General features: G+C 41.5%; 2 protein-coding genes across 3 annotated transcripts; one reads left to right on the forward strand and one right to left on the reverse strand.

Annotated features, from left to right (window-relative positions):
• Positions 1-57,565: 57,565 nt before the first annotated feature.
• On the forward strand, positions 57,566-76,391 carry C5H14orf180 (chromosome 5 C14orf180 homolog). Of its 2 annotated transcripts, XM_031553704.2 has the most exons (6): positions 57,566-57,706; positions 64,874-64,974; positions 65,772-65,902; positions 69,576-69,702; positions 71,536-71,562; positions 74,580-76,391. In XM_031553704.2, the coding sequence occupies exons 3-6, from the start codon at positions 65,885-65,887 to the stop codon at positions 74,777-74,779; spliced, it is 372 nt and encodes a 123-aa protein (XP_031409564.1). In that variant the 5' UTR covers positions 57,566-57,706; positions 64,874-64,974; positions 65,772-65,884; the 3' UTR covers positions 74,780-76,391. The 2 variants fall into 2 exon arrangements, with proteins under 2 accessions (XP_031409564.1, XP_010710273.1); XM_010711971.4 differs by lacking the exons at positions 57,566-57,706; positions 64,874-64,974; positions 65,772-65,902 and adding an exon at positions 66,976-67,208.
• Positions 76,392-78,707: 2,316 nt separating this feature from the next.
• On the reverse strand, positions 78,708-94,883 carry TMEM179 (transmembrane protein 179). The gene is made up of 4 exons (XM_003206758.5): positions 94,446-94,883; positions 90,784-90,921; positions 89,489-89,567; positions 78,708-87,881 (listed from the first exon to the last, which is right to left on the reverse strand). Exons 1-4 carry the CDS (start codon positions 94,745-94,747, stop codon positions 87,702-87,704), a joined length of 699 nt encoding a protein of 232 aa, XP_003206806.1. The 5' UTR covers positions 94,748-94,883; the 3' UTR covers positions 78,708-87,701.
• Positions 94,884-144,179: the final 49,296 nt, after the last annotated feature.

The following is a 144,179-nucleotide window of genomic DNA, read 5'->3' on the forward strand; positions in this document are numbered from 1 at the left end:
TGAAAAGGTTGTTCTTTAAATTCATTCCATTAGAGGACTTACTGGTCTGTTTTGCTCAGTGACTACAGCAATGACCACTGTTAGATATAGATAGATAGATAGATGCTGTCTAATTCTACACTAAAGTTATATTGCAGCCAATATGAGATCCAGCCGTTTTCTAATTCTACCCGTATGTTATAAGGGTTTGCCACATATTTTAACGTAAGTGCTACATATGTCATCAACTTTGTGGTAAATATGTCTATTTTTCCTCCTGGAATTACAGAAGAGAGAGGTTAGTGTCTGGTACCTTCCATTATTTATTGTCTCAATTCAGTACAATTCAATATATTGTGCTAATTTCCTTTTCCTTTTTTAAAAGAAATAATAATCTGTCACTGAGGTTGTAACAGCTCCAATGTTAATGGAATTGTATGAGACAATGTCATCGAAATTGGATCGGTCCAACTGGAATCATTATTGTTCGTCGATTGAGGTCTTAATGGCTCCATCAATCGATGCGTATAGGACAGAGCCCAAGGTGTTTTGAGGAAGCTCTAAGGTGCATCTGAATGTGTTGAGCCTTTGTGTACCTTTGAAACACAATAACATTAATTAAAAGGAACTGTTCTGAAATCTACTAGAAACCCTGCAGATCATGCAGCAGAAGGCTCATTTAAAGTTATCATGGCCGATCACATGAGCATATAGTTTGTGAATCACTGAAATGGTAGATCACAAGGGACACCACTATATATTTAAGGATCATTTATCTGCAGATCTAGAGCTATATGATTGCAATTCCTTAGGAAGCTTTTAGTAAAGCAATAATTGATGTACATTCCTACTGGTCTCTTTCCTCCGTTTAATATTTTGCCCAAATATTGCTAAAAATTCCTGCAGGAGCCATAATTCATTACTCATTCACAATCTTGGACATGTCTGTATTTTTGTCTGGAAGGAATATCACAAAACACTAAACACAGTGAACTTCTGGCCTTGTTTTCTGACTGCTGTAAAAGAAACAGCTCTTTCAGCAGAGCAGAATGATTGTGTCTAATAAAAATCAGCTGGAGATATTTCTGTTTGATACACCACATTGCCCAAATCCTAGCACTAGTATGAGTTAGGCAACACAGGAGCCTACAGAACATTTCTGAGCCTGATGGGTGATACTGAGGAACTTTCTTTAATAGAGTGGAACACTCTGACACTAATCTTGCATAATTGCTATCAAACTCATGAGAAGCTTAGCACAGGACATGGGAATTGAATTATACAGACTCTCTGGCAATTTTCAGGAAGTAAAGAAGGTGCATGAATCCCAAGATCCCTATCTATGCCATGAGTATGTTGACTTACAAAGGGGACCTCTCACTATGAAGCACCAATCCACTCTGTTCTAACTCTCCAGTGGATTGATGAGGATCGAATGAGGTTCTCAGTATCTTTCCCCAGCAAGATATATCAAATAAGGATTTCAATCCTAACTTCATTTCTACTTCCACAGCAGTCTTCATCTTTGCAGTTTACTGATACTGTCTCATCAAAGGATGCTTTTCTTAAGGAAAATATTAATTTATCTTTTGGTGGCTATTTCCTCTGCAGATCGTGTCATAATTCTCCCTTTTGTCATGCAGGTTTTTCAGTAGAAATTTAGAAAGCTAAATCTAGTGGGCTTTTTATTCATTAAGACCAACAGTCAATTTCAAGTGAACTTAACTCTTAAAAATTTAACTTAGTTTGAATTTTCTGTTCAGGTTTTTAACTGCTAAGATGTTTTCTCTTGGTACAGGATCCCCTTCCACTTCTTTTTCTAAGAAATCCAAGAAATTTCAGTTTGTTTTTGTAACTGCCTTGTCTCACAGGAGCTGCATTCTCCACACCTTGTGCTTCTATTTTGGCCAGAAAAATAAATCAGAGAGTAAAAGCGGGAGGTATGTGCATTACAGAGAAAATTCTGAAAGGAATGAAAAACAAAGTTCTCCATAATTTGACATTGCTTCTTAATATTCTCCACAAATAGCCTCACCTTGGTAGATTTGCCACAGTGACACTACTTGATATTAATTCATTATATTAATTCATTAATTCATATATTTACTCTTCATTTTCTTAGTCTCAGAGCTAAAAAGAGCAAAGCTCAGGTATTCAGATATTGCCTAGACATACTTAGCAACAAAAGAATGGATATACAGAAAAATTGCCTGTAAAAATAGGAAAATCGTGAATAAAAAGTGGAGAATGCTCATGAATGCAAATAAATGATATATTTTTTTTCAGTTTCGGATGTGACACAAGACTGTACCCTGTGCTGAGGTGTCTCATTCAGGTGCCATGTGCCCAGATCAACCAAATCCTCAGGAGCCTGCCTACCCAAGCACGCAGAAAGGTCATGTACAGCAACAATCAAATCCCTCTGGTTAGTGTTATGTATTCCAGTACCCAGTAATCACTCCGCATTAAATCCCATGTCCTGTCTTTTTGCTATCAGATAAAGAAGGGAATGAATTGGGCTTTACATATGACTGTAAATACCTGTGATCAAAAGGAATACCACTTTGCTCTCTAAAGCAGTCTTATCATGTGTATATCTTGTCAGTCAGCATTATGGTACATCAAGGATAATGCTTATGCTCTTGCACAGACATCTTAAGAGAGCGTATGTAAATCTCCTCATATGGCTGGCCCAGAAAAATGTGGAAGGCAGCCTCTAAGCAATCTTTTTTTTCTGTTACCCAGCTGCCACTGCTGTTTCCAATACTTCATTTCTATTTCATTGCTTGATGGTATTCTCATGAATTTTTGGCTGACCAAAAAGGACAAGACAAATAACTGGAAAATTAAAAACATATGCAGCCCTGCATCTTGGTATGTGGTCTGACACCATGATAGTATCTTCAATCCTGCACAGCTATTAAAGCCAACATTATTGCTGGCAAAACTTCAGGAACAAAGTAAAGACATTAAAGGGGCTTTATTCTCATTTAACTCACAAGTGTAAGAGAAAATTCACTTCTTCTGTCATTTTATAGATTAAAGAGCAACAATGCCTGTTGTGCATGTGTGAGAAAGAATGAGAGAATGTGTGAGACAAAAAATGCAAAGGGCTATTCTGAAATTGAGCTTTTTATATCTGGAAAGGGGAAAAAAAAGTCTGAAATCAAAATATTTCAGGGTGGAAAAGCAGCTATCAGGCCTCATGGAGGCTGTAGTCCAAGTGCCACATGTGCCAACTGGTCTATCACAGAGTCATAGAAAAATGGTTGGAAAATACCACTAAGGTCATCTAGTCCAACTGTCAACTCATCACCACCATGCTCACTAAACATATCCCTCAGTGCTACTTGAAGAACATTCTTTCTCTCAGTGAGTTTCTGCCACTCATGAGCACTCGCAATCTTCCAAAGCAATGACTGGGGGCCTCATTGATGTTTACTTGTGTTTTCAGTCTTAGGCAGCAAATAGGAATGGGAATAATACAACTTTCAGCAGAAATTTATCTGTTCCATTGGGATGTTTTTTAGTGCATAAAGTTTCCTCCCAAATTGAGTTGATCATTAAGCACACAAAAAAAAGGGAAAGAAGGCTCCTAGCTGTTTCTAAGCCAAATGTCCTCATTTCTCCTTCCCCATTACTTCTCAAATGAGACATAATTAAACATTTTTGTTTCTCATCATATTAAAGACAAAGCTATTTCAGCTATTTCTAGGCATTTTTTTTTAGGACTATCAACATTCAGTGGTAGCAATTGAGAGACAGAGAACAGATGGTATGTGATTCCAGATTCTGCCACATTCCTATAAATGTATTAATTTACTATTGAAACAAAGTAGTTTCTTTAATATCATTCATAAAAGAAGAAGATGACATGAAAGATTTGATCAGTGATGATAATGTGCTTTCTTTGGTAAATGCCACTTTCCACAAGTTTCACATTCTTTCATTTAGCAGGTCTGCAATATAGCTAACTACAAATTCTTTTCTATGGTAATCAAGCTGCTGCCTTAGTGACAGTGTACATAAAGTCAAAATATTAATCAGTAAGCCTTTCTTTATTTCAATATGTTCTCCTTCAGAAGTAATCCAACTGGAGCCTTTTCAACCGCATTGTAATTTATGAGTCTGCTGGAGCACAATACATTTTTAATAAAAATTAGGTACAAGCAGATACAGCGGATTAATAGTTGTATTATAATTTTATAGTTTTCAATATACACTGCCACAGAAAAGACAATCAAATATGGGGTCCATCTCAAGGATATAAAACACAGTATTTATTCTTAATGGAAAGAGAATTTCATGAATTACTGAGCCATGAAGAGCTGATGAACACATTCACTGGGCAAAACAAAGGGCACCTAGAAAGAATAAGCATTCAAAAGGAAAGAGCATTACTGTTTGTTTAGGATGTGGACACCTCTGAGTACACTTTGGAATCTCAGCTCTACCAATTTGCACAGATTTATATACCATTTCAAAATTAAGCTCCTTTTCTCAGCAGCCTATACTGGCTAGGACTTTTTTTTAATGTATTTCTGACACACACTAATTAACAATTTATTACACAGGGGAAAGTAGGAGTAAAAGCAGTGTTCATAAATTGATTAAACCATTAGAAGAATTATATCTTTCTCAGATCTACTTTAAACTATATTGATAGGACTGAGTAGTGGAAGTGAAGAAGCTATAAATTTTTGTGGTGTTTGCAAAGCTTAAAAATAGGCATTCCATGAGTTCATATGTTATTCAAAATCCCTTTCTGAAAATAAGGAGGAAATAACAAGTTTACTGCTGTTCCTACACTCCTGGCAATTGCATGAGGTAAGCATTTTCCTTTGCTTCTAAAAATCCTCGAAGTTTTTGCTTCAGTATTCTTACAGGAACCTTTAAATCCTTCTAGACTCATGAATGGGTGTCTCCTCAATCTGAGCACCAGTTACAAGATGAGCTTGCTGAAGAATTACTCTTGTTCAGCATTTAATCTGAAAAAATGATCCGGCAATAGAAGCAACGCACATCAAAGACAATTCCCAGTAAGAAAAACATATCTTGTTGAAAAGGGCAGCGCTTTTCCTCAGAGATGATAATTACACTATAGTAAACCCATAAATTTGGTGTACACTGCTCCTCTCCAGCGTTCAGGACTGTGACATGCAATTGCTTTGGAGGGAACCCCAATGATATGATTTTATTCTCTTTTTTCTTCTTCTTCTTTTTTTTTTTTTCCTTCTTTTTTTTAGAAAAAATGAAATGAAGGGGTAACAGAGGGCAGGAAATCTTCAAATACAGCATGCCAACAATGAAATCTTTGAAGGAGTACATACTGGCAATGTAAAATCTCCACTGGGACCATGCCTTCATCAATTCGAAAGGGAGACTCCGTCTGAAAGCTTTGAAGAAACCCCCTCCTTCTGAAGAGATGGGAACTCTTTGAAGTTATTAAGCATGCATTAATCATTTTAGATAGGTAAACTCTGGAATAAAGCACATCCCAACCTGCAGTATTCTTGCTCAGTGCTTTGCCAGTTAATCATACAGAAAGTTCTGCAGTGGGAGAGACTAATAGCAGCCCAGTAAGACTTTTTGTAATCTAGAAGTCAAAGTTTAGTATTAAATGGGAGCTATCTCAATGGTAGGCTAAAGTTATCATTTAGGGTAGAAGATGTATAGGAGATATGAAAACAGTCTTCTGCTCAAGGCTCTTTTATCCATACTTTCCCTAAACCTTTCCTGTAGAGCCTGGCAATAAAGCACTGAGAAAGCCTCTGCTCTGGCAGCAGCTGGTGTGCTTCAGCACAGCAGTGGACTAGCAGTGCCCATGTGCTCTCCCCTCACTCTTCCTCAGCTCTGTAGGCAGGGAGAAGCAGCCAAAAAGCAGTGAACACTCATAAGTGATCACCAGTCCATAACCTCTGTTTATTACTTTTCTTTTCTACCCAGTGCCAATCTGAGGAAATTAGGTTTAAGGAAAGCCTAAGCAAAATAAATCCTTCCAAACTAGTTTGGAATGGAAGCAGGCAAAACCACAGGGCAATGATATATCTGAGATTCAATTTCAGATTAGGATATGTGCATACAGGTGTCTATGTGTAAGCATCTAAACATTTATTAGCAAGATTTGAGTAGCAGGAGGAGATAATTCCCTAAACATGAATGCCTGACAACACTTCAGACATCCTAAAATGCATCCATAAGGCATCTGCAGGGTTAGATAAGAAAAAGGACATGCCTTTTACTTTAGCAGCAACTGAAGGCCAAACAGATACTTTAGGTCATCCTAGAGGATAACTGAAGCCAGCATCTGCTGACTATAACAGGTGTTTAGATGCCTGGCTAGCAAGCTGACACCTACAAGAACATAACCACATCAAATTGCCTTATTCTGAAACTAGATCCTACTCCTAGAATCCAAAAATGTAAATGGCTCACAAAGTCTTGATAGCTATCCCGCAGTACATTTTGAGCATCTCTGTGGTATTTCCTAAAGCACCCAATTCAAGGTTTGTTTTGCTACTAAAAAAAATGGAATGGAGAATACAAGCGAAAATGAAACTGAAATAGCTAACATTTCCTGATGAGCCTATCGCCACAATTTAATATGAAATATAACATAACGAGGCTATTTTTATACTGATTTATGGAATAGTAATGATGTTTCTCATTAATATCTGTGGCATGCAGGTCTGTGGTTTGCATCAAGATACTGAGGATTTTTCAGTGTGACAGTAATACTGACATTTTGGCAGCATCCCAAGTTAAGAACAATGGAAAAAGGAATGGGAACAAAATCTGTTTTCCTTTGAGAAAACTTAAATGTAGATCTAAATTCAAAGTTTGCACTTGGGGCCTCTTTCCCAATAACCATTAATCTAAGTTTCAAATCAGAACAGTGGGGCATTCTGGATTGCTCAAGTCCTGGCTCGGTTTATAGCATTCAGTTTCAAAGTGAAAAGACTCTTATCTTCTCTCCTTTCATTTCCATGTCTTTCGGCAGGCATAAAATAAGACTAGGAGGTATTTCTTTCCATATTCCTCCACATGGCTTAAGCGTTTATGGAAGAGAAGATGCTCTGAAGTAGAAACCTGACTGTGAAAGTTGTCTCTAGTCTTTACCTTAAGGAGGCTAAAGGGATGAATTCCTAGTATTTGCATCGTGCAGTCAAAGCGAGCCATTGCCCATGAAAAGCAGAAATTAATGTCGAAGAAACAAACTCAGTGGTCCCAGTAATAGCATCACTGTTCTGTGACTTGCTAAGGGAGGAATATCCTCTGCTCTAAGAGCAAATGTACTTGCCACACTATGTATCTTTTGAATATCTTTTGCTTTATTGGTAGTTCACCCAGACATTCACTTCCCAGAGGATTCAACTTACAGAAACAAAAACCAAGGAATTAGGGAAGAATATATTACAGTGGCTGGATGGGAAAGCCCAAATTAGATTTTGGACTGTGTATATTTCAGAGCTGTGAAGTTTTGTGGGAGAGCCCAAAGTTGCAGATTGTGTCACCCAGGTTTCCTCAGGGTCCCTGCTTGTCTCCCTCTGCCCAGATGCCCATGGTTGTGCCCATGGAGTTCCCTTTCTGTGGTGTGTTCTAAGTAGGGCTGCTGTTTTGAAACAAATCCTGTTTATCCCCAGTTATTATGGGCTGGTATTGTTCACAAAGTAGTTTTGAATTGTCCAAGTTGTGTTCCTATGGAAAAAAAGCTGTCTTCTGCATGTGCTACTAATGTACTTCATAGTGGAGACACCTTGGCTTTAACTAGTCCATGGTTCTTTGAGCAGCCATGAATCACTGTTCTCGTGAAGATGTTCATCCATTGGGACTAAACAAACTTCAACACAATACAAAACCCCTGAACAATGTATAGAACAGTTATAGGGGCCTTAGAACCAACTCCTGTTATCTACTCATCTGTTCTTCTTGTGTCAAAGGTGTCAAGTAAGATGTAGCCAAATATCTTTTTTTTTTTTTTTTTTGAGACATGCATTCAAGCACTTGTTGCATACCTAGATATGTTCATATATTCCATGAGCTGTCCTTAATGGTTTTCTGAGTTAAGTTGAAGAAAATGATGACCTGTTCTAATTACTTTTGTAATGAGCACTCCCAATACAGCCTCAGGGGAGAGTGAGATGTAGCCCCAGCCACTCCTGCAGGCAGCTGTGATATGGTGCTCATCTGTCTCCATGACTGCCTGTTAAATCAGGGTACAACAGCCCTGATACATCCTCAACTTGTGATCTACTGAATTTAGATACCTGCATCCATCATAAATTCATGGAGGATGCCACAACATCCAGCATGTACCATCTGAGTACACCTATCTGGGCTTCATTCTCCAGTTATGAAAGCAAATTCCTACCTTGTCATTCCTCCCTCTACTACTGATGTTGATTTTTTTGGTGCAGGACCAGTACTCAGCACACACAGTTCAGTCTTTAATCAGTACTCTCACTAACAAGGAAGTTCTGCACACAACACTAAGTAGGACATTAAACCGTGACAATTTCCAGTGCAGTTCCCTGACATCCACATAGCAGTCAAAATAGAAGATATATCTGTGGTAGTGAGGTAAGCAAAAAGCCATGTTCTGAGTTAGTAACAGTTGTGCTGTGATCAGCTCTCCTATAGGTAAATATCACCCTGATAACTTCAGTAACTCTTGGAAACACCTTCAGTGAAGCATGTAAGAAAGGTTGTGTTTTTCTTTTTTTTTTTAAAGATTTGCCTTGTAAATAATTCTGCAGCGTGATCAATGATCAGAGTGTGCTCGGAATATTTGCCATTTAATTTTTGATCTTATATTAAATTAAAGAATAGCTGCGGTCACACATCAATTTGTATTTTGGCACTCGTGAAAAGTGTGATTTGCAATGGATCATAAGCGCATTTTCTTTCCTCATAGATTTTTAGCACCCAGGCAGAAAATGTGCTCAGATAGCCTTTTGGATGTAGTGAAAAGCTTACAGTATATTGTATCTTGTACCTGACAGCATTAATTTTTTCATATTTGCCTTGTATGTCACTTGTTTTACTAATACATCATTGTTATTACAGGCAAACCTTTACCATTGTGGTATCTAGACAAAGACATGGTTAAAACAACGAGCTCCTCTTGGAACATGAAAATATCCTTGGAGAGAAAGCAGTGCTATACCTGGCAGGAATAGTTTTACTTTTAAAAATGGAATAGAGCTCAGCTTTGTGCAATGCTGCATCCACACCCAAGTAAATTTGTAAAAAGCCTCCCTTATGTCACGTCTCTTTTCCTTCAGAGAGAGAGGATGAACACAGCCCAACATTTAAAATCATTCATTGTGTAACACAAACACTCCTGCTGCTCAGCTGCAGATTTCAAACCAGTTTAACAAATTACAAAAATCCCTTTTCAGAAGACAAATTATTTGGAATTATCAGCTCTGATGCACTGTTTAATTATGCATGCTTTTGTGCTAAGGATCTTTAAATATTAACGAGATTTGTTTTTGCACTTATGACCTAAAGTAGATCTATAGTAAACTCAGATGTCTTTGGCAATAGGTCATCATACAACCACCAAACAGCAATAGCTCTTTTTAGACTAGGAGATTTTCTGTATGTAGTACGTAGTCCCTGCTTTTGCATCATTGCCAAAACTACGGAAAAAGAATCAGGAAAAATCAACCCTGACAAAGTGATTCTTGTAATCACTTCCTCTCCCCCTCTCAGTGATAGAAAGGAGCTTCTGAAGGCTGCTGAGAGGTCAGACGCGGTGGTGGGCATAGCAGGCTGCATGCTGAAGAGCGATAGGGTGGGTAGCTGTCACAGCTAGCTGGAAACAAAGCAGCACCAGGCTGCCCATGGATCTCCATTCCCATGGTCTATATCAGGGCCCTAGCATAAGGTCTGTGCATGTTCAGTCAGACCTGGTAGTCATGTGTAATGGAGGAGGAGAAGTCCTGTAAAAGGGTCAAAAATGACAGGAGAGAAGATGCTGACAGTATAGCATTGCTCAAAAGCATCTTGGGTCTGGAGTCTGGCTAGGTAAGATCCTAGCTAAGATTGGCTGCAGCTTGACCGTCTGATTCCCTCTAATCAAAAGCAGATTTCCAGTGCTTGTGTGAAAGTCTAAACAGAGGTTTGACCCATCCAGACTAGGTATCAATATGTTACTGACCTCCTGATATCCTGATTTAGTGTGATCATCTAACATCATCTGGCCTGATGGTTTTTCCCAATTCCCCACAAATCAGAGTAAAAGGTTTGAAGCACATGGAGTGTCAAATAGAAAAGCATACTAATAGCCAAACTTTCAGCACTGCCTTGGGAGCTGAAGGTCTCCAAAGATCCTCTTGGAGAACAAAGTCCTTTCTGTGTAACTCCTGGGACCTCACAAGGTAAGGCAGGCAGGCCATCCTTTCTTTGAAAAAACATAACAGCAACACCTGCTTCAGGTATTAAAAACAGCCTTCTTTCCTAGCAGCAGATAGCACAGTGGTTCACAGACCACTCACCGCAGTTGCTCTTGTATGTACCAATGTTGTAGCTTGATAGATTAAGCCAATACACAAGCTCATTACCTCTGCTTCTTCCATGAAGCTTACCTATATTGAAAAACTGTCAAACAGCAAGCATTAAATACATGGGCTGCCTTTTTATTATAGTCAGTAGTAGAGCAGCGCTTGCAGGGCAAGGCAAGCAGGAGCATGGCTGTGCCAGTGCACTGTGCAGGAATGGCACCAGTGACAGTGTGCACTCAGGATCTGGCATAGGAAGATGGATTTTATCTTATTGCAGTGACAGGCTTATCCATTTCTTACAGTCCTGCCCAGCTGAGCAGGGAATTACACATTTTTCTTTATAGTACAGCATTGGAATGTAACCTTGCTCATGAAAGCTTCTACTAAATGAGACATGGTTTACTGGGCACAGTGGTGATTGTTTGACTCTTGGACTGGGTGATCTTAGACGTCTTTTCCAACCTTAATGATTCTATGGTTCTATAAGTGACCAAGTGAGAGCAGACATAAGCAACAAATATTCTGTCCAGACACCAAAGGTCTCCAGAGTGCCATAAAGGAGTGAAACAGGGACAGGAATTTCCATAAGGTCCTGCAGGCAGTCTGCACAAAACAAGAGAATCTCAGGCATTCAAGTGTATTATCTGTCCCTGGAGTACAACTTCTTCTTCCTTGTTCTACTGACTCAGTTCCCGCGCATGTTCTCTGAGGAAGGAGCCTCCAAACACTCCTTCAAAGAGATATTACAAAAAATTTCTTCTCAGAGAGTGGTGATGCACTGGCACAGGCTACCCAGGGAGGTGATTGAGTCACTGTCCCTGCAGGTGTTCAAGAACTGTGCACATGTGTCACTGAGGAACATGATCAGTGGTGATGAGGTGATGGTTGGACTGGACGATCCTAGTGGTCTTTTCCAACCTTAATGATTAAGATTCCACCTTTAAATGGATTAGCTGAGAAATTAAAAATAATGTGATGATCTGCGGATCTGTGAATGGTGTGCTTGCTGACGAATAGCTTCTGCTTATTCTCTAATTGAGCAGAGGAAAGGCTGGCCACCAACCGTGAGGAGAAAAATGCCCCAGTTCTGCAACCGATTCCCTATCTATTCCTGGGGAAAGATCAGGCAATACCAGCTTGCTCCCATCCTTCCCTGGCCAGAGGTTTGCTTGCAAGCAGGGCTGTGTGGCATATGGCCAGAACACAGGGCATGTACAGCACTCACAGGTGGAGCAGGGCAGGCCAGAGACAAATTTAGACCTCCTGGCTGAGAGGATGGAAAAGGGACAGAAAAATGTAGAAAGCCACAGAGAAGGAAAAACATGAATCTGCAATTCAAATCCTTTCATTCCTGAGGGGCTAATGGAACAACTGCTTGCAATTGCATTAGTGCATTTTAATACCTTAACTGTACTCCAGCTGCTGGTAACTGCCCCGTCAGCCAGAGTGTGGTCTGCTGACCATTTGCTTCTGCTGCTCTACAACACAGTCAGACAGGACCCCCTGAGAGCCTTAGGTAAACAAAGATGAAATCACACAGCAACACACTGGGAGCAGAGTCAAGGCCAGTTCTGATTATCTAAGCTCCAGGGTGGTAGCTGGCTGATGCAGCAGGAGGGATTTTCTTAGAGATGCAATGAAATTCACAGCACTGCTGCCAATGCTGCCTTCTCTTCAAAAATTTTCTTGCCTAATTTACACCAGGTGTCATTGTACGTAGAAAATATTGGGATGTTAAGGAAGTCATAATACTGGCAGATTATATTTTACATAGTAATATGTATGCTGAAGACAATACGAGTATCTCCCATAGGCGAGTACCACTCAACATGAATAATAGCTGCAAGGTCAGGCCCCTAATGAACAGTTGTCTAGCTGTGAATATATACACTTTTTCACACTGTTGTAGGCAATGATCTCTGATGCCTAATTAGGTTGATCCGTGAATATGAGTATTCATTACCTGAAGTCTCAGAGTTCAGTATTATGTATCCATGCACCGCTCCTTAAAGAAGAAGTCTTGAAATTCCAATATCAAATAAAGTGACTGCAGAGAAAAATGATGAATGCAAAAAAAAGACGCACTATTTGTCTCAGGACATTCTACGGAAGTGTATTGATTTCCACAAAATTTCACCTTGAACCTGGGTTTCAAGATGCAAGTTTAAGATAAATTTCAACTGACAGAGCTCCTGCAAAAGAAGGTCCAGTTCCTGCAGCCCTGCTGCTTTCCAGGCACTCAGGGATTCCCAGTGCTGGCCCTGGCTCCCAGAAGTGATTGCCAAAGCTCTGTCATAGAGGAGTGAGCAATGAGAGTCCCTATAGGTGCAAGGATCCAGCACTGCCAGAGAGAGCAGAGTGGTTCAAAAGCCTGAGAGCCTTTGTCACTTCAGTCCAGGAGTACTAATGTGAAATAGAAACAAGACATAATGAGATGATGGATAACAGAGAAAAAGCAAATAAGACATAGGAAGAGGGGAGTTGCAGGCTTAATGTAAACTGTGCCCCCTTTACTCCTTCAGCTCGTGAGCTTGATTAGGATGAGCCTTACCCTTTATTCCCTTCAAAAAAGACTGTTTCAAAAGCAATGCCTCCTATTTAATTATGTTGGCCCATGAGGTCAGAGGAGGATGTTGGTGGTGTGGCAGCAGAGGATGACCTTCGCACCAGCATTCCAACACATTTTGTCACCGAGCGACAGATGGCAGCAGAGGGGCACTCTGACAAAAATGACATCTGATATGGAAGTGCATTTGAAGCAAAGGCATGTGACTGAATTCCTCCATGCGGAAAAAAACAAGCCTATTGACTCTGATCGACTTTTATAATAAGCTCAAATGTTTATGCTGAATGTTTATGGAGATGAAACAATGGTGTAAGCACAGTGAGATAGTGGGTGGTGAGTTTCAGCAGTGGTATGAGTGACAGTGGTTCATCTCTGCTGGTGCAGACTGTTATGATCATGACATGAAGGCTTTTATTCATCACTGGGAAATGCGCAGCTAATGGCGGTGACTGCGTTGAAAAATAGTGTTTTGTAGCTGAGGATTTGCTCTATCAAATACTGTAATTGTGCTCTTTGTATCCATGTAGCTTCCAAAGAAATTAATAGGAGGCATTAATTTTGGAGCAACCTACACACTTCCCTGTGCTGACACTGGCTCTGTTCACACTTTCAGCCTGAGAGTTAATCCTAGGAATAGAAAAGAGAGTTAACAGAAATGCCCAAAATGTGAGCAGGCTCATGGAGCAAGAAAAATGCAAAATAAAACCAAGAGCAAAACCCAAAATAAAAGGTGTCCCACCTTGGGAAGGCAGATTAGAGGGCAGCCAGGCAGACTGAGAGACCAGTGGAAACAGAAAAAGACTGCCATCAAGAGGAAGCAGCTTCTTTTTATCTGAGTTTCTAATTCCTGACCAATGCTGGGATGTAACTCCTGGAAATTGGCTGTGAATCTGACCCAAATCTTTAGATACTAATTTGGAATGAAATCTCAGATTAAGATCAGTCTGAGCTCACCCTGCTTGCTGCAGGTCAATTTGTCAGTGAGAAGAGGCTCTCTGGAACCGCGGACATTTCTTGTCATGCCATTCCCTGCTTCCCTCCAGCTCCTGCACCAAAGCCTTACTCGTAAGTGTTGGTGTGGAATTTTGGCTTTCAGCAGCACCAAATCCAGCCCCATCCAGGGAATTCAATGAGGCAGGGCATGCACCACTGCCATAACCATGTGCCAGAACTGTTAATGATTAAATGCAAAAGGCATTTCCCCATTATATCCTTTCTCTCATGCCAAGTTTTCCCTCGTTAATTATGAGGAAAAATTCACAACTTCTCTGCTGTATAATTAAATCTTGCAATTAACATGTGCGCTTAAGCCATCTTTTTAAAAATGAAACTTCTGCAGCAAGTTCTGCCAGTGGGAAAGCACCTTTATGGAAAGCAGGATGGACACACTGTGTTGATGATGCAGAACACCCCAAACAAATGACAGGTCTGACCAGCAGCACTCTGCCTGTGTGACATGTAGGAGAGGGCACATGCTTAGGGATGCTGACACAACACAGAACCAGTAACAGAGAGCAGGAGGATGGCAAAAACAGAGGCAAATACGTTAAGTCTCAATTAGAGTAGTGACATGAGAGAGAGACAAGGTTAATATATTTCAGAGAGAGCCATGGGTTGGTCTCAGCAGTTTGATGTGACAGAGGTGATGACAGGGGACAAGGGAAGAGCTTTTTGTTTCATTGGGCACTGCTTGCAAATGGCAGTGCAGTGTCAGCTCATCACAGCCCGCACTATGGCACTGCTCTCGAGTTTCCATCCAGGCAAAGATGCTTGGGAAGAGCTGGATTTTACTACAGTATTGATGTTCAAGCATTGTATTTTCAGATATCTTCACAGATATCTGGATAGGGGCTGTAAGTTTGTGCTAGATAGCTGTACAGCAGAAGGGAAGGTTCTGTGGTCCCAGCCAGTGACTTGACCTGCACAACAATACAGTTACAATAGCCTTTGAAGAGGGAATTACTGAAGAGGGAATAGATTGGTGATATCCAATATTGTAAGCTGGAAGGGAATAAAAACCAACAGCTGACTGTCCACCACACTGTGTATACTAGAAAAAAGGAAGATGTCTCTTTAACAGCAATCCACGTGGATGTTTTAATTGCTTTGACTGCATCTTCTTCAGCTCTTGCAGCTTTCCTCATCCCAAAACAATCCTTATGCAGATAGAAAAGGCGCAGACAGCATCATGAAACAGTCACAGGAGCCCTTCAGAGAATCGAAGAGTTATTTTCCTCTACTTCCTCACACACAACGCTGCACTTATTAGGATGACGTCCAGCATTCAGGCATAAAATCTTAAATTACAGAGTGACTGAGGCTGTTCAACTGATCCATAAAAGTACGCACTTAGCAAAATCTAAGGACAGGTAGAAGAGATGGATAACACCCAATGCATCGCGTTTTCAAAACACCCACTGAAGCATAAAGAAATCAACAGACACAGAGGTGAAGGCAGTGTGCTGTTTGTACAGTGCAAAGCAGCAGTGACCTCAAGTAATAAAAATATCTGCAGACTTAAGCCCAGAGGACTCTATTGCATATCAATAGCTATAAAACCAGCAGAAATAGAAATGTATTATTTATAGACTTATTTATAAAACCTAAACACCTCTCTGATGGACATACTTCTGTCTGTATTGCTTTCCCCCATTCCTCCCTTCATGGTTTGTGTGACAAGGTTGCATAAGGCTGCATCATGAAGACAGATATGTGTAGAAACCTCAGAACTGGCATCAGGAAGAGATGAAGTTCCCTCCTGCATAAATTTCCCAGTGGCATGACCTGCGTTTCAATTAAGCATCCCCACTTTGCCCCTTTGGAAGTGGAACTGCAGACAAAATTCCAGCATAGAGTCTTTGCCATTAATTTTAACAGCAGTATAACTGGATTATGACAGAAATCTTATATTTTCTTTTCTTTCTCTCTTTTCTTATTTTCCTCTTCACACAGTGCAAAGCCTTTTTGCTTCACTGGACATACTGAAATGCCAACAGAGGGAAGTGAGGTGGTTTCACTATTTTCTGTCACTCAGCTCATTCCTTAAAACACTCATGCAGTTCACATTGCTTTTATCTTGCTATCACTTACAAGAACATTACAAATAATAAATCCATCCTAGGATGCCCCATTTTACCGTCTAAAGCAATTCTGTTTTCACAGGGGCAATTTTCCTTCTTTCTATATCCTCTAGAGCAAAACTGCAGGTGCTAAAGTAACATCACAAATGAAAAAAATTACCAGAGCCTTAAAAGATTAGGCTGGGGAAGATAATGGATTATACTGATGGAGTCAATCACCTACATTTATTTGGAGAGCCTAAGTGTCTCTGGATCTAGCCCTAAGCTGCTGAGCAACACACTGAGTAGTTCAGACACAGGGTCACAAAAATGATCCAAGGGATGGAACACCTCCACTCCAAGGTCAGGCGGAGGGAGCTGGGGCTGTGTATCCTGGAGAAGAGAAGGCTCCAAGGTGACCTGAGAGCAGCCTTTCAGTATCTAAAGGAGTGCTGTAAGAAAGAAAGGGACAGATTCTTTAGCAGAGTCAGCTGTGATGGGATAAGGGGAAACAAACCAGAGGTGATATTTACAGTGGATATAAATAAAAAGGTTTTTACAATGGGAATGGTGAGGCACTGGAACAGGTTGCCCAGAGAGGCAGTGAATGCCCAATCCCTGGAGACAGTCAAGGTCAGGCTAGATGGGTCTCTGAGCCCCTAATGGAGTTGTAGGCATCCCTGCTTGGCCCAGATGGCCTTTAAAGTTCCCTTTCAACTCAAACGATTCTATAATTCTATGACCCCAAACAGACTGACATTAGATTCATGTAAAGCAATCCTCATTTTCTCTCCTGTCTGTTCCTTTCTTTAAGGATCATAGCACTTGCTTCTCCACGGTGTATTCCCTACAGGGCAACAGTGGTTTTCCATGGTCAAACTATACAAGTGGTAGGTAATGCCTTGGAGAAGAAGATTCCACCTCTTTTTATTGCTACTTGCCATTCCAATGAGAAACCAAAGCATGCAAATTAGTGCAAAATTACTCCAAAATCTCTTTTCACCTCCTCACAACCACTGCCTTATGGAGCATCTTTCGTGCCTTCACTACATTTCACCCAGAAACTTAAAGGGAAGTTTCATCACTTATTTCCAGGTTCTCATCTGATGCACTTATTTCAGATGTCTTTGCTAAAAGTACCAAATCCTGTCTTTATACCCTCCTCCTTCAGTCTGGCTGCTCATAGAGATAGGGTTTAGTGGACAATATTGGTGATAGGTGAACAGCTGGATTACCTTAGAGATCTTTTCCAGTTTTAATGATTCTTTGATTCTTTCAGATGAAGTAATCATGATGCTGGCCCTCAATGAGTTGATGAGTTAATGTGAGCAGTGAGTTAAATAACATAAGCTCAAGTTGATCTTGTTGTGACTTACACTGCTGCAAATCTAAAAGAATTGCTTGAGGTACAGCAGCATTAAACAGAGCTGAACAGTGAGAGAGTTAGATCAGTACTTCCCAAATATGTGGATTTTCAGCTCCTTTTTCTTGACAGGAGAAGTCTGGTCATTGCACCTCCGTAATTTCTTTCCAAATTCTGGCACTTTAGTCCCAAAATGTGATAAGGACTTGTGAGCAGAGACTGAACATTGCATAACCTGGTTTAATACATCTGCCTGAAATGCAATTTCAATACGTACGCATTGCTGGCCAAAGAGCTTTACTACATGTTCCAAACATATTTTTCTTGATGGAGATGTATCTTTTTTACACATCAATCTCACTCAGCTCTCCCAGTTTTTTCCTAATGGGAAAAAGATCACGCTTCCAATGTCTTTTTGCCTAATCTTATGCCTAATAAAATTCCCATTAATAGCATAGAAGGGGCATATTTATTTCGAACACACACTTTTTGGGGTTGTGCTTTTCCAGGAAAAAATAATCTCACTGCAGCTTTCTGGGTTTTAAGAGTTGTTTTTTCTCTTTTGTGAGAAAGTGTCATCACAAAGCCACGTGCACTTACTGCTATCCTTTGCTTGCTGGTCTATCCAAATTTGTTAGCTTTTTTATCTTGGGAATGACAGAAATGACAAAAAAATGTGTCTCATTGGATGAGAACAGGCGATGCTTCTGCGCTGACAACACTGCCACCCTGCGTCCCACCAGCCCCAAAAATGCAGCTATCAAACCCCCATCACAGACACCAGTCTCCTCCAGCTCTCACGCGTCGCTCCTTTCCTGATATTTCCCAGCAATTACTCACTTCCTAAAGCTGTTCTTTAACTTTCAGCCAGGCAGTGGATTTATGGCTGCCTTGCAAGGAGCCGTCGTCGTGCAGCACAAACGGCCATCGGAATGAGGCACCTCTCCTCAAACAGTTTGGTTGCACAGTTTGGGTTGCGATGGTTTGATGGAGCTGCCCATCAATATTCCTCTGTAAATTTTTAATGTTCACACCATGTGAAACGTTGTAAATAAAATAAGCTAACCACAATAGGCTATTCTTTGTAGTTCATTTTAAAAAATGTCAGTTCAGCAGTATGGCTAACTACTTGCTGTAGATATGGCTTTAAAACTGTCTAGGCTAATACATCAAGACCACAATTTGAATAACCTCTAGTGGCAGGCAATTTTTCAGAACTTCCAAATACTACAATGAGTAACACTAGATTATTATTTTTTTTTTTAAGTTATGTGCTAATATGGATAGGACAGAAAGCAAGTAAAATAAGTGTGGAAGTCTCACTTTGACATATTTATTAATCCAGGCTGTTAATTATTAGAGATGAACTCAGTGTGGAGAAGTCTGGATTTCAGCCCCAGCTACATGTAGAAGTCCTGGGAGTTTGGAGGTGAGATATTATTATTAAATGACCCCATTAAAAAAATGTGCAAGCACTATTATTGCTACCTTGGGCCCAGGCTTTAAAAATTGTCTTTTTTGCTGTTGTTGTTCCATCCCATCAGGTGTTTCCATAGACATTATACAAGAGAAGAACTAATGCACAAAAAAAAAAGAGAAAAAATGACCTAAGCATACACAGCTGCAAAATACATTGGGGGGTGAGGAGGGTGAAGCACAAAAAGCAAACACAAATAATGTCTGCAGCATAACAAAAACAGCTTTCCTAACTTTTTTTCTTGCCTGTGCCTTGCCTAGAAGAATCTTGGAAGGAGATGTGTCACTACAGAGACAGATTGATGACTTTTCCACTGGTGGTATGTCACTGACTGATTTGATGGGATATCAGTACAGTATTTGATCTTGCCCTGCTTGCAGAGTGATCAGTGTTTGGGAGAAATATGCAAAAACCGGGCACAGAAGGACATATATGATTATATGCCATCGCTTTTGAACACCCTCTCCTATTTCAGACGGAGACTTATATCCTCATCTGGCCTTACACAGAATTTGGGGCAGGGGGCAGAGAGGAATAGAGAAGTACAAGGGATTTCTTTGGCTTGAAAAATTGATTAAGAGGGAAAACCAATAAGTTGTACTACTGAGCAGCTGATCAGCAAAGGCCAAATCCTGGCTTGATTTCAAACTAAAAGGGAGGAGAAAAAAGTTTATAACAATAAGAGTAGAGAAGTACTGGCATAGGTTCCCCAGAAAGGTGGTGGATTACCTGGGGTCAAGCTACACAGGGCTCTGAGCACCTGATGAAGATGTAGGTATCTCTGCTCACTGCACGGGGGTTGGACTGAATGGCCTTTAATGGTCCCTTCAACACAAACGATTCTATGATTCTAGTTCCGCTGTAAAGTTACTGAGTAATTTCTGGTACATCTTCACTCTCCTATCTGGAACTGCATATTTCTGCATCTCATTTCACGTAGCGGGGTCAGCTGTGAGACGGTCAGTTGCTCAAGGCTTTATCTAGTTGTGTGTTGAAAATATCCAAGGATGGGAAGAGCATAACCTCAGTGGACAACCAGTTCCAGTGTTTGACTGTTCCCAAAAGTTTATCTGTATACCCAGCCTGAATTTATCCTTTTTCAGCATATGCACTTTGTCCCTCTTCATGCACCACTGTGAAGAACCCAAATCTGCCTTCTTGCTAATCTTATACCTATTTTCCATCTAAGCAACTCACATTTCCCTCGCATTTCCATTTGCCCAAGGCCTGGCTTTGTTAAAATTTGAAGATCAACAAAAAAAAACTTCTTCCGTTATGACTCGTATACCCAACCAATAGAAGGTAGCAAAAGAAGAGACAGAAAAGGTCACCTTACCACCATGATAAGGATGGTTTTTTTTAGACAATTGTAATCAAGGAATCAAATCAAAAGTCATCCTGGTTGTGATATTATCTCAAAACAGAACTCAGTATGAGTTACAATGCAGAAATAGAAGGGAAACAAAATCAGAACAAGTGCAAGCTACAGCAGAACCCAAACCAGAAATGCACCCAGAAACACCTATTGGGCTTATTTTGGTTTGTTAGCCATCCTCTTTCCTGACTAAAGAAGAGTGGAAAGACAGCCTTCCACCACTCACTCACACACATACAAATATGTATTGTTTTCAGAGTAACATTTTCTTGTGTGAAACAATCCATAATAGAGTTTCCAAAAGATCCTTATGAGACTGGCTTTGTTTATTTGGCATTCAGGGCCATGTAGCGATTTGTTAATGTATAGATCTGTCACAACTAATAAATCTTTACAGTGTTATGGATGACATTATTATTTTTGATCAAGATTACAGCACTGGCTGCTTGATGTTTCTGATATTGGTGCTTACAGACTATCAGCTATTCCTTGAATATTAGTCTAAAAAAAAAAATGCAATTCAGAGCATGGTTCCATTTAAATATTAATGGCACAGTGATTTTGATGGTAACAGTATCCCTGCAGAAGCTGCAAACCATGTCTTCTGTATATGCATTCACAGTATTAGGCAGCAGAAAGTGCACTTGCTGGGGCTGACTGTAATGCAGAAATGTTCATGTGCAGCTGCTTGTGGGAGGAGGGCAAAGGAAGGAGAGAAAGTGGCTGACATGGAAGCCTGCATGCAAACATACAGATTGAATTCTGACAGAAAGAGTAAAATAAATCCTCATCCATTTCCTATGCTTTGGTGTCAGGTGAAGCTTAAAGAAACTAACAGCAGAGACAGCAAAAAAAAACCCCACAACCGAGAGCAAAAAAACAAATACTGTATAACATAAATAGCATATGTGCCAAATGAATTCTAAAATAAAACAGATGTAGCAAATTACATTTAATAATGTTTGTCAATTCCCCACGCAGCTAATGGTTTGTTAGAAATTAGTCCCTAATGTTTTAGGGACTGCTGGCATTTATGGTCATTTTCTTTGCCTTAATTTACGTGTTTGCGTGTTGTTTGCAGTTTTTCTTGTTCCTTGCAGTTTTATGCTCTTTCTTGGCTCCCAGGACTTCAGATATTGTTTTAACTTACTAGTTATTCTAATAATATCACGACCATGAGAAGAATTGGGTAAAAGTCTTTTTTTCCTCTTTATTATGAAATAAAAGCTCATTCTGCTCTCATATCAAAACTCCCATGAGACCTACTTATTGCCAAACATGTAACTTCTAGTCCTGGATTTTTTCGGTATGAGTGAAGAAAGATGCATTGTGTAAGGCACAAAAGATAATTCAACTCACACCAAGTTTTCCTCACTAAAAGATTCAAGTGCCATAACAAATCCATTTCAGTCCCCTTTTCCAACCATTCAAACATTGTTCAAAAGCACATAAAGCACATAATATTATTTTGCATCATTGTGATAGAATAAGCAAAAAAAAAAAAAAAAAAAAAGAGAATTATATCCATTTTCCAGGAGAAGGAATTAAGCCACATAAACGAATCCATAAGCTTTTCTAAGTCCAGGTTAGAAAATTCAGCTAAAAAATCTCATTTCATATTGTTAACAGCATATCTCTGTCACGTTTTGCAGACATGAGAAGCTGGATCTGGGTTTGAACTCAGAGTGAGAGGAATTCAGACCATTTCTGGAAAGAATAATGAACAAACCTCACCTCCAAAAATCATACCATGATAATACTGTACCTGTTACAACATAGCATTAAAATCTGCCACTTAAAACAGACCATCCTACCTGAAGACACCAAATCATACTCTACTTTTTTGGACTGGAGTCCAAAAGTTTATTGTTTTTTTTTTTTTCCAACTCTACCAGATGTAATTTTAAAATATATTCTCTCTCCCTACAAATACTAGCTTGAGTAAGAAATGTTGGATCAGCTTGAGCTCATAGTAGCCTCGTGCTTTAACTCCAGAGCAGAGATGAGATAGAGGGCAAGTCAGCTCAAAACACCAGGATGGTCCCAAAGTTACCATAACATGTCTACAATAAAACACAGGACATAATGCACTTCTGTGACAGAAATTCCAGGTTTGATAAAAAGAAAGAAGTACTGCCTGCAGTTGCAGAGATGGAAGATCCACCAAAACGAGAAAGATCAGATTTTGGCTTTGGTGTTGGACTTTTGTTGTTGCTGGTGGTAGGTTTTCGGGTTTTTTGTTTTGTTTAAGATTTCACTAAGAAATATGACAAAACTAATTTCCTCTCCAAAAAAAGAAAAATACAGCTTGGCGCAAAACATCCTCCTTCAACCTTTCTGATGGAGACGACTACAATTTGTCAGGAAAGAGCAAAATTCAAAGTATTATGAGTGTGAAAGGTGAATACACTGGATGTATACAGTGAAGTTGCACAGGGGACATATTTGCAGGACATAAGTCAGACTAGCTGCCATGTTAGGCATAGTTTTGATTCACCTGCAAATAAAAAATTTTAAAGGAGGTGTAAAACTCATCCACAAACTGGGCAGCTTCAAGAAAACGCATTTAAATTTGGTAACAGAGTGAAAGGTGGGAAGACCTGTCATCTGCAAATGTGTTTATATAAAAAAAAAATTGTCAGCTCAAAACAGCAGAACCTAGATGGGAATAAAAGATACAGAAAAGATAAAGATATCAGTCTCTCCCTCTTGGACAGCTGGTGGCTGAGGGCAAGTCCTATCTGATTCTGCTCTGTGGCCTTTCCCTTCAAGAGCTGACATGGGTGTAACTAAACACCCAAAAGCTTGACCATTCAAAAGCTGAATATTGTCCATTAGCCCTACCCAAAGGGTTCAAAGCCAGATGTTCTTCAGCTGTCCTTCTCAATCATCTTTTGGCACAGAGACACTCCAGAAAAGCTCCTTTACAGATTTGGGGAGCAATGTGTTTAATAAACAGTGGAAATGGAAAAGGAAGCTGCTGCTGGTTCCAAACCCCTTCATCAAAACTGCTGGCCCAAGTTCAAATCTGTGTTCCTCAATGTTTTGCTAACTATCACTCTAATTTGAAGCACTGAACATTTATTCCGGTAGGCCCCCTGCTAAAAGATGGCAGGAAAATTCAATCCCTGGCAAAGTCACTGAAGCACCACAATTATCAAGGCTGTGACTTACACAAACAAAACTCAGTTGCCTTCTGAAGGATACCACTGGGGTTCAGTTTTCAGTTCCAAGAGTCTGTCACACCATCTTGATACTCAAAGACCTTAATTCATCTTGCTGTCACGTTTAGGCACCACCTACAAGGCACTTTTGAAATGAGGTTCATCTTGCCTGCTAGCATAACACAGTCATCATCTGCCCTGTCATCTGAAAAATATAAGCGTTTCGTGCTCCACTAATAAATCTGCTACAATATTTGCTGTTGCTTGTGTAATACAGAACCCTGTTTTATGGAATATTTATGAATTGCTTGACTGATGATAATAATCATTGCTAATAGCAAGCATCTTCTCCCCCCTGACCCAGCAGGTGGGACAAGCTGAGTGCTCCAGTGTAGACCCCATCCCTCCCGCTCTCTTCTCATTGACTTTCTCACCACACAACCCTGTCAGGGCATCAAATCCTCTCAACACAATAGGGTAGAGGGATGTTAAGATTCTGAGGAGACAGGTTTCTTTCTGAGGTGCACAAATACATTTTGAGGACATGTCAGTGGCCCTCAGACATTTCACTTAGGACAGAGTCCCTTAGTAGTCTAAAAAAAATGAATTTTCTTCACTGAGAGCCAAGATCCAGAATGGGTGGCATAGATCATGAACAGGAATTTTTCTCTCTGGATTGCATACAGAAATTCTGGGTCTCAGAGAAATGAAATAATTTGGTCCAAAATGGCATTAAATAATTTGCAGTGAGTTAAGGACTGAGCTCAGGAGTCAACCCAAGGCTGTAAGCAGCTGCCTGCAAATGGACATTTCCTTGATGTTAATGTCTTCTTCCCAGCTCTTCCTCTCCTTTTTGCAAAACTTGTCAGAGCCAGTGTCTTTAAGATCCTGGCCAAATGTTCAGCCAAATCTGGCTGAAATTGGGTAAAAGTGTCAAATGACCACCCAGCAGACAAGCACATGCAGTACTATAAACCTCATTTCCTGAAGAAAACAAAATTAAAAAAAGAGATCGTAGCCATCAGGACCCCCTTCCTTTTGACCAAATCAATGCATCCCTTGGTAGGACTGAGTATTGATTTACTTTATACCTACACTGTTGTTTGGAGCCTTAGATTTATGCTCCTTGCCCAAAGCTCATCCCTGAAAGAGAATGAATTGGTGAATCCACTAACGGCCCCTGCTCAAACAGCTAATCATTCCCTTTCTTAAAGACTTTTAAGTCAGCTATTGACCTGTATTATTCTGCCCTGAAAGAGCTGTTATAAACTGCATAACAATTTGGGGGGGAGAAAAGACTAATCAAAATTGGTCTCAAGCCTCCAAATCTTCCCATTAAGAGCTGCTTCCATTTCTTATTTTTCATTGTTTTGGGTTAAGAATATTTATGAGGTATTAGACATTTTATTGGTTTCTTTTCCATTTTAATTTTGGCTGTTACATATTTAATTGATAAAAGAACATGAATCTTTTTCTTTTTTTTTTTTTCCAAAAAACTTATTTATTGACACTCATTATAGGGAGATTTGGAGGGAAATGATGAGAAACTAAATGATCCATGCTTTTGTTGCATCCAACGGGCCCAGCACCAGAATCTTATTTTTACTACCAGCAGATGAAACCCAGCCAAAGCTCACACAGACACAAGGAAAATTCAGGACCCAAAGTGACAAAAGACTACCAAATCCATCATTATTTTTCCACTTCACCTAGCTAACTTGAAAATCACTGACTGCTCGCTTCAAAGCAAACACAGCTGCAAAATGACGCAAATACCATTAGTGACAAGATGACATTTCTCTGTATTTATTTATTTATTTGTATTTAAAGAGGAAGTTTGTCACAGTACAAAATTGGTCTGCAGGTGCAATGAGTGCATTTCCAGCTCACAGAGTCAGGGCCAAGGAGATGTTGGCACTGTGGTGTTCAGTAGTCCTACTGAACCAAAGCTATGGGTCCGTGCTAAGGAGTTCAGAGCACCAGCTTGTAGAGGTGGCAGGGAGCATGAAGGAAGGAACCAGCACCAAAAAGTAGGCTTTACAGAAGAGTTTTCATTGATTTTTTAGTTCTATTTGGTGTTACTTCGAAGCAATGGAAAAAAAAGCAAGCAAATGAATCTTGTTCAAGTCAGCTTGAAATTCACTTTATAATGCTGAGAAGCAGAAATGTGTATTTCTGAATACTCCATACTGAAGTGTTATTACTAATTCATCATAATGGAAGATTTCCCTGATAAGCATGAGCTGTGGTTTCCAAGGAAAATTACTGTACGATATAGGATTGTTTGCTCGCATCCTTTAAACTACTGGCTGCAAGGTACCGATGCTAGGAACAGGTAGTGGTATGGAGATAGGACACATAACATATTCATGTCTCAGCTGCACATGTGCTCAGAAGTTGTTTTTATAGAGATATTATAGGATCTTTCTCCTAAATACACATACATGTGTTTACAGCACCTGTTTTGCAGCTGCATTTACTACAGCATTCAATTATTGTAGATCTATCCTTCTCATGGCTAATTCTGTGAATCATGGACACACAGCTCTATATGCTACATTGGTTCTCAGTTTTATTTTAAACAGTATCAAGCCTGGAATAACCAAAAATGCTGCTGTGAAATGGCATCGTGTAATTTGCAACCTGCATTTAACACAACACTACCAGAAATTTTCTCAAGCTTTAAAAACAACAAAACCTCCAGACTTCCAATTTCTCTATTTTGTTAGATAACCTAATTCAACCCAGAGAAACTGTGCTTGCTGAGTAGCTTTAATAATACAGAAGCAATTTAAGTTCAATGAAAAGTGTCCCCTATGAGGACAAGCTGAGAGAACTGGGGCTCTTCAGCCTAGAGAAGAGAAGGCTCCAGTGGGACTTAATAGTGACCTTCCAGTATCTGAAGGGGGCCAACAGGAAAGCTGAGGACAGACATGCAGTGATGGGACAAGAGCAAATGGCTTTCAACTGGAAGAGAACAGATTTAAACAAGATATTAGAAAGAAATTCTTTACTGTGAGGGTGGTGAGACACTGGAACAGGTTGCCCAGTGAGGTTGTGGATGCCCCTTTCCTGGAAGCATTCAAGGCCAGGCTGGATGGGGCTGTAAGCAACCTGGTCTAGAGGGAGGTGTCCCTGCCTATAGCAGGGAGTTGGAACTAGATGATCTTAAAGGCCCCTTCCAATCCAAACCATTCTATGAAGAACTTTCCAATGATGAAACAACAGCATACTTGAACATACATTTCTAGAAAATGCAGAAGATGTGAAGATTATGGAATCATGCAGAAGTGTCAAAAGACTCTCTAAGTTTTTCTTCAGGAATTATTTAATGCCTGGTACATTTCTGTGATTGCGCTGCTTTACACTTCTACTTCTTATGGTGCAATAAATTTCTGATCATTCCCATCCAATGCTGCATGAACCATTGCTGCCTGGAAGAGCAGCATTATACTAGCAGCCAGCCTCAAACCAGTCAGACCCAGCTTTTAATGGGCTACACTTTTTAGGAAGCCTGCTCATCGTACACAGATTCCAACTGAGAGATTTCAGACCACATTTATGATGATACAACTGCAGCACACCCTCAAGCTCTGTAGAAAAGTTAGGAGTGTGCTGGGGTGTCAGCTATTGGCACCAGCTCACCCCCAGCTTCTTATAATGTCCATACAGCACTGAGCTGACCCTGACTTCAAAAGGATCATCTCCAATTTTCCAAGGCTGGTGCCAGTCACATTGCCACTGTTTGAGCAGCTGTATCACGTGCCATCCTCACATGTGAAATGGCCAAAATCAAGCAGTCTGATGTCACATCTCAGCACTGCAAAACTGTTCATCATTATCAGCAAATACAAATGCAGGGGCTTGAAAGAAGTCAGCCTGAAGTTTTTTTTCTTTTAAATAATCATATTTACTGAGAGACTCCTCCTCCATAGCACCTTACTCAATGTAGTTACCTCAGATGGATAAGCGAATCTTAATGCTCTTGTAAGCATTATTTACATTTCACTAGACATTAAACTAAACATTTTGGGGTCCAACTCTGTACATTATTTATGTATCTCTCATCTTCCACAGCAAATTTCTAGGACATTAAGCCAGCAAGATAGACATGTAAAAAGAGATGAAAAATGCATACCATTCTTCAAAAGTTGCTATTTTCTGTTCAACTTGAAAATAGCAAGAGTGCCAAATGCTAAATAAAAGAGGGATTGATCTTGAAATTAATTTCAGTCTTGACAAAGGATATAAATGCAAAAAGTATGAATCTTGAAAGTGCTATTTTGTAATCCTGCACTGATTACTGCAGTTCACAGAAAATCTTATTTGGTAGCATCTCTTAGGATTTCAGTGAAGGAAGTGATCAGGTTCCACAAAGATGCACACAGTTTAAAACTAGCCCAGGCAGAGATATTTGCATGTGATGTTTGTCAGTGTGCACTAGAAGACAGAAGAATGACCAGAAGTGCAGAAAGATATATGCTGTCTGGAGATTTCATGCTGAAGCTGTCATAGGCACAGTTTCAAACAAAAATATTTTCATACTCTCTCAATTCAGATAATACAAAGCAGTGCTTTCCTTTGACATTTGGGGTCAGTTTAGGCACAGCTATAAAAGAAACAGCTTCTGAAATGCACTACTTGTATCCAAAGTCCTCCTTGGCATTAGGAATACAGCCTCAGAGATGACGTGTTCCCTGACTTTTATCCAATAACTCTATTGAATTTGTTGTCTGACCTTTTCTTTCCTTTGAATGGCATCATACATGGAGTAGTATATCATCATCATCTTCACTCAAATGATGCATTTCACTAATAGATCATTAGAAGGAAAGCTCTCTCTGAAGACATACGAGTGCAATACATCATGACGGAAAAGGGCGTAATGTTGATGTACTACTCAAACAACAGCAGAGTCCAAAGAGGGGAAGGCCCAAGAGGAACCCTGCTTAATTGATAAGAGATGATTACACCACAGTATAAAGCCTCTAGCATGTCCTTACTTTGCATTATTGAGATATGCCATTGTGGCTATTGCTTCTGCTGATACAAAAGACATGACAAAGTACTTTCTTATTTCTGTTCTTTTCCACAGTCTGGTTGAACAATGGCAACCTGTGGCTTTCTATCAGGTCAGAACTGGCTTTCAGGGTCAGCTAAGTCATACAGCCAGCAGGAGGGCAGCGCTGGTATAACAAGCATTATGTGGTACACACACGCGCACACACACACACACACACACACACAAGAATCTACTGGGTCACCAAAGATGTCTATAATGAGCCGTTCTACAGGACATCTGCACATACTTCTGGAAAAGTATGTTGCGACTACACAGGTCATGGCCCCTGAGACACTCTCAGAAATACCTCTCTCTCTGAGGAATATGATAAACATCTCCTGGCTCCTAAATGTTCTGGAGCAAGGATTGGAATATCAGCAAAATACAGATCCCTTCCCAGTGCTGAGTCATTTATACTGCAGCTTTCCCCTGAAAAAAATTGTTTTTTACTCAATCTCTATCCCTACTTCTTCAAAAGCTGCCTCGTACTTGACTAACAGTTATATTTGGGCATAACATCCATGAAAACTATTCTAAAACATTGCTGCTTTGCACATTCCCTAACAACCACTTATATCTGGGAAGCTACAGGAAAATATCCAAAAAACATATCTGCATGTTTGCCCTGCAAAGCTGCTCCTTTGATGAACCCATCTGCCTCATTCAGCATGACACACTGGTTCAAAAGCAAAAGGACTTTGGTGTCTGGCCTTCACAGTGGATGTAACCCTCTCCCACTGTCATTAGCTCTTTGCCTACTTAATTATCTCCTCCACAGTGGAGAGAGGCACCTGCAGTGCCGCATGGGGACAGCGCTCTGGTAGCGCTGCTCCTCCTATCCCTGTGCTGTTATCAGTAATTTTGCTCTGTATTGTCAACAAGCGTATCAGAAAAGTAAAACACAATTAACCACGGTGCCAAATAGTGGCTTAATGCTTAATTGCACAACCCACAATGAGGTCACAATTACTGGGCAATCAGATAAGCTTTCACAGATGTATTATATAATCCACGAGCTTAATTCCTCTGGAGGTAGCCAGAAAATTGCTATTCATTAACAAAGCAGTCCCATTATCAGAAAACATATTTAAGTCATCATTTTCTACATTCTGTGGAAATAATGACGTTTCTTCTTCAAAGGGTAAAAACACTTTTAAGAAATGCTTCAACTGGAAACTACTGTGCCAGATAAACCTAATGACAGATGTTTAATGTCATCCTCTCCCAAGTAATAAAAAAAATGAGATGTTTTTCTTAATTTCTTCAGTTTACTTCTCATGAGATACACTACTGTTCCATTGGTGGACACAAATCATCAAATTCTGAAGCTTTTTCTGTAATATGTCCCACAGGAACCAAGGAAGTGACATAAGTAAGGGGCCAAGATCAAGCACAAAGGGTCAAATACAGTTTTCTTTCTCTCTAAATTTTTTTTTTTAAATGATTTATTGCCTTGCTGTATAGGACATTAAAGGATAATGCTGTTTTCAACACTCAAATGACGTACTGGAACTGACACTTTTCTGTGTATATTTATGCATCTTGATGTAGCTGCCTCCCTTTCCATGACAAAATTCCCATGGAAACAAATGGGATTTTTACTCACAAGTGATTGCAGGATTGGCCCCTCTTTTACAACTATTAGAATGCATTGACTCTCTCTGAAAACCCAGAATTACTTTGCAAAAGTAGAGAAGACGTCCAAATATTTCACCAATTTTAAGAAGCATTAAATCATAGAAATGACTTCAGGATATAATTTCAGAATTATCCTGAATACTTTTCTTATAACTCTCTCTGACTGAAATAATATAAAAATCTATTAAAGAATAAAAATTGTCACATTTGATGTGTATTTTTATTAACAGCACTATACAAATTCAATTATGTAGCCAAAGGACAACAAAAATCTTCCTTTAAATCATGTAGTAAACAAAGCACTCAAAAAAAAATCCTTTGCTCATGTTAGAATGTTAAATATCTCTGCCCCATTGGCTAAGGTATTTAAACTAAATTCCCTCTTTATATTTTAAATCAGATTTCCACATTCCTCTCCCCTTGCTCTCGTTCCTCCAAATGCTTTCCTGGGGGAGATTTATTTAGCCAGCAATCTGTGCCTTCCAGACATATTATTTCCTCTGTCCACTTTGCAAATTCCCATATCTGACACTGACTATGAGGGGAGAACATGGCTGTACAGATGGATTAATAATAAAAATCAAGATGCAATAGCTCCTACAAAACGCCTCCTCATTGATAAACTGAAAAGTAACTATGGGCTACAAGATAACCTGCTAATGATGAGCAACATCATCACGTAAGGGTGTACCAAAATGTACTTCTGGACTGGGTTTCAGTGGTTCTGCTTCTGCCACAGAGTAATGTGAAGCTATTTTATCTTGCACAGGAGGAGATCACCTGGCATAAAAGGGCCTTTTTTTATGCTTATCGTGCAGAACTAGATCCCCACTATCTTCATTGGGATGCACCAGGGAGCAGCGAGCTGCCCCCCATCTCATCATACAGGAGCTTTGAGGGTGCTCCTCTGAACTCCCTCCATGCTCCCATAAGCAAATAAATGGGAACAGAAAGGCAGACGTAAACGTAGACTTCATAGGAGGGAAATTACTATTTGGCCAACCAGGAGGCAGACTGTTTTATTTTTAGTCTTCTCCAGACTGAAGGAGCAGCAGGAAGAGCTGAATCCATCCAAGGGTGGCAGCAGCCCATCTCTCCTCCCAGAGAAACTGATACTTATCTGGGAACCCTCGTCCTGCTTGATGCCCTCAGTGATTCCAGACACCAGTGAGAAACTGTCAGCTGTTCACTTCATGCATCTCTATCTAACAAATAAATAAAACCAGTTTCTACAGGTTTCACTGGGTTTTGAGGGAGGGGGTATTATTTCTCAAGCAGCCCTGACAGAAAGTGACAGGAGCATCGGTCTTCAGCTCCTGAATAGTTTTGTCCTATGCACTCCCTTTAGCAGTGACATCCACTTCACGTGCCCTGGCACCACTGACCACAGCACTTAAAGTCAGAGCACTGTTTCTCTTAAATTGTAGAATCATCATCAAATGGTTTGGGTTGGAAAGGACCTTAAAGATCATAAGCCTCCAACCCCTGCCGTGGGCTGGTTGCCCCCACCAGCTCATGCTGCCCAGGGTCCCATCCAGCCTGGTCTTGATCACCTTCAGGGATGGGCACCCACAGCTCTCTGGGCAGCAGTAGGGCCTCACCACCCTCTGAGTAAAAAATTTCTTCCTAACATCTAACCTAAATCTCTCCTCTTTTAGATTCAAGCCATTCCTTCCCCCTTGTCCTATCACTATCAGAACATGTAGAATGTGTCTCACCAGGCTTACACGCTCTGGTACTGAAAGGCCACAATGAGATCTCCCTGGAATCTTCTCTTCTCCAAGCTAAATAAATCTTAATACCTCAGTCTGTGCTTCAAAGCAATATTTTGAGCAGGGTCACCTCTTCAGCCAGGCTCAACAGGCCACTTTCCATCTTTCCATCAGCCTCTGTGTCCATACGCACAGGCTTCAGGAAGATCCAGACATAGCATCTTCCCCCTGCTCCATCCCCACCTCCCAGCCTGCCTGTCCATAACTTCAGATTTATCATAGCCAATTTTCTCCTCCTGTACCAATTCACAGCAGCATATCCCTGGGGTGACCAGAGGCAGAGATGTTTGCCCAGATCTGTGCTTCATCTGTGAGCCCTGAGCAAGCCGCATGAAAATAATTAAAGCACATAACAAGGAAAGGGAAGGAAGGATAAATTATATGCAAATTTAGTCAAGGAGCTCCACAGAACTAATTAAATCGGATAGGGAAGCTGACAGCACAACAGCTACTGATACTCCTCCCCCTTCTTCTCACTTAAAAAAAAAAAAAAGTATTGATTCCTTGCCTTAGTATAGCCTGATGCAGAGCAGCTAGCTATGGATTTGTTGTTTGGACTCGTGTGTGGACAAACCTCATGCAAAAGAAGTTCATGTAATGCTGGGGCAGCATGAACAGAAAAAAAACCTCAGCAGAAGAGTCTCACCGGGATCACACAAAAAACATTGGCAAACCACTTTGTAAAATAAAAAGGAGGGCAGGAGAAGCAGTCAGTGCATATAATATCCAGAAACACAGGAAAAAAAAACCCACTTGTAAAGCTCCTGAATTCCATCAGCTATACCCAGTTTTGAGCACAGCAACAGAAGGGAGATCCACTCCACTGGCCCTGCATTTGTCCTCCAGACACAACTCTGGAGAAAGCAGCAGAAAGAAAACCAGTAGACTGGAGTAAGCATTCATTTTGCATTTTCTCTTGCATGCCCCAGGATTGTTGCATTCCTGCCTTCAAAAGTTAGTTTCAACAGCCCATAATAGACGACTTATATGTTGCATGTACTGTATGGAAGAATGAGGGCCATAACTTACTAGATAAAAATCACGAGTGGCAGAGGTACCCTGTGGGTCACTTGTAGTTCACACCTCCATCACCTTTCTGAGTTCCATCACAGCCATTTCAGAACTATTTATCCCAGAGGAACAAAGAGGCTTTTGGTGCTCAGTCTTTCTCTTCATCATTTACACCTCATGTGACATGACATCCATCACTTTGCTTCTCTGTGCCTTAATTTCCCTGATTTTCTTTTTTTTTTTCTCTTTTGTAGAAATGTTTGGTGCCAGAAGGAAATCAAAGAAAAAAGATAATACCATTCTTGGAGTTGTCTCTTTTTTCCCTTTCCTATCATCTTCTAATCAAACCAGCATGAGATATCAAGCAATTACAATGCCATTTGCTCCCTGCTGGATGCAACAATTAGCCTAAGATATCTAATGAAAGGAATTAAATTCTAAATCTTTTACACCAAATAGCTTTAATTTTAATTACAAATCCCAAATATATCATCTTCAATAATGATCAGACCATCACATCTGCTAGGGGCCGATGAGGATTTGCTTTTTGCGTGGTTTGGACTGAAAATGAAACCAGACTCTCCCCACAAAAGAGCCCTAGTGAAATGAATGGAAATTAGGGTATAACAAGAATCAGAGCCCACAAAATCCCTGCAGGATTTCCCAGAGGCTGAGGCTGTTACCACATTACTCTTTATCTACAGCTGTGAAAACATCCTTTTGTATCAGATCTGCAAAAGTTGCTTGGGGTTTGGGGACATAATTCATTGCTGAGTATCTGTTACATCTCCCCATTTGGAATCAATCCACATAGTCCATTACATCTCCAACTAGAGCTTATTTTAGCAATTTGCATTATTCCAGGTATCTGTCCCTGAGCACAAGCTGCCCACTGGCACACAAGCACGAGTCCATTAAGGAAAGGTGAGGGCTTGGGGCAGCTCATCTTCTGGCCTTCCCCTCCTCTGCCTAGAAAGGGAATCACAGAATCACAGAATGGCCAGAGTTGGAAGGGACCTCAAGGATCATGAATCTCCAACTCCCCTGCCACATGCAGGGCCACCAACCTCCGCATTTAATACTAGACCAACTAATGGTGATGAGTTGAGAAACAGGGCAGTCCCAAAGCAGAACGCTGCCCACCATGCCTGTCTTTGATTTTCTTGCCATGGGAGACTCATGAGATCCTTCCAACTTTCTTCTTCAGATTTCACTATATCCCAGGGATTTACACTACAGTGAAAGAAATAAAACACAACCTCTCCTGTCTGACAGCTGCTGACATCCTAACACCTGTAGGAGACTCAGGATCAGTGCCACCCATGGCCATTGATGGGTCGCACAGGTGCAATTGATCAGCCAGCCAGCCATCCACGATGCCATAGAACCACCACGTAATGCTACTACTTCCAAAAAACTCTATAATATAGAGGCAATCAGTCCATGTTCATGGCATTGTCATTGACTTTCATTTCTATGTTATGATATCCCTTATGCTCACAAGCCTCTTAACTGCTTGCTGAAGTCACAGTTTATACCTGTCACTTAGAGCAGCTACCTCAGAAAGTCCTGTGTTTGCACAGACCTGCATATGTTCAAGTCCTTTTTTTTATTATTTAAAAGAGACAGAAAAACAGAACTAAGGAACCTGTGTGATGAATCACAGTCCCTGTACGTGTCTACATGGCCACTCATGTAATGCCATCAGACCCCTCTGCCTCTCCAGCATTTTCTGCCTGCCGTCATGTGGCTGCCTGGCCACATGCAATGCTCAGGCAGTGCTGAGATCTCAGAGAAATGCAATGCTAATCCATCACACCTAATCTTCATACAACACATCCAAGCTCCATCCACGCCCATCTGTCTCCTCCAGCACGACCAATAAAGCCAGCATTTATAACTGCAGAATCATGCTGAGTACTGCTTCTCACTCTATAATTTATACAGGGTGATTTATTTGTAGTGGACGTACCTAGAAGATATATTTGTTGCTTCCCTCCCCTTTAGATGGAGGCGTGGCATCAGGCAATGAGGGCCATGGACATGGTGCAGAGCTCCTGAGTCTGAAGCCCCAAGCAGGCTCAGCATAGGATTGGGAGCAACGTGCTTGTCACGTCCCATCAGAGTCTGTGCCTGATGCTGCAGACTTTGCATCTTCTTCCTATTTTCTGGGCAAATGCCTGGCTGATCTGGAATTTTGTAACACAGTAATTTCTTGTCTGGGATAACCAGCTTTCGTAAGAAAATATAGAGAGGTAAAAGTGATGGGTCAGATGGAGCCTTGGAAGATCTTAGAATTCCATTTGTAATGATTCTATGAAAGATCATTAAGATATCTAGTCCAACCATCAACCCATCACCACCACACCCACTAGCAAAGACCAAGACTGTTGCTGAAAAGAGGTCCACCACTGCCTGAAACACCCTTCACAATGTTCTTGCTCTACCTGCTGTGTTTTTAGCCCTTCTGCAAAAGGGATTCTTTGCTGTGGAAAGCATCACAACAGCCACTGCAGCTAAAGCATCAGTGGAGTCTCCACACTCAGAGCAAGGAGCTGACCCTCCATTATCTGCATTCCCTGGCCAGGGCTTTCACAAGGCACACTTCTCTCTTCCATCCCAAACTTAGATACAAACATTTGACATATTTAGGGTCTCCAAGACAGAAAGCATTCATTCTGAAATGTCCAGCACATTTTGTTAAAGTGAAGTTTTCTCTTTAGAAATGATCCAGTTCACAGGAATGGCACACATATGACATGGTGCCTTTTTTTGCTGAAATTTGTTCCCCAAATTGCTGTGCTTCACCCATTTCTACTAGCTCTACACAAGCATGGAACAGTGAGTGTTTTAAGATGTAATAGCTTTACCCATCATCACTAGAAACACCTGCCATGGGAGCAAGAACGTTAAGATTTCTAACGATATAACCATCTCCAGTAAGCCCTGGAGATTTGCCTGCTCTCAAGCCTTAAGGCTATGACAGTGATCTATGGAAAATCTCTCTCTGATGATTTAAAGGTTTTTAACATTTATTCTGCCATCCAACATGTATAGGCAGTGACTAGGTCAGACTGGTTTTACAGATGAGTGAAGTGGGGGGAAAAAAAAAAAAAAACAAGTACAAATATTCTACAACTCTAAAGGGATTTTTTTTCCATAATGCTGTATACTAGCAAGTATTTGTAAAAATATGCCTGTGTTGGTTTTTCTGTGTTGTTGTTTTTTTAAACCAGCTTGGAAATGAGTAGTTGTTACAACGTGCTTTTCACAATGACATCTTCACAGAAGAAGAAAATGTAAACAACATAATATTTTCATACAGGCTATTGTATTGTCCCCTATAAAACTTTGCAGTAGAGCAGATCAGAAGGAAGAGTTTTCAAAAATACTGATTTTTAAACACCCATTTTTCATTTTTTTTTTTATTTAAGTAAAATAAAGCATTCTTTTTCTGTAATTTAAACAGTTTGACAGGTTTCCTCTGTGAGTAAGATCTACTATGTGTGTTCATGGCAATTCACCACTCCTATTTCCCAGTCATTCTCTGTTTTGTCTGATTAGACTGTAAATTCTTTGGAAAATAGTGGTCTCACAGTGCATGAACTAACATAGGCAGGGGAACCCTGGGTGTTTTTGTTCTGTGATAGAGTCCCACCAGATTCTAAAGATTATAACAATAACAGAGAAAGAAAAATAATTCTATTTTATGAATGCAGTGTTGACCATTTAAAGTTTGATTACATTTGATTTTAAAAATACTCCCAGAATGGTACAACTCCCTGTGGAAGGCAACACGCAAGCACTGGTGATATATTTGTAGAGAATCCCTGAAGAAGTTGTGAGCATCCCATCCCTGGAAGCATGCAAGGCCAGGTTGGATAACACCCTGGACAGACTGACGCGGTGGGTGGCAACCCTGTCCATGGCAAAGGGTTGGAAGTAGACAGGCTTTAAGGTCTCTCAAACCATTCCATGATTTCATGATTCTATAATAGCTCCAGATCATTGCCCTAGACCTTCTGGCCTTATGAGGTGACCAGTGGAAAAGTGTCCCTGTCTTCCATGAGCTAGATAAGAAAATACCCAAGAAAGCTTACCACCTGGCAGACAAGGCTGGAAGATAGGCCCAACGAGACACAGCCTGTGTCAAATGGGAAGCTTGTCCAAACGAAAGCATCACCAACATGCTCACAATGAGTGAGTGCCAGAAAGTGAAGCTTATTCCAGTTTTCTGACAAATATAATTCTCAGTTCCCCTGTACATGTGAGTCACTGCCTCAAGTTGCCCAGAGGGGTAATGGATGCCCTGTCCCTGAACACACCCAAGGTCAGGCAGAATGAAGTTCTGGGCACCTGATGGAGCTGTAGGTATCCCTCTTAACTGCAAGAGAGTTGGACCAGATAGCCTTTAACAGCCTCTTTTAACTCAAACAATTCTATAATTCTGTATTATGATGACATACTAGGAAAACAGAGAGAATATTGCTATCATTTGATTCAGTTGCTTGAAATCTTTACTAAAATATCCACACAATCAGAATAATATCCTTGAATTCATCATGGTTCAGCCTGTGCCATTATTTTGACCCAAGCTTTGAAGTTTGAGTTCTCCCTCTCTTCATACCCTTGCACATATACCTGATGCAAAAAGCTAAGCACCTTTTCTTTCTCTCTCCAAACAACTTGCACTGGGCATACTGTACCTGCATGTAACTATTGGTCAGGCATAGTCCTTATATATCTCTTTCTATGTGAGCTTGATAAACGTCGTCTGCTTAATATGGCTAAGATGAATGAGCCAATAATTTCTAGACAAGACACCAGACAGGCAGGCTGTTTTGATTTACAAGGCTATGTTAATAAATACCAGTGGCACGTTTTGTTCTTCGGGTTGCTGTGTCTCTGTTCCTTCTGGGTTGTTGCTGATGAAAAGCTGTGAATTCACCCACTGGTGCTGAGTTTGAAGAAGGGAGGTACCATAGGGCTGTCAGGAAAGCAGAGTGGGAGAGCAGCTACCTGAGCTATGCTGCAGGTGTTATTTTTGTCATATGATCTAAGCACTGCATATCCTTGCTCACATGTTAGAAGGGGATAGGGGCATCCTCAAGTTGGTTAGTATATCAAAAATAAAAAATAAAATAAAAATCAGTGTCTCAGCAGCACAATACATCTCCACTTCTTCTACATGCTCCTTTCTCTCCCTCCTAAGTGGGGAATTTATGCTAGTGGGGGTAATGCTGGATTTTGGATGAGTTTCAGTCAAAGCTCAGGCTCCCCACAAGTTTCCCCCAGTGCTAAGCACCAGCACAATGACTCCCCAATGGCCTGTGACACTTCAAAGAGCACTGTGTCCAGCAAATAAAGCGTTTACATCAATTAGGGAGGACCCCAAGCAGAAGAGAACTAGGGAGACCCTGAACCTGAATTAGCTAACTATATTAGTAACCAAAGGTAGAATGATATTAGTGTCCACCTTCTGCAAATGGAAATTCTGCTCCTGAATCACTTGAGAAGGTGTATACGAAAATCAAGTTGTGACAGTTGCCCTAGTTTTCTTCTTTCAGCCAAGTTTTAGAGCTTCCATGCTTTTAGGAAAGGTTTTCAGTCAATGCTACTTAAAGTGCATAAAACATAAGTAAATAAATAGCAGGGCAACATACTGTTCAGATATCTGCAATAATAAATCTGACCAGATACTAAGTGTGGAAAATTCTGGAGGCAGATTCTAGCCAGCAGAGTTCTGGAAGAAATATAGTATAGGCATAAGTATCTCAATGGCTCATCAGGATTTTTATCTGCAATTTTATTGCCTCAAGTGAGTACACCTTGTGAATTCAACTTGAAAAAAGTTAACAGTACATCCAAGCTGCTTCTCCTAGTAAAGAACTACACACCTCTGCCACTGTGCTAACAAATATTGGCTGTAGGCTAAGTCTCCCTAGCTCAAGATTGCAAGGAGCTAACTAAACCTTTGTCACTACTCCCTACCTCATTCTGACTTATTTATACCAACTACTGTGGGATTACCCACAGCTGTGGTATCACCCACTTGCGCCATCAACTTCTAGGTCTACTTCAGGTGGTTTCCAGTGCACTGAACGATACTGATTTAGGTAATGTGACATCACCAGTGCTCCTTCCTATCTGCTCTGCACATCCTTTTCCCAGGATGAAACTATCAAAGGCAATACTCTTTGCCAGGGCTTTCTCAGTATTACTCCAGCAACTTGGTGCTTTTGGGCTGAGATGTTTCACAACCACCAGAAAGCCCTAAGGAACTTAACACCAACCCATCCTAATGAAGAAATCACTTTCCTCCTTTTCTCTAGCTATCAGAAGATTAATGACTGTGATCCAGCTTGCTAAACAAAGGTCAGTCTGGACACAGCTCTAGGCACCTGATGGATCTGTAGGTGTCCATGTTCACTGCAGGGGAGTTGGACTAAATGTCTTTTAAGGGCCCCTTCCAACTCAAACAATTCTATGATGCTAGGATAAAGCCATAACACTTCTGAATCAGACCCCATCCCAGATCTCTGTAGTCATGGTAATTTCTCTGTTTCCTTGAAAACAGATACATTTTAAGAACTGGAACAAGTGCAGGAGCAACCTACCTGTTAACTGTAGAGGTAGAGGAGATGTCCTGTCCTGACAGCAGCACTGACGGAGAAAAGCAGAGCTGCCCTCCTCCCATACCTCAGTGCAGGAACCAGGGCACAGAGAAAGCAGAGCAAATTTACTGTAGTGTCCTGATACGGAGAAGGTAATGCAGCAGTTCACGTATTTCACTTCACTGGGAAGTTCTCTAATCTAATTTTCTTAAGAAGCAAAGCAATCAGCAGTCTCTTGCTAGAATTAGCTCCAAACAGCCAGACTTAGCTCTAGAACTTGTTAGACTTGCTCCTAATAGTGGAAGCCTGGGGAATTCAAGCCCTGTGGCTGGCATTTCAAGAGTTTTTTCTTAAAGCTCCAGCTCAAGGCTGATGACAACATAACTTCTAACAGCTTTTTTGAATCATAGAATGGCTTGCATTTGAAGGGACCTCAAAGATCATCTAGTTCCAACCCCCTGCCACAGGCAGCATTGCCAGCCACTACATCAGACAACTAGATCAGGCTGCCCAAGGCACCATCCAACCTGGCCTTGAAATAACGAAATGTATAAATACTTACCTTTCTCAACTGAATCAAATGTACAATGCACACCAGTTTTGTTGTTTGGGGTTTTTTTTTACATCTTGAAAAATAATATTTTATAATCGTCACACTGAAAGTTCATTCAAAAGCTCTGCCTCCACACTGTCACATACTTGCTCACAGGTAGGACCTTTGCTGAACCCCACTGAAAAGGGAAATAAGGGCAATCTAGTTCTAGTGCTAGTCTGCATGGCAGAGAGGCAGCTAGCTCCAGCAAAGGCACCTGTCCTTCAGGTAACAGATAGGCTCCAATTTACAAGCAAGCACAGTTCAGTTCCAGAGTTAAAGTTCTCTGAGATTTTAGGGAGTTAGAAGTGTGATGAGAATGGGCATGGTTGATGCTGGTATATTTTCATTTTCAGGAGCAGGGCTGGCAGTGATGCAGTGGCAGTGACAGAACAGTAAATGAGACTAGGGTGGTGGAAAGCAAAGTGCTCCTACATGTGCCATGCATGACACCTCTTGTTTTATTTTCTCTAATTATACCCCACCTAGACCAAATATTTTCCACACTGAAGCATTCTCATCTGTGTAACCATCCTCCACATGTCTGGGATTTGTGCTGCCCTTTTCCATTCCTTCCCTCTCCTCGACAAGGTGAGAAGAACCAAGCTGCATGCAGCATCTAGCATGTAGCCAAATAACATTTGGTTCTGTTTGCTTCCTAATAATTTCTAGCTGGTAATTTGCTTCTTTGCCACTGATGATTTGATCCCAGCATCTGCAGAGTTCTGAGGGGTGCAGTCAACACACCTTGGTATTGCTATTGGGAATGGAAGCCCTGGCACTAATAAGAGCAGGCATGAAACTCTTCTCAGTCATAATAGGGGAGCAAAAATGTTTGGGTTTTTTTTTACAAGAATGTAGTTAGCAGAGTAGTTATCATGCAGGAAAACACACAGAACAGGGCTGGACTGTAATATAGGATTGAGCTGCAGCAGGAAATTGGTGGGGAGCTGCAGATCTATCAGAAGAAAGGAAAGAATCCTTCAAAGCTAAAAACAAAGCGCAATCTGTCGGGAGCACAGGGATGGGCTAATTGAAGCGTCTCTCTTCGTTCTTCTCCAGGAGCACCTGCTATCACTTAAAGGCAGCTCTCACTGTCACTTCTTCCTTTGGTTCACGTGCACTTGTTCATCCTTTGAGCTTTAATCTTTTGCTATTGATTTCCACCCTGTTAGCTGAAGTATTGTCCTGCTTTTTGAGAAAGGCAATCGCCCAGACCACACTATTGCAAATAATATGTACTTTGGAAAACAATGATTGAATTCCCATATTATCTGCTGAAGCAAAAAACTCTACCCTGACAAAGAGAAAACGCTCTGCAGAGATAAGATCATAGAAATTCATCAAAGTGGCTTTAGGGTTTGTGTGTGTGTGTGTGTGTGTGTGGCTTTTTTTTTTTTTTAATTTGCACCACCCCAGAGAGATGTTGACATTAAAATGTATTATCCTTGGATACGGGGCTAACCACCCCAGTGAGTCCTGTTAGTCAGAATTCAAACTATAATTCACACTATGGAAATCGCAGATCCACCCTGAGATAAATTTTAGCTAGAGAGCAAAGGAGCCAGTTTTAGATGCATATTTAGTTTGTATTCACGTATATACAAATCTTCTGATAAACTGCCATAAATCTGCTTCCATATGCTTCAATGATCCAAAGGAGAACTGTGTGAACATAAGGGGTTTTATTACTCCCTCAAAATGTCACATGAAAAAGAAAACTTATCCATGCCTTGTAAGAGTGATCTGTAGATCTTTTAAGGTCATTGATTCACTTTATTATTATTATTTCACTAAAATACGGTACATTTGATGGCAGAAGATACTGTTAAATATGAAAGCCTCAGATTTATCATCTAAATCCATAGCTGTAAGTACTTGAGTAAGCTTACATTCAGCTTTTCAGACAAGTGTACCTGTACTGTATAATTCTATAGAATTATAGAATGGTTTGGGTTGGAAGGGACTTCTAAGATCCATCTAGTCCCCTTCTACAGGCAGGGACAGGTCCCACTAGACCAAGCTGTTCAGAGCCCCATCAGCCTGGCCTTGAAATTAAGGTTCTCCAGACTTTCACAGTGGGATGCATGGTGGTCCCTGATATGCACCAGATAGATTCTCTGGTGGTAACCTCACCTGACTTTGAAGTGCTCATGGCCAGGTTGGATGGGGCCCTGGGAAACCTGATCTATTAGGAATTGTCCCAGCACATGGCAGGGGGTTGGAATCAGATGATCTTTAAGGTCCCTTCCAACACAAACCATTCCATGATTCTAAGATAATCTAGTCTATCCTCGGATGCTACAGTTGAAATTAATAGAAATCTATATTGAATGAACAAATCAAGCTCCATCAAGGAAGAATAGTCATCCAAAGAACTTTCAGGAGGGACATACACTAAAAGATACTAGTAGCAGTGAAGACAAAATAACTAAGTGAGCTCAATCCCTTCCACAAATCCACTAGAAAAAAAAAAAAAAAGGAAAAAAAAAAAAAGCAGTTGGTGTATTCAAACAGTGTGCTGTGAAGCATCATCACCAGGAAACCAAGGTCAGGGTTGGCATCTTGAGATGGAAAAGGAGTTGGCAACCATTGGTCTATCTCACTCTTCTGAATTTCATTCGAAGAACTGAGATGAGAAGGGATGTCCAACTCAGATGACATCTCTCTCTCTCATTCTTCATCTCTGAAACATTTTTCCTCAACTCCAGATCATCAGACTTTTCTGCTATTCAATCTTGCTTATCTGTCGCAAACAGATCCCATCTTGATAGCATTTTCCTCATGCAATTTCCTGGCTTTTCTCTTGTAATTGGGTACTAGTAATGGTCTTTAATACATCCTACAAGGGTCTTACATCCATTACAACAGCAATTCCATTTTAGTAGCAATTCACATATAATGAAAAGAGATATTAAATTGGAAGGTGATGTTACAATAAAAAAATATACAATTATAAAAACAGTATAATGGTATAATGTTAAAAACAGTATTACAACAGAAATATTTTAATAGAAGCACTAAATAAACACAACAAAAGAAGAGATGAAAGATACAATCAGAGCTTTTTACTGCCACAGTGATTTTGTTTTGTTTTTAATCTATTGATAGGATATTTCATTGTGACATCTCCAAACTTATACATAACTGTATGCCACAGAACATCATTCTTGTCGGGAGTGTAATTATTTCACGTCCTTTCCAACAGTAGGAAAGGGTTCTTGTGGTAGATGGAAATGGCAGAGAGAATAATAGACTGGTTGGGAATCCTGTCTGGTTTCATGGAAGGATCATTTCCTGCTTTTTGTCTGACAGAGAAGCCAGAGCTGGAGCAGGGTGAGATGATCCGCAGTTGAACTCTTGATACCTTTACTAACTGCTCTACCTGTTATCTCACACAATCCCAAGGTCTTCATCACCTCACTGATAAGTCAGTGTAAATGAAGATTTCAAATCACAATAGTCATCTATTCATATGTAATGTTTTACAGCTCTGCCAAAAGTAGCAACTTCTTCTTATTTGTTATTTAATTAAGTATGAAAACATAAGCAATCACCAAGAAATTTAACTGTGGGGATGAAACTCCTTGTGGTAAGGTTTATTTTTAATGATCTTCTTTCAACCTCAGCCTGTAAGTATTTTTCCCCAGAATATTTTACAGAAAATACTAGTCCTTTATAGCCTGGAAAACCTAAGAAGCCACCTAAATCTGTAATTGAAATGCAAATGGAAAGCCCCTGGCACATGAAATCAATTTTGCTATTAATAAGACGCAGAAATAGAATGTGACACAGAAAAGTCCTCATGCCCTCCATAAAGGTAGGGTTTCCTAAGTGGTCTGGTGCAAAACAGAAATTCCTGTTTGCTTCAGTCACACTCTTAAATCACTGCATTTTCAGTATTAATGTGATACAATTAATGGGCTGCTGCTTGGTTACAGAAGCCATTTTCTTCATGGTACAAACCTGCCTTACAACAATAAAAAAAGCCATTCCAGTCTCATGCCCACAGTGTTTGGCCTCACTATATTTACCAAGGCTTCAAATAAATTCAGTGAATGGGAAATATCAACTATGTGTCTGTGTTCTGGTGCTACCCAGGCATGAGGATCCCTGAGCCACGACAAACCTTGCCATGCAGGGATGCATTACAAACAGCTGACTCTTGTGATTGTGTTCTGATATTTGATCCAAAGATCACTGAAGTTAATGGAAAAACTCACCTTGACATAATAATCTATCTCATAATGAAGGTGGGGGAGGGCAGAGAGGATTGTGTTGGTTTTTTTTTTAAGGAACTGAATGATTCACCTAATCAATAAATAGAAATGTTTGCAGGGTCAGACAAGGTCTGTTGCTGGAAAGTTTTAGAGGGAAGTTAACTTTCCATTGGAAACTCCCTTGGATAGAAAGTTTTAAAACAGACACGTTTTTTATATGTTTTATTTGTCTTTCAAGAATCAGTCTCTCCAATCTTGTTTGAACTTAAACTGATCTACTATAATTTCATCAAGAGCACAGACACAAATCTAGACAGTGATATGGATTTTCTGATGCTTCCAGTCACAGTATAGATGACTCACTTCCTAAAAAAAAAGAAGAAAACTATCATTTAATAAATCAGGAAAATTTTTTTTTATTGTAAATGTGCCTTCTTTTGGTGTGCACTGTTGCAAGTCCTTGAGTGAGTCCTGGCAGAGGTCACACACGTGGCAGAGGCAGGGCCCGTGGAGCCATCTTAGCCTTTGAAAGCTGCCAAGTACTCAGCCTGGATAAATCTATTTAATTTCTGTCCCTGTCCCTGATTCTGTTCAGGTCACATTAATGATAATGATGTTGGAGACACTCAAGGTCAGGCTGGATGGGGCTCTGAGCACCTGTTGGAGTTGTAGATGTCCCTCTTCATTGCAGGGGATTTGGACTGGATAGCCATTAAGTGTCCCTTCTAACTCAAATGATTGTGTGATTCTGTAATTCTGTGCTTGTCTGTCCTGTGTCCAGATGGCTCCTCTGCCTGAGATGCTGAGCATCTTTTTTCACTTCTTCATCAAAATGCACTTTGAGTGGCAGGAAGGAGGCTCTGCTGCTGCATGCTTCACTTATGAGTGTGTCTGGAAAAAAATAAAATCACTGTACAGTCTCATTTAGAATACTGAGAGCTGGCTGCTATGTGTGACCATAATGCACAAAATGCCAGCTTCACTTTTCCATTTTCATCCCTTAATAGACAATAATTACATTAGTAGGAGATTTCAATCCAGGAGCAACCTGCTCCTCTGACACGGGCAGAAACACTCTGGTGACTTCAGCAGCTTTTGGATTCCACTGGGGAGGACTCATTCATCAGGATGCTGAGTGCCTTCCTCTGTGGCTGACTCAGGTCACACTTCCCTGGCGACTCTGGGGAGAACTTTTTGACATTTGTTTTCTGAGATTTTCTCAGAAGGAGTGGTAATGCATTGGCACAGGCTGCCCAGGGAGGTTATAGAGTCACTGTCCTTGGAGGTGTTCAAGAAAGGACTGATGTGGCACTGAGAGACATGGTTAGTGTCTATGGTGGCAATAGGATGCAGTTGGAATAGATGATCTTAAATGTCTGTTCCAACCTTAATGTTTCTATGATTCCTTCTGTGGTTTCCAGGGCACTGGACTCAGGAAGTACTGCAGTGCTGGTAGCTAAACAGAGTGCCCCATGAAAACCCTCTAGCACAGATTTTCAGGTGTTAGTATATCACATTGGTGCATACTCAGTCAGTCAGCATAAACTGAAATGCTGGCTGTTATCCTGCATCTAGCAAGCCAGGGAAAACTGACATGACTGCATTTATCCATGTTCAGTCAGCCTTTCCTGGCTGCACGTGCATGGTTTAATTCTGTCTTTTGCTGCTGGGGCATTACCTGAACAGCAGAGGAAAAATCTTTATTTATTGGTCCTGCTGAACCTTTGCCCAGGACTGATTACCTGATGATAAGGCTTATCTGGCATATCACGTTTATTTGTATAAATTGCATTAAAAAAAACATGTGGTAGAAGAGGAGGAAGAAGAGACTGAAAATGCCACTGTTTCAATGCTGTTGTATTTCTAACAGGAGCTGTATTTTACCTGGTAAATAGCTGTCTATTATGAACTGCGCTGCATACATTTGCCCCCTCTCAGTATCAATTCAACAAACTAAATATCTTGCTGTGGGTTAAATGTAATGTCAGATCATGCTGTCTCTCAACAGAAACATATAAACGGGAGCTTATTTCACTGGTAAAATGATGTATGCTCCCGGGCCATTAGGGAAATACCACCAACAAAATCCCATGGTATAAAAAATACAGTAGCTGGGTTTGCAAGCCCATTTTCAATCACTGTAGCCTTGAACAGCAGGTTAAAGTCAGGGAGGGCAGTAAATCCAGCCAAGGCTCTTTAACCAGTAGAGCCAGAAACATGGATCTTGTGCCAAGAAATAATTTACAGGTGAGGAAAATCATTCCCAAAGCTTATTCACAGATAAACCTAGGAAAAAAAAACTACTATGTGTGGACATCTGAATGTCTGTGCTAGGTATAAATGAATGCCTTTCGGGGAAAAAAAAGAATTATTTAGCTAAACTTCATCAAAAGATGTGAGCTCAGTTCTCAATTCATAAACATGCAGACAAGAAGTCAATCTTTTCTCTGGTAATACTCAGAAAATCCTGTAAACTTGCAGGTGAAATGCAGAGCTAAGATTGACAAAAAACAGGGCTGCAATAACCACTGAACACCAGCAAGGGGAGATGAGGCCACTCCAAAGCACTCTCCTACGCTTTCCAACCACTTTATGATAAGGTTAGCTTTTGCTTGCTTGGTTTCCAGTGCAAAAACAGAACCTGTGGGTTGCATAAAGACTCACTGTTGCACAGGCATTTGACAACAGTTTAATTGCAGCTAATAAGCAGTAAGAGTGAGGTTTGCTTTCTGTATTTCTGGGGTCCTTGCCCTCTCTCTGAGTGCAAAGAAAGCCTGTCAGATCTCATGTTTGGAAAGTGAGATTCAGCGTCCCCCCATACATCCTCACCCCAGGAACATGCCTCCTGCATGCTCAAAACATTGCTCCTGTGAGTGTTGGGGCAGTGGGTCTTTACCTGCAGTTCTGGCCTATCAAATATATGGGGTCCTGGAGAATATGTGTTCATCCATGCACAGTAATGAAAGAGTGTGACACTGTGGTACTATCCCTCTGCTTGGAGCAGTCCCACTGGGCACTCACAGGACAAAGCAGACAGCCCCTACTCCTGGCCCCACAACTCTGCAGCCCAGGTAGGAGCCCAGGAGATGTTTTGAAGGTTTATGATCCATCAATTATTCAGTACACACATCAGTCTTATTTTGAATCACAGAATCATAAAGTGGCTTGTGTTGGAAGGGGCATCAAAGACCATTTAGTTCCAACCCTCTGCCATGGGCAGGGTTGTTAACCACTAAATCAGGATGGGGCCCCATCCAACCTGACCTTGAACACCTTTCACATGCCTCAGGCAAACACAGTAAGGTAAAGAAGCTGACAGTGAACTCTTTGTCACCTGTCATGAGCTCCTCTAGATCAAAAACATCAATCAAACAAAAAAGTTGTGACCGCATTGCATCAGCCTCCATCCCATTACTGCAGGCTGCTGAGTCAACAGTGTATAAGATATCACTGGCTAGTAATACATCTTTTCTTTAGGGATGAAAGACACTGAGACAAACACATAAGCCAAAACCTCTTATGAATTCAGCCTAGCCACAATCTGCATGGCTCTGTGCTGCTCAACAGTGATATGAAAGAAGAATTAACAAACAAGCTGTAGATAGAGTTATGAAGATCCATTCAATTTGTTCTGCAATAGTTGGTGAAGGCCATTTGCATTTTCATCTTCACCAATCAGTTATGAAATCCTGCAGGTACAGAGAAGCCTGAAAGACCTGGTGAGACAGGAAGCTGCTAGCCTGAACACAGAGCATCAGCATTGTAGAAATATCTAATTCCATGGCAACTTCCACAGTCTTCATTATTTGATCAACACTGATTGTGTATATTATTGCAAGACAAAGAAAGCAATCAATCAAGGCTATATATTTGTTTTCTTGTTCATGCTGGTATCACTTCATCTCTCTATCTCTGCGCTTTCATGGTCCTCATAACAATAGCAATCTCACAATCTTTAATGTACATGTCACACAACAGTCCAGTGAGGTGTGACAATATTATTATTCCTCTTAGAAGACAAACCATAGGGCAACAAAGTCTCATATTCACCAAAACTGCCTAAAGCCTTGCCCCTGAGAGAAATGCCCAGAGATAGCAAATAAATCATCATCATTCAGGTGACACCAATGGGATTTACTTTCTCAAACAGAACTTAGGTTCCTAAATACACTTGAGGTAGAAGACAGACATAACTTCTCTGGGTCTCTGCTGAAGTTGACAGTCAGCCTCTTTGCTGCCCCACCCTTAGGCGATTGTTTGGTCTCAATAGTGGAGCAATTATGCAGGCTAAGATGGGGGGGAGGAGTGTTGCACTGTGGCAGGGAGCAGGTTCAGCAAGTCAGCCCTGAAACAGGAGTATAGCTTCTCATTCCTATAAATGAAAGGCATCAGGGTACCCATCTAACGGGACACCAGAGCTACCTTAACCCCCAGTCGCTGTCATGGTTTGCATAAAGTGGCAGGGCAGAGTAGCCCAGGGTCTGTCTCAATTATTTGTATGGCATTCATGGTAACAGTAACTGAGAAGCCTCATGATCTTTCATGTATTTGTCCGTACAGCAGCCAGGAAAAGAAGTTCTATCATGTGCTTTATTATAGGAAGGAATACTGAGGAGATTGACAGTATGTCCACAGCGATAGATTCAATACAGAGATGAGTTTATATTTTCTAAACTGCACACTCATTGCTATAATTTCAGGGGTTTGAGTTTTACTTACTGAAAGTTTACCCAGTGCTCCAGGTGGAAAACACATTAAGATTGATGCTTGGATGTAATGCCAGTAATGCGAGAAGCATGGAAATACTTTAGTTGGATAGATGGAAGAGTCTCCTTTCCAGCAGGCATGTTATTAGTGGAGCCTGTACTACTGAAGCGACCCAAAACATTAAATCCACTTACACAACTTCTAATCTACCTCTGGCTGAATGGAGACAGCACGTTGTCCAAGTCAGGAATAAAATTTCCAATACTCTGGAGAATTGTTTCCAAACCTTTCAAAACATCCACACACGTACTGCACCTCAGCAGAAGCAAGGCAACCTCTGATTTATTTGAAGTAGGAGATATGAAGTTCCAATGCACTGTATCAGGTGTTTTGAATTTCTCTTGATGAATGGAGGCAAAATTTTAGTTATTAAATATTTACTAAATATCAAGTCCAGGTTGCACATCTACTGTGAATGCTTCCCTTGAAGCTAACCTTGAATATCACAAAAAAAAAAAAAAGGTCTCTTTGATTGAGCTATATTGTTTGAGGTGATAAAACGTGAGCAAGACATAATTAACAGGCTGGTTGGTTACATGAATATTCCTCCCTGAAGTATTATGATGACATTTCTTCTCTTAATGCCTGAGTGACTTTGTTGAAGTAGTTTACTATTGTTTTGTGCATTAATTTACTGCTTGAGGGTGGAAAAGATATGTTAAAAAAAGGAAATCAATTTCCCCTTTCAAGCCCCAAATGCTTTCTGCAGCAACCATACCTACATCTTGAGGATGATAAAATATGCTAAGAAAGAAAAATAGAAAAATATTGTGGAAGTCACTGATTGAAACCCAGGACCACTCCTCTGAGTTTTTAAAAGGTCTTATCGATAATAGGATAGATTATGAACAAGGACAGAAAAGTTCTAGATGAATATTCCAGGACTACAGCTAATCAATTCTTCACATATAAGGTATAAGCAGCTCACCAAGCTGGTGCATGCACAGAATTGCTGCTTTCTTGATATCCAGAGCAGCAGCCGACCATTTATTCCTTCTACCATGAGCCACAAAAGTAGAAGGAAAGCTGCTGGTGACAAGCAGTGCATAAGGCAACAAGGAAGGGTGTGGGGTTACATTTGCAGGTAAGAGCCCTTAAATATGGAACATTTTCAGAGTCAGGTCACATTCACTTTCATGTGGTTGATGGGAAATGCACACCTCAAATAGGTACAGAGATGAGGGAATTAAGGACCTTTGAACTGTGATTGACACTCGTTAAGACTTTGGGGCTATTTCTCCAACGGTTTATGATTTAAGTCATTAGCATTTGTGCAAAATAAATGTAGGAAAACATGGTCAAATTGATAGTGTATTACATAGGCATCAGTAATCACATAGCAGTGGGGCTTTGGGACTTTCAATTATTTTCTATTGCAAATGATGTTCAGACACCATTTGGGAAATCATGTTTTGGTCAAACACCAGGTATTTTGCTCAGTGCGGGTCAGTGTTACAGAGGTAATCAAATGATACGGATCTTTTTAGCCTTAAAAACAACAATTTCTTAATTTCCATTTCTGAGTCCTAGCCAAATATATATATATAATTGGCTTATTATATACCTTGAAAGTTATCTGTCTGGCATGCTCATGACATTGTGAATACTCAGATATTGCTTTGTGCATCAACTTCAACACATAACTTTCCTTGTGTAGTTTTCTGTTTTAAAGTCAGTCTCCAGCATTTTCTTCCATAGAACTTGTAAACTTATGTTGGCTTTCTTTATGCCTGAGCCACACAGATACACGAGCACTTTAACAACCTCTAAAAACTTGCCACACATTGAGTAAATTCTAGTAACAGTGAATGTAAGTGCTCCTAACGTGACCTAGTGTAGATCTCCCAGAGCAGTGCCAGAAATACTGGAGCATCTCCCATGAGCCGTGAGAGTACATAAGTGGTTATTCTTGACATTCTGGTAATCAGTAACTTGCCCAAATGCCAGAGTTGCATGGTGTATCTGAGCCCTCTCCTTCACCCATTGCCTTAAATCTCCTGCATTAAAAATCACCTGGGTGAAGAGGAGCCACAGGATTGTGTCCCAGTTATTTCCCTCACTGGTAGCTCTAGTTTCTCTTCCTGGAGAGATCTAGCAGAGACTTTTGAACAGACTGTGATGGAGACATGGGAGGCATTTCACGTTTCACTGCAGCTTGAATGTGGTAAAGAAGCGAAAGTGTCAAAAAGGATTAATGTGTCAGTGGTTAAAATGATAGTGACATAAAGAGACTGAGGGCTGCCAAACCAAAATAACAAGAAATTGTCTCCGAAGGCACTCCTGACACATTGTTTTGACAGATGTGCAGTTCCTCATTAACAGTGAGTTACATGGAAGAGCATGCTTCTGCAGCTACCTCCCTGGCCTGGGACTTGGTGGAAATTTGGGATCATATAATCACAGAAGAATTAAGGTTGGAAAAGACCTCTAAGATCATCTAGTTCAACCCGAACCCATCCCCACTATGCCCACTGACCACATCCCTCCTTCTTTTCTTGAAAACCTCCATGGATGGTGACTCCACCATCTCCTGGACAGCCTGTGCCAATAAACATGGATGGACTGAGTAGAGATGGTACTATAGAAACAGCTGTCTTTGTACGATCAGATAATTTTCTGGCTGCTACAAGCTGAAAGGATAAGGTTGAACATATAAATAACACCTTCTGCAACCGTAGGCCTTAGCAGGACCCAAGGGGATGTATATCAGCCACCACACTGATGTGGCCTTCATCCTGGGAATCCCAATTCACCTGCATCCCTAATGCGTGTTGTATGTCCACCTCTTGATTCAGGTGGATGAGCTTCAGACCATTTACCAAGAGTCCAACAGCCTTGCGTGCCAACTGGGATAATTTACACTGCTCTGACACATTCCCTGTGGGAATCCAAAAAGGAAATAGCACCAAAAAAAAGCAAAAAAAACATAAAAAGCTAAATACAGCTTTATAGGATTGCTGCTTGTGTTTCTGCCTGATTTCTTTGGAGTTGGTTTCCTGACAAAGTAGAGAGAAACCACTGTGTTAGATGTGCAGTACAGCCTCCGCAGTGCCCAGGCTGCCTGCTGCTTTGTATTTATTAATTGAGAAATCCTTGGGCAAATTGCCACCAGAACCACAACTCTGTTGATAAACTCAGCGGTTGCTGGTACTTCAGCAGCATGCAAAGAAGCTGGACGAGACCGATTACACTGCAGCTATATCTGCTGAACCTTGATTATATGACTTGCTTCCTAATTAAACATCTAAATATCCTTTTATCGAGAAAAGCAAAGTTCAAGGATCTTCAGTTACAATTCCTTATGTAGAATAAGAGAGCCAATATGAAAATCCCTGGACTATACAGACATTGGGTGGGCCAAAACCCTTTCCAAAAAGCTGGTTGGAGAGGTTTGGCGCAACAAACATATCCAAAATCTTGTCGCTCATTCAGGGTGAGGACAAAATGAACTCGAATGGAGATGAAGCAAAATCAGCTTTTGTCTCAGCTTTTAGTTCAGACTGGGACAGAGTGATGGCCAGGAGATGCCACAGCAGGCTGTCTGCTGACCTGGACACAGGGATGAAAACCTCTGCTCCAGTAATTATTCCAGTGACTCCTGTAGGACTGAGCGCAACACACTCATCACCTGGAGAAGGCAAAGTGAGGAGGAGGGAGGGTTTCTTTTTTTAATTTCTTTTTTCTTGTTCTCTCAGCCCCTCGTCTCTCTCCGACACTGAATCAGACATTTGCAAGCATACTCAAACACAGAAATTACCATATGGGCTCAGCAGGATATCTGGGAATGATTTTCCCCATCATAGCTACACATTAGGTCTCCTCCTGATCTCCAGCATTTAACAGCATAATTTCTGATGTGAATAATTAAAAATCAAAGTAAAATGGTACTGCAGTTTTTTCTGTGGAACAGCTAAAGTATGTTGCCCTGAGAATAAACGACTATAAACTGGCCGTCGATAACTTCAGACATAATGATTAGAAGTAGAGAAAGTCTGGAAAAGGTAAGCTGGGAGTTACTGCACTGTCTTTTGTATTAGGGCTGATACACACAGAAACAGGTCTGATTGCTGAAACAAGACTGGACTTAATGCCTACTGCACCCCTCCTTCTGGGTCACCATCCAGCAGGTCTCTTTTTACTGTTTTACTGGCAGTTTTCAGGACTGTCATTTCAAGGCAAACACAAACTTTGTGAATTCTCTTAATATTCTGACTGGTTGAATTATGTGAATATATTACTCTATGATTATACCCAAATCCATGCTTGGGAAAGCTGGTTGACATTAGCACTTTCCATTGCATTTAACAGAGATCTATTTGTAGCTGAGGCCAAATAATATCTACAGAATTGCTTCACACAAGTTCACATATTACTTCTAAAATAGAATCTTACCTTTCTTTCCATATGTCTCTTTTTTAGAAAGAAGAGGCCACCACAGAAATATGGTCCATTATTACAGTATCTGTGGTACAACAGATGGCACTTGCAAAATTAAGGGGACAAAGGAAGCGCCAAATGATTAGGACCAGACATAATCAATTAATGGGCATACAGTTTAGCTCCAAATTTAGTGGTGAAAAGAATCAGAGATGAAAAGAAAGAACAAAAACAATGAAATAAATTACATACTAATAATACTATTATTATCGTATGAGCAGCCTATAGTACATATGATACTACAAGCAGTATATCTGTGGCTTTGTATGAAGGAAAAGCAGACGGTTTAAAGGAAACCATGGTCACTTAAAGTTATCAATTTTGCTTAAATAACAAATACAGATACAATAGCATCCTCAGAGCATGTTTCTCAAGAAGAAAACAGGCCACAAATAGTTCAGTAATTCCCAAGGAGATGGTTGGGGCTGATTGTGCTATTTAAGCGATGTGTCGCATAGGTTTACTAATGTCTGCCTGCTGCATTTTAAATTACCAACCACCGCCAGCCATTGTTTTATGCAATTTCCCCTCTGGACAGATATATTTATTCATAAATAGCTGGCTGTTCAGCGAGTCTCCCTCAGCTTTGTGGGACTCACTAAACAGTGTATTTCTGTAGTCAACTTGCACCAAACACACCCCATATATGCTTCTTAGAGCTTCGCTTAGACGTGCCATTACTGAGTCACTTGTGAAACTAACAAGGGGCAAGGAGAAGTTGCTAAATGCCACAGACAGCCAGCAAACCTCTACTAAGAGCAGAAAGGCTACAGTAGTGTTTGGAGGAGCAGAAGGGGTAATGCTGCTGCTTGCTCCAGGCTCCTGCATGCTGTTTGTGTTGTAGGGAGCAGTGGATCTGTGAAGCTGAGATGCTGAGGCAGGAGCACTGAGCACAGCGTTCATCAGTGTGAGGTCAGTGAGCACCGTGCTGAGCCAATGGACCTGAGCAAGGCCAGGGTAAGGTCACAGCTCAAAAGGCAAGAGGGTAAAAGCAGGAAGGAGAATCATAAAATAGAATAACAGAATATCCCAAGTTGCTAGGGACCAATAAGAATCATCGATTCCAACTCTTGGCTCCACAAGGACCACCCAAAAGGCAAACCCTATGTCTGAGAGTGTTGTCCAAATGCTTCTTGAACTCTGGCAAGCTCAGTGCTGTGACTATAGCCCTGGTGAGCCTGTTCCATGCCTACTTCCTTCTTGGTGAAGTACCTTTTCCTGATAACCAATCTGAACAGGAGAGGATCCATCCCTTTTCTGACAACAACCATTGTAATTAGTCTGAGTACAAGGGAATGACCAAGACCTCTGCAGAGCTGATGGGACACTGCCAGCTGATGTTCACCACATTTTGACACTGTGTCCAGATGTGAAAAACACATGGAGCAACAACATGCTTAGCCATAGGATCATGCCAGGAGCCAGTGTTCAGACAGAGAACCTCACAGCCTTCACCAAAACAGCAGTGATACCAAATGACTAGTATGACCAAGGCTTAAATCCTACTTTTTCTCTCATTCAGTTTTGTCCTCTGTTTGAATAAGCATTGAAAGCTTTGTAAGATGAAGACTTACAGTGAATTTCTGAGCAGAGTTATTACCTGGTGCCTGGGGCAAAAGCAACCCTTGGGACATCTGACAGGATGTAACGTCTGACTTGATGATGGAAGCAAAGAAGTCCTGACAATGGCAGATTTAGTCTCTTGAATTTACTGATAATGCACTCTCCGCCAATAAATCACAGTTCTACTTCACCCACTTAGACGGCTATTCCATGTATTGCTGACATATAACAAAATGCAAACCTCCCATAAAGGTAAAAGAAAATGTAAATTGCGTTCTGATAAACAAAGAGGGATTTCAGAATCAAAGCAGATTTTGGACAGATTTAGCTCATCAACCCAAATCATAGCAATCCTTACTCCTAGGGGTCTGGTCTTTTCTCTCATCCCAGCCCTGCGAGGAGTCCAGGCTGCAAAGAGAGACCCCCAGTCCATAGTTTCCAGAGCTGGCAGCTCAGGCAAATGGTGCAGATGAAAGGAATCCAGTCTGCTTTAATTCATCCCTGGGCCTCGGCTCTCCCTAAATCATCAACCTGTACAGTCAGCCCCAGCCTGCCTGCACATTCATATAAATCAAGCCTGAACAAAATGTTGACAGAAGAGCTGAGTTTTGTGCACTAATTCAAGAAGCAGCCCAGCTGATGGGATGTCAAATCTAAGTGTTTCCTTCCTCCAGATCCCCATTTCACCAGCTGCCCCATTCCAGCACAGCCAGCATCCTATAACACAGGATAAGATGTGATGGGTAGACCCAGGTTGTACAGTCAAAATGCAAAAATCCCCAAATCCCCTCCGTACTCTTGCTTTATGAGATGCTGTGCATGACAGATGAGCACCGTGGCAAGGGTCAGTGCTATTTCAATGCTCTAATTATAGTGCTGGGGAGATTGGAGGCTGCCAGGATGGATATAGGAATAAAGAATCCTCCTGTGGCACGAGAGCCACTTGTTTTGTTCTTGGTTGCTTAATAGGCCCAGGGACAAATCCTTTGAGGAAGGAAAAGCAACTTTGAGGCTGTAATTGAGCCCCAGGAATGCCAAATGTATATATAATTAGACACTTAGGAAAAAGTCAAGGAGCCTTGTGTTTATCGTGCTGGCTCCGTCTCCTGCACTTTTGGCACTGTAGTTTCTCAGCTGAGATGCAGGCAGTTGCCTGGGCTGTTAAATAGCCTTCCCCAGGACAAGCAGCTGAGGAATCCCTGCGGCTCACTCTGTGCTGTGCTGCCGGTGGGTACTGCTCTTCCAGGGGGCTCGGGCAAGTACATCACTTTATACACACTGTGCTATTCCTCTCTGCTACTTGCTCTATGCTTTTCTCTGCCTCACTACAAAGACCTTGCAGGGTTGCTCCTGGGTGTTACGGGATTTATAGCAGCATTTCCCTCAGTTTTTATGCTCTGATTTTTCCCAGTGTGCTGTCTCAGGACAGCTGTGAGTCTGCAGAAGCTTTCAGCAGCACATCTCAGAGCCTGGGAAACGGGAGGTTTTTAGGGAGACAGAAGCACTCAGACAGCCCCAGCTCTGTTTCTGCCTTGCAGAGAGGAGTCAGGTGAGCCACTGTGCAGCCTGTTGCCTCAGTTTCCCCTTCTGGCAGATGGAAAAAGCAGCACAGAGTCAGGTGGGTGAAATGCTCTTAAGAACATGGATGAAAATAGCAATTAGAGCACAGCAAGTGTCTCAGAAATCATAGAATTGTTTGAGTTGGAAGGGACCCTTAAAGGTCATCTAGTCCAATTCCCCTGTAATTTTTTTTCCTGTAGTTCAAACAATCACACCTGGCATTGAGCAGTTTTCTTTTTCCAAATGTGAATGATAGGAAAGAGCTGGTGTAATGCCAAGTACAGGAGAGTACAGGAGAGGGTGCGAATGCACAGCAGTCCTCCCTCAGTGGGCAGCATGGCTGTTGGGCTTTGTTCCACTCTATTTACAAATTATTAAACAGATTGACCACCACTTCATGTTTTGAAGGAAGACAAAGAATCCATTTTTATTACTTTATTAACCTTTTTTTTTAAATTTAGCCTAGTAATAAAACTACTCAAGTGTGTGTTGAAATCTCAATTAAAATTTGCTTTAGCTCCAAGTGCCACACAGAGAAATGCTCCAGTAGTTAGATATCTACATTGGCTTTCTGGTAAAAGCTTTGCTCTGCTATCAGATTCTGTTATGCGGTACACAGATCCCTGCTTTACAGACAGAACCATTTCAGGAGGTAGTTTGAAAGCTTTCAGGCTCTTCCAATGATTGCTTTGCTTTTCTTTCACAGCAATTACAGTCCCTTGATTTAATTTCAGTGGAAACTTTAGTGTTTTAGACCTTGCCCATGCAGCTGAATGCTCATCTCTGGATCTTATTTCCAGTCCTCAGGAGGACAGGCTTTGATGACCTAGTCTGATTACAGCATCTTTGACAGCTTTAAAGGAATTTGCTCGAGGGAAGGCGACAGCTGCTGCTCTGATGAAGGATTTTTCTGAGCAGGCCTCCCAAGCAAGACGCGTGAGGATGAGACACAGCCTACGCTTTTCATCACGACCAACAGGTATGTCTGAAAAAGGTTTTGTGCTCTTGCCTGCATAGGCCATTGTGGAGAGAGCCTCTATCATAAAAACTGCTTCACCTCCTTCTGTCAAAACTCTGCAGCTTCCCTTACATTTTATGGAAACCGAGGGCCAGGTCGTTACTCTTATGCATTGCTGTTTTGGGCAGGCACAATCTATTCACCAACATCTGTAGATTTGTAGGGCTCTGGTCTTAAGGAAGACTACAAGCAAATTTTTTTATGGTTAATAAAATGATTTGAAGTCTACTAGCAGGCTTTTTTGAATAGAATCAGAATAAAGGTACTATGACAGGCTGCCCCTTTAGAGCCTGCTATTCCATTAGTGTTGAAAACAATGCAGACAACATTTCAGATCCTTGGCCATCCCCTTCATACAGAATGGAGTTCTGGGCTTTTCACAGTGCATGGATCAGGAAAGCTCTATGTGCCTGTCAAAGAGCTATCCACAACTATCTCCATCCTGCTTATATAAAGTGCTTGTACAGAATGGAAGTGAACTGATTGTTTTGCAGTAAATGTTAATTACAGTATCTGAAATTGCAAAAATGTGTGTATTAATCCTGGAGCAGATGCTTTGGTTATTTGAAGAGAAAAATTGGGTTGCTCCTTTTGGGTGTGCGTACTCCTAGGGACAGAGATGCTACTCTATGGCATACTAGGCAGGACCCAGATTTGGGGAACTCATCCCCCAATGCATCACCAGCCCTGGCTTTGAGCAAAGAAACTCTCCTGGAAGTAGGTGGTTTGAAGGACTGAGGACTTCTTAGCACAGTAGATTCTACTGATCAGGGTCAGCCCATCTTCTCTACTACATGCTGCCCAAAATCCAGCATTGGGATGACAAATTATGATGACAAAAACCACCAGAGCCACCTGACCATATTCCCCTGCTCTTTCATTCCATATATTGCTTCTTTAAGTTGCACATCTCTATAAAAGCAGGAAGCAGTGCTGTTTCTGTCTCTTGCAATCTTTGATTTCCACTTGAACACGACAGAGGTGAAGGTGTCCTTTCTGAGATGATAGCGGAGCCTCCTTCCTAAATTAGTTTGAAATTATCCTCTTCTCCTGTTGTCTCAGACATGCTTTCTGTAGGTGCATTAGCTGAAACATTTTGCATCCAAGAAAACTTGTAGGCTTAAAGAAAGCATATCTTTCTCAATATGACCACCTATTTGAACCAGCACCTGGTTTTCCCACCAATCCTTAGTAGCAGCTGAGTCTTTAGCACTTGCTGGCCACCATGTGACTGTTCAGTCTGGAGAAGAGGAGGCTCAGGGCAGACCTTATCACTCTCTACAATACCCTGAAAGGAGGTCGTGGTGAGATTGGGATTGGCCTCTTATCCCAAATAGCATGTGAATGAGAGGAAATGGGCTGAAGCTGTTCCAGGGGAGGTTCAGGTTGGAAGAATTTATTCTCAGAAAGAGTGGCAATACATTGGCACAGGCTGCTCAGGGAGGTGGTGGAGTCACCATCTCTGGAGTTGTTCAAGAAATGTAGAGATGTGGCACTGAGGGACATTGGTCAGTGGGCATGGTGGAGATGAGTTAGGGCTAGACTGGGTGATCTTAATGGTCTTTTCAAGCCTTCACCAGTCTATGATTCTATGACAAGTATCAGGCAAAGTCTCTCAGCAGAGCCCTGTGAGTCCAGGCCAGAGGGACAGATGAGGAGTGGGCAGGCTTTGGGATTTAGAAATGAGAACCAGGTGTCTCATATCCAGAGACTGCTGGATATGAGGAAAATCCATTTAAAGAAAAGGAAGTGTGAGGGAGACAGATACTTTCTTCACTCATGTACTGCAAGCAGACTGTATTATTCAGAAGACTATGTTCTGTGTCAGTGCACTGTGAGTGCAAAAATGCTAGAAATTCACCAGTTGTAATAAGCTAGTGACAGCAGAAAAGCCGGTGGGAATGTGACAGATGAAATTACTTGGCTGTTGGGCAGAAGCCAGTAAAGCTATATAGCTCAAGAGAGCAGAGCGCCAACCTCGCAGTCAGATTGTATCCCTCATACTAATGTGACTTCAACCAGAGGAAAATAGAAATTATTTTTCTGGTCAGACAATAAACTTGATATCTGTGTTTGGGGCTTAACAATTCCTTGCCCCAGACTCTGTGTTTCCTATTACTTCACTTAAACAAAGAGTAAATGCTAATAAATTTCCATTTGCTGAAGTATTTTGGTAGGGAAATAATTAGAAAGGCAGCTTGACCCCAAAGAATCCTAACAGATAGGTCTTTCCTATTCTGTCAGTCTAACAGTTGTGAGTAGCAGACATCGAGTCCTGGCTGGATTCAACATGCAGAGCTCTTCACTGGCATCATCAGCACCTCATGCAATTGGGCGGGATCAGGTCTCTTTTTTGTTGTACAGATAAAGCTTTTGGGCAAATATGTCATATGAACAGAGGAATACTTCTATGTAAAGAACTTTTATAGTATTCCATACGAATAGCATTTCATTTGGACCATAAAAAATGTCCATTGTGCAAACTGACATCATTTCTCAGCTCTACAAATATCTCTGCAGCAAGTGACAGTTTGCCAAAATCAGGATTGTCAGAAAGAGATGTTTCACTCCTACAGCTTGAGGGCTGCTGAGCTGGAGTCACAAAAGCAGGAGAGGCCTTTTTCTGGTCAAGAGTGACATCACTTCTCCATCATCTTTACTTTAGAACTGGAATGATTCCTTTGTCTCAGTGTTGTCCAAAAGGGATGTCATTTTATCCAGCTCTGCAATACACAGGGAAAAATGCTAGCCCTAGGTAGAGAGCATAGAAGCATTCCAATCTCAATATTTGTACCTAGAGATGTTTGCTACAGCAGGTGTGATATATGAAAGAGAGAATGCAAGGCACCAAACAGGATTTGCTTGAGTCAGAGAATGGCCATGTAGCCAAAATCATGACAGAACAAGAGTTTAGTTTCAATCCTTTCTCCTTCAGACACTATTAATTCACAAACTCCATAACTATCCTGTGAAGCTTATTTCTTGCTTTTGCATTTGCCTAGCTTTTACAGAAGAAGTATTGTTATTTCCACTTTTTCACTGGGGAAATTGATTGAAAGGCATCATACAGTTGAGATGATGAAAAACATGCTGATGAAAGCTCTGCATTAAAATTAAAAATAAAAAAGATGATTTGTTGAAAAAGAGCTGATTCTCAGAAATATACTAATTTAGGCCAAGTCATTCCCAGGCCCTACACCAAATTCCTGATAAGAATGAACGATAAGGAAAAAAGTAGAGAAAAGGCTCTGCCTGTTACAAGGCAGCCAGTAACAGGCCGGTAAGGGGCATCCCATTTACAGATCTGATCTAAACCTGACAGAGACCAGGGCTGAATCCAGTTCTAGGCTCTCCAGTAAAAGTATGTTCTGTTCTCAGCCACCCCTTGTGAGATATCAACTTTGTCCTGATATGAGCAGGTTTCTTGGACGCTGCTGAACAATGCTCTGCTTGGAACAAAAATTTTCACTTACTTATCATGCTTGCCCCAGCTTAAATTGAGATGCTATTGAATACAAGTTTCAGAAGCATTTGTCCAGATTTGGAAATTGTACCAATTACTCTTTGTTCTAAGTACTTGTTTTACTCTGAAAACACTAGCCTCCAGGGCATTGAGATGAGGACAGAGTCTTACACACCAATTACAAGAAATTAAATCCAGAACAAATATCAGCTTTAATAGACTCTAATATACTTAACGAAAGCGTAAAGTGACTGCCAACAACAGCAGGATATGCTTCCTGATTTTTATTATTCATCATTTGGTATCACTGTCCAAGCTCTTCCGATTTGCACATATTTTAATCATTTGGGCTTTTCTCATGCTTCAATCTCTTCTTTTCTCCATTTTTTTCTGTTCTTTCATGTCACTAATCTAATCTAATCCCCCTCCAAGGTGACACCACAAATGGAGCTGAAGAGCATTTACATCAGGGCTTTCAAATCACCTTATGCAGCAGTGCCTGTATCTAGATGCTTTGCAGCTCCCCTGGCTTCTCCCTCCCCACTGCTGTAAGTCCCACTCGCTGCCCTTCTCAAAACCAGTCTGGCATTAACAGCTTCCAGGTTTCTAAAATCCATTCAGGACAGACCAGGGCCAGCAGTAGTCAACAGGAGCCTTTTGTTGTCACTGGGATTTAGATAATGCTGCTAATCCTCATTTTAGGCTATATACTGCTGTTATCCTATCCTGATTTCTCCTCTGGCCAGAACTCAATTGGGGAAATGAGGAATCGTTACAGAAAGCCCATATCAACACAACAGACAGCACATAGCAAATTGTGGCTTAAATAAAGCTCCTGAAGATAATTCTGCTTTTGCTGCTTCTGAGGATTTCGCTTTTCATGCTTTTTGCCTCCATTTTTATTTTATGCCAGCTCAGCCATCTACTTGCTGGCAGTGGGTTCATCCTCCTCACCCATCTTCTGGCTGCTGGCAGCTAGGCTGCTGCAAGGAGAACTCAATTCCATTCCTTTCTATTGCTAAAATGTGGTAACACTCAGTTAAAAGCTGACTCAGAATGACCTCACCCACTTCAGCTCTCTCTGTCTCCCACATTCACCATCAGCAGGACTGAGTGATGTAGAAACAGGGAGCCAACAGCAGGTATTAGCATTTGGTTACTTGGTAACTGTTATTCAATCAATACATGCTTTACATTGTAGATCCCAGTGGCAGGATGAACAGAAAGGAGAAAACCTCAAGTGGAATAAACCTAATGATTTACGGGATATTTCCAAATTCAAAATGCATGTTGAATCACAAATAATGGCTCGCCTGTAATCTCGGGAGTCTAATTATGGAATAGATGTGGAATCGTTCTGTAATTATTTAGAAAGTTTGTTTCAGCAGCACAGAAATTCCCACTCTGTTTACTATATATCATCACAAGTGCACTGTGGCTGTTTGTAAAATGTACCTTGAAAGACAAATTAATTACAGAGGCAATTTTAGGAAATGGAAACATGGATCCATGCCTTTTGCAATTCAATGGATTCATGCCAGGGATGAATTGAGACCAGGTTCTTCAACAGAGTTAAATCATTTCTAGCCAGTCCCAACAGAGCAGAAACCTCACTGCCCTGCAGTGGGGACCTTTTCATAATGCAAAATCTATGCATTTTGTTGGGTGTTAGCATCTTTGTCTTAGAGAATGCTCAGCTCAAAAGCAGTATGAGCCCTTGCATGTTGGGTATTTAGAATAGATGCCACGGCTTCAGGAAGATGCTTATCATCCAGAAGTATCTGCTACATTTAGAAATACAGCCAGGATTCTGCCTTCAGAAGTAAATAGGAAACTGTAATAGTATAGAACTATAGGAAAATGTAACCTGATTGCTTTCAGTGAAACTGGCTACACACACAACAAGCATTGTAAGACCAACTGTCCATTTATTGTTTTGTCTCCATTATGTTTCATTTTTCAAATTCCTCAAAAATGCCCCATTTTGGAGTGACAAACAAAAGAGGAATTAACAAGACCATTCTGCCACTGAACACACATGGAAATGCATGGTCCCAATGACTGATTTCTGTCTTGAGATTGGGATTTATGCAGCGCTTTCTTTCCTGGAAGGTCTGAGGTTAGAAAAAGTGCCATATGACACCTCATGGGTGTTCCTCACTTTTCAGCAGTAAATCTGTTCCTCCAGAGGCAGAAAAAGGAAGAAGGAACACGGCTAATGATGCTCTGTGGGGCAATTCACCTTTTTATTTCCTGATGTATTCCCTGACTGATGGAAAATCACTCTTGGCAAACACAAAACTTACCTTGCTGCCAAAAGGTGCATCTCTAAATTATTAATCAAGAGCACACCGAACCACGAAAGGTGGAATATTGAACAAAGGCTCAACTGACACTCTGGAAGTTGAAGAAGATATGGAAGTCTCACTTCTAATTTATTTATTCCTCTTCTGTTCTGTTATCTTGATATGCTGCTTCCAGTTACCTCTGCACCCCGCATTGTATGGTATTACATGATTTTGTTTTCAGATTGTTGGAGATAAAGTTACTTCATTATTAATATATATGCACCATGCATATCCATAAATATTGAATATATACTTGTGTGTATAAACCTCCTGGAAGTGTTAATAGTTAAGATAAACTAAGTCCATTATCAAAATGAGTGACTATTTCTATGACCCTATTTGCAATAAAACCAGATTCAATGATATGAGAAAATTGCTAGGTTTCAAAATAATTGAACCAGGCCATATGAATCCCCACAAAGGCATCATTTACAAAGTACTTTGCTTGTCTAAAATATTTATTCCTGCAGAAGGGAATGGAAAAAGAATTCATATGGTTACATAGCTATCCTCTGAGCGTAAAATTGTTTTATCATGTTATGTTTATTTCCTAAACATCCATTGGAGTATTGCGTGAAAATACTGGCTGTGCAGTTAGTTCCTTTGTGTGGACTGTTCATATTTATTCACTGGAAAGTCAATCATGTTTTGTTCAGGCTTGTTTTATTTTTCTGCTGAGCAAACACTTAAGCAACCCTTTTCTTGTAAAAACTCATTTGCATGTACAATGTAAGCCATTCACAGTCGGCACTGCATATTTGACATGTCTGCTTTCTCTCCTGTGTAATATAGGATGTAGTGGAGTTTGTCCTCAGAAGAGGCGATTTACTGATTAAGACTGCAGTGTATTGGTCATGCTTAGGGACTCATCAGTAGTTACAGACATTTTTAGTTTGTCTCACATTAAAAGCTTGGATAGTTTTTTACTATTAAATGGTCATAGAGAAATGCTTCCAAGCATTCTACAGCAAAGAATTACTCCCAGCAATTATCCACTGAATAAATCTGAATAATGCATACGTTCACAAAAGTCACTCTCTATTTATGAACAATTAGCAGAAAGAAATAGAGGTGACACTCATCAGCTAAATAATTCATTTATGAATTCTTTGTCCAGCTTTGGTTCTGACATATGTTTCATGAAATGACATCAAAGCTTCAAAAAAGGAAATTCTTCCAACTTGAAGCAGTAATTATTTCCATACTGCAACTATTATTTGTTACCATTGATTTCAGAAGCTAGCAAAGTTATTTTAATGGAATTCTTCACTTTGTGCATTAAACTGTGTTTTATTCCTAATGTATATCCAATTTTAGGTTGTTAAACTGCAATCAAAAGCACTTAGTAGGAATGAATCTGTCTCTACTATGAGATTTGAACTCCTGACATCTTTATCCACTGAAGCATGGGTGCACAGGTAACTACAAATTATTCAAGCATTTACAACCATTACTATCAATATAATTAACACATTGTGGAAAAAGCAGTGAGAAAGTATTATTAAATGATCATTTCTAACATTTAGATAGCAATCTTTTATGAAAACATTTATAAGATGCCTTATTATGTTTCAATTAAATGAGCAGAAAAATTGTTTATATTTAAGGGGAATGTCTGGAACTGAAAAGATTTCTAGAGTTGAAAATTAAAATATGCATTGTTTGAAAACAATGGGAAAAATAGATAGAACAACTATCTTTTTATGGGGGTTTTCAAGAGAATCTCAAAAATATTTCAGATCAATTATTTTTAAAAATATGACCTCATTTCCAACAAAATCAGATTTGGTAGAAAAGGCAGGAATAGAGTTTGCCATTCAGGTCTCAAAAAGCTTCTGTGCTCATTTCCACTGTGTGCAGAAGAAGCTACAAAAACTTTTTATGTGCCTTGATGGACGACGCTAGTAAAAATGAATGAGACAATTTGCGTTGAGAAATTGTGAGTGAGATGAATGCTAGGCTTTGATTTCCCTCTTCCCACCTCCACCCATTTTTCTGGCCACATTATGCACATAAATTCTTTATATTAATTAGTAGGAAGTGATTACAACAATGGGAACAGGGAGGAACCAGAGAAGCTAGGTACCATGGTTTGGAAGGTTTTGTCACCTTTCTGTCTAGGATCTACTCTCAGCGAAGTTTTGAAGAAAGAATTTTCCCTATTGATAGCTTAGCTTAGGTATTTCAAAAAATAACTGTTGTGAAACACTTGCAGGACATACAATTCTGTGATTCTGTGACACAACAGAGAGGGGATTTTGAGATCATTTTTCAAGTCCTGTGGCTGTGAGCCAGTTGCAGCATGAGGAAAAGCCCTCCAACACCTCAATGTACAGGAAAGAGAAGGTAAGGCAATTCTCTCCAGGTAGCTTTCAGATATGGTGCATTCAGTGAAGTGCCCCAGGCCAGCAAAATACATCCACCTCCATGCTGACGCTGCTTTCACTCCTGGAAAGAACAAGGTTTGAGGACAGCATCTTTTACAATCACTGTAATCTCATGTAGAGACTGGTCCCTACTGCCAATACAAGCTGCATGCCACAGGTTAGGTGTAAAACAACATCTTGGTCTGAGCATGCACTGGTGTAACAGATTAAAACACTTGGGTCTTTCCTCTCTGCAGCAAAAATTGCCCTTGTGAAAGGAGAAATGCCAGTGTTATTCCATAGGAGATTCCATCTGAGCTGGAAAATAACACAAAACCGTAGTTCCTTAGACATTTCACAGCAAATAAATAGCTCCAGGAAAAGAACAACAAAAAAAGTTCAAGCTTGTGCTTCTTGTGCTTGTAGAGACAGTAAACCACCATATTTCAACAGTCATGGCAGGTAATTCTAGCTGAAAATTGTATATTTAATGATGGCCAGCCTTCAGCATTTGACAACAGGCTATTGAAGCCTGTTGAATGGTAAATCACCTCTCTTCACTATCAATAATCCTATTGTAATATCTATAGAAATGTCTAAAGTTAAAATCTCATTTTATTACTATAATAATGGATCTAATTTGTAAAACAGATGAAATGAGGCCATAACTGTACTGGAGGGAGATATATGTGAAGCCACTACATCTATATCTATTTCCTGATGGCTTCTGCCCACATATTTTTGAACAGGAGAAGGACTAAAATAAATGCCACTTGCATGATTTTGGGGATTGGGTATGGCTTCTAGAAAGGAGACCAACAAATACGGAAATGGAGTAATCTCTACAGAAATAACAGTCTTGAATTTACATTTATGCATATGGATACGTAGGTGTTAATCTGTGATTTACTCCATTCAGCCCTTTCCAATTGCCAGGGAAGCCCAGCTTTCCAGCTGCACATCCATTATTATCTCTACATACTATTTTTGGCTGCTGAGTACATTTCAAGCCACGTCATCCTTCCTAAGCCAACACTGGCATGAAGGGCAGAAACTCCTCTCTCCATTCCTCTGTCATCTGTCACAGCTCCCATCCCTTGGTGGCACTGCTGGCTCAGCCCTCCTGCGGAGGGATCTCCAGGAGCTTCTCCCCGATCCTCCCCGTTTCCTTGAATGAGTTGCTTTCCAACTGAAGCTTCATGCAGGAGGCTTCATGTTAGCATCCAGAGTACATGTCCCAAGTATGCCCAGCCCCATCTTCTGATCCTAGTGCAGAGCAGCTCCCGGTAAGTAATCTCTTGACGAGTGATAGAGTCCTTGTGCACAATGCCTAGAGCTTTTCACAGGTGGGCTGTTTATAACAGCATATATTTTCCAACCTAACACTTTGGTAGGTTTCTAATTCTTGTCATTGCATGTTGACACTGGATTACAGTGTGAGGGGAAAATGCATAATATTTTTCTGACAGCTTTGATTTCCACAGGTTAAAGCCTAGTAAATATTGTAAATGACACGTCTTGTTTAAGGTTTTTGCTGGCTAGGTGCTACACAGCTATCTATCTGCTTAACATTTTTTCTATTCTGAGGTGACATTGCTGAGAGCTTTTTGACAAGTCTCATATGGAAAAAAGTGTCTTGTGGGGTTATGAATCTCTTAAAATATAAGGTTTCCTTGGCTGTGCCACAAGAGGACGCATCCCAGCAAAAGCTGTGATCACTGTTGGTCTGAGCTGGGCATCTTGTGCTGTGCCTTCCTGAAACTGCTACCTTTTTCAGCAAAGTAATTTAATATTCATTATGCCAGAAAGCACGTGCATGTGTGTGTGTGTATGTGTAAGACTACAGCAGAGTGATCAGGGCACTCACCTGATAGACAAGAGACCCTGTTCTCACTGACTGCTCCAATGAATATTTAAGCGTTTTCACATTAAGTATTCATTGGCACAAGGATTGGAGCAGACCTCTTCCACCCCCAAGGGAGCACCCAAACACCAGGCTGCTAGGTCATTCTTTCATTCATTCTTTCTTTCTTTGTCCAAATGAATATTTAATTATTCCAGGACAAACAAGATACCTTCACTGTCAGAGATTGAGATTCCCTACTATGTGTACCATAGGTCTGACGATTAAGGTGTGCATATAGGAGACGTGGTTTGTATTCCCTTAGACTTAGAAGCTGAATCCAGGTCTGCGCGTGTCTGTGTATGTACTCTGCGTGTGTCTTCCAGCTTCTGAATTACTGGACAAAAAACCATAGACCTCTACCATTCTGCCCATGAACATGACACAGAGAAGGTATGGATGCTTGTATGATCTCTAAGATCACAGAAAACATCCTCACCAGTGATATGCCATGCCAAAATCTAGATTATTAATCCCTCAAGAGAAAGTATCAGTGCTGAAGATGTTCCTCACTCCGTGGCAGTTCCTGCTGTGTGTTATATGCCTTCCTGTTCAGTGGCCCAGCAGCTGTGAATGCTATTTTTAAACCATATAATTGTCTTGTGAATTATGTAGGAAGCATAAGTATTTTCCAGAAAGCCATTCTGGTTGCTTGATGTGCCCAGCAATGTCACCCCTAAATCCCTCTCTAGATACATCCCATAGTGGCATCTCTTCCAAGGCCAATGTGATCAGGAGGTGTTCAGTCATAGCAATATCCAGCGTGTGATGCACTGGGAAAACTACAGGTTTTTCACTGAGTAGGAAAAAGACAAATGAGGATAAAGCAGAGCAGGGAAAACGCATAGCAGAAACAAAGAAAACATCTAGGAAATAATATTCTTTCTTGAGCAGAAGAAAGGAAATGAAGCAGTGTAGATGAAGGTGTGTAGAGAAGAGGTATGGAAAAGACAATTTTATCTTAAAAATAAAACGTGCACCCCACTTACGTCTTCAAAAAGTAGAAAATTGGCCATCTGTTGCTCCCCTTCCTGACGACAATGGATGTATCTGAACTGAGATGCTTTGGATTCATTTTGGTGTTTGACGTTAGGAACATTCAGGCTGAGAATGAGGGATTTTTTATTATTATTTCAGCTCTGTTTTTTGTCATTTGGCAGAACCCACAGCAATCTGATTTCATTATCAAAGACTGAGTGTGGCTCAGCAAAAAATAGAACAGCAACACAAGAGCGATATCGAAATGCAAACAATTACTTTCTCATACCCAATGGGATAGTGTCCAAACACAAGATTGCTGAATAGCTACAGTTGTTGAAATGGCAACACTGCATCCAAAACAGAGCTGCTTAGCTCGGAAGAGCACTTCAAAGAAGCTTCCAATTACATAAATCATATATTTCAAATCATATTCCTGTTCGTCTGCCCCAGTCTGTTGAGCAGCCACCATCAATAGCACAGAGAAATCCTTTCTGAACACTTTTGTCTGTTACTTTAAATAAGATTTTTCCTGAGAAGACAGCTTTAAAGGACTGAAGATATTTGACGATGAAGGAATGTCTATATTGCCTTATTATAAGTTAAGTTATAAGTATTACAGTGATCTAACTGTAAACGTCACATCAGATGTGTTTTGTATCATGCTCTTTGAGGGACACAGTAAAAATACAGACACAAAACCTCAGAGTTTCACTCAAAGTTCATTACTCCAGCTTGAAAGCCCTGTTTTGTGTTTTGATCAACTCTTTAGACAGATGACAGTAGCTGTCCTCCTTCAATACTGAGGAAAAGGCCACCTGTGGACCAGGCTGTGGGGGAAAAGAGGAAAGCAGAGAGAAGGGTTCGATTTCGTGAGCCAGAAGAAGTCATTGAACATGGTATGTTCAAATTATTAGACTTCTGCCATGACCTATCCAGTTCTTAATGTTCATCATGTCTGTCACATCATCCCCCCCTTCTGCTAATTTTATCTGTTATTTTGAGCTACACACAGAGCAGAGGACAGATATCTTCTACAGTGTGCTCTACAGAGGTGCATCTGGTCCATCTGCATGTCTGTCCTGGAGGAGAAAGTCATCCTCAGGCTGTTCTCATGATGAATTGCTCCCACAGGGACCATTGCAGATTGTGGGCTTAGCTGAGCACCACCCCAGAACAGTGCCTTCATTCACAGAAAAGGATCTCAGATCAAATTTAAACATGCTTGCATAAATCTGTGTAACTAGGATGTAATACCACACAGGGAGCTCATTTTCCATGTTTTTGAGTAGTTTTCATGCCAAAAGACAGAAGAGAAATGACAGAAGAGAAATGTTCTGAGTCTAGCCAGCCAGCTGGGGTTAAAAATCAGCCAGGACATAACTGTATCTGCAAACGAGAGTACCCAAGGAACAAAACAACTAGCCCAGCCTCTGGACTTTCATTCATGAGTCAAAATAACAGACTGCAGGTAGATAACTGAGGCTGACCTCAGGCTGAGGTCTAGCATAAGGACCCAGTTTACACTTATACACAAGCTATATACAACTCATAACCAAATAAGAATTGTGACTTTATTCTGGATTTCACAAACAGACCTAGCTAAGAAAAAAATGTGTTTATTGCTAGAGAGCTAAAATATTGCTAAAGAGCTAAAATTGTAATGTTTTGATATATCAGCCAGCAAAAACACAGGTGACAGAAATTTGTCAACCACCTGTTTGGACTGCTACTCAGCTTTTAAAAACCAGGCTTGGCATCCATTTGTTGTGTTTGTATACAGACCTCTTGCTGGCTTAAATGTATGCTATATCTAGTGCCTTCTAGCGCAGAAGTGAAAGCTGTTTCTTGATAAGATTGTTGACACACAGCCCAGGCTTTCCTTTCCAAACTGAACTCACAAATCAGTGAGTCAGCCTTAAGTCCTTCAAAGCACATTTAGATGGTCATGACCAGGATTTTTATGGGGTATAAGACCTCTTCAGCTCCCTACCAGAGCCTGTTCCCCCCCTCTCTCCCTCCTCCCCCCCCCCCAAAAAATAAAATCAACATTTGGCACCCTGCATTCAGCCCAACTCGGGCTGAAGTATTGTCTCCCACTGCCTCTGACATCAGCACAGCTGTGCTTGAGCTGCAGAGAGTTGCAAGGACAAAGACACTGACTTTTTCATGGAGAGAGGAGAAAAGTCCAACTCACAGTTAATATTCTGTGTTACAAATAGCCTATGGCTTAGATGGTTTGCTGTTCGCCCATACAGCATTATTACTAACAAGGCTATCAAGATTAAAGTTCTTCCATACTTGGGCCTTTTCATGCTGGACTGCATCTGGGTCTCAGCTGCCAAGGAGAGGCAGATCCAAAATAGCGGATGAAGATTGTGTCTTACAGCAGGGTTTATTTTCTAAACTTCATTCTTCTCTCAACTTCTGGTCTATCTCACTTCCCTTCTATAAACGATACAGAGATCTCACTCTTGAACTCCCTGTAACAGCAGAAATCACCTGTGAAATCTTTTTTTTTTTTTTTTTTTCTCCTCACCTTCCTTAATTGCACCTATGTTTGCATGGAGCAGGTAAATCCTCATCTGGCATAAGTGCATTAAGCAAGATATTGCCCAGTGTCTGTAAGGCAGTGGATAATTGCAGACACACTATCCACTGCGTCTACCTCTGCAGACAAGAGATGCCCTCTTCCCAAACGTCTAAGAACATTTTTTTGTTCTGTTTTCTAGTTATTTCCTGCTGTGACTACGTAGTGGGTAAGTCAAAGTTCCACATTATAACTTTGAGCCATCCACGGCACTAACCCGAGTTTGCTTTGCAGCTGTGGGAACACACTCTGTAAATAGACCTCTCCACATATGAACCATTTCATACTGTCAGCAGCTGTTGGTTCTTTTTTTTTTTTTTTTTTTTTACCCCTTTCTCAGCACATAAAGCACAAGGTGTTGATAAGGTCAGGTGCAGTATTTTAAACAAGACCTCAAAGTAAGACAAATAGTGGAAACAAAAATGAAATCCCTGAAGCTATTTTTAATTTAAATATAATTAATATATTTTATGGCAATGAAATAGGTACAGGTTTTTCACAAAGATATGGAAGGAAAGCACCCCAAGCAAAACAGTAGTTCTCCCTGCTGACTTTCTTATGTGGGGAAGAGACAATTCATTTATACAGCAGCAGCAGGGTAGAAATAATAAAAATAATCTGTTTTTTCTTTTTGTTTGCAAGGATGTTTGAGGCCAAACAGCCTCAGAGACCCCCAAGGAAATGTGTGTACCTGGATGTTATTAAGATGTTGATCATTGCTAGAAGACTTGGCCAATATCCAGCCCTTTCTGTATGCAGTACAGTAAGAGGGGAAAGAGTACATATGTGCACATACGTATACAAACACACAGAGCCATAATATTGGGAGGCCAGAAGGAAGCAGATGTTATCACATCCTCCAACTGCTACAGTTGCCCAGGAAGAGGGTTTGTATGCTCACACCAACAGTAGCATCAGCTGAGGGAGTTATTGGGCTAGGAACAAGATTCAGTGGGGAGAAAGGAGCTTGAAAAGACTAAACAACCCTCAGGCAGCACAGAAACACACAGCCAATACAGGATGTGAAACAAAGCCTCCTGTATGCTGGTCCAATGCTTTTCTCACAGACAGTTCTCTTTTATCTTATGTGTATGGGCACGTGGCTAAGGCTGAATGTGCTGTTCCAACAAACAATATAACAAATTTAAGCTGATTTTCTATTTGTTATTTATAATAAAGCAGATTTGCACTCAAGTACACTTCTGTAGCACTGTGATGAAGTTATGTGAGCATAGCTCATCACTCTTTTCTTTTTGGAACTGTTCTTCTATGTTATTTTTCTATATCCCCATACTAAGCATATTCCTGTATTGAGAGGATATAACAAAAAGCCAAGTTTGCATTTTAAGCAATCCTAAAATTTGACTTGGAAAGTAACTTTCACAAGAAGGAAAATGATTTTGAGTACTTAATAGAAAACGGCTGATGTGAAAAGCTATTGAGGATTACAGAAAAGTTTCACCCTTATAAAATATACTCATCAGGCAGGCCCAGTGCTTTGGAAACTTTACGTGCTTCACACTCGCTCAAGAGCTGTATCATGGAGTCTGAAAGATTACACAAGGGAAACATCACCTTCCAAATTATAAAACTCTACAAAAATCAGGAAGGTGTGAGTAAATCATAAAAATTATAGAATGCCTCGAGTTGGAAAGGACCTTAAAGATTGTCTAGTTCCAACCCTCTGAACTGGGCAGGGTTGTCAGCTACTAAATCAGGCAGTAGATAGTTTTGCCCAGGACCCCATCCAACCTGGTTCTGAACACTCCAGTAATGCAGCAACCACAACTTTTCCGGACAATTTGTTCCAGCACCTCAGCACCAAGATGGATCCCCAGAGGACACAATTCATCATAGTCTTCCTGGCTAAACACCTCCATATAAACCATCCATAGAATAATACCAAATAATCAAATTTATAAAAATTGAGGACTGTTTATAGATAATTTGCAAATAGAAAGAAAAGCAAAATTCAAATGAGTACATTATTTGCTGCAAATAATTCACTCAGATCTATTATGGGACATTGATTTGGTTTCTAGAAGCTATAAAATGACTGCCTATTAACATTTTACCTTTTCCCAATACACTTTTTGATAAATTATTATGTGTTTCTGCTTGGTTTTATGACTTCTACCTTTCTCTCTGTACATCTGAATGACAATTTAATGGACTGCTGTGTATTCCAGGGCTGGTAGTAGAAGCTAATTTAAATATGTTATAGCTAATGCCGGTCCTTTAGCCATAATAATCCACAAATTTTATCTTCTTATTGATTATGTGCATATGGCAGGAAAATAGCTACACACTATGAGCTTCTATTCAGGCATGAATTTGGTTTTATGCTGCATGTTTAATAACCAAAGTGCTTTATAAAATAATACTAATGGTGCAATGACCACACAGTCAAACAGAGCTGCCTGATTTGAATCAAACTGGATACACACATGTAAGAGCTGAGGCATCTCTAAAGAGCTGTATGAATGTCAGCAAGCTAAATGTAGACCACTGATTTCCACACATGTACTATGCCTGACCTACAGCACTTTAAACATCTCTGAATTATATTTTAACAGGCAAGAAAAATGTTTACAGTATCCTTCTGTTTAAGAGCAAATGCTGAGGATGTTCCAGTATAATTAGTACACTTGCATTTACAGAGAGGTTAAGCCTGCCAGAGCTTCCTGAGTGTGCCTCTCACCAAATAGAGCCTCTTCTCAGCTCTCACTGTAATTAGCAGGGATACAAAACAGGCCAAATAACAAGAGAAAAAAAGACAAATCTATATCCTCTTTTTACTGAAGATTTGTTAGCATTAAATAATTAGGTGAGATAGCTTAATATTCGCCTAGTATTTAACCTAACATTTAGCTTAAAGGCATAAAAAAAATAATTGCTGGAAGGAAATTTGAGATTATGCGTTAGCTATGGTAATCCTTTTCTTATTGTATATAATTAAACTCTTTAAATGCACCATTAGATCTTTTATACTCACCAGCCTGCATCAGGAGTGTAACCCACTATCACTTAACTAATGTCTACAGAAGGACTCACTGCCAGGTCCCCACATACCCTGTTGTTCCCAGAAAAGTGGGACAATGGCATCAGTAGGGCATCACATTTGGGAAGTGTATGAGATAACACTGTAATAATGCTGCTTTCTGTTTCCTCCTTACCTGTTTCTAGTACATGAAAGGTCATCACCTGGATTGCCTATGCTCCTGGGTCTATCATTTTGTGTGGTACTGATCCTGGCTGCAAGTCTCTTCTACGCCAGCATGAAACAAGATACCAAAGTCCTGGAGGAGTTCCAATCCCGACTCGTTATCTTCTTTCTTCAGATAAGACACATCGCTCATAAATGCTGGACTTGGTTTACAAGGTAGTAGCGATGTCCTCCATTTGCAGGAAAGCAGCACTGATAACCACCATGTGTCAGAGTGAATATCCCAGCCCACTCAGTCCATGTTTAAAGAACACATGAGTATCCACCTTGAAGAGCAAAAAAAAAAAAAAAAACCACCCATTTTGTGCACTTTGTAGCATCTACTCATTTTTTTTTTTTAATATATATTTTTTAATATTTCTGAATGGTAGTAGTAGCACTAAGAGGTCTCACCAAACTGATGCTCCATCATCCTTAACAGCATACAAAGGTCTGAATTTTGTCCCCTGAAGAGATTATAAACTGTTGCTATGAGGAGCAGTGCCAGAGAGAAATTCATTGATCTGTGCATGCAGAAGCACACTGAAACAAGTCTCCTGAGTCTCAGGTCAAAGAATTAAATACCAAACCATTTTTCTCCTCACACCTCCTAAGAACTATTCTGCAAAATTTAACATAAAGCTGAACTACTGACAAACACTGCTCTGGTGGCCAAAGGCTTGGCAAGCTGCTATATTTATATACCTGAAATGATTGCTAGTAAAGTCTCAGCAAATAGCTTTCTCATTCCCTTCATGCTCTTTGTTTTTTTCCTTCTGTGGGCAAAAGCTGTTTTTTAATGTTTCACTTGACTCCCAGGTGTGAAAAATAACATGAAAACTCATTTAAATACTAAACGGTGCATTTGCCTAACACAATACAGAGCAGCATTGAATCCCAGGTTAATTATCAAACCAGAACTTAATCCTCTAGGTTTGATTCAGTCCATAAACCCAAGATTTATGGTTGTGTTTGTCTTCAGTGGAAGCTTTCACATTAATGCCTGCATGTTTGATGGCATTATAGACTGTTCATGAAGGTGCTGATCAAAGTCCTGTTATCTCTCTTGTAGTACCATAAAGTGCATCTCTCTGAAGGGAACTAAGCATATGCAATCTTATGAGCTTCAGCTATGTTTTGTTCTTAGAATCACAGAATTGCTCAGGTTGGAAAAGATCTTCAAGAGGAAGTCAACCATAGACAGAAAAAGCATGATCCATTTTCAAGGACCTAGATTCTTGTCAAGTAATACTTGATACACGTATAAGGGTAATAGCAGAGCCTGTAAAACCTGAAGAAAAGAAAGAAAACAGTGGAGAAGGAAGAGATGGCCACAAGACCTTGGCCTTAACTCTTCCACCACAGTAATGCACCAAAAGGAAAAAAAAAAAAAAAAAACCACAAAAAAACCCACTTTATTACTAATTGACTTACAAAAAAAGCAAGCTTGTCCAGGCAGCCCAAAAACTTAAACCAGACAGAAGGTAAAAGAAAACCAATTACAGAGCCTTCACCTAGAGCAGAGTGGGCAAGTTCAGAAATAATGAGTACAAAAAAATATATATATATTTGTAGTCAGTAAGAACTGACTTGAGCAGCTATTCTCATGCTCTGAAGGCAACAGCAATTGCACCTGGGGAGCTGCTGGTCTGGGACACAGAGGTCACCGCAGGAGCATTTGGCTCAGTGGCAAAACACTCATGCACCCCAGCTCACAGGGTAAGTCCCCTGTGGCTTCCCTGCTCTCTCTCCACTCACCCTACTTTTGAGATAATAAAGAAGTTTTAAACTTGCGTTCTGGTGAATCTACGTTGGGAAAGCTTTTCCTGAAGAGTCAGTTCCTACGCTGCAAGCTTGGTATATTGCAATATAGAAAAGCAAGGCCTGGCCCAACAGGAACTGGATCACTTTGAGAGGGAGAACAGTACCACAAATCCTTCCTGTGTGCTTCCACCTGGTTTCAGTAACTCGAAAAGAAACCAAGGGGATAAAATTAACTAGGAACTCTTTTTAGGACTGCAAGGGATGATATGAAATTCACATGCATGTTTGTATGCATGGGGCCCACCTTCCACTAGCCCTGCTTGAGGTGGAAAATAACCACACTGACCTCACTGTGCCCAAGTTTATCAGTGTGAGATGCCCACTCTGAGTATGGCTATCACATCCAGGTTGTCAAGGAAATTAAGCAGAGGAACAGCTATTCCTAGCTCTGGCTGGTACAGCTTTGGGCACAGGCAATAGCAGCACTTGAGTTGTCTGCAGCCTCCCAAAGTTTTTGGGAGGCTTCCTGGGCCAGGATTCTTTGCTGCAATCCAGTCAGGTATTTGGCAAAATGCAGAGAGACAAAAGAATGCATTGTAGTGTACCACCAAACAGCCAGAAACAAAAGCTAAAATCTGTCCCTGGGAGAGCAGTGACCTTTTACAGCTGAAGAATCTGCAGCTGAGAAAGTCAGTGCCTCTGTGCAAGTGAATGAAGCAAGTGAATAGCCAGAGTGGAAATAGGAGTAAAAATCCTGACCTCTGGGCTTGCCTTTAATTAGCAGTGCAGAACTCCACTGTAGACTTACCTGTTTTATTTTCTCCTCACAGTGAAGCACTTGTCCCCTCCAACCATTCTGTTTACATGCCATGACACCCTTCTCACACACTGCTCTTTATCCATCACACATCTATGCACACTGCTGTGAGCTGGATAGGATTTCTCCTTGCTCTTGCTCAACACTGCTTTCTTAGGTGTGACAGCTTGGTGAGTTTGAAGGAGATGACCTCTGAATTTATACAGAATGGGTTGCGTTGGTTCTGTTTCCCTTGCAGGCTGTGCTGGGTAACATTTTCCTTCAGTATGACTCCTGAGAAGTACTTTACAAAGAGGAAAACAAAAAGAGAGGGACTACACAGTTTGTAATAAATAATCAAAAGTGTTCACATGAATTCACTGTGGTGCCAACATGAAGACTAACTAATTGCTCAGATAGCTGGCATTTATTCAGTCTAGCTTGGAAATGTCTTTTTTTTTTTTTTTTTACTCAAATTGCAGAGAGGACCAACAGACTCCCACAGCAAGTTTTGAAGAAGGCTGCAAGTAAGCAAGCTTGCCATGAGCAGTGTCTGGATTGGCAAGAATTCAAGGGACAGAAGAGAGCACAGAGTTCTGTGTATGAAAACAGGCCTAAGGGCAGAAATGCTCCCTATTATCCCCTATGCAATGGGAGTTAAATTCATGCATAGCAGGAATCAGCAGATCTTAGTGTTGTTTTGACAACGTGCAGTGCATTCCTGCAGCAAAAACAGAGGGCAGCTGCCAGCACCCTCTTCAGGCAGGCTCACCCCATCAGCACCACCTGATTGCACTAGCTGGCATAGCCATACTCATGTGATTACAGGAGGTAGAAAAGCACATAGTGAGATGACACTCGATTTTAATTTTTTTTTTTTTTTTTGCATTAACCTCTAACACACTTCACATTCATATTTACCACCCCAAAGTCTTCTAGTCCTACTCTATTACTTTACCTCTCCAGCACTAAGTCTGAAAACAAGGAGCACAAGCAGTCTGTGGCAGCATTTTCAGTTGTTTCTGCCTTTCACCACTTCAAAGCAAGCTGAAGGTCAGCAGCATGTGACTACTAAAAAAAAAAAAAAATTGCATCTACCCTCAAGAAATAACTCAGGAACCTCCAAGATAATGGAGTAGACTCCTTTCTCACTATTTCTTTCTCCACAGTGGCTGTTGGGGTTATTTAGTCTCACTTCTGGAGAGAAAGGCTGCTGTTACAGGAATTAGTCAGCTGACAATTAGAAAATGAACCCACCCCCCCATGCAACCTGCAATAGCCCTCTACACTTGTTAAAAAGCTGACCTTCAGCAGCACCCTGACACCGGATCATCTTCTCCTTGCTTTCTATAGCATTAGAGTTCACTGCTGGAAGATGGTGAAAGGGCTCAGCTTAGGAGATTGTCCATGTCCTTGACTATAGGAGCTGCAGCAAGGAGATTCCAAGGAATGAGTGCACTAACCAGGGTGCCACCACATTTTTTTTTTTTTTTTTAACCAATAATGGTAACAATTTCAATTCACCTTCAAAAAACAGGCACAGAAGTACTAACTTTTCAAATAGTTTATTTGTATATATCAACAAATCATAAAAAGCCAATGCACTGTCCAGCAAAAAGCATCAATATATAAAACACACTTATTTGTTATCAGTAATACTAGAGTATACCACTTACACTGAACCCAGTCCAGCTCCCTACTAAAGCCAAAGGAAACACTGTCAATGACTCCATTAGCAGAAGGATTGGACTTCCAATTTCTATTTGCTAGGTGTTTACAAATGCTTGCATTAAAATACTAGTATAAAGTTTCCCCTTTGAGACTGTATCAAAACAACAATAAGTTTAACTCCAATTCTGTTTCTGTCAAATGCATGCAATTAATGCTCCATATCAGCACTCGTTACATTGCAGAAGAGCATACAAAGCATGAAAAAGAATATTCAAAACAGAGCAAGCTCTACCCTCAGCTTGTGTGGACTGGCACGGCTCCAGCAAGGCTTACAAAGCTAAGCTGCATACACCAGCTAAAGATCTGTCCCAATCCTACTTTCAGCAGTTAAACAAATTGTCAAAGTCTGGAGACCTCAAAAACAAATTATGAAAACCTGAGCGTTCCAAGCTAAGGCTGAATCTGGAATTAGTACTGCCAGCCCAGGCTCTGCCACACTGGATCCCTCACGTCACAGCCTGAATGCCAAAATCCCTCACAGGAAGAACACTAACAGTTCTCATTATCTATTTTTAATCTGACTTACAGTACTCCTACCCCCTTTAGCTGTCCTTGTTCCTGTTAGGAAGAGATGCGAGAAACAAGGCCTGATTAGCCTGATGGCAATAAAACTCTGTAATGTTTCCAGGAATGTTTTTAGAGAAGAAAGGATTCAGGGGAAAGAGATGTCAGTGGAACTAGATTATTATTTTTTTTTCTTTATAAACCTGCAAAAACCTTTTAGCAGCACACTTTAGATCATGATATATTCATTCCTCAAGAGAGCTGAAAGAGCAATAGTTTTATTCAGGGGGTATTTGAGAAAAATCTATAATGGTACCAATTTACTGTGGATATGGTCCCACTGCAGTGGTCTTGTCATTCACCAAAAGAACTGTTTGCATCTCCTAAAAACAACAAACAAACATTCATTTGAGGAGTCTGTCAGCATCTTTAGAAGCCAAATGGTGACCACATTGAATAATGGTTTAAGTTATTGCAATGGTTAATTTACATCAAGATCCAGTGTGCTACAGGAGGATGTGCTGTACTTCAGACACAAACTGTTGCACTTTGCAGTGTTAAACAAGAAAAAATAATTCCTTCTGCTGTGGGACTGAGTGGGTGAAGCGCTCTGGACTGTGTTATGTGGTATAACATGACAGGATTTTCAAACACCTCCCTGCTGTAAAAATCAATGGATTAACATCCCACTCATCTGATTCCACCAGGTTGCTTAAGGGAATGCTGGCACCAACCTTGGTAATCTTTGAGAGCAACACGTCAGCCAAATCAGGCCTGGCTTGTGTAAAAGGAAGGGTTTGGCACCAAACCTCAAGGATTCCAAATGAGAATAGCAAAAAGCTGAAATGCTTTTTATTTCTCTAACAAATGGCAAAGTCCGCCATAGGAGCTGCAATTTCTCTTACATTCATAAATACTATTCAGAAGCTGTACACAAACTGGAGTCAAACATGCACAAATCTGGGGGGAAAGGAGGGGAAAATAAGGACTTTCATCACGAGATCATATATCCACTTATGTAAGAAATTACCCAAGAAGTCAACAGCAATGATGGATCTTCATTCCTTCCTCCTGGCAGGGCATCTCCACCTCCACAGACAGGTGGAAAAGAGGAACAAAAATACCTCACATCGCGTTCCCACCATAAACAAGTAATTCAAGCTATTTTGGTGAATTGCTCTTGCTGCCAGGTACTTTATCTCTTTGATAAACACCATCACCACTAAAATGTCATTTTTTATGAATTTCAAACCAGCCAGAAAAGTTCTAACAGGAAGACTCTCCAGGCAGTAGGGAAGTTAAAGCTGTGCCTCATAGCTCCTTGCCCATCGGGAGTGCTGGGCAATAACTGCTACAGCCCTTCTAATACTTGCTCAGTGCTCTCTGCCACCCCTGTGAAATACAGTATTAGAAGTAACATATAAACTCCCATGTCTAAAGAATCACAGTTGCTGGCTGTTGGTGAAAAGAATAAATAAGCATTATTTGACTAATCTAAGCAGCTAATCTCACTGCCCTTCTTTGGGTTTCTATGTCTATTTTTTTTTTAGGAACGAGGAACTGAATTTAAAAATGTTAAATCCAAGGAAGTTGAGAGTTAAGTCCTAAATCCCTATGCTATCTGTGAAAATAGGATTCAGGCTCTTACAGATATTGCATGTAACAGCCAAAAGAACTGAATACCACTTCAAGCAACTATAGCAGGTATGAGAGGTAGAAAGGTTTAAGCACTCAGGTGAATACATTCACATTAAACTATGTTTGCAGTATCAGTTCAATTCTACTCTTTGGCATGGACTAAAGAAGCCAAAAAAAAAAAAAAAGTGTGGTTATATAAATACTCCTCCCAGTAACAGAATGGAAAAATGCTATCATTTACATCCCTGCCTTAAAAAGAAGCAGTACTAGATATATATTAAGTAAACTGCTGTCTAGCCTCTCAGAAAAAAAAAAGAAAAAAAAACATTTGGAGAGTACAGTTGCTTTCTTCCCTTCTATGCCAGGAGCACATCAAAGTGCTGCATTTTGTGAATCTGTTATATTCAGAAGTTGAGTGGAAGGCTGTCACTTCAAAAAAATTCAGAAGAACTCATAGGTTTATATCTGTTCATTGTAAAGGACAAAAAACACAAATGTATACTTCAGGGGGTTAGGACAACAAACAGAAATAATTCTAATACCATTCCAGTGTTCATGAAGCTATGTGAGCATTTTCTTGTTTAATGTACATGTGTAAAAACATTATCCTCCCTGATTCCCTAAGCTCAAGGATAGAATATTTCTGATCTCCAGAGGAAACATTCCATAGAGATAAAAATGGCTACTTTAATCAGTAAAGGAAATGGTCTAAGATGCAAATTTAGGATCTGTATACAATAGATAATTCCCATTACCTCAAGGATGTACACACCCAAGCCACTGATTTAGAGGAAAAAGACGAAAGTTTTATCAAAATCCAGATTGGTTTGTCACAGAAAACTATGAATTTGACCAACGAATGACTGCCTAGATTTTTGCAGAATTTACATTTTAAACAACAAAAGTGATTTTACATGCAATATGTTTGAGGTGAGATCCTTAGAGAATGGGGATAATGAAAGCCACATTCATCAACACCCGGTTTGCATGGGCTGCCTTGTGCTGAATATTGAGCAGGTGCAAGCTCAGAACTAATGTTTCATTTTATACTTCATTTTTTAAGACCCATCACAGAGATGGATGTGTATTTGACGCTGTGCAGAAACCCTGTCTCCAGCATAAGAATTATATGATGGTCCATGGCTCACACTTCCCTAAGAAGGGGATCCCAGATTCCATACCTACATCAGGCTGAAGAGACATGCACTCATACTCCTACTCCTCCATAGAAGTCTCCAGCCACCAACCTAAGGACTAAAATACATGAGATGAAAACACAGTTTGGATTAATATATGACAAATACTAAAAGATTCTGGAGGACAAACAAAGGTGAAGCATGGCTTCCTATTTTACTGTTGAATGCCTTCATGTGTACAAGGGAATCCTGGGTGTCCTCCCTCAGTTTGTTTTGCATTTCACATGCAAGTCACTGTACCCCCAAGAACTCAGAACACAAGTTAGCTTGTCCAGCATAGCCCTCTATTTCAGCAAAGAGCACAGCCAAGGACATTTTCACCCACTATTCATACTGGAGGCAACATACTATAGCAAAGATCTGCTTGAGCTTCTTTGGTGAAGAAAATGCGTTTCCAAATTAATTCTCCCATCTAGATTCCTACTGCTACATAACTGTATCTGAAATATGTCTTTCTTCATTTTTGTCACCTGATCTTCTCTTCCAAAGAGAATGACTGGTTCCAAAAAACATTCTGGCTGTTTTAAGCCAGTGCTGTATTTCAGAATTGCATGACTTGGCAAAAGGGGTGAGATTCCTCTCAGGATATGTTCTGTTTGCTGTCTACATGTTTGTACTTAAAATGCACAGGAATTAACAACAGGGCTATGTCCATGCCAAGTCACCAGTTCTTCCAGGAGCCCACGGTGCAAAATTCCTGAGTCTTGGGTAAAATGGTCTTTTACTAAAGCACTAATATCATACAATGTGTGCTCTTTTTCTCTGTAGCTCTACTTCCATCCTAAATACTACATATATCAAATCAGCACCGTTTTACGTAGGGAAAGATGGTCTTGAAAAGAAATTTGACTTTGTTCTTACCTGAACTAATACACCATAACATCAGGACGTTACCCAGAGACGGGGGAGGAGTTAAAACCTCTCAAAACCCCCATTAGAAACATATTTCAGCCCTTCAAAAGTTGTGCACTGGCCACTCTGCTCACATCCTATTCCCATCCAGATATCACAAGCTGTGTTATTACACAGACTCCAATAGTAGTAAGAAAAAGGCAGTGTCAGAAGTTAAGGCAATCTAACAACTACTCCAAACCAAGCTGCACATACTCATATCACAGTGGAGCAATGGAATTGTACAGAGACAAATGACACGAACATTGTACATACACTATCTCCCTGATACCGAATGCTTCCATGAACAAGATCTATCTATGCAAGTATTCATCACCACTTCTTACAATAACCATTTTTGTAAGGGACCATAGAAACATTGCTCCAGCACACATATCCTTCAGTTCTTGAAGTAAATCAGGCTCTTATCTTTGTGATTCCTACTGAAAGATTCCTCATGAATTAGCAGGACAGGATGTTATAAGCATCTGTGCCCTGTTCCAAAAAGTTAGCCTCAACTGTTTCTCCATTATATAATAATAACCAGGATTGAGCTAAAAGCTCAGCCAGCATGTCGTAGCTCAGACTTTTCTAACCCAACATGTGCCACTGGCAGGGAAGTTAACCACAGATGGTAGCCAGGACGTGGAGAACATATTCAATATAATAGAATAATTGTGTGACAGCACTCTAGTGTCTCAGAAGCAGTATCCGTTTGTCTTTCATTATCTAAGGTTCACTCTTTCTTACTAGCAATTTAAACAAGCTGAAATGAAAACTCTCTGAACTTTAGCTTTATCATCATAGGGAACACAGCAAGTAAACTACAGCAGTACATAAACACCTCAGCTTCCCTATGGGCAGCAACAGGTGGGCTGTACAAGTAAATGTCACACAGATTTTTTTTCCCCCTCTTCCGTCACATGATAATAAATATAAATACCACGCAAAGCTCTAGTTCTTTAAATACACCTCTTGGTAGAGTGTTCCCAGACACCTGCTTTTGGATAGCAAAATAGAGAAAGCATTGAAATACCACAGAAAGGCAACATTAATACAAAATCCTACCATAGCTAAATGGACTGTTTGACAATGAAGGACTAAAAGCAGGGGTTAGAATGTTATGAGAGAGATGTATGTGAAAGAGGTCTTCTATATGTAGGTAGGAAGATGTAAATAACATCTGTATTCAGACACATTTTTGGTTGATGGCTCGAGTCTCCAAGGTTTCAGAGAAGAGTTTGCAGAAAGCTAAATGCAATCAAAAAAAGCTAAAGCAGGTCCAATAACTGCACCCTTATCCCCTTGGCTCATAGAGTTACTCACCTGCCCAGGGGCTTCCTTCAACACCAGTTTTACCTATAAGCATCACTGATTCTCACAAACTGGGTGCCAGCCTCACTCTACCCAGTCAATTGTGTGAAACTGATGAAGAGAGACTAACGGTACATGAGACCTCTTTTTAGTTCACGAGCCAACTCCAGCAACTAAGATGCTTGCTCACATGGGCACTGAAATGGAAGTAAGGGTAGAAGAATTCACTCAGGTGAATGAATTAGAGAGGTTGAACTTTTATGACAAAGTTTACGGGTGACTCTTGTTGGGGCTTCCAAAATTACTTCTTTCCTATTGACTTTTCCTCGGTGGTAGAATTGCATCTGCCCCAGATGTTCAAAGCTACATAACAATGAAGATCACTTTGGTGAGATAGAGTCAAATTGATAAATGCCAGTACAAACATTAACCACAAAAACCATCAAAAGTAGAAATTCTAGCTTCAGTATCTACTGCTTCTCATGGAAGTAAAAAGGAGAAGACGACACAAAGGAAAAGAGGTAGAAGAGAGCAATAACTCTGGGGAACTCTACTGAAGAGAAGCAGCATCTTCCTCCTCAGGGACAGCGACCAGGTCTTGGTGCTTCAGGAGGACTAAGGAGAAAGCACTCACTGCCTTCTGTACCCACTTCTCCAGACTCCCAGGCAAAACAGGAAATTGTGGCCTAACCCACATTACTTCAGCTGAAGCGTGATTTGGCATATACAGAAAATACATTATATAAAGAAGCAACGCTGTCCTAGGTGAGGAGTTGGGCATACACTGATGTAATTTGTGGAAGGAGACATCACTGGCAAATCTCAGATTCAGAGAGATGTTAGAAAGAGAAGTAGTGTCTTCTACAGTCAAAGAAGCAACTGGGAAACAGGGTGGCCTTCACATCCCAAACACTTTTTCTAAGGTGAGGCCCTACCTTGGCAAAGGTAACTACCAGAATCTTTCTCTCTGATTAGACCATGTAATACGATGGAAGTGCAGCAATGACAACAGAACAGCAAGGCCCTATGCTACACCAAGTGATAAGATGATCAAATGCAACAGCCACAGAAATAAAGAAACTGCTTACCTTCAGAAGACCTCAGGTATGGAGGAATCTCCAGCAAGATACCCTTCCCTCCACTGCCAACCCTTAAATGAGGTCTGGGAAGGGCTTCATCCCTTCTGGTCACTCAGGTTCACTGCATGCACCTGAGCTCCCCTGGGTTGGCCCTGCCTTCCACCAGTGCTCAGTCACTGCTTCATGCCGTGACTTAGCGTTTCTGCAACAGACAAACTGAGGAAAAAAACCTCCAATAGTCTTGGTCTTTGAATTTTAAATTGGTATTAGTTAATTTGAGCTTGGATTCCCTCTTTAGGAACTTCACAACTACAAAAAAAAAAAAAAAAAAAGCTTTAAACTTTTTTTACTTCTGTAAAGCTTTAAAGGAATTACATTCTCTTGGGAGTAGAAAAATCACACTGAAAAACAAGATTTCACTACAGACGGCTGTGGCCAGCTAGGTATACAAGTGACATTCACAGGGCCAGATCACTGCTTCACACCATGTGGCTGTTTGCTTTTTTCTCTAAACCTATGAGAACAATTTGGTTGTTAAACATACTGTTAGATTTTATGCCCTAAAATCCTTACAAATAACAGGATTTGTTATGACTTTGTTATGAAATTCTGTTTCAGCCACTTAAACAGGTACTTAACTTTAAGTACCATACAGTCCCAGAAGACCACAGTAAATGGTAGCAGCCTGTTGTCTTCTCCCTGGGCCTATTTACCAGGCAGTATAGATGGACACGATCTGCACCTGTGTTGCAATAAATTCACTGTCAACTCAAGCTCAGCTGCCACAGGCAGTGTCAGGATACTCTTAGAAATATAACTTCTTGCTGAAGTTTTCTGCTGAATGAGTCTTCTCTGCATTGTGCACATGTGGATAACTGCCTAATTCCAGCACAACTTTATTTCTCTGCCATGCAAATCTCACATTCATCTGAGTCATTCTGCTTAATTATTGGACCTACTTTTCATCCACCTCATTCATTAAAGTGCTGGCCAAACAAAACTGAAAGCAACAACAGGATCACTAGTGAGCTTTGTGAAAGTAACACTTCTCCCTTATCACAGCAAAATTTGTCAGCCCTGTAACTCCTACCTGGGAGTGGGGAACGGACCCATTCAGCACAGAGCTACCTATGGAATAACTCAGCTGTTCATGCTCCTTGCTATGTTGATAGATACATAGAGATACCTACAATGCAAATGCTTACAATAATTTTGCGTACTCTATATGAAATAAATATCACGAGTAAACTCTAATACTCAGAACTGAATAGCATACGATATTAGGGACCAAATTACATTTACAAATGCACAAGCATTAATCCTATGAACTCAGCTTAATTTCTTAGTATGCAAGCTTCAGGAATTACTAGCTAAACTACGCTTCAAGAAGCCATAATACATGATGGTCATGCCAAAATCTAAGAAGAAACAAAAACATATTCTGAAAATCATTAAGGTTGGAAAAACCATCTAAGATCACTAAGTCCAGCCACAGACCCATCACCACCATCATCCCTTGAAATGACACACAGCTTTTAACAGACAGTAATAATATTGTGGTCTCATGAAATTCATTAACACCATCTAATAATAAATATCATCTGGAACATAGGTCTTATGTTCTAAACAAACTCAAAATCAGAGTAGGAGCAACAGCACGGTGTCCACACATAGCAAAAACAGAGACAGCAAGAGCCTGTACCTGGACCAGAGCTGCAATCGCTCAGAACAAAGTGAGAATGGGGAAGATTTATTGTCAAAGGGGAAGAGATAGAGAGAAAAGGGCCTTGTCACAGCTCCAGTTATAGTTGTTGTTGCAGAATAGTTTGGAGGAATAGCCTAGACTCTGTAGCCTGCTCTTGCCAGCATGGTCCTCAAAAATGGACAGTGTCCCAAAAGGCAGCAATAGCATACAGGAGCACTGCTAGCAACAGCAGATTACAGGCTGTGCTTCTCCATGTCTGTGCAGGACAGAAATTTTGCTGTGCCAAAGGCACACGTGACAGTTTGTTCTTTATATCCTAACATAAATACTTCTGCCAAGAATTTTTCAGTGAGGAAGTGAGTGATTGACAAGTATATCTTTTTTCAGAAAAGAAAAGATCTCACACACTCAATACTCTGACTCAACATCATCTTGCACTACTGAATAATAAATTCTAGATCCTGCCCTGGAAATTTGCTTACACTTTAGATCATGGCACTTTTCTCATCTTGCAAACAGGTTCGTGAAGAGGATCTTCCTAACAACAACTCCTTCTCATGGATCAGGCTATCTAGCAGGTCCTCTTGTCTGTAGTTGTGATACACTTTCAGGAAAGCCAGAATGGTGATTCCCAGCCAAGTCAGCCAGGCAGCCCACAGACCAAACTAGAGAAGAAAAGAAATGATAAAGATGTCAGTAGTGTTTCATAAAGATGAAATCAAACGTCCAAGATCAAAATCTCACCCAAACCAAAGGCCATGGAGTCACTACAAGTTATTCTTTGTGAGGTTCTGGTCCTATTGCTCCTCAACCCTGCCTAGTTATTTTCAGCTTAAAAGAAAAAAAAAAAAAAAAAATAGTAAGTTTTTTTCAGGAAAAGTGAAACAAAGTCATACTCAGTACAACAATGAAGAATTCTGTATAATCCACATGCAGCTGCTGAACTTCCCAAGTATGCGACATTCTGGCTATCTTAAAATTCTTGAGATTATTTCTCTTTGGTTATCATACGCTTTAATACATTTTCCAAAACTTTTCTCCTGAGTCCTTTGAACATCATGCTATCCGTGGAGAAGTACAAATTTTAAGGCATTCCTATTCAGAATGCTGTTGAGAAAATACTATCAATTGAATGGTTACATTCTGGGGTTATTAGTTCACAACAGCATAAATTCAGAAAGAAAGATAAACTTCATCCAACACACCCTAGTGCCTGGTGGCTCATACATGCATGGCATTTGAGATCTGTTCTTAAAGCCTCAGATCTGCAGTAAGTTGCTAACTTAGTCTCTGTTGTTTAACTGTGCAAATAACTACACTTCTACTAATAGAGGTACTTGACTGTTGGCCTCCCCTATATCAGAGGATGCCTGTTTGTAGTAAAGTTTTCTGGCAGAAATTCCATTTTAATTTCATTATGCCTTCAACAACAGAAAAAAAAAAGAAAAAAAAAAGATAACAGCAACAGGTTAATTGCATCCTTGTATTTCAGATTTGACATATTGCAGTTTTTATTTTTAAGAAAAGTGACAATTTAAACACTTCTAGACAGCAGGGCAGCTGTTTATTCTAATAGCCAGTTTAGGTAAACAAGGGCAACAATTATGTAAATGGAGGTGTATGATCCTATATGTTTTATGTACTTTAGAATGTCTCCTAAGTATTTCTGCTCATTCTTACCATTACCTCAGTTCATGAGTAAATAATATTTTTGAATTATTCTATGGGACTTGCAAACAAAAATATGCTCATCTGGGTTTATATGAGCAAATACAGAGACTTGGAAGCTTTCCATTCATTTCCTAAGCACCATGTCATTAATGAGATATATTCAAATATATTGTGGTTTCCTCAGTGTATCTGATATGAAGGTATCTACATGGGCTTAGCCAAATTTAGGGTGACAAAGAGAAAGCTCACAGCCCACAGTCTGTGCAGGTCAGCCATTCTGATTCTGTTTTCATTCCTGACAGCAGTGTAGGGTTCCAGGGCATCAGAGCATTGCAGCCTTTGAAGAGCTCATACTTTGCAGAAACAGTAGATTTTCCATGATGAGTAAGAGTCAGATTTTGACATGCCTGCATTCAAAACTATGTGTTTTGAATATGAAATGCAAATGTGACCATTCACAATTATGCTGATTCACCACTCATGGAAGTCAGTGGAAACATTCCCATCGATTTCAGAGGACTGTAGTTCAGCTCCAACAATCCCAGATCAATGTGCCAATGGTAAATGAACTGGAATAGAACCATGACCTAGTCTGACCTACCTGTGCAATAGCAAACTGGTCGTAGAAAGCAGAGTTTTCTAAGTTCAGTTCAAGATCTATATCCTGTAATTCTTCACAGCTGTCCAAGGAAAGCATTTGGGGGTGGGGGAAGAAGAAAGAAAGTTATTTCAGAATTTTCAGACAGGCAAATCAAACATAGAACAAAGAAACATCTAAGTGTTTCCAACAGTCACAGTGACAAGTTCTACAAAAAGATATACAAGTTGGTGCAGTAACTGGGTTGCTTGCCAATCTTCTCTATAACTAGGGTAAAAGAAGCCTGTAAATACTTTCTATTAAAAAACAATGTGTAATTATGTAAGTGATAACACCAATCTTCCATGAAATGGAACTGTAATAGCTATTATGAAAACACTAAACTCAAAACCCTGTTCTCCCACTCCCCACGTGCCTCCCACTTATACGTATCTGGCATCAGCCCAGCTCATCTGTTTCACCCCTCAATGAAACAAAGTGTATGAGCCTCCATTACCTTTTGACATCATCAGGGAAAGCCTCAGAAGAAGGGATTGTATGGGTGTTTTTGTTTTGGATGCTCCAGCAAGGAGAAGGAACTCTGATGGTAAGATAGAGGCTGCCTACAGATTTTACAAATAACTTGGACTGTTACTGGTGTGAAAAAAATCCCAGGATTTTGAGGTTGTCTTTCTATCCCTTGCTTGATTTCTGCAGCCTCTTCTCTGTCCTTTTCAGTGCTGTCGGTCATCTTGGGTTCTTATCCGAATATTCGATTAGACAATTTTTGTAATTGAATTTTTAACCGAATATTCGAATAATTCGATTAATCGTTGCAGCCCTAAACAGAACATTTACTATGGCACTTTACAACATATGACAATGTGCAATATTATTGTATGCTTCAAGTAGTATACTCATTCAATATCATATGACATAAAATGTCAGCTTTTTCTTTCTTTTTATTGCCAGGACCCTGTCTCCCAGTCCCCTGCCCTACTCATAGCCCCACGCTCCTCGCTTCATCAAGTATTTCCAAATCCAGATCTCTTTTGTAAATGAAACTTTTTGGTTTTCTTTTGCATGTGTTCATGACTCTAAAAGAGACCATGAAACATCACAGAAACCATACTTTGTTTTGTAGGGAACTAAAAGCAACAAACCTTGGTTTTCTAGTTTTGTTCCAAATGAAATGAATCTGGAGTTCCCTATTTTTCTCTTTGATAACCTTGCACGTAATAACTACAGTTTGTACCAATGCCGTTCATTTGTGCATATACAAAAAATAAAAAGAAGAAAATATATTCTTTAGTACTAACCTATTTGGCATGCTTCCTTTTTCAGTAATTGCATCACACCACATGTTAAATCCTACGCTCACTATAGTGCTAGCAATAAATGTGATAAACACCACAAAGGCGCTGATCAGCAGATTCAGGAAGGCATAAAAGAAAGAGCTGTAATAAAAGGGAAGAAAAATGTAACTCATAAACATCCGAAACACAACATCAGCAGTCTCTCTAAGCAGTATATAGCAGGCAAAAAGATATCAGTTTCCATTTGAAACGCTTATGCTTTAATTAAGACCACCTAATACATTGAAAATCTATGGATTATGATTTTGAGTCAGATTATCCTCATTTTTAAGCTTCTTTGATTTTTTTTTTTTCCGTAAGAGGATATGGCTCTAAATCATAAACAGTAAGTGGCAATTGTTCATACACAGAATGGCCTTCATTAGCTGTAATGATGAAAATCACCATTGTTAAAATAAATGCCATTAGCTCAAATTATGCAGCAACTGGAGTTTAAATTATTTCATGACCAAAATGATAATTGGGACAAAAATTGCCTAGGAGAGAAAATAAAAATAAAAATAAAAATAAAACACAGTACTGATAGCTATAATCATTTTAAGCAATGTAACACAAGGTACTGGTATCATAGGACACGAATCTCAGTTTTATGGGCAATTTGCAGAGCAGGCCATCTTCTCTTGGGATATCTCTGGCTTCGATGTCAATACATTATTTTTGCTAGCCAGATGTTAGCTTACGCCAACCCCATTAGTCTTTGCAACCAGGGCCTGCCCAAAGCATGTGCTGTGAGGTATGTGAAGATGCTCAGTGTGGTGCCATAAGGAATTGCTCACCCATCTTCCAGTCTCGTGGGGCAGTCTTCCTCATGACTGGGTTACGCTGAAAGAGGATCACTTTGCTACATAACTCTCCTCAGTTCTCCTAGGCAGCCTGGTCTAGTGGTTGGCAACCCTGCTCTTGGCAAGGGGGTTGAAACAAGATGATCTTTGAGGTCCTTTTCTACCCAGGCCATCCTATGATTCTATGATTCTACAATGAATTCTAGGTAATGAAAACTTTCTAATCCTTTTCTCATTCTTCTGACCAAGCCCTTTGCTACTTGAAGCTGCTAAATGACATTTGCAAAGTCTCACTATTGAAAAACTGAACGCCTATTCTAAGTTGCAGAAAGACTAGCAACTCCACAAGAAAAGAGTATTCAATTCAATAAGAATGAATATGACAAATTGCCCACCATTGCCCCTTTCATTATGCTGGGGATAGAAGGAGTCTACTCACTCCAGAGAATGATAAAAATAAAGGCCATTTATTTTTCCTGATTTCTCATTAAATTAAAATCTGAAAGGTATTTTTGAGTTTGTAGTCTTAGGAATATTTTGGGCTAGATCATCTTAATTTCTGGTGGCCAACCTGCCCATGGCAGAGGCAGTTGGAAGTAGATGGACTTTGAGGTCTCTTGCAACCCAAGCCACTCTGCGAGTTGCACATGGTAAGACGTATGTGGCCTCATAAGGACTTATTTAAAATGAGTTGACGCAGCATTTACCAGTTGGTCTGGGATGTTTGGTCCTGGATTAATAGGAGCTCTGAAGGAGTTGTCCACATTCTCTCAAAAGGGCAGTCATGCCATCCCAGAAGTTAAAGAAGTTAAATTAGTCATATTTCAAATGTGCTCTTACAGATTGTAGGGGGAGCTTGGTTCTGGGACACCCGACTTCTAGATTAATGTTTACATGAATACCATTCTTCCTCTTCAGTTTCACCTGGGCTTACAATAGACCAGAGCAGATGGGGATGGTATGGGCATGCCACAGTTTTGCATGTTCATTGTCACTGCCCTGGTTTCATATCTAACTTAGGCCAGGCTTATGCCAGCCTGACATACAGAAAAGAGTGGACTTGTACTCTTGAATAAAACCAAGGTTGACACTAGAACTAATAACAGCTCTAGAAAAGGAATGATTATCACTCTGCTTGCTACCTTGCAGCACAGAGGAGGTGCCAAAGTCCAGAATCTGACTTCCTGAACAAAGCAGAGCTCAGTGCTGTACCTGATTTGCACTGGGAAAAACATTGTCATCACCATCACCATCGCTATAACTGTGCATGAAGATTGCTCAGGTCACAGCATCCTGGCAGAGGGATGGGAAGATCTACCTCTCTTCTCCTATTTTTCTGCCTGCATCAGAATTACAGCTAGACATTCCAGATTGAGTGGATGCCCTGTAATGGTAAACACTTACACTCAAGGTAGAAGTCACTTTGCTACCCCTGCCTGTGAAGTGTCTGAGTTGGACCTCTGTCTTTCAGTTGCATTGAATGGTCCCAGGTCCAGAGCACAGCTGACAGCAAGCACATGGCCTTCCCATCCTGCAAGCCACTGAGCACAGTCTGCTCCTTAGGCAAGGGGTACTCAAACCCTTCTGAAGAGGGTTGGTAGCAGTCCTAATTATTTGAAGCATGATGTGAGCAGAGTTACACAGCTGTTGCTGCTCAGCCCAAAGGAACCTGAATGCAGCTTCTGAAGTGACAGTCTCCAGAGGCCTGCCCATCTGTTTAATATTAAATACACATATCTGGGAGCAGGCCAAATACCAAATACAAATTACACTATTGTAGGGATTCTACTGCCAGTTTCTTCCCCCAAAAAATCAGGTGCTGAATTATAAAGCTGAAAAAATGTGTCTGGATTCAACTACTACCCAATAGGTATGTGATGCCCAGAGGAAAATGAATTCAAATATACTAAGTCCATGATTATACTTAGCTCTTCTAAGGTAAGTTTTAATATGGAAATAAGTTTCTGTTTTGTACTTCACCCTCATTGTGGTAAACAAAACATAGCTTTTCTAGTCCAGCCAGCCACCAATGTGTTCTCCTTCCTTCCCTCCTCCATGCAATTGGATGCTTGAATACCCCATAGCACCCACTCGCTGGGTGACCTGTCCCAAGGGCTGTATCAAAGGTAGTAAGACAGGGACCAGAGAGCCAAACACTGTGCACGGTACCACTGATCTGCTGCCTGGACCACTGGGCCCTACTCCTCCTGCAGGACCGGGTGCATTTCAGTTTGTCTGAAAAGAGAAACAATCCACCGGAGCAGCCGTGCTGCTACACAGCACTCAGCTCTGCTCACTTGTAACCAAGCGATAGCTGATCTCTGCAATGGTTGCCATGTTCACAAGAAAAGCAGAATAAAAATAACAGTGGAACAACCTACCGCTCCCTCCTTCATTCCACAGCCACAGCCACATTGCTTTGAAATTTGTCACATGCCCAGTATAGGTCTGGGGAAGGCCTCCTCCTGCAGGGATGTGCAGTGGTACAAAGGCAGGTGGTACTTTCCAGCATCACCTCATCCCCCTTAGCAACCTTCATACCCACCATGGTTGGCACGGCCGAGTGCTGCATCCAGTCACCAAAGGACAACAACAAATCTGTCCCCCACCCCACAACCCTGTGTAAGAGCATCCTCCTGAGGGGTCCCTGTGCACAAGTGGAATATATGCAGGGTGTGTGTGCAGGCAAGGCACCACTTCACCCCTAACTCCTTTAGCAGGGCAGTAGATGGTGCAGAGCTCAGTGTTTGGTCCCCAGGCTGCTCCCACCTGCCCCAGTCTGCAGGAGGGGTGGGCACCCCTGCCCTCCCCACGGGTACTTACTCCTCATGCCCTTTGCAGAGGAAGAAGAGGGTCCGCCAGGCCTGCACTGTAGCCAGCAGCAGAGAGAGGAGCCCGGTGAAGATGCTGAAGCGGCAGGCAGCCTCAGGCCCCCACTCCTGCACAGTGAAGCGCTGCCGCTCCACGGTGAGGTTGGCATTGAGCCACATGCCCTCGGTGAAGAGCAGGCATCGGCCATGGAAGTCGTTGCCATTCTCAGACAGCGGCACCACCACGATGAAGCTGAAGAGGAAGGCCAGGAAGTAGCAGATGCACTGAGCAAAGAGGAAATTGCTAAGAGCCATGTCTGCAGCTCCTCGCAGGCAGAGGGAGGGATGGAGGGAGGGATGCAGGAGGGAGGGATGGCAGAGGGAGGGATGCAGGAAGGAGAGATGCAGGAAGGAGAGATGCAGGAAGGAGGATTCTGAGGGGGAGTGATGCGGGGAGGAGGGGGGAGAAAGGATGGAGGGATGCAGGGAGGAAGCCTGCAGCAGTAGGGGGTGGGGTGGGAGGATGCGCAGTGCAATGCAATGAGATGCGATGCCTCTTCCAGCACCACGCTGCTGCGGCCGGAGCTGTCCCCACTGTCTGAATGCTGATGGCTTCAGGACTTGTGCTGGGAGGGAGAGCCCTTGCAGGGAACTCCTCTTCCTCTAGGAAATCTGGCAGCTGGTGCTCAGGGGGTTAAATTAATCAGTGCCTCCCCTGCGGGGCTGGGTACCACTGGGGCTCTCAGCGTTCCCCTGATGGCAAAGGGCACTTGTGCCACCCGTGCTTGTGGGTGTGACACACCTCCTCCACTGCAAAAACCTGCCTCATCCTAGCTGCAGGCTCCCAGAATAATTTGGCCTTTTTTTTTCCTAAAAATATGACTAAAACATGTCTGGGACACTCTGTAGACATCGAACATTCACCCCTGCACTTCTGTCCCAGAGTGTGTCTGAAAGACTCTAGAGTACACAGTGGGTGGGGGCAGTGTCCCATCGTCTCTTGGATCCCATTTCTCTGTTTCCCCAAATCCACAGCTGAACCCAAATATCTATCAAACAACATGGCAATAAGGGTCAGGGTGTACAGGTCCCCACCCCAGGACCAACAGATCGAGTGTTTTTGGTAACCCAGCTGGTCACCCCCATACAAGGCATTGCAAGGGCTCACCATAAGTGGGATAACTTTTGTTGAGATTTGGTGCCCTGCACTGAAGCTAAACATTGAGCCAAGTCTAGACCAGCCCTGGCTCTGGGCACAGCAGAGACACTTGCTTGTCAGAGACAGTCACTGCTCATTTGATTCCCAGGGGCAGGGACCACCGTGCTCTGCAGTGCCAGCTAAATTGCATATAGGATTTCATGCTTGTATTTCCACTGGGCAGAAAGCATTTATTTTTCCATGCTGTGAAGAGGTTACAGTCTTGGGGAAGAAGCTTCTGGGATTCTTACTGAAGACATTATTCCAGCTTCATTATAATTTATTTCCAATGCACATTGTCATTAAATTTTATTCAATCCATACAAGGAAAGGTGATTTTTGTGCAGAACCTGCTTCTGGAATAAAACTTTTGTCTGTCATACAGCTGTTCGATGAAATGTTTCAGACCATTTTTCAGATTCCTACACAACCCTGATCACCAAAAATTGTATTGCAATTATGCAAGATGAGTTATAGAGAGTTGGTCTGACCCTGTGGGGATAGACATGCACTCCTAGCAGAAAAGATTTTGCTGATATTTCAGTCTGGTAGTAAAGAGGAAAGTTTATTGCACTTAACCTTAATTCCAGGCAGTGCTGGGTTCCCAAAGGGTTTTGTTCTTTGTCTGGAAGGAAATCAGACCTGGACTGAGCTGGAAAACTATTTTCTTTGAAACTTGATACATCAGATTTGCCAGATAATGTTGTCTGAAGTTAACTTGGGAGGTCAACAGCAACACAGAAGCTTAGTTACTGCTTGCAGTGGAGCCCATAGAAGGGGCCAGCAGATGCCAGGGGCACTTTGCCTCTGGCAAGCCCGGTGTTCAAATCTCAGCACCAGCAACCATAGGGCTCTGATGCAGGGGTGAAACCTGAGGATCGCTTGCAAAGCACACAAAGCTGTCCTTGCTGATCAACATGCTCAAGCTAGCATTTAATGGGGAGTTTTGGAAAATGCAGCTAGTCATTTGCAAATGTTAACAGACATGTAAAACACAACTGCTTGTAGTAGGTTGACAGCCACTGAAGCACAGTGCTTGGTCAGCTGGAGCAGTGCACACAGGAGAAATCACACATCAGAGAATGCACACAGGTGGAAATCAAACTTGTCACCTGCAACCCATTTGGCAGCTGCCTGAGTCCCTCATACTCTACTCATGTAAATCTTGGGAAAAAAAAAGACAATAGTGGAATAAATGTGATGATGTTTTGTAAAAAAGACCTAAATGGGCTTTGCGTCCTTATATGGGGCAATTAAGGAAGGAAGGCACAAGACAAGGTGAATAATATTCATTGCTTCTTGTGTCACGTGTACTGGAATACAGCAAACAAACTGATCAAGCAGAAATTTTAAAAGAGAGAAAAAGATATGTTTTTTTTTTTACACAGCACATAATGAATCTGTGGCACTCATCATAGGACACTGAAGAGGCCAGAAATAGATCGGATCCCAGGCAAGATGGTTTTTTGGTCTTACCCAATATAGCCGTTTCAGGTTCTCCTTGCTATGGCTGACACTAGTAGTACATTAATAGTCTGCTGTCTTAGCATTGCCACCCATGTAGGGAACACTGGTCAGAACGACAAAACAGGCTGTGAGATCAATGGCTGTTGCTATTATTACTGGTTGTGAGATTGTACTCAGCGAGTGGTGGTCAATGGATCAATGCTCGCATGGAGATCAGTGATGAGTGATGTCCCTCAGGGGTCAGTACTGGAACCAATGCTCTTTAACATCTTCATCAATGATATTGAGAGTGGGATTGAGTGTACTTCAGCAAGTTTGTGGACAGTGCCAAGCTGTGTGGTGCGGTCAACGCATCTAAGTGGTAGGGTATCATCCAGAGGAACCTAGACTGGCTAGAGCAGTGGGCACAGGAGAACCTCATGAGGTTCAGCATAGACAGGGACAGACTCTTTAGCAGGGTCTGTTGTGATAGAACAGTGGGAAATGGTTTCAAACTAAAAGAGAGGAGATTCAGACTGGATATAATAAAGAAGATTTTTACAACTAGTGTGTAAGTTCTGGCACAGGTTGCCCAGAGAGGTGGAGAATGCTGGATGGGGCTCTGAGCACCTGATGGAGCTGTAGATGGCTCTGTTCATTGCATGGTGGTTGGACCAGATGACATTTAATGGTCCCTTCCAACTCAAACAATTATTTGATTCTATGATTTCCATCTCTGTGACAGGTAGAAAACCAATCTGGGTGCATCAAGATGAGATGTACCAAATTTACCTACATTCCCTTCATCCCTGTATCTCTTCCAGTCATCAGCTCATCCTCCATGGATCAAGTAACACTGCAGAGTTGGGCTGCTGCAGAATGACAGATAAGGGTTGTGGTTCTGACTGCTGCTCCATGCTCCCTCTCAAGTCATTAATTATTCCATCTGACATGAGCGGTACTCTCAAGCTGATATTTAAGTGATGAACTTCCTCTCCTCCTGGTAGCTCATTAGGACATGTTTTATTATGGGAAAATTTGCTGAGGAAGCAATTATTCAGGCAAAAACACTGTTGTGAGAAACTTCATATATTTGCTTTACTGTGGATATATTATTTTTGTGGTCTAAGAAAAAATAATGGCTACATGTTTAAGAAGGGGCTACCATCCTGATACCAGCAATGTGCTGTTTACTGATGGAGGGGAGGCACATAGTCACAGCAATATCTCTGCAGAGGGATGCCCAGGGAGCAGTATGTCTATATTTTAGACAGAGTACAACAGTCCAAACAGCTGCTTTTGTGACAGCCCTTCAGTCACCCAAAGGCAACTTCTGCCTGATTTACTTCAGCTCAAATGCCTGCCTCAGTCCCTTTAACCAAATACTTTAGCAAAATGCAGTTTGACCATTAAATGCAGCAAAGCACCTTCAGGCTCTGGAGTCTATTTTATTCAGACTCTCTGATCTGTTTTATTATTATATTAATCTACTATTATTTTTCCACAAGCCTTGACCTATGGTATTTTTTCTCTGAGACTAATGGAAAGGATCAGGCATCCTGCATGTCCTCTGATAGTGGTTACTCTAAGTGCCACTCTTTGGGAGAGGTTACTTAATGGTAATCACCGTCTTCAAGAAGGTGACTGCCACTAGTTCAGAGGCATTATAGACAAAGCACCCAACTGTCAGCCACTTGTCACATCTGCATTTCTTTACAGCTACTACAGCTTCATGAATCTCTCAGGGCATCTCATCTGGGAACATCTTGACATTGTGCTTTTTTTTTTTTTTTTTTTTTTTTTTGGTGCAAATGGTTCTTTAAGTGCCTCCATTTCACTCAGATAGCTGTCTTGTCTTGACTGCATGGAGGTTACGCGCCCAGAAGGTGCCATGTTGACAGGCATTAATGGAGCAGTTACCAGGAAGCAACTGAACGTCATTAATGTGTCCATAAGCCATAGCCTCTGTATTTTGATACCCAAAGGAAAACGAACATATTCAACTCTGAAATGGAAAACTCTAGAATGTGGCTAAAATATAAACTGAAAAAAGAAAAAAGAAGAGGAGAGGAAGGGAGAGGAGAGGAAAACAAAAACAAAAAGGGAAAGGGGTATGGGGAGTGGAGCGGAAGGGAAGGGAAGGGGAGAAGGAGAGGGGAGGGGAGGGGAAGGGAGGGGAGGGGAAGGGAGGGAAGGGGAGGGGAAGAGAGGAGAGGAGAGGAGAGAGAGGAGGAGAGGAGAGGAGAGGAGAGGAGAGGAGAGGAGAGGAGAGGAGAGGAGAGGAGAGGAGAGGAGAGGAGAGGAGAGGAGAGGAGAGGAGAGGAGAGGAGAGGAGAGGAGAGGAGAGGAGAGGAAGGGAGAGAGAGGAGAGGAGAGGAGAGGGAAGGGAGGAGAGGAGAGGAGAGGGAGGGGAGGGAGGGAGGGAGAGAGGAGAGGAGAAGAGAAGAGAAGAGAAGAGAAGAGAAGAGAAAAAGAAGAGAAGAGAAGAGAAGAGAAGAGAAGAGAAGAGAAGAGAAGAGAAGAGAAAGAGAAGAGAAGAGAAGAGAAGAGAAGAGAAGAGAAGAGAAGAGAAGAGAAGAGAAGAGAAGAGAAGAGAAGAGAAGAGAAGAGAAGAGAAGAGAAGGTTTTCAAAGCATTGTTAACCCTAGGCTCTGAGTGACTGACCCACGCCAGACTTCATACAGCATTTGTGTGTCTAAAAATATGTTAGGAAAGCATGGGAGTCTTCTTAAAAGAATGAGAGGAATGAAAGGAAGGAAAAACACAACAGAAGAGAGATCAGCAAATTAAAAGCCTGCAAAGTCTAAGCAATCAAAATCCAGCCAGAGGGTGAATGTACCTCTGCCCCACTATAGATTAAATGGGGTCATTACATATTACATCAATATCTGACATCTGTAGCTTAACCTGTGACTGCCAAAGAGTGCAATATCATCAGATCTAGGAGAGAAGCAGCCACTGAGGTCTTGTGCCTCCAAACGGTCCTGCATCTGCTCAGACCTTTGCACCTGTCTGTGTTTTCTGCATCATTCAGCACCCTACAAAGCCTACACTGCACTGAGACTTCTGAAAATGCTGCTCTGTTTTTCTTCCCAAAGAGCAGTCAAATGTTTTCCAGCTCTAACTTGGTTTTGAAAAAGAACTTCAGCATTTGTTGGTTTTAGTTTTCTTTGTAAATCTATTTTTATGTGCAGCTCATTTGTTCCTTAAGCTCCAGTCATTTCCCTGGGAAATTCTCAAGGTCAGTAACCAAGAGTTCATCACAAAGACAGCTGAAAAACAGCAAACAAAATCCTTCTGTGAGCCAACTGTGCTTTTAAACGGGTTATCACTGTGATAAAAAAGGCTTTAGATTGCAGAGACAGACACATCATAGAATATCTTTGCTGTTTATTCTAATTAAATGTGTTGAATCCTATTTTGGGGAGGGAGGAAACATTGCCAAACCTTATCCAGGTAGTGCAGTGTTCAGATCAGTGTATCTCAATTGGTGTCACTGATACCGCACTAATTAATGCCTCAAGACCCACCTGTCCCACACCTGTCTGCATCAGCTTCTTTCCCACACACACAGACATGCCCAGTAAGAGCAGCTAATGGATAGCGTGCCAATTAATAGCTACTTCTTGCTTTATGGGTGACACATTGTACCAAGCATTGATTTTTAATCTTGCTCAGACTGGCATTTGTCATGCAGGGTGAGAGTCTGATGTGAGAAATGGCCTCTTCATTCTCCCTGACATCCATCAACTGAGTGCTCATGCAGCTGCTCCTGCCCCCTCAAAAAATGCAAATGCTGAGGAGAGAGCCAGTTTGCAAAACTAAACTGTCTCAATAGTGAATTAATCAGCACACAGAGACACATCTTTAGCTATTGGAGACAGGAGGAATTTCAGAATGACCACTTGCCTCTAATGAGGCAGTGAGGAAAAGCAAACCCAAAGCAGTAAGACATTAAGGGCTGTGATACCTTCTGGGGATGGGACTACAGAAATGGGAAAAAGTAGAGTTATAATTATTCTGGAGTCATATAGTAAATAGACTTTATATAAGACCCCGATTGTTTCTCTGCCACTCAGTCACATCTCTGCCTGCATTCAGCACCCTAACAACATGCTCTGTCAATCTGTTATAAAATGATGTGTGATATTTTATTGTATTATACATACAAGGCTTAGTGGAGATGGGGGGGAGGGTTGATGGTTGGAGTAGATGATTCTAGCAGTCTTTTCCAACTCATGCCCCACCACCGAAGTTCACCTTGTGCAGGTAGCTATGAGATCTGAGAGCCCTGTATAGTACCAGGCAGAGACTGAGAGGAAAATGAGGTGACTGTGGCCCTCAAATCCCCCCAGAGTATATCACGGCCTCATTAGTCACATTGCTCATATGTAAGGTAGACACAAATGCTCATCAGCTCAGCACTCGGCTGGCAATGCTGGTGCTGACCTCATTACAGCTGGCAGGAGGTCTAACCTGGTACATCATCCCTCGAGGCCGCTGAGAAAGGTGTGGAAATAAACAGCAAAAAGAGCCCCAGAGCATCATCATGTTCCTGGCTTTTTGCAGTTTTCAACTCAGCAGAGTACAAACCCAAATTACCTCCCAGTGTTTTTTGAGTTGTAGCTAACACTGGTTCCAGTTTACTCCATACATCATGCTCCTGGATGTCAGGTATGCATCTGTTGCTGCAATAGCTTTTGGTTGTTGGTAATGAATGGAAAATTGGATGGGTCTATCTGCTTTTGGAAACAATTAGCACATGGGCTGTCAGAAGGTCAGAGGACTCCCAAATGTCTCATGGCATTATTACTTTCTTATCTTTGAGGTTCAACAAAAGCAAGTGTAGGGTCTTACACCTAGGGAGGAATAATTGCATGCACCAATACAGGCTGGGGGATGAGCTGCTGGAGAGGAGCTCTGCAGAGAGGGACCTGGGCGTCCTGGTGGACGACAGGTTGGCCATGAGCCAGCAGTGTGCCCTCGTGGCCAAAAAGGCCAATGGCATTCTGGGGTGCATTAAGAAGAGCGTGTCCAGCAGGTCGAGGGAGGTGATCCTCCCCCTCTACTCTGCCCTGGTAAGGCCTCATCTGGAGTACTGTGTCCAGTTCTGGGCTCCCAGTTCTGGTACTCTCCCCAGTACAAAAAAGACAGGGATCTCTTGGAAAGAGTCCAGCGGAGGGCCACAAAGATGGTGAAGGGCCTGGAGCATCTCCCCTATGAAGAAAGGCTAAGTAAACTGGGTCTGTTTAGCCTTGAGAAAAGACGACTGAGAGGGGACCTGATCCAGGTTTATAAATATCTGAGGTGTGGCGGCCATAGCGGTGAGGCCAGTCTCTTTTCAGTGGTACGTGGAGACAGGACGAGGGGAAACGGACATCAGCTGCAGCATAGGAAGTTTCGCACGAATGTGCGTAAGAACTTCTTCACGGTGAGGGTGACGGAGCACTGGAACAGGCTGCCCAGGGAGGTTGTGGAGTCTCCTTCTCTGGAGATATTCAAGTCTCGCCTGGACGCCTACCTGTGCGACCTGGTGTAGGGAACCTGCTTTGGCAGGGGGGTTGGTCTCGATGATCTCTAGAGGTCCCTTCCAACCCCTACAATTCTGTGATTCTGTGATTTAGCCTGTACTTCAATGTTACAATGTGCATGCAAAATATAGTCCTGATGAGATTTTGAAAACATTAAAGATTCAACTGTTTTATTATCTTCTTATTTGAGTGTGATTAGTTTGTAATGGACATGGATCAGTTATAAAATGATGTGTGATATTTTATTGTATTATACATACAAGGCTTAGTGGAGATGGGGGGGAGGGTTGATGGTTGGAGTAGATGATTCTAGCAGTCTTTTCCAACCTAAATGATTCTATGACTCTATTATTTAAAGCTCTGTGCAGGGGTGACAGTATGTGCAATGTGTAAGCACCCACTGCTTGGGTAAATCCCAAGGACCTCAGAATTTACTAAGTAGCTGAGGCATAGCTATACCATGAAACATTATTTCTAATGGGCTCAACAGTTCTGAAGGCTGCTATTAAAATAATAACAATAATAATAAAAATTAAAAAGTAAATAAAAATTGAGTCAGTTTATGATTAGCAATTCAGAGTTTCCCATGTGAGCTCAAAATTAACTACTCTGTAAGCTCAAACACAGAGGTCCCACCTTGTGCCAGAGACACATGCATTTTAAAGTGATCAAAGCAGGGCTTTGAACGAATGACATAGGAGATGGAATACAGATTTATGATTTGTGAAGTAAAAACACAACAACAGCAATAATGAGATATCAAAATACATCTGAATGTCACACTCCTGGGTGCAATCATAGTGATATTTCATCTTGTGGCAGAGATGAAAAGACACAGAATACGAGCTCATTATTGTAACAACTACTTTAATCAGCATGGTGAGATTTTTTCCTGCTACTTGTCCTGTTTGGTGTTCATCTTTGTCAAGATTGATCAAAAATTGACAAATGCCTTTTACTACGAATGCATGGTGTTATCAAGATTTTCAGAAGTGTCTTTGGGATGTTTGTACGTCCTGTTAATGCTGTATCTATACAGAGAATAACATTCAGACCCATTCGACTGCACACACTCTGAGCTTGCCATTACTAAGAAAAATTTAGCTAACATTTTCATCTGAAAGTCTGCTGCTAAGAGATGCAGTATTAAATACCTTGGGTACATTTGGAGCAATGACAGTGACCTGCTTGGCTGGGGAATCTATTTCTATCATTTGCCACCAGAACCAACTTAATTTTAAGAATCCTAGAATCATAGAGTCATTAAGGTTGAAAAAGACCTCTAAGGTCACCCAATCCAAACCCAATCCACCCCAGTGTGCCCACTGACCACATCCCTCTGTGCCACACCTCCATAGTTCTTGAACACCTCCAGGGAAGGTAACTGTACCACCTCCCTGGGCAGCCTGTGTCACTGCATCAGCACTCTTTCTGAGTAGAATTATTTCCTGATATCCAACCCGAACCTCCCCTGGCATAACTAATAGGCCATTAATTCTTGCCCTATCATGGGTTTCAGGCTGCATGGGAAGGCCGGATGTTCATTGATTATATCTGGTGAACTCTTCCCTTGATTTCCCTATGTATTTCCCTTGGCAATGTCTAACCCATGCTTGTGATTTTAATGACAAGCAAGTGGCAATGCTCATGAAGCAAAGGACTCTTTTCTATGTCGGGCTATTCTTTTCCTGATAGGATTCCAAGTAAATTCCTCATTTAAATGTGCTCTGTACCCCCAAGAAGTGTAAATTTTTTCTCTTAGTTAGGAACTTTCTGCATGGTATATAAACATGCTATATAAATGTGAAATATTTTTTATTAACGTTTAATGGAATATTTAGTTCTGTATTGACACTAGAAAATAGACTGTATTATTTTTACACTGTGATATGCAAATATACTCATTATTATTGCAGATTAGGAGACTGGATTTGCTAATGTTTTTTAATAATGTTTATTATATTCCTCTGACAAAAATACCCATTAAAATACCACTTAAGGAAGATGAAAACTGCAGACATCTGAAATCAATTTTGATATTTTAAAAAAGAATAAGTTTTAAAAATTCAAATCTGCATTTTTCTGGTTTTACAAATGGCCCACCAAATCAATATTTCAGGAGAGCGAATCAATATTTCAGTACACTGTGATATAAAGTAAAAAAAATTGGTCTATTAGCATCTTTTTATTAGCATGTCAATTGCAGTGTACAAAATTTGCACATATGGGTAAAGAAATTGTTTCCTGAAAATGTGCAAATTGCTACTTCACTGAATGTAAATGAAGTGCTAATTGCTCTTTGCAAACAATATTTATGCAAATTATGCCCTGCTGCTTACATAGCAGTGTGGATTTTACATTTACTTTTGTCAGATTTTTTTTTCTCCATCCATTTGACTGTGCCTGGACATAAGGACTTGTGCTATTACTCACTTTATTTTCAAGGCATTTTATGGAGATGTGAATGGGTGAAGAATGGGAAAAGACCCGCGGACAGTAATATATCACAACCTAGATGGCAGAAGATCTAAGTCTGTTCTGTTATTCTGCTTCATCATTCACTAAGAAAACTATTTGCAATAAATTATTAATATCAGGGTTTTTTTTTCATTTCATTCTGCTTGCCTTTTGACCCTATGTTGGGAAAATCAAAACTCCAAAAATACCTCTCATGAGCTATCCTTTCTCTGTGGCATGTTTCTAAATCAGAAGTTTGAGAGATGGTCAGCAGTCAGTCCTTTATTACAGATCATCCTCTGTAATCAAATGTTTTATTTAAGTAATCAGCCTCTTCTACCTATTGCAAATTTTAGAGCCAGTAATGCTGTTGCACATTCCTTCTGCTGGAAGCTGAAGCGTGACAATCAGAAGGTTGTGGTGGGTGGTTCTGATGATAGATCACTCTTAGAAACCTCTGCTCTCCATAACAACTTAACAGTAAACACTACCACGCCAAACATTTAATTCAGATTAATACATTTTGAATTTTGTTTTCTTTTCCTTTGTTTTTATTTTAATTTGCTTGTCTGTTTGTTTCTGATGCAACCTAGTTTGCTTCTTTCTCTTTTTCCCAGTAATGTCTCATTAATTCTAACAAGTCAACATACCTTGTTTTAGAATTGCATAGCCATAAGCAAGAGAAGCCTTTTACCATTTGAGGAATACGTTCTAAAATATTCTGAATATTTACTGTAAATTTTCATTCTGAACCCTTAAAAATTCCCCCATGCTTATTAACATTGTATTTCTTGAGGTGAAAACTTTCTTCAATTGGTATTACCAGATTTGTCATTAACTTCAGTGGAGTTAACTTCATAGTTTAGTTTCTTAAAATATACTCTCTAATGTAAGACATGATTTTTTTTCTTTTTACAGTATTTTTTTTATTGACTACTGGAATTTCAAGTTCTCAGGTCTTCAGATGGCTCTGCCTTCTTGCTCCCAAAAACATGGAAGGCAAAAATATTTTTTTATTTCTTTCTAGATTGAATGGACATAAAACACCTTCATAGCATCGAGGAGAATGTAGCACAATACAATTTAAAAATAAATATTGCTGGAGGAAGAGAACAAATATGCCTGGGAGAGCTGGCCAGGACTCACAGATTATTTGGATTGGCTTTTATTGCTCTCTGGAGGCAGGCAAGCTGTCTTCTCCCACAGTGCCAAATGGTTTCTATTACCCTTTTTAGCTCCACTGCTATTTCTGCCTGAATTTGGCCATGTCACTCATGTTCACAGGACAAAATGTCAAATCCTTCCTCATTTTGCTGTGGTAACAGGTCATGCTGCATCCCATGGCCACAAGATTCACCCCAGCCCAGCCAACCATCCGGAGCTTTTCTCCCAACAATAGGTTTTCTCTGAGAGCTTCCTTCCTACAGAGAGGATCTGTCAGTCACAACTCAAGTGTATGGAAGAGTAAAAGTTCACAAACAGTCACCCGTTCGCAGCTTCTTCAGCTGAGGAACTTCTTATGTGATGTCAGTAGGACCATAGAGCGCTCATGTGATGCTCCTTTACACAAGTCACCATATCATCACAGCTGGGTTGGTGTCATTGAATGATAAGTAAGAAATTGATGGGGAAAAAAAAACAAAAACATATGCCAGTGTCCCCTGGTGAACATGTCTGCCAGCTTAGACATTAAATCAGAGTTAGATTAACGTGATCTAACACAGTCTCCAGGCTTGGAGCAATGGGCAGAATAACAGCAAGTGTGGTGCAGCAAATCAATGGGGGCACAGCTGTCCAATGAATCCATATTGAGTACACCTAATTCTAATCCTAAGAAAAAAGTGACCTTAAAAATTAGCCCCCAGCAGATCAGAAGACAAGCACTCTTTTGAAGAGAAAGGCACACAACAAGGAGGTTAAGCTAATTCACCTAAGTGGACTGTGCTGTTGGGATCTCTCACAGCTTTTCATGTTGGATTCTGAAGGTTTTCTCTCTCTCTCTAAAGTTCTCCTTCTGTGAGCCACTTCTTTGTCTCAGGAGTGATGGGAAACAGCAATCATGTTCATTTTTTGCTGAGCTTTCCCAGCTGGGATAATGTGAACATCCTTAGGAAATACAGTATGTTTGTCTATATTGCTGTTATAGTCCATGAAATACAGCTCACCTAAGACAAGCATGAAATCTCTCCCCTCGGCTTTAACGTTTGCTTCTTTATCTCCAGGTGCTTCATGGAGAAATCCTCAGACATCACTCAAATTCAGCTCTACCTCAGCAACCAGAATGTCTATCAAATATTTCCCAGAGTCTCTCTGCTCAGTGAGATGCCTTAGCCATTCCTGTCCACACCATAAAACGTTCTAACTCAAACATCCCAACATATTTTAATTCAATCTTTCTTGAAAGCTTTAAAGTAACGTGTTTTATGCTGTTTCCTGACTCTGGTGCTGGAGGCGTGTCCCCTTGTAAGACGTTCTACCTTCAGTGAGTCAGTCTGTGTCAGTGATGATGGCATTTTTAATTACTCCAGAGAACATATATTAACACTCATTCATCTTCAGATCAAGGCTGACTATGAGAGTCTGGGGCCATATGGCTCCCATTTTTTGTAGGGAAAAGGTGTGTCAGGCTCAGTCCATTATCTCCCAATGAGGTCTAATTTATACACAAGCCTGGGGGCTGCCTTGGTGCCAGCAGGAAGTTCCTCTGTGCTGTAGGGATCTCTGAACACACACTTGCTGCTCAGGCATATCAGAGCCAAAGGGACTACGAGCCTGATCTTCAACCCTGGGCACTGCAAGCACAGCCCTGCCAGCCCCTAGGACCACTTAAATTTGAGCATGTCCTATGTCAAGCACTCGTCAGTCACTTAAGCACTCTATATAATTGGGGTCAGCAATAGCCAGTTTTCTGCAAGGAGACGTCATCTTTGGACTAGAAAAATGATATGAGAAGTGGCTGCAGCCTGAGGGAGAGTCACTATCAGCATCTATCTACCAGCTCTGAGCTTGTGCTGCACCATCCGTTCAAGTTGGATGCGATGAGCTGAGAAGGGAGGGGGCAATAAACCTGCGGTGGGGCCAAATAGAATCCAGGACGAGTGTCAGTGAGTACAGGCAGTTTGTTGGGGCCTTGCAGCCACCCCAAGGAAGGAGCAGGGCAAGCTGGGGCCAGTCCAGCCATCAGGCACTCCACAAGGATGGGAAGTCAGCCCACAGTGCAGGTCTGGGCTGGAGGATGCTGTCAGAGTGGAGAGAGATGCTGAGCAAGGCTTCTGTAGCCAGCCTTATTGCCCTTCTGCTGAGATGGGTTCATACAGTGAGGTGTGCTTTTCATTTATTTTGAACAAGAAAACTTGGTTTTGTGCAGGATCCTTTACATTATTCATAGTGCTCTTTCTTTGCTGAAACATGTAAGCACTTGAGAGTTTACCACAGACTGATCAAGAAGAAAATCCTTGGGTTTAAAGCCACAGCTTTAAAAATCAGACTTCAAACTTAATTTCTTCTACTCTCCACACCTAAAGCATTCTTGCCAGAGAGAAACAGCATCATCAGACCTTGACACTTGTCCTTCAGGTGTTTGAAGTGCATGAGTCATCTTTGAAGGTAAAATCAGGATCTTCACAGCAATATTGATGTAATATTATTACATACAGTACCACTGATTCTTTTCCTCTTATATTTCTTTTCTCTTAAAATAAGAGAGGACATGAAGAGCAAGCCAGGATCAGCCCTTCCCTAGGCCCCCAGGATAGGATCCCTATGAAGGGCTCATCACTTGCAGATAGAGTGGTTGTAGAGATGTCACCAAGGTCAAGCTTTGATCTTCAGGTTTTTATTACTGGCAATGATGTGTGAGAAGATAGAGATGGCTTCTGTTTGGTTTGTTGTTTTTTTTTTTTTTTTCTCTTTTCTCTCAGACATGAGATTGAATTTCCAGTCCTAGCAGTTAGGAAAGAAAAAAGAAAAAAAAAAAACAAAATATCCTTGGAAGTACATGCTATCTCATATGGAAACCAGTGGAACACACAAGTTATGTTGCTATTTTTAAGGCATATTTTATTAGTACAACTGCAGTTTAAAATAAACAGCAATCCCTAGAGCCTGTTAATGCTAGTCTCCCGAACCCACAGCTTCCAAATAGTATTAGTAGGAGGAGTCAGAGTCCTTAACACCTCTCACACTGGTGTAAATCCATACAAACGTACACAGCCATAGGCACTGAGATCAAAGGAGCTATTTGGGATTTGCATTGAAACCACTGAGAACAAGTCCTGACTTGCAGTGCCCAAGCACATGGGAAATACATGTTTCCCAGACACATGAATATTGCATTAGGCCATAACAAGGCCTCTGCTCTCATCATTTAGGAGCAGACTCAGCTCATGTCCTGGCTGTCAGCCTCCCTCATACACCAGCTATCAAAGCACTGCTTGCTACCTCCAGCGGGGAGACAGGGAGGGCCTCAGAGATAGGGGAATTTACAAGTTCCAGTTCAGAGGATTTTTGGTGGTGCTTCACAATTAGGAGTCCCCAGTTCATCCTCTTTGCTCTCTGTGAATGTAAGATCATCCAGTCCAATCCCAACCCATCCCCACCATGCCCACTGTCCGTGTCCCTCAGTGCCACATCCCCACAATTCTTGAACACCTCCAGGGATGATGACCCTATCAACTCCCCGGGCAGCTCTGCCATTGCATTGCCATACTTTCTGAAAAAAAAAATTTCCTAATATCCAACTTGAACCTCCTCTGGTGCAACTTATTATTTGCACAATATAATTTGTCCCATGATGGCCGTGGATAGAGAATGCATAAACCTGCTGCACTTATCTTTTTCTTAGCAACTTGCCCAACTTTGCTTTTCATACAGAAGTACACAGCTGTGCTACACCACACATACGGAACATTTCAGACAGTGTCAGCAATGATTTCTATTGGCTAGGCTTTAAGTTGAATAAGTTTTTAGATCTCTGTAGTCAACTGCTTGTGGAAGAGAGCACGTTATTCAAATCACTTATTTGTGATTTCCAAATATTTCCAAAATGGCATGCCTAGATTTTTGTTAATTTGTTAGTTTTGTATGAGATAACCCAGTAGGCAGAAGTCAGTCCGTCATTTTTCATGCTAAAGAGTTCCAACCTAATTAATTGTTCCTCTACTGTCCTTACTATCTTTTTTTTCTTTATTTATTTTTGTATCAATCTTCCATCCTCCTTGTGATGCAGAGCCCAAGTATAGAAAGCTTTCATTAAAAGACGTCTTCAAAACTGTTTTCCACCTCAGATTCCCTGAGAGTGTGGCAGGAAAAACCCCAAGATGCAAGATGTGAAGTTGTGAGGAGAGAGATACGAAAGAGATTATTTCTAGAATCTGTCTCACCTTTCTCTGTTTTGGATGAAAATTCATAGAATTTGATTATGCTTTACTACAGAAGATAAATGTAAATGAGAGTAACCTGTTCTAATAATCACCTGTGAAGTAACTACTTTTGCTAGGGGGGGACTGACTTCTTGAAATCTCTTCTTGTTCTCTGAAAAAAGCAACAATTTTGCTCTCATTTGTTCCTGCAGCAGAGTTCACAAAAGAAATGCTCTGTGGGCTGCCACTGAGTGAGTCTGATTTTGTACTTTTTATGGTGCTCAATGTCTTCATTTCAAATTAAAAAAAAAAAAAAGAAGAAAGCTGAAAGCATGTAACTGTGCTTTATGTCTAGAAAACATAATGCCATGGTGCAGTCTTTGGCTCTACACATGCACCTATAAATATCTTATCCAGGCACTCGGCAGTGCGCTATTGTTCTTGCTTCATGGCCATGTGGATTTGAACCTTGGAAGCAAAGGAAATGTGAAGTGGATACAGAGCAGGAACATACTCCATTCCAGCTGACAATTCAAGGTTACTTTTGAAGTAAATAAAGATTTCTCTCTGATCAGCTAAACAGATTTCTCTCTCTTTTGTGATAATAAAGTTGCTATATGCTGGATTTGACTGCTTTTCATTAAACAGGAGCTGCACAGGTCAGAAGGTGGGCAGGTTCAATTTGTTCTTTCAGCATATAAGTACCAAACAGCTTTCTGTTATGCTGAGAGAATTAAGCTAACCTTCAGTCCCCCCCTCAGTACAAGGCAAGGTTTTATAGAAGGCAGGTATTTTCTCCGGGCTCCCCTTTCTGCAAAATATCTCCTTATTTTCATGGGTTTTAGAAGTTAGAGAGGCTGAGAATGCCAACATTTCAAAGTGTTAACAGCCTCAGCATAAGAACTGAGAAAAGCGCTGATGCCCAGACCTAAAGAACATTTTTCCTTTTGCATCTCACAGGTTTTCTTGTGAAAGGAGGAGGATGTAACCTTTCAGGATGCAGTGTCATACCATCCTCTTGCAAGGGAGTGTCAGGGTGGAAGTGAAGATATTTATCTAAGACATTACTCAGTGTCTGCAGAGAGGGACAGAATTTCATGGTTTGATGGTTAGACTAAATGATCTTAGATTGATCAACATTGATGATTCTATCATTCTACGATCCTATGTGCAGAAGAGCCTCCTTTGAAGGAGTTTGTATGGCACATATGAGCTGGTGGAGAATAAGTACAAGCAGCTTTCTCTGTTATCTGTACCATTCATCTAATATCACTTCATTCAGTTTCTCCTGTTTCCTGCAGAATTTGAGGATACTGATGAGAAAGGCAATGAAAAGTAGCTTGATCATTTGATTTTATACTAGGATATGAGTGGCCTAAATGTAACCCTTTCCTGTACCATAGGCTCCAGCTTGCAGCAAAATCTCTTAAGCCCTCTGTATGAGTACTAAACTGCTTATTAAGGCAAGAGCTAACTCCTATGTGCTCTCCTGCTGGCACACCCAGCTCCATGGCAGTGTTTCTCTGTCTTGTACTTGGATAGAGTCAATTGAGTTGGAAGGGATCTTTAAATGCCATTCAGTCCAACCCCACTGCAGTGAACAGGGACACCTACAGTACAATCAGGCACTCACAGCCCTGTCCATCCTCACCTTGAGGGATGATGGAACATCCACCACCTCTCTGGGCAACTTGTGCCAGTGTTTCAATGATTTTAATGATTTTTCAAAGGCACAGGTTCGGTGCCTTGGGAAGAGATGGTCCATGCTATCACTTTTTTTCCCCCAGTCATTTATTTTCCACTATTCTCTTTCTTATGCTCCTGCTGTTTGCCTTCACTTATCCTGGTTCTCAGATGGCATTTTGCTGAACCAGAACACCATCAGAAAATGAAGCTACTTTAAAACCTTTTGTTATGTATGTGTAAAATATATATCTGTTTTCTTCCAGACAAGTGAATTGAATTGTCTCAGTGAAGTGTCACAGGAGAAACAGATCTGGAGCATAGACTAGAAATTAAATGCTCTTTCACCATAGCAGCATGGAACACACAGAGCCTGGCACCGAGATGTGGTTCTCAGCAAGGTCTGCTGCTAACCAAAATCTTGAGACTGGAGCCCTAAAGTGAGATAATTACACTGAGAAAGTGGCAAAATTGCTCCCTTCCCGGAAGGCAGTGAGATTTTCCCTGTAATAAGGCACCGATTACACCTGGGAATCATCATGGTGGTGATGGGTCAGTGGTTGGAATAGATGATCTTTAGTCATCAAATGATAACTATCATTTAGTTAATTCGAATATTGATTATTCTATGATTTTATGATCATCATCTAGGAGAAGGCAGCCAGAGAAACTGTAGGCATAAGGTCACTGTATCTCCGTGTCACTGATGCTGCTACAGTCCTGGCAATGCCAGTAACCGAAACAGATTCTGTCCTCTGGTCTTCCCTCCTTTGAAGTCCCAGCACTGCAAGGAATTAAGGACTCTGCCATTAATAAAAGATCAAATCCAGAATAACTACTTAACTTATAGATAACAGTGAAATGGAGAAAGGTAGGATCACTGGCAGTCAAAGATGCAGAATGAGCAATTCCTTATTGAAATTTCCTAGAGCATTCCTAGGTTGCATGGAAAAAAAAAAACAATTAAGTTGTATATTTGCAGTATCTAATATTTTAAGTTTGCTTTAATAGTCCTTTACATCATTATGATCAGTGCAGTACGTGCATAAATATCTCCATCTCCCCAACATTTTCCTCTTGACAGGTTAGTTTTCTATCCACAGAGATATTGATGAGACACTTCTGTGCTCCAGATATGTGCATTTTTCTGCATTTTCAAATAGGAACCACCATTATCTTCTTGCAAGCTGAATATTTTTTATACATCATTTACCAGTGACTAATGTGTACTTCAGCCAAGAGCTCCAAGGACTGTCATTTATCTTCCATAATGACCACAAGTTCTTAAAAAACCAGCAACATACTGCCTGCAAAAGATGATCGCAGAAGACTCTTAGTTACAGCAAACAGAAACAGAGCAAAATGTGTATTGATATTTCTTGTTTTGGAAACAAACAAAGGAAAGAATCAAAAGTCTCTCCTATCTCTTGTGTGAAATGCAACACAAAGTAAAAGGCTTTAAATCAGTTAGAATATACAGTTTTATTTCTGTTTCTGACATGATTTCCTCATCTGAAAAATGTAAGTGGAAAAAAGAACCAACAAAAAAAGAAAAAAAAAAGAAATTGAGCACACACAACAATGATCAATTCCATTGTCTGCCATTTCTTAGAGACTGATTATTTTCTGTAAAACATAGCAAGACTATTTGTACGTGTATTTAGCACAATGCTGCTGTGACCATAGGACACAAAATATTCATTCATGTTAAGCAAATTCTTCTACGTGAGGGCAAATCAGATGCCATTTACTACAGGAAAATATGTATTATTTTAAGAAGTCAGCTTAGGCATACATGTGTTTGAAGCACTGCATCACAGAAGCTGACTAAGTATGTGCCAGACTATGCAGACAGATCTCTGGATGGAATTTAACAAGCCATGAAATCTCCCCTTGGGTTAAATGTAAGCAATTGCTCACCATCTTGGCAACTCTGCCTAAGCTGTGCCAATCACTGTGCTCAAGAAGTATGTTCTCAGCAGGCTGCTCTGCTTTCGATCCTGGGTTCTCTTGAGTCCTGCATGCATGTTGTGTTTCCCACTGTTGTCTTTGTCATTCACACTGAGAATATGTGCTCAATTTTTCTGGTGCTCCTAGTGATTACAAGTGCCCTATCTGACCGTTTTTCATGGAAAGAAAGCTCAGCACTTGTACGGATGCCTTCTGATAAGTATTTCCTCTTCTGAAGTTTTACTAGCAGTTCAACAAATAGTTTCCCCAGTGCCAAATAAGTTCCAGCTATGCAACAATTTTTCCACATGCTTTCAGATGCTATAAAACAGCTTTATCTCCATTCTGTGTCTTGAGGTTGATTTATTTTTTAGTGTCTTTCCTCCTATTAATAAAGAGCAATGGAGTGATAAATGTGTATTTTACACAGTACACAGCACTATACATGTATATTGTTGCTTCCAACAACTCAACCACTTCCTATGAATGCAGGCTCTATACAACTTCCTCCTGTAAAGGGGCGAACACATAAGACCAGGGAGCCTTTTGTCACCATTACTTACCAGGTCTGCAGGGAACCCTTGGGGCCAAGTACAAATCCAAAGAGAAATCTCATTACTTTCTTTGGAGACAGTGTCCTTTACTAAAGTTCACAGATGTGGAGCGCGTATTTCCCAGTAAGGATTGACTGCAATCAGTTCTATTATGGATAATGTTGACATCAACTGATTAAATTAGTGGTCACACTTCACATGTGTAATCTTGGCCAGTGTGTAATTTCTGGTTTCAAGTACCTTATAGTTTGCTCTCTCAGAGGTTTCTAGCTTGTTTCTGATATTCCCAAATGCTTGCCCTATCCATCTTTCAGCATCTATCTACACAAGCCTGTCCATTCTTGAGAAGGAGATCTGATAAATATTCTTTTATTCCCTACCTACACAGACAAATATCTGGGTGCAGAGATCACCCAGATATCAATACATTAAGATGAGCATTTCCTGAGCTGACAAAGAACCAGGCATGCTTTGCTTATGGATTACGCACCCATAAATATCTTTAAGACTTCAGAGAGATCTGATCTACAGAGAATGAGAATTTGGAAACAGAAGACTGGAAATTCAAAATCCCTGAGACAAATGTTTCCCACCTTTCGAAGTTATTAATTTATGAATATAATTACAATGAAGAATGTTTTCATGTTATAGTTGGTGAGTATGTTTGCCCAGGTATACTTCTTTTACTCCTCCAAGATATAGTCACTGATAAAGATAGATGGGCTTTGACAAGGCACATCTATCATTTTCAGAAATGTGATAAGGCTACTCTGTGCTCAAACAGTCTTGTGTGAGCACAACAAACACTGAGTTTGGAGAAGAATATCCTTGTCTGCGTGTGTGTTTTGTAGCATCAGTAATACGTACCTTGGGAGCATTTAATTTATAGTATCAACACTGCTTATGACGTCTGGAGTTTTACATGGCTAAAGTAATTACTGTGATAAATGCCAGTAATATTTTAAAATTAACATTGAAGCTTCCTTCGATTTAGAAGCAGAAGATATTTAATTGGCAAAGATGGGATTGCAGTAAATTCCATTGCACTTCAGGGCCTGATTCTGCAAAGCTGATTCATAGAACAGTCTGTATTTTCATCCTGATATCTGGAGTCACTACGGGACCAGGTCTTGTTATGGTTTTCCCTTTTCACCTCCTCAATGAGGGCTTCAGCTTTTACTCCTCTTTAGGAGTCATCAAGTCTCCAATACCTCAGAGTATAGCCTACAATTTAGTTAACAGATGGACAGATAAGTCCAACTTCGTCTATTTCTCCTCTTCTCTGGAAACATCATATAGCCACTCTCAGTAGGCTCAGGAAGAGTTCTCAGTTTCGTTCTAACCGCAGCCAAAACACGTGAATGTAGGGTTTGTCCTTGTGGTGGAAAGAGCTCCAGGGTCATCACTACCTGGTCGTCACAGAGGGATATGACATTGACTCATAAGTCATGGGATGATATCTAAGACGGCTTGGAAACTGTCACCATTACCAACAAAGGAGCATGACTGAATGAGGATCTCTAAAGGAGCACGTTCAGCCTCCACCATGGACTGCTCTAGCGTTGCAGCAGCTTCATTTGCAGCCCAAGGGGATTTTCCCTCAGAAAGGAATACAGAATCAGTCTTTTACACAGCACCCAAACTAATGAAAACTCTATCCAAGATGAAAACACTTTCTCTGAGCTGGTAAAGAATTATTCACAGAAACACAGAATCATATAAACATTAAAGTTGGAAAAGACAACTAACATCCTAACAACATGTAGTCCAACCCCAACCCATCCCACCATGCCCACTGACCACATCCCTCAGTGCCACATCCCCATGGCTCTTGAACACCTCCAGGGACAGTGACTGCACCACCTCTCTGGGCAGCGTGCACCAAGGCCTGACCACTCTTTCAGAGAAGCTTTTCCTAATATCCCAACTATATTCAGAGTGTTGTGCTACCAGAAAGTTATCCAAGAAGTGAAACTTTCTCTAAGACCTTTAGATGACAGAGCTGAGCCAGTCTAAAGGTCAGTGCTAGTAAGAGACTGCAGTCCTTGCCCCTCTACCCTCCTTACTCCCTGCTGTGCCTTTATGTTTCTCTCTTTGGTGACCCAGGTGGTTTTCCTCCTGCTTGCTGAACTGATCAAACTCACTAATCCAGCAGAAAAGCAACCCAGCAAACCCAGCAAAAAGTGGCTCATGCAAGGGTCAGACTAGTAGACCAGGGCTGCTGCTGGAGTGAAGGTGAGTAGGAAAAGGAGGAGAGCTTAAAGAAAAGAGAGCACTTTTTTTAGTGAAAATGAATCATTGGTTCAGCTTGGATTTATTGTGTGGTCATGCTCTCCAGTGGGGAAAGGAATGCTATTTCTACTGTTTCTGAACATGACATCAGGCTCTTTTCATTGGTGCCCTGTGCCAGCACAAGAGGTATAAATACAACTCAAAATCAGTTTATCTGCTCAGCCTAGCCTGCAATGGAATGGAATCACAGTAGAATCACAGCAGAGTGACTATGATTGCTATTCAATATTTGTGTCTAGGCCAGCACTACCTTTTTAGCACTATTCAGTTTTAGCAATTGACTTTGCAGAAAATAGACAACAAATCATGCTGGAAAGGGTAGAACAACAAGGAACTCCCCACCACTAACTCTTGTCACAGACACTGGCTGCATCTATCTCGCTGCATGTTCGCTGACTCTCTTCTCTTTGTTGGACGGTTCCTGAGCTGCATGAAGATTTTTAGACATTGAGTTGTTTAGATTATGGACTATGCTTTCTAGTCACATTCTACGCATATTCTACCTCTAAGCCCTGCTCCGTGTCCCTGCTATTGTTAATAAAGAAGTTGTCAAGCTATTTGAAAATCCAGGCATTGAACAGAGTCAGCAGGTACCTGATATAATCATATATTCAGCTAGAAGATCTTCGTTTAACCTGAACACAAACCGCAGGGCCTTTCTGTTTTTTTCCTCAGGAATTACTCCTGTATTTCATTCCAGAACACTTGTCACTCTGGTGAATATTAATTAAAAGTTGTAATTAATTAAAATGTCAATTAATTCCTTTATTTTATTCTTCAGGGTAATATTGTATTCAGTTCAAGTGAGAGCAGCAAGTGAGCTTACCAGAATGAAATAAAACAATCTCAGTCTAAATCCTGCATTGTGGATGCTGAAAGAAGTGATTGCCTCGTCACCATTTGGTAAAGGGAGAGATAGGGTTAGAGAGCACCTCCATGAAGGCAGGCAGACAAACATGTTGCAACAGTTTGAGGACAACTGAGGTCAATATATGAATGAGCTCTCTTTGTTTTAGAAGTCATGACTGCATGCCAACGGGCATCTCTGAAACAGGTTTTTCAGAACGACAGAGAGAACATGGAATCTTAGAATCACAAAATCAGAAATGATTTGGGTTGGACGGGATCTTAAAGCTCACCCAGCTCCAACCCTCTTCAATGGGCTGGTTGCCCCCTCACCAGTTCAGGCTGCCCAGGGCCCCATCTAGCCTGGCCTTGAGCACCCCCAGGGTTTTGGCACCCACACCTCTCTAGGCAGCAGTGCCAGGGCCTCACCACCCTCTGGGTGAAGAAATTCTTCATAACATCTAATCTAAATCTCCCCTCTTTTAGTTTAAAGCTACTCCCCCTTGTCCTATCACTATCAGACTGTGTAAAAAGTCAGTCTCCTCCTGCTTATAAGCTCCCTTCAAGTACTGGAAGGCTGCAGTGAGGTTTCATTGGAGCTTTCTCCTCCAGGCTGACTAAGCCCAGCTCTCTTAGCCTTTCTTCATAGGACGGTCAGCTGTGCTTTAGCAAAACATCTGCATGTGGCTTCAGCAAAACTGTTTTTCAAAATCCAGATTCTACCAGAATAGACAACAAGGCAGAAATCACCATTCGGGCAACAAAAGAAGGAGACGGAAATTGAAACTGGTTGTTTTTTTCCACTGGAATTCAAAAGGTTTAGAATCAATGTAAATGTGAATGCAGGGTAAAACTGCAGGAGAGTTCTTCCACAGTCACTACAGCTAATCTCTAAATGACTTTGGTAGGAGACTATTAATTGCAGCATTAGCCATGGGAGTTTAATAATAAAGGATGAAAATTCCCATACATGTAAAGTCAACACAGAGGCAAATTGTTTACCTGGAACTGCTGATGGTCTTCTCTGTTATTGTTTCATTTCCTCATAAAGTTTCTCAGAAATCACAGTTATTGTATCTCACTTCCTCCTTTTTCCCTCCAGGGGCAGTTCCTTCCAGATCAAGGCAAACAATGAGTTTATGATGCATCCTCTCCAGACATTATGAAATGCGGTTTTGTAGACCTTTCCTGTCAGTTCACACAGATGATTCTATTGAGAGATCTGAGATGGTTTTAAGAATGTGCATTTACCCTTAATAATAACTGGGTACAAAATACTGTGCTATACAAATACAGTCTCTCTTTTTGTATTTTTCTAAACTCAGTTACATCATCATTGTAGGCAGGATTTATCTGACCAAAAGAAGCCAGCAACGTGACTTCTGCTTCTGAGCAAGTCACAATGACTCTCTCTGCAGCCACAGAAGCACTTTCAATACATCAGTTGTCTGATTCCAAAATAGATGAGATGAACCACAGCCTAAAATAATTTTTCCCCTCTACCCATTGTAGGAGAGGCCTTGTATGACCTGGTCAGAGGCTGACACAGACAGTACAATCCAGGTGACATGCTATATTTTCTATTTATCTTTCTTGGACAGAGAAAATCCAGGAAAGCATCTTCACTTTTACTTCCAAGTTCACATCTGTGGCCTCAGTCCTGTAACAGCTGGATTTTCCATGAAGATAAAAGGAACGTTATTTGGGGTAAAAATAAGTAAATACTTTTCTTTTTCTACTCTTGGATTTTATCCAGAAATTCCAGAGATGAAAAATAACTAGAGATTTCAGAGGAGCTCTGCCAGACTGTACACCATTTTTTACATTCTTAAAGTCCGGCTGTCCACTGATGTTGTTACAAGGGAGCAGCGTGCAGAAAGCATGTGTTGGATTTGCCCATGTATGAATTCACTCAGGAGCTACACTCATCTAACAGATCAAGAAGGTGACATCATGACATAGCTCCAGAGATCACCAGCAAGCGTTCAGCCAGCATGTTTATCCCAGCCAGGCCATCTCTGCACGTCTCCAGATCATGAAGAGGGAAGACCCTTCTAACCCAAGCTTATCTCATGATTCTAAGACACTGTTCCAAGTATGGGCTTAAGACCTTTTAAGTTTCAAAAACTGAGGCTCACACACTTGGGAGCTCTGCTAAAATGAGCACTGCTGCTGAAAAAGAGTCTGCAAATGAGTCTGGAATACATCAGATGTCTCTTCTGAATTTGAGTTTTAGTAGCTGAGCACTAGGAAACTCCATCTCAAAACTCTGTTTGGAATTTCAAAGGGCAGCGCAAGAGCCTAGGTTTCATTATCAGCTTGCTCTGTGAATTGGCTAATCAATGCTTTCTCCTACACCCAAAACCACTCAACATCTCAACCACCTACATCTCAAATAGAAAGGAATTCACAAGTCCTGCTACAACTTGCACCAAATTTCCTGCCAGCTGGATCAGGCCCTTTATGTAGCTAGAGATTAGATAAGTGCAGCTAAAGAAAAATTCGCTCTTGCTTTTACCTCCAAACAATCCCTGTCACCACACGTTTCCTCCTTACTCCTTTGAGACAATCTTCCCTAATGCATACGGAGCAGAGGGAAGGTGAGGCACAGAATGACTGTCTTGACAGGACTCTTTAAATGAGGTCGGTTAACTGAAAAAAGAAAAAATGAACACCTGCATACAGTGCCCTAGTCTGGAAGGACCCAGGCTACTTTGCTTCACATTCTTATAACAATATTTTCCAAGTTTCCTCCTGTGATAGCAAGAAATGACTGTCTAATTGGGGAGAGCAGAGCAGCAGATTAGCACATAGTACACTGAATAGCATCTCAACATCTGCTGCCACAGATTTGCTGACAGCTGTTTCAGCAGTGTAGCTGGAAAATCTGATAATCCTGAACATTAAATTTCTTGTTAGCTTTGCAATGGCAAGTGCCAGCCTCTAGCATGACCCAAAAGGACAACCTGCAGCTTTGAGCAAATGCTGCTGGCTACACCTGGGCATCACATGCAGCAACTCTCATAGAGCACATCTGGACACAGCTACACTGGGGCTGCCTCCCACAAGGTGACATGTGGCACAAGGGACTTCTTCTCCCCAAGGGATACTTTTTAAATTCCAATATTTAGTTCTATTTGCAAGCTTCAAAGAGGGGTCCAGGTTGAGTCCCTCTTCTACAGAGTACCCAGAAATGATGTGCAACCTGTATGGGGACTCGCTAAAGTCTTTGGAAATTGTAGAATAAGAGAAGAATTTACCTTCACTGGGACCCAGTAAGCCTGTGTGTAACTGTTAGTCACTGCACTCCAGAGCTTTGTGCTTAATAGGGCTGTGTCCATTGGCCAGTAGGAGACCATTGTGTTTGTCTCAAACCCACAGCAGAGTATATTTTGCAACAAAGATCTACAACTTCAAGATGCTGGGATTAGTCAGCCAGGACTATAACAGCACCAAAGCAGCTCCCGCTCATCCCAAGAGCAGCAAATCCTCCCAGGCAGCCCTAGATTCACCTGTATACTCAGCTTCTGCACAGTACACCCTACCAAGATGGTGTAACTACACCTCTGAAACTCCCTTCCAAAAGTCTTGAGTTCCAGATGTATCACAGGTTGGCCAAGCACACAGTCCCACTTTGTCATAAATAAAAGAAAAATTTGTCATCTGGGGATTTTGTAGTGAGCACAGCCCTATGATAAGACATGGGTACAACATTTGGTGGCTGTAACTTATTTGAATTTCAGTGCTTAAGAACAAGAATAGGCCAAAGCTAGGAAGCTCTTCCCTTAATTACATTTTTAAACCTGATCTCACTGTAAATGACAAACACTGATAATAGCAAGAGTGAATCCTAATAACAGTTGTGCGTTTTTGCAAATCGCAGTTATCTGCATGGCAGCCCACAATCAGCAGGAATGCCAGGAACGTGTGAAATCCCAAGTACAGGCATTACTTCAGAGGCCCATTAAATACCGTTCTCATTCTTGTTTTCACAGCTTATTGAGTAGCTCCTGTGCCCAAATACTATTTCATGGCTGGATTACACCAAGGGAGAAGCAGAAGTTCCTCCTGTGGTGAGTGAATCAGTCTGACAACTGGGAGTATGTTTAACCCTTTAGAACACAAAAACTCTAAAGGAAGGTTTAAGATCTGATCAGAGCTAAAACACTTAGAATTTCAGTTAAAAGTGGTATTAAACATTACCTAGCACTGCCATTGCAACTGGGCTGGTTGCCCCTCAGCAGCTCAGGCTGCCCAAGGCCCCATCCAGCCTGGCCTTGAGGACCTCCAGGGATAGGACACCCACAGCTCGCTGGGCAGCTGTGCCAGAGCCTCACCAACCTTTGAGTACAAAGAATTTCTTTCAACATCAAATCTAAATTTCCTCTCTTTTAATTTAAAGCCATTCCTCCTTGTACTATCACTATTGGACCATGTTTCAAGGGGAACAAATCAAGACTTGCATAAAAGTCTTCTTCAAAAAGCAAGGAAATTAATAAAATAAGGGAATTGCACTTCAGCATTTCCATACAGAAATATCACTGCCTCCAAAACACCTGTCTATCTCACATTCATTCCTGTATATAGCCTTAACAGCACAGACCTAGTCATAAGCTGATATGGGTGCTACAATAGAAGGTCCTTAATAAAAGGTGGTCACCATGGTCCTCTGCACAGATCTTCCCCTTTTGGCCTGCACAGAGGCTATTTCACAGAATCACAGAAACACCAAGGTTGAAAAAGACCTACAAGACCATCCAGTCCAACGATCCACCTGTCACCAATAGTTCTCACTAAATCATATCCCTCAACACAAAATCCAAACGTTCCTTGAACTCCTCCAGGGTCAATGACTCCACCACTTCCCTGGGCAGCCCATTCCAGTGCTTGACCACTCTTTCAGAAAAGTAGTATTTCCTAACATCCAGCCTAAATCTCCCCTGGCGCAGCTTGAAGCCATTCCCTATAGTTCTATCGCTAGTTACAAGAGAGAAGACACCAACCCCCAGCTCATTATAACCTCCCTTCAGGTAGTTATAGAGAGCAATATTTTTAATTTCCGCAAAACATACTTTATTTAATTAGTTCATTACAGTAATTATTTTTGCTATTTCACACTTCCAGGGCTTCACAATTACGGCAGGAGTTGGGACAGCACATGAGTTACAGAGGGTGAGTTGTGCCTGAGTGCTGTTAGCCAGGAGCCTGCAGCCACATGGCACCCACTGCACTTGGTGTGAATTTACTGGGCCGTAAATAATACCCATTTGGGCCTTATGGAGGAGATAAGCCAGCTCACAAAGCAGGAATTTCAGGATTAGGCATGAAAACCTCCATTCATGCCCAGATTGCAAACAAGAGAAGCAGACAAAGTTGGGATGTCTTAAAAGGTCCCTACCATATCCCTGTTACCTGAGAAACACTGCCACAAACTCCTGTTTCTCCTTAATTTCACATGCAAGGTACTGTATGGGTATTAAGGATAGAAGTTCCAACACCAGTTCTTACTTACCAAACTTTCTGGCTTTCCATCAGCAGAAACTACTGATGGCTCTGGGCTATTTGGATAGGAGGAATGTGATGACCATCTTCCCAGCTGTGCAGTTAGCCTGATATCCTAATCACAATCTCATAGACCTGAGAGAAACCAAAAGAAATAATCTTCTGAGACATGTGGACACTCAAATCTCATTTTAAACTTGATTGAAATTTAAGTGCCTAAGCCTTACTGACTTTCACGGACAGTTTGGGTTGGGTATTTTGGCAGACTGACCATCATTTTGTGCATTCCCCTTTTATTTATGTCACTAGAGATGCATTCAGCCATGATCATAAATGGTGTATTTTATCCCATTGGATTACGAAGATGGATCTCTGTTTCAAAATCAAATCTGTTCTCCCACTGAGCCAAGCAAAGAACTATTATATTGTTGTAAATGAAAAGAGAAATAACGTTAATAAAGGGGTTGGAGTGAGGCTTTGGCATCTTTAGCATTTTGGCCACCTGTATAAATACAAAGTCAAATCTCAGAGTGATGTGATGATCTGTTAATTTTGCCACAAAGCACAGTGCAGGGCAGCATCTCCATACACCGCACAGGCAGTGCAGGCATCACCAGAATCCCATCTGCACAAATAATCATGACTATGTACAGGGCTACCATGATCTTCCTCACCATCTCTGGGTCATCTTGGTATTCTTGCTTTGAGAAAATAAAAGACAAGACAAAAACTCCACTGCAAACCAATGTCTTGTCCACTCCGTATCTCTCAGTAGGAGGTTGTCAACACTCCTTCCTACAACAGAGCCGTCTTTGTAGCTTTGGGAAACAAACATGTCATCTATGTTCTTATGAAGCATTCCTGGTTTATATATGATGCATTCAGAACAATCCATCTTCTATCTTGGTGGCTTGTTTAGAGACTTAGGGAGCTGGCACTGATTAAATGTCTATAATAGAGAGCATTAATTTACCCGTCAGTAGAAAAATCACCATTGTAAATTGTCCCAGTCGGTTTGTATATCACCGAATGATACGCCGCATGTCCTGGATGCATGTACTGAACAGCACTCGTACATAAAGCACGTTCAATTAGCAGCACCGGCCTGCTTCAGCTGGCAACAGGCAGGAGGTGTAGGTTGGATTCTGCTGCCCTCTTTAGGATTTGTGCCGTGGACTCCTCCATCTGAAGAATGAAAAGAAAGGTCTCTCTGTGCCTGAATTCCCACATGCAATGCATAGCATCTCACAGAAATGGAAAAAAGTCCTTTCCTTTTGCTGATCATGCTATACTGCTTGCAACCTTATTAAGATTTTTACTTTTTTTTTTTTTTTTTGCCATGAAGAGTAGAAAAATATTCTGTGTACATAGAAGCACAGAATGCTCCCCCATCTGTTGAGTTCCCAGTCCCAGCTGAAATACCACTTACTCAGTAGAGCCCTTGGAACACAAGGGCAAGGTCCCCATGCCCTAAATAGAGGTATGTACTGGTCTTACTTGAGCAATGGAGTAGCTTCCAATTTGCAGAGAGTATGTGGATATATCAGGAAAAGATGGCCTAACTCTTATTGTGGTTATAGAGAAGGGCAGGAAGATGAAAGAGGTATGAGCCGGGAATGAGTTAGGAATAACTGGATTTGGGAAAGCAAGGAAATACCCTACACATGGGACACAGATGGCTGTGGACAGAGATGCTCAGGTTCTGGGGAAAAGACAGCAAAGAGAAGGTGAGAAGCAAAAGAAAATCTCAGTATGTTTATTTAAATCTCTCATCCTGAGCTACGCCCAGACATTGTGCTTCTTTGTGCTAGGCTCATGCCCATGGCTGGCTCCCTCCTTCCCAGATACTGCACAGCCACAGGGCATGAAGCTGAGACAAGACAAGGCAAAATCTCCATCTTGCTAACCACTGAACACCTTGCAAAAGAGAAGCCAAATCCAGCTTGCCTTTCCCTTTTTTTTGCCAAACATCCCACAGAAGAAAAGGAGATTATTTCTGTTGTCAAAACACACTGCTCCTGTCTCAGTATTTCTTCCACAAAGACAGTGCCTTCAGATCCATCAGCATTTCTTTTCACAGCACCAAAACTGTTTTTTCCAAGCCCACCTGTTTGGCTTCATGCCTGCTTCCCACCCTTGGGCACACAGGAGCTGCAAGAACTTGAGATGTAGGCTTTTAAGAAGCAACATTACCACTCTGACCACTCAGGAACTCCCTTAATCAAAGCTCCTGGCACAGAAATCAAGATGCGACCTTTCATAGAATCATTTGGTTTAAAAGACCACTAAGATCATCAAGTCCAGCCAGCAACCCATCACCACAATACCACCAAGCCATGTCCTTCAGTGCCACATCTCCACACTTCTTGAAAATCTCCAGGGACAGTGATCCCACAACGTTTCTAACTGCCAGACTGGCAAAATTAATAAAACAGATGAAAATCCCTTCTGCCATTCATCACTGCTGATAAAGGTCCTGCCATCAGAACCAAGCTCACAGTGTTGCTGCTGATGCAGAAAGGTGACCCAATTCCCTCTCACAGAGCCACTGCAGCTACTGCCACGCAGGTCCTACAGACCTTGCTAAGCCTCAGGGACCTATGTGGGCATGGCTTCAAGCTCTATGTCTGGTAATATTGCAGGAGTTATTCAGAAGGTGCCATCCTTTTAGAAATTAAGGTCAAGGTTATGAAAAACAAGTCGTGATTTCCAGCAGATCTTCCAGCTATTTTAAAAGGCTCTTTTTTTCACAAAGGACTACAAAGTATTTGGTAGCTTCTGAAATCAGATGTTTTCAAGGGCACAATGAGACTTTGGGTGCAAACACTTTCAGGCTCCACTAGGTGATACCCCCACTGGAAGTTGTTCAGCATCGTCAGCTGCTGGGAGGCAACGTGAACAGATCAAGTATGTCCAAACATTGCTGTATCTGTAACTACTTTCAGGCTGTGGATGGCCCCATTTCATCAGCTTTGACCACACAGAATCACCCCCCAGCTAGGTCTGGCTGTGGAGAAGCTGACAGCAAAAGCTCAAAGCATGCACTATGAGCTGTTGAGTTTCCACAACCCCAGCCCAACATTTCAGCACTGTGCCAAACATCTGCTTCACGCTAGAGTCCTCACACAAGAAGTTAACTTTATCTGCAGAGCTCTGTGCTATGCACAAGTAAATCCCAGTGCATTTCTTACCAGCATGATTTATCAGTCTGGCTTAGAAAACTCAGGTCTCAGAAGTCTGTTGTCAAAGTTAATGGAGCAAGAATATAAACTGCAGCATCTTAGGACTATGGTCACTTCTCCACAGCGTCCTCCTTACAGCTTTGGATCCAAAATTCTGCATTATTTGTCCAGGCTGCAGCCACACATCCAGCAGTGGCATGGAAACGCTTCTCCTTCTGGCCTACAGAGCCTAAATGAGGGGGAGAGTTCTTCTTGAAGCTTACATCAAAAGACTGAGTCTGTTGCATGGCTACCCAAATGAAAGAAAGGAGGTAATGGGCATGGAGGGAAGAGCATGGTATTTTGCATGGCTGTGTCATATTTGTGCCCATGGAGAGCAACATGGGCATTGCCTGGCCTCACAGGGAAACAAGCAAATATAAAAAAACAAATGCCCTGCTGCTTGGTGAAGGTACTAAAGGATCCTTTGCCTGCTTGATAAAAGGTATGACAACAAGGAAAGAAAGAAAAAGGAAAGAGGAGCTCTCTAAAGGAAGGAAAAGCAGGGAAGAAGTTAAAAAAAATAAATAAATTCATATTTACCCCAAACTTTGTTGCCTAAGAAGCAGAGAACAGATGTAAGGAGCAGGACAAAACGTAACAGCAACGCTAAAAAAAGCACCTGAGTCCCAAGACTGAAAAATATGACAAAAGCAAAATTTTGTCTAATAGTTAAGTTATTGATAACTCATTTTCTGGGAGCAAAAAAACAACCAGAAATACATGTGCTGCTGTAGCTTGTGCTGGGAGGCAGGGACAGTGCCTCCAGCATCAAATGCGAGTTCTTTCCCTCCCACCTCAATATCAAGGTGACCACGTCCTGGGCTTTGAAACCCATCCAGTCCCTAGTCAGCAGCAGTAATAAAATGAGTACATGATGCCACCTTCTGGCTATAGTGGAGGACACAATAAAAACGCTGGCAGGAAGATGGTGCTCCATCCCTCCTGCATGGGGGGATAATATATATCACTTGCTTGGGGAAGTCAAATTTCTTTTGCTGACTTAATCCCAGAGCCAAAATTAATCAGACATCCTAGCGAACAGGATCAGGAAATGCCATAAATTATGCTGCCTCCAACCTAACAACAGCATTAACAGCACGATGAAGGTGGAGGCCTTTTTTGATTAATAGCTGTTTAAGTTGCCTAAAGGACCTATGAAACCTCCTGCTAGCTGACACAATGAACAACATTTTATATTACCCGATAGAAGGAAATGTCTTTAAAAGTGATGGATTATGCAGATGCGAGATGGAAGCTATGTGATGTGACTGCCTCAGAGCTGTGGACGTGACGGTCCCCTGCTGCCCTCAGCAGCCCCAGAGGAGACACTGTCACCTTGAGCTGAGCACCCTCAGCAAAAGCCACGCAGCGTAACCCATTAGGGTTGGGTTGAGATGGCTCCATGCAGAGCTAGAAAGTTGATGCAAATGAAATCACATGCAATTCATGGTACATTTTCTTCATGCACAGTGCAACAATCTCAGGAGCCTCCTATTCACTACTCCTATGGCTGCTCTCCTGAGAAGTCTTAGCACTATGAAACAACTTTTTTTTTTTACTTTCTTTTGCTTAGGGTGAGGCATCCTAGGGTGATTGGATTTCAGAGCATCCTCTACAATTGCACTACTGTGCACCATTTTTAATTTACATGAAATGGCTAATGAGCCCTCCTCAAGTGGAAGAATTTCTTCTCAAAAAGAGTGGCAGTGCCACTTACACAGCACAGGCTGTCCAGAGAGGTGGCAGAGTCACCAACCCCGGAGATGTTCTGGAAGGTAGATATGTGGCACTGAGGGATGTGGTTAGGGGCATAGTGGCGATGGATCAATGGTTGGTCTAGATGATCTTAGAGGTCTTTTCCAACCTTAATGATTCTATGATTCTAAGCAGGAAAAGGTGCATTTTACATTTCTCTTGCATTGGTGCTATCAAGTGTAGCATTAGCAAAGCAGCTGAAAACAAAATCCCATGCTGTTCATTGTTGCCAAAACCCCACTGTCAGACATGATTGTGGCTGAAAAGATCCTTTAGGAATTTTCATGATTTCAGATACGTCCCATTCCATCCAGCCAAGAAGTTTTGTCATTGCAATTCAGCAATTTCCTCTGACATTACCTTTGGATAGTAATTCATCCACAGTGGCAGAGGAAGTTTTCCAGAGTGGAGGCAGAAATTGCCATCAGATTTGAACACCTCAGAATATTTCAGAAGGACCTCTCCTAATTAAACTTCCTATTCCTTTTACAGCTCAAGTATCTCAGTTCCATTCCTACCCTCTTAGACTTACGCACTTTGCACTGTGCTCGATGGCCACAATTCTCAGCCAGTGATTAAATTCCCTCCTTATGTAGTCCTTAATAATTATCCCTTTGAAGGGGCTCCATAAAATCTTATTTCCTTGCTGGTCACTTTTCCAGTCCAGTGTTCTGACTCTTATTTACACCTTTAGATCAAGCCTTCCAAATTACTCCCATTGCCATGCCCACACCAGGTCTCACTGATGGACAGTCTATCTCCCAGCCACTTAAAGCCTGTCTGAGAGCATGCCCACAGGAACATACCTGGCCTGAAATGAGGTGCTCCTTTTTTCAGATCTAACTCATCTGCAATTTTCTGAGCACAGAAAAGCTTTTGAAGCTGTTCATTCCATGGAAAAGCGATTGCTTTCCTTCTAGGCTTGAAACAGCCCCAAGCCCACCAAGCAAGCTTGCCTTGTCCCCAGGCAGGCCAAGGGTGCCCATATCAGGTGCCCTACTCACTCACTCTGTCAATTAATCCAGACAGCCCAGTGCTTTTACCTTTGCTAATTGATGCAACAAGTACCTAATTAAGAGACTCCCCATTGCTTTGCAGTGTTCTCTAGCTATTCAGCCAGGTGGAGCCTGAGTAGGCACCCTCCTCCCAGCCTGAGCTGCTTCTCCAGCTGCTAGTCATCAAACATCACCTCTCCAGCAGGGCTCAGGATGACGTGTGCTCTCCCTGTCATGCACACAGGGGGACAGAAACCTCTCTCTATTGCCTCCTGGATTGTCTGATCCAGCAAATGAATGCCTTTGTGCCTTTGTCTACCCTGACCTACTTCTCCCTCTCATCTTCTGCTGGCTGTCTCTCTGGAGTGTTTGACTCACTGCAGACACAGGGATGCTGAGCCTGCCCACGCATTTCTTCTCTCCTGATGCTGAATTAACCTTCATATTAGACATGGAGGTACTCTGCACTGATTTGCCCAGCCAAGCCATGATTCCTCACTGAGGCCCAAATCACCTGCCCTGCCAGCTTACCAGCAATGGTTCTTCCACATTTCCTGTGAAAGAAGGGAGGCTTAGGGTGAGGAGGAATCAGGAAGACAAGTTGTCCAGGAACATTGGTGGGCTACTAGCAAGGATATCTGCCCACTCCATCCATTCCTCTATGCCTGTACTGATCCATGAGCTGGACTAAATGATCCTTGTGTGTCCCTTTTAACTTGAGATATTCAGTGTTTCTGTGCTTCTCTAAGGTCATAGAATCACTAATGTTGGAAAAGATCACTAAGATTAGCAAGTCCAACCACCAACCCACCCCATTGTGCCCACTAAACCATATCACTCAGTGCCACATCTTCAGTTTTTTGAGCACCTCCAGGGATGGTGACTCTACCACCTCCCTGGGCAGCCTGTGCCAGTGCATCAGTACTCTTTCTGAGAGTAATTTTCCCTAATACCCAACCTGAACCTCCTGGCACAATTTAAGGCCATTACCTTTCATCCTACTGTTGTTACTTATGAGCAGAGGTCAACACCCACCTTGCTACAACCTCCTTTCAGGCAGTTCTAGAAAGTAATAAAGTCTCCCCTGAGCCTCTTCTTCTCCAGACTGAAAAATCCCCCCTGCTGTTCCCCATAAGACTTGTGCTCCAGACCCCTCACAGCTTCATTGCACCACTCAGAATATGCTCCAGGGCCTCAGTGTCTTTCTTGGAGTGAGGGGCCCCAAACTGAACATGGTACTTGAGGTGCAGCCTCACCAGAGCTAAGTATAAGAGAATGATTGCCTTCCTCCTCCTGCTGGCAACACTATTTCTGATACAAGCCAGGATACCATTGGCCTTCTTGGCCATCTGGGCACACTGCAGGCTCATGTTCAGCCAACTGTCAGTTAACATCCTCAGATCCTTTTCCTCCATGCAGCTTTCCAGTCATTCTTTCCCAAGACTGTAGCATTGCATGGGATTGTTGTGACCAAAACACGGGACCCAGCACTTGGTTCCTGGTCTGCCAGAAGGGTCACAACCCATCACCCTGCTGTGACATCCAAAGAACCCACTCCTCCCCTCTTTTGCAGCAGATGGAGGGGTCAGCAAGCAAACAGATGCTGTCAATTTCTTGCTACATTTGTGCTTTCCCCACATCTCAAGCATGCACTGAACTCACCAGCAGCCTTTTAGATGCCTCTGGCTGACAGTGGAAGCGCTGGAGGAAAGAAATAATTTTTTACCACATTAGCAGCTGTCTTTGATTCATGCCACACAGTTATTTTGAGGACTTAATTTCTAAGCTTAATTTCTTCTTGCTGAGAAGTGTTTGTGTTGAGTCTGTGCATAGATACGTTTAACAGGAAAGCAACCAGGCGCTCTCAGACTTGATGCCAGAGTACGGGTAGATGCACACAGAAAGCAAGTGAGATGAGTTTTGATTAATTGCTGGGTATTAGTTTGCTGCCATAGTGATAGAAACATTTGCTGCAAGCTTTTCAGAGAGGGTATGAACGTGAAAACGTTTGACACAGCTGCCTGGTTCTGCAGCGAAGCCTGTGTGCTGCTGGTTAACTCTCAGCCCAGCATTAGTGAATGAACAGGACAGGCAAAAACATTTTTTTTTCACTTCTCAAGGCAGCAAAGCTTGCTGATCTAGCAGAAAAATAAGTGAACTATAACATAGGCTTGTTTAGATAGAATCAGAAAACATACGATTTCCTGTTAGAAGCCTGGCTATCTCACAAATCCTCATTTCATGCTTTTTTTCCTAGGAACATTCTCATAGTTTACATCCAAACAACCTAATTGGAAGCAGTGGCAGCTCTTGAGGAGGAAATGCAGGACTGCAGGGCAGATATTCTGAAAGCAAACACTTTCACCTTGTCAGAAGTGTTTTGTTTGCATCTTATCCAGAACTGCGAGGAACCATAACCACAAATACTTCACATGGTACTTTGAATTTAATAGCTCACATGGGCTACTGTCTGAGTTACTGCCTTTTATTTTATGACTAAATTAATATTATATACACAAGAGCACATTTAAGGTACCCAACAGGGTAAAAGAAATGATTGCTTTGTTGAAAAATATAAATTTTTATGCACAGAAGTTATTAGTAAAGCCACATTCCCCAGTCCATTAATGTGCACACATTTAAATTTTCCTTTTATTTTTTTCTTTTGACCTTTATTTTCAGATACTACAGTATGTTATCTTAAAGCTTTAATAAAACAGTAACTCACTCATGCTTTTTATGGCCTACTAATTTGTCTGTTGTGCCATATATTGGATTTCATAACTTTTATATGCAAATCAATAAAAACTCCTTTGATATTTCATTTAAATCATTGAATAATTAACAGATCCCAGCCCTCAAGTCAGCTAAACCACGTAGCGTGCAGCTAACACTCACAAAACTTCAAATAAAAGAGGGTATAATTTAAGACTTGGAAAAATCCATCGTATTTTTATAAAGATAATTAGAAAAACTGTGCTTATTAAAAGGAGGAAAAGGGGAGGAACATCTCATGACTGGTAAAACAAAACAAAACAAAAAGCCTTGGCTGTGTGATAGTAATTACAAATAGAAAACAAAAAGAAATGGAAACATACCAAAAGGACTCCAATGGAGTGAACATCTCCTGGCTGGTAATGTCCCACTAGTTGTGAAGATTATCCTGGAAACATTAAATCTGCAAAAATGTCCTCAAGGCATGCCATCATCTGTAGGTATCCTGCAACCACAGCTGTGAACAAGAAACCCTTTATTTCACTGGTTCTTGGCAAACCTCATCAACTACTTCTATTTCGTTAAAAGGAAATGTTTTAGTTTCACAGAATCATAGAATCATTAAGGTTCGAAAAGCTTATTAAGATCACCCAGTCCAACCATCAGCCCATCATCACCACGCCAACTAACCCATGTCCCTCAGTGCCACATCTACTCTTTTCTTTTTCAGGATATTTTGATGATACATGCCAGTATTACTGAAATTTACAAATGTTTTTCTTTTCAGCATGGTGTAAAATCAGATGAGTATCAAGGGTAAATATTGTGAACGTTGTTGTGAAATGAAAGAGAGCAGTTCATTTTATTTCAGTGGAGCAGGTGAGAAGGAAATTATCCTGGAATGAAGAACCCACAGCTTATCTCTTCTCATGAGACTAAGGAAGAACTTGAACCTAGGGCTTTTCTTAACTTCCCCAGTGCCCATCACGTCTGCCATTGGGTAGCCAGGGCTCTGTTTTGTTATTGTGCATTGTCCCTTTACTCATTTAATGTAAGGATAAAACACTTGAAAATCTGAGCGTTCTTCCAGAAACAGAACTGATGTCTTCTATCAAGTCTCAAGCTCATCCGGTGGCAAAGAGGTCACGAGGACAATTTAAGTTTGATTTAGTTTCTTCACTACTCTTTACAAGCAAATAAGAAGCCTGGAAAACTGGCTTCTTTATACATTTTCAGACTTCACTGGTTGGAAATACTGAATTAAAAGCTTACAGAATAACTTCCTGATCGTGTCAGAGCTGTGGGACCAAGCCACTGAAGGCAGGATTTGATTACCAAGACATCCCAAGTGGTACAGAGCACCTATTACCATACCGATGCATAAACACACTGCACTCCCAATGATTCTTCCAGTCAGGGTTTTACCTAAAACCCCAAGTCTTTGAGTCCTATGGTAAAATCAGACTGGAATTTCATTTTCCTTATTTATGAAGGAAAGGAGAACACAAAAGTTGGCAAAGCAGTGGCTCATTATTTTGATTCTTGTTAGGAATCACACAGTAAAGAGAAATCCTTCATCTCACAGTCTGAAGGATGTGGGCCTTGGTTTTGCAACGCTTCAACTCAGTTAGCCTGGCTTCACAGCCATCTGTTAGGACGTTAGCATCAGAATGTATTCACATTACCGCCTATTTAAATGTCCTTACCATTCAGCCTGGTGTTGGACTATGCAGAAGAGACCAAAAATCAATTCAAGATTGCTGTGTAGTCATTAAAATACAGAAAGCTTTTAGATCTTTCGCACTAGCATTGGCACTGTCTCCTGATATTTACCTCTTATAGGTGCAGAGGAAAGAGTTTGTTGAAAAGAAATTAAAGATTGACTTTATATTTGTGTTTGTTTAACTAATGAATTTTTGTTTAATAGAGATCTGCAACACCACATTAAAAAGGGGAGCACCAGACTGAAATAATGGTTTGGATCAAGAAAGGATGAATGGCAATACCATAGTGTTTTCTCTTTGTGTATGCCAACTGCTGACAGAGTAATTCTTCATAAAATTGGTAGCTTATTCAAGGGATGCTGATTTAGTTCTCTGTCCTTCCTGATTTTTGGCCATAATATCAGGAGGAGCAAAAATACAGCAAACCCACCCAACGTTGGTCTGCCACTTCATGGTGAGGTCAAAGTCAAGGAAAAAAGAAACTAACCTAAATAGGGCTGTTCCATAAAAGAAACTAACCTAAATAGGGCTGTTCCATACATTACTGACTGCTTATATTGCCTACAGAGAGCTGGCACAAGGGGATGATCATTAAGCAAATGCTTTCAAGGTCAAGGGTGCACTCTAAAAACTGGCTGGTTTCACACGGGCATTAGAAGAGTGCTTGACTACTCTCCTTGTTACGTTAAAATAATTTTATGTTAATTCTTTAAATGTCAGTTATTCAGATGTTTTCATGCTGCACTCCTAGTTTCAAAGTTATTTCTTTTGAATTGCCGTATACGCCATTTAACAAGGTTCTATGCAAAATGTCTCATTTTTTTTTAAATACCGATTTTCCTTTATATCTTTTCATCAAGGAATAAGCCAGAGCTTGTGCTCAGAGTCCAATTGCTTGTTTTGTCTTTATTACTTCTGGTACATTTTCAATGTTTTACATTTAAATTTGTGCTGTTCGCTTTATTGTACTTGTAACCATCTTAATTTATTTTCCATCTCTATTTCTTCTTTCCAGTTAAAATGAATACACTCAAAGACCATCCAGTGTTTGTGAACAAAAGAGCACACATCAGGAGATTTGATTTGGGATATATTTAGGCTTTTGCATAAAGGCCCAGGCCATGTAGTGGCCTTTTCAGACCTTACAGATGTCTTACCTTCGAATTTTAAGTGAAGCCCAGCTGATTTTAGTCAACTCACACCTTTCTATGCTCCATCAGTCTCAAAATGGGTAGGAAAATTGCTTGTTGTCCTAAACCATTAGTGTCCTTGTAATTGAATGGGACCTGATGTAAGTGTACTGCAATTAAAATTTAATCTGTCCCCAGATTCATTTAAAGGCTATTGACAGGTTACACACACACTTTCCTGAGCCCAGAGACTCACCTGGTGGACATTAGGAAAAATTTCTTCAGAAAGAGTGGTAATGCAATGGCACAGGCTGCCCAGGAAGGTGGGGGACTCACCACAACTGGAGGTGTTCAAGAACCATGGAGATGTAGCACCAAGGCACATGATCAGTGGTGTGGTGGTGATGGGTCAATGGTTGGTCTAGATGATCTTAGAAGCCTTTTCCAGCCATAACGATTCTATGATTCTGTGACTGCAACAAAGCATGGCTGTATCATGAATGTAAGGACGCAAGATATCAGTTTAAAATGGCTCAGGGCATCTGGCAAAAAGTGTGATTGCAGGTGAGTCGTCAGGGTGCCAAAAGGGATAGAAACACTGACTTACCACCTCAAGTCAGATAAGCAGCTGATGTAAATGAGCACCACTCCAGCAGCTGGCAGAGCTGGGCTAACTAGCTGGACTGCCATTCTGCTTCTCTTTATTGGACAAAATGAGCCACAAAGCACAACTGGGAGTATGACAATGCCCTGGTTATGCTGAGGACCCTTTTAAAATTTGTTATTGTTGCCTCACAGGAGGAAAAACAGAAATGAATTCATCCTCTCTTTGAGTAACTGCAATGAAAGCAAAAATCAAGATTAACCCAGGTTGTCTCCTGCTCTGAAACTGCATTCTTGTCACTGCTAGACCAGAGTTCCAAACAAATCCAATTCTCCAAACAAATAATGATGACTTTAATATATATGTTTAGAAAATGCAAGGGTTTTTGCTTTGCTTTTAAAGTTTAATTAGTAATTAATATTTATGCAGCTATTGGTTTGAATTCTTCAAGTTACATAAATAAATATTAACTTGTGCATGATTTAAAAAAACAGCCTTGCCTCTGAAATTTATTTGTGCGACTCTCTATTACTTATTCATTAATTCATGCATAATTCCAGCTCCTCTTCATTCCAGATGGAGTGGGAGGGAGGGGGTCACTCCCTTGGGACCAACGTGCACAGTTTTAATTCTCAATTTAGTCTTCATCACTACAAATTAAACATTTAAAAATTCTAAACAGTGTGTTTAGCAATGCTGACGTTCTAATCCATCAGTTCTTTAGGTATGCAAGAGGACGGGCTGGGGAGCAACTCGCAGCACCTGAGCAGAAAGGCCATAGCATGAATCTGTGCATCCCAACTCACTGAGGTCAGTGAGTCCTTCACTTTCCCTGTATACTGGTTAGAGAAAAGAGCATGGGCTGAGACTGCAGCAAGCCTCTGAGTTACAAGCTACAGAAATGGGAAAGGGGCACCTTTAAGGAGGCTATTTAGCTATTAACTCTTAGGAAAACTTCCCAGAGTTTCTAGGATCTCTTGCTAGGCACATGTTGATAAACGGTGCTTGATACATTCGCCATCTCCCTTTTTCATAGAATTGTTTGAATTGGAAAGGAGCCTTAAAGACCATCCAGTCCAACCCTCCTGCAGTGAACAGGGACACCTACAGCTCATTCAGGTGTCAGAGCCCCCGTCCAGCCTGACCTTGGCTCCAGGTATGGGGCATCCTCCACCTCCCTGGGCAACCTGTGCCTCAATACCCTTACCAAAAGAAAGTTTTTGCTATTGGGATGGCTAAGGGAAGGTATGTGCAGTCATTTCCTGCTATCCAAGCAGCTGCATTATGAACAAAGACCTGTGTGACCTGAAGATTCCAACAATTAGTAGTTATAACTTTTTAAGAAATAGAGATTCTTCCAACTACGTCTAATAATCATGCAGCACAATGAATTAGGATGCTGGACAGGAGAGATGGGGCACACTAGGTACACTTGTAAGGTTGTTGAGGTGGATTTTGCAGATCATCTGAAGCAATTATTCAAATCCACAATGAGGCATTCAAACAGCCTGCAGAGAACAGGCAGCTAAAATAAGAGCTCATCTCTGCCCCTGTTCCTAGGGGAATGGAAATAGATTGAGGTGTTGCCTCATACCCACAGCAGTGCCCGAGGCATTGACAGCCTGTTTTTCCTTCTTAACCTAGAAGGAGAGGACTCCTTAAAATATCAGCAAGCCATCCACATTTTCCTGTGGCCATGTGCCTTTTTTCCCTGCAGCTGGAGAGGATTGATGTCTCCAGGCCTGGGAGGTTGGCCAGAGGAGTGCTGGCATTACTGCATGTGAGGAGCACAGAGCTGTTAATCCTGAGGCTGCTGCTGGGCACAGCCAGCTCCTCTCTGTGCTGCTGCGTGGATCCAGACACAGCTCTGTTCTCTGATTTTCCATTCCATTTCACCAAGGCAGTGATGTCTGGAAACACTTGTTAGCAGAACAATTTCTGTCTCACACTATCTGAATTCTGCTGATAAGATTAAGCTGCAGTCCGCAATCTCATTTCTGTCTATTTCACAACTACCAGGCATCACGTAGAAAGCAGCATCAATGCTATATGGATTCCCTCTATTACAGCTGCGTTGCCAATAAAAATGCAAAAGTGCCTTAAAACAATGCAATTTGAGGAGGCATCAAAGAAATCCCATCTAGGTCTGTAAAAGAGTTTATACATTACAAAGGAGGAGATAGAAAAGCTGGAGCATTACTGAGCCATTTAGAGTAAGATTCCCCATTACTGCAGAGAGCCCACATCCATTTGGGTTTTCATGTGAGCTGACAGCAATTCTAGTTTCTTTCCACTTAATACAGTGGTGTGCTCCAGAGACAAAGAAGGTGAATGAGGCAACCTGCAACAGTACACATCAGCTGGCTGGAGTTCTAGAAGGGCTGGAAAACTCTTTCTAGGAAGTGGGGAGTGTGGGAGGAGCACCACAGCACCTCTTCTGTTCTTTAGTCAAAAGCCAGACCATCAGTGCTGCACTTTTGCTGTGCTAGGATCTTACAATAGCTGCTACTGGCATCTTGCTCTTCAGTTTTGGAGAGAGGAAAAGGGAAATGCTGTCTCCTGGGAACAGCAGGCTAGGAATTTGCATCTGAATTTGGCTCCAACTTGGCTATGTATCATGAAATTATAGAATCATTAAGGGTAGAAAAGACCACTGTATCATCCAGGCCAAACATCAACCCATCCTACCATGCACACTGACCACGTCCCTTAGTGCCACATCTCCATGATTCTTGAACACCTTCAGGGACAGTGATTCCTCCACCTCCCTGGGCAGTTTGTGCCAATGCATCACTACTCATTCTGAGAAGAAATTTTTCCTAACATCCAACCTGAATTTTCCCTGGTGCAACTTAAGGCCACTGCTGGCCATAAAGTGATTTGCTTCAATGAATTTTGATACATGACATTGTAAATACAGTATTTCCCCACCTTTTAAGATTTCCAGCTAGATGGTTCCTGTCACTAGAAACCAGCCCAAAGTGGTATGAAAATGCACATACATCTCCCTTTGCCTTCCCATCTCATCCAGATGATGCGTCAGGTGTCACCCAGCAGCTGATTCTCTTCCTTAACCTTATGCTTGACAGCAGACAGCAATCACTCTCAGGGCAAGATGTTCTACCCTAGAAATGCATCCTTCAACGTTTATGCACGGCGTTGGGACGCAGCCCGGAGCGGAGCGGCCCCGTATCCGTACAGCGCTGGGCTGGGGCTCCCTCTGCCGGCCCAGGCGGCTGCTGCTCGGGGAGGCTCTTCTGGTAAGATCGTAGGATGACAGAATCACAGAACATCCCTAATTGGAAAGGACCCGCAAGGATCATCGAGTCCAACCCCCGGCTCCCCCCAGAACCAGCCTAAACCCAAATCCTATGTCTGAGAGCAGTGTTCCAATGCCTTCCCAAGGGCTAGAAATTCAGAGAAACAAATAAGTATACATTGGATTATTTTCCAGAAAGTAGACAGAAAGAGAGATGGAGGGGTCAACAGTGGCTTGTCATACAGACCCGCAGTGTCCCCATGTCATCCACTTTGCTGGGCACCTCAGTGTGTGCCAGCACGCCATGCAGCACTGTGCCAGCTCAGTAGTGTCTGGGGATGTGGAAAACTTCTGTGCTGTGTGCCAGCTCGTCAGTGCCTGCAGTCACGGATCTGCTCTGTGCTGCTGCACATCTGTACAGCATACACACAGCGTCCTTCCATGCTGGCAACATGCCCCACACTGAGCCCTTGTCAGTGGACCTCAGCGCCTAAGCACAGGATGACACTGCTCATGACATGTTTCCTCCCAGAGGAGCAAATCCAGCCACTTTCCATTCATGCTGCAAATTGCAAACCCCAGGGAAAGAAAAGCTGATCAGGTGAACAGAGCTTAATACCCTCACCTTAGGAAAGGACAAAAGGCAAAAATCTGCTGCATGCACAAAGTTCGCAGAGTTGCAGAGACTTTCCTTCCGAGAGGCAGCTCTGGGCAAGGTCACTTGGTGGAATGTGAATAAAACTTCTCGGATCGCTCTGAAAGCACAAGGATGCTTCTCAAAGCCCACTTCACAGCGCATATCCCTGCGTGGCAGTAATTACAAAGAGTTTGGAAATGGAATCTAATCTCAAAAAAAAATCTTAAATAGATTATTATTTTTTGTCATCTGGTGTCTGAGAGTGTTCTGCTTTTTCTCTGTCCCTGCCCTCAGCGTTCCTGGAGGCAAAGGAAGCACTGATATCTCCGTGTGCTCTGCTGGGAACTAGGGGACAGAGAACATAAGGACGGGCATTCAGAAGTGACTGGCAGCTCTACCCTACATTTAGAATATACTACTTGAGAGAGTCCTACATGTAGAGGTGAGTCTGATAGCCTTGGCCTGAATCCAGTTTAATTGTCCCAAGCAAAACAATCAAACTCGAAGGTGCTTTAAAAAAGTAAAAAATCACTGCTTTCTGTGGCAGTGTGAAGCTGAATGGCTTGCCCGGGGCTGTACAGGAATGGGGCCAAGCAAACTAAAACGTCTCCTGAATTGCTGAGTGATATCTAAATAGCCCAAATCCCCACCCCTCAGATCCTGAGTCCTGCATGGTTTCGTATCAGTGTGAGGGGTGATGCAGGTGGCTGCCATCAAGGTGACTGCCTCTTAAATGTGCATCTTAAAAATGGAGCTCTGCTGAGAGCTGAGGGAGATACAGTGAGCTTTAAAGCTGCGGTCTTCTTTCCCTTTATGCATCCTCATCCAACATCAGCATCCAGGCTTCAGCTACATCCTGCCCATCACTGGCTGATGTTACCTACTATCATAATGCCTTTGCTGTGTCATCTAGAGTTGACCTTGAGAAAGAGACTTAATATATATTCATAACTCTATTTAATGTCATCATTAGCTCTCATGTATACCTAATTTCTCATTGTAATTATGTCAAAGTGAGAAGCCTGCAATTCCTTTGCCAATGTACTGTTGATGTGGTACTACAACATCGGCACAGTGGTCCCCAGTCTGCTCTTTTACTTTCCTTACTCCCAGACCTGGAGTAGCTGCAGAGAAGGCTAAGTTTTTCCTTAACCATAGCAGTCACATAGTTGTTGTTCCACTAATTACTCTCATTAACCCTCAGATGTAGTAATGAAGCTGCACTTGAAGACAAATAAAGTATCATAATTCATAAAAGTATCTTTATTAAAAACTAGAAAGGTGTTGAGGCACTGATAGCATCATAAATCATAGAGTAAGTTCGAGTTGGAAGGGACCCTTAACAGCAATCCAGTCCAACTTCCCTGCAACAACCAGGGACACTCACAGCTCTATCAGGTGCTCAGAGCCCCATCCAACCCCACCTTGGCTGTCTGTAGGAACGGGGCATCCTCCACCTCCCTGGGTAACCTGTGACAGTGCCTCCTCACCCTTCGGCAGAGCCAAACCCAAGTCTCATCACACTATAACACAGCCTCCCATCACATCCAAGAGTGCATTTGGGGCTGTGTTTGGGTCTAACTCACCCACAACCCTGATCTCTTCATCTCAGAAGCACTGCAACAACTCACAAGATGTCGTATGATGGATATATGCTCATCTCTCACCCCATGCAATCCCTGCAGGCCATCAGTAAGGAGACGAGTGCCAGGTGTCCTGGCCTCTTCTCCCAGGTAACAGTGATAGGATGAGAGATAATGGCTTTAAGTTGCACCAGGAGAAGTTCAGGTTGGATATTAGGAAAAATTGCTTCTCAGAAAGAGTGGTAATGCAGTGGCACAGACTGCACAGGGAGGTAGTGGAGGGACTGTCCATGGAAGTGTTAAAGAAATGTGGAAATGTGGCACTGAAGGATATGGTTAGTGGGCAGGTAGGGGTGGATTGGGCTTGGACTGCTGATCTTAGTGGTCTTTTCCAACCCTAATGGTTCTAAGCAGGTTCACTAAACAGGCTTGGCAAAGCCCTGAAACACATGGAAAAATAGCAGCAGAAGCTATTTACAAGGAAATGCAGGGGAGTACAAAGGACAAAGCAGAGGAGGGAAATCTGGTGCAAAAGGATGTACTGAGTGCTTTACTTACAAGCTGTGAAGGGCAGGCAGGTTATATCAGCAAATGCCACACAAGGTCACTAACAGCAATTACTGCAAGAGAACTCATTATGTCAAAACTTCAGGAAGGAAGTACAAGAAATTTACTACTGACTTAAAAGATGAGAAACAGTCTTGGAAGCTGAAGCTCAGGTCAGCACCAAACACAGAGTGGTGGTACAGATTGGGAAGATAGTAGAAGATAAGTAGGCAAAAGGACTGGTGCAAGCAAATACCTTCTGATTACTTGGTGTCTTAGTGCATCTTGAGTGCAACATGACAAATTGAAAAAGATCCTTGTAGCAGGATCTGCAGCCACCGTGCAGTGGCTGACAAGCTGTGTGTTGAACAGATCCCAGCAAACTAAACAGAGTGCTGCGTACAACTCCGCCCAAATGCCTGCCATTAGAGATGCTACCAGACTTGGCAAAAGCAAAAAAGACATCCCCAGTGTTTGATACCATTGATGGGGACTGGTATGAGCTCTGTGGCAAGGAGAACAGCCACTTTGCTGTGTTCTGAGCACCAGCATCAACATACAGATGGCTGAGACCGTCATTTGGGATCACAAGAAGCGATGCCACCAGCCAAACGCACTAACAAGACTCTCAGGGATCTGTGTCAGTGCTGATGACATTTAGGGGTAGAGATGAGCAGACTGCGTGCTGGAAGCTGTGACAGTTAGAGAGTGCAACTGACTTCATCAGCCAAGAAAACAGGGAAGCAATTGCACCCATTTGAGAACACCAAACTGAAACTGTGCATCGCTGCACTCTGATGGGACCTTCTGAGGGCAGCCTGGGAGAAGTTCAACCCAGGGCAAAACTGCTCAAGGAGAAAGAGAACGCTGAAGCCCGTTGACTAGCCATTGCAGAGTGCTCCAGAACACCGCCAGCACATGCTCCTGTATGCCAGCACATGGAGTAGTGACTTGTTCAGATCAGCCTTCCAAGTCATTCCTGCTGAACTCATGTCTGACTCATCCCATAATAAGCATCCACAACAGAAGTGCTGGCGACAGACCTTTTGGCAGCATTTAGCATGCTCGTCCCCACACTTAAGAGCCAGCAGTCCTGGTGAAGGCAGTGTAGTTTCATCTTTAGACTGCTGCAATATGGTCCAGCCTTGCCATCAGCAGTCCTCCTGTCCTGCCCATGTAGTCCCTGAAAGAAGGATCTGCCCCCTCTCATCCATGTGTCTCTCTCTGCCCGGACCACTGATGCTCAGGACTAGTGGTGGTTGGGATAAATGATGCTCAGGACCATTGATGCTCAGTACCAGTGGTGATCAGGACTAATGATGCTCAGGACCACTGATGTTCAGGCCTTTATCAGCACCCAGGGGAGTTTTAATCAATGGAGAGCCATCCCCAGCAGTGTGATGCTAGGGATTTCTATGCACCACGTGGGCCAGGAGGTACCCCAGTGTTAGAGCTTGGACCTTCAGCTGGGAAAGGTGCATGTGGCAACAGTGTTGAAATAGTTGAAGGGGATCTTTTTCCAGGACAGCCCTCCACGGAGGCCTGGTTGGTGTTTGCTGCAGCCATTCCCTGAAGACAGGAAGACAGCACACCTTCAAAGATGGAAGGTAAAGACTTCCGTGGGGCTTTGTCAGTTGCATATTCCAGTACTTACCCAGTGTCATCTGCTGTTGTTTTCCAGTCTTGTACATTAAAAAAAAAAAAAAAAAAAAAAAAAAGGCTGTGCATTGCATGCAGCTATTCAAAGCAGCCTGAAGGGGCTGCCAGCCTGGCGTGGAACTGTGTTGTTCTGCAGTGCCTTTGGCACCGGCTCCAACAGGCAAAGGGAGTTTGTGCAACATTAGCACTTGGTGGCAGAGGATGCTGTGAACAAACCCTGGCTGAGCCCCTGCTAAAGCAAGGATGCTCCTCAGCTGATCAGCACCAGCGTGAAGTTGTGCCTTTGTAATAGCTTTCCATTCAATTTCTTTATTCAGAGCATTCATCTCATTATTCTAAAATAAACCTTGTTTCTTTGGGAGGGGAAAAAACAAATCATGAAGGGCTGTTTAATGTCAGGAGTTGGATTCTGATGCAAGCTGTGCATGTCTCATTGCGCCAGCCTCAGCCCAGAAGCTTCTGCTCTGCACCCACGTACTGGAGGCAGTAATCTGCCCCCCATTGCAGCTCCCATATGCACTCTGTGCCAATGCTATAATGTGATTGGAAACCCAGCAAGCCTGCTTTCTTGGGATGCTGCAGCTGAGCTGAAATCACAGGTGGCCACCGCAAAACAAACTCTGAAACAGCACTCTCATATTTTTAGCTGCAGTGAGTGCTGACAAACAGTGCAGAAAGGACTGATCTGAAAGCTGAGAGCTGGGGTGGCTTCTCTGGGTTGAGGCTTGGACAGGGACACTGTTCCATCACCATTGATGTGACACTGATAATAGATATATAGTTGTAAAGGACAGATAAAATGCAGCTATGGATCTGCCTTTCGCAGTACTCTGGAAAGCAGGTTCCACGCAGATAAAAGAACCTTTTGTAAGGTTAAAAAGAAAGAGGAAATTAAAGGCAGCACTTCAATAAAACTCTGTTTCCCTTAGCAAAAAGGAATATGCTTTGCTGGAAGTTTTCAGGCAGCCCCTGTACCTTGTTCAAGGAAGTAGCAAACAGCATACACACAGGAAATATTTACTAATTTAAATTATTTCATTTCTTTCCTTGTCCTTCTATATTCTCCAAAGGAGGATGTGCTTTTAATAGACTCCAAA

The sequence above is a fragment of the Meleagris gallopavo genome, chromosome 5, assembly GCF_905368555.1.
Source record: "Meleagris gallopavo chromosome 5, MGAL_WU_HG_1.1, whole genome shotgun sequence".
NCBI classification, from domain to species: Eukaryota; Metazoa; Chordata; class Aves; order Galliformes; family Phasianidae; genus Meleagris; species Meleagris gallopavo.

Excerpts from the sequence above, each read along its gene's own strand:
- C5H14orf180 (XM_010711971.4), top strand. The coding sequence starts at position 67,155 with ATGTCCCAAGTATGCCCAGCCCCATCTTCTGATCCTAGTGCAGAGCAG. Across the intron at positions 67,209-69,575 it reads CTAGTGCAGAGCAGCTCCCG|ACAGATGACAGTAGCTGTCC; the intron begins GTAAGTAATCTC and ends TCAACTCTTTAG. Across the intron at positions 71,563-74,579 it reads CTGCTGTGACTACGTAGTGG|TACATGAAAGGTCATCACCT; the intron begins GTAAGTCAAAGT and ends ACCTGTTTCTAG.
- TMEM179 (XM_003206758.5), bottom strand. The coding sequence starts at position 94,747 with ATGGCTCTTAGCAATTTCCTCTTTGCTCAGTGCATCTGCTACTTCCTG. Across the intron at positions 89,568-90,783 it reads AAAGGAAGCATGCCAAATAG|CTGTGAAGAATTACAGGATA; the intron begins GTTAGTACTAAA and ends TTCCTTGGACAG. Across the intron at positions 87,882-89,488 it reads ACCAGTTTGCTATTGCACAG|TTTGGTCTGTGGGCTGCCTG; the intron begins GTAGGTCAGACT and ends TTTCTTCTCTAG.